The sequence below is a fragment of the Dendropsophus ebraccatus genome, chromosome 11, assembly GCF_027789765.1.
Source record: "Dendropsophus ebraccatus isolate aDenEbr1 chromosome 11, aDenEbr1.pat, whole genome shotgun sequence".
NCBI lineage: Eukaryota > Metazoa > Chordata > Amphibia > Anura > Hylidae > Dendropsophus > Dendropsophus ebraccatus.
Genome location: NC_091464.1, coordinates 37,133,727 through 37,259,975, shown reverse-complemented (window position 1 = coordinate 37,259,975; position 126,249 = coordinate 37,133,727). Strand labels below are relative to the sequence as shown.

The 126,249-nt window shown below is 42.2% G+C and overlaps 2 protein-coding genes across 7 annotated transcripts in view; one reads left to right on the top strand and one right to left on the bottom strand.

The window, feature by feature from the left end:
- Nucleotides 1–12,883: 12,883 nt before the first annotated feature.
- PCYT1B (phosphate cytidylyltransferase 1B, choline) lies at nucleotides 12,884–72,334 on the bottom strand. Of its 3 annotated transcripts, none has more exons than XM_069945502.1 (8): nucleotides 72,067–72,334; nucleotides 45,375–45,474; nucleotides 37,941–38,057; nucleotides 35,927–36,078; nucleotides 33,556–33,634; nucleotides 26,943–27,085; nucleotides 24,664–24,852; nucleotides 12,884–15,775 (listed from the first exon to the last, which is right to left on the bottom strand). In XM_069945502.1, the coding sequence occupies exons 1-8, from the start codon at nucleotides 72,181–72,183 to the stop codon at nucleotides 15,560–15,562; spliced, it is 1,113 nt and encodes a 370-aa protein (XP_069801603.1). In that variant the 5' UTR covers nucleotides 72,184–72,334; the 3' UTR covers nucleotides 12,884–15,559. The 3 variants fall into 3 exon arrangements, with proteins under 3 accessions (XP_069801603.1, XP_069801604.1, XP_069801605.1); XM_069945503.1 differs by having other exon boundaries at nucleotides 12,884–15,772; XM_069945504.1 differs by having other exon boundaries at nucleotides 12,884–15,769.
- Nucleotides 72,335–109,512: 37,178 nt separating this feature from the next.
- Nucleotides 109,513–126,249, top strand: part of POLA1 (DNA polymerase alpha 1, catalytic subunit) — a 200,685-nt gene continuing 183,948 nt past the window's right edge. For 2 of the 4 annotated variants that reach the window (XM_069944821.1, XM_069944818.1), the window contains exons 1-9: nucleotides 109,758–109,893; nucleotides 113,986–114,110; nucleotides 114,917–115,013; nucleotides 116,468–116,542; nucleotides 117,473–117,588; nucleotides 118,664–118,729; nucleotides 121,175–121,279; nucleotides 121,378–121,552; nucleotides 122,993–123,149. In XM_069944821.1, coding sequence (XP_069800922.1) covers nucleotides 109,857–109,893; nucleotides 113,986–114,110; nucleotides 114,917–115,013; nucleotides 116,468–116,542; nucleotides 117,473–117,588; nucleotides 118,664–118,729; nucleotides 121,175–121,279; nucleotides 121,378–121,552; nucleotides 122,993–123,149 — 953 coding nt within the window. In that variant the 5' untranslated portion in view covers nucleotides 109,758–109,856. Of the gene's footprint in view, nucleotides 109,609–109,757; nucleotides 109,894–112,755; nucleotides 112,773–113,985; nucleotides 114,111–114,916; nucleotides 115,014–116,467; nucleotides 116,543–117,472; nucleotides 117,589–118,663; nucleotides 118,730–121,174; nucleotides 121,280–121,377; nucleotides 121,553–122,992; nucleotides 123,150–126,249 lie in introns of those variants that run through there. The other 2 variants (XM_069944819.1, XM_069944820.1) reach the window with 2 other exon arrangements.

Genomic DNA, 126,249 nt, shown 5'->3' with positions numbered 1-126,249 from the left:
TACTATTAGAGATGAGTTTATATCAAGCATGCTCCAGTCCGATCATTCGGCGGATGAAAAAGTTGGATGCAGCCCTAGGAAATCCAGGGCAACCTATGGCTGTATACGTGTTTTCCAGGCAGCCCTAGGGCTGCATCCAACTTCTTCAGCCACTGGTTTTCGAATCTGAATAATCTGACCTGAGCAAGTTAGGCCCATCTTTACTCTGGGACTATTCCCTATGCAATAATTATTTTAGAAAACAGGGCAGATTGCAAAGAACAGTCATGAATATAACTTGAAATGAGTATAGCTATCTGTTGGGAAGAAGAGATATTGGCCATATTTTATAGCTGTGTAAATAGTAGACTTGGGTTTGACCCATTTGGGGGTGATCCTGTGATCACTTCTATTGGGGTGGCTTTAGCACTAGTATAGACTATACCACTTTAGTAGACAATGCTCTATTTGAGTCTGAAAATGTACTATTTTTTTATTGCATGCAATGAAAAAAACAAAAAAATAGAACTATAGGCCCAGATTTATCAATATGTCTGATATTTTTCTTCTGACACCTACCATCCAATTCATCTGTGATTGGTTATCTGTCGGAGACAATACGCAGACACACCTGAGAATGTTACCCAGTGTGGACCAGTGGTAACAAGCAGTTTTGTAGAATGACCTTACTATGTAATAGACAGTTATATTCTTTATTTTGTGTTTTATGTGTTTCTTAACTGATATGAAAAATCCAGGTTAGTGCTTGGGGGGGGGGGGGGGGATATAAAATCGAAAATGGGTAGAATGGTGCGTTGTATTTATTAAATATTTGCAATAAGTTCCCAATGTAAATTACTTCTAATAGTCTTATTGTTATTCTGGAGGAGGGAAAAAGAGAGCCTGTCCTATACCTCCAATGGCAATTTGTTCCTTTTTTATATGGTTTTCTTTTCCATTGTAAAACACTTCATACCAAAGCAGAATATTCTAGTTAACCTCAATGACAATAGCATAGCTCCTTGCCTATACAGTATCCTGATGACAGCTAAGGTGACCCAATACCCTGGCATATATCGAATTAGATCAAGAAATGCCTTTGGGGAGATTTATCGAACTGGTGTAAAGAAGGACTGGCTCAGTTGCCCCTAACAACCAATCAGATTCCACATTTTATTTTCCATAGAATCTGTGAGAAATGAAAGGTGGAATCTGATTGGTTGCTAGGGGCAACTGAGCCAGTTCTACTTTACACCAGTTTTATAAATCTCCCCCTTGTGTACACCTTGTATGAGGCCTATGGGGGTGTTGAGCATAAAACCGGGAATTTCTGTGCCGCACATCTCTCCCTTTACAGATGTATCACTGTAGATCCATTTTGCTCGTTGTGTTTCTTTACAAGGAATATGTCGTCAGATAATGACATGTTGTCTAAATCACATTTTTATGTTAAACTTTATTTAACTTTTTTTTTTCTTATTGTCAACGTCATTATCTATAGTTAAAATCCCTTTAAGCCTTACTATAGTTTATGGCAAATACTATCCTGTACAGATCACTTCTCAGCACATATCTCAGATAGGATAAAACTTAAAGGAGTTATCCATCGCTACAAAAACACTTTACCCCTACTGTTGTCTCCAGTTTGGGTGGGGTTTTGAAACTCTGTTCCATTGAAGTAAATGGAGCTTAATTGCAAACTGCACCTGAACTGGAGACAACAGTAGGGGGAAAAGTGGCCATGTTTTTGTAGTGCTGGATAACCCCTTTAAAGCCGATAACACAGGATCCGCCAATAGCAATGGGTGCTGGTCACCATCTCCCCTTCCCTGTACAGATCACAGTGCAGAACCCTCCCTTAGGGTATGTGCACATAGGCAAAAACCTCAGCCACCTGCAGAGCTGCACCACAGCTTTCTCTGAGCTGGCACAGTTATCAGCCATGTGAACATTCCCATAGAATTTCTGGGAATTCCTAGTGACTACCAACATAAACACAAGCAGGTAGGAGTGTTAGTCATGAAGCAGGAGGTATATTTGGAGTGGTTGGGGGAGAAATTTAAGCACCGAGGCTGTGACTCTGTGATGACTGTGTACCACCTGGAACGACTTGTAGCTTATTAGCATACTGCCCGCACCGAAAATATCTGTTAAATATCAGCATGACTTTTCCACACTTGGACACAACACAGAAATGTCTATATTCATGTTTAAATGACCTACAGTGTGGTACCAGCAGTTTGATGTTGCCCATAGGTGTACATATGCAATATAGCATTAAAGTGGTACTCCAGTGAAAATGTTTTTTTTGTCATATCAACTGGTATCAGAAAGTTATATAGATTTGTAATGTACTTCTATTTAAAAATCTCAGGTCTTACAGTACTTATCAGCAACTGTATGCCCTACAGGATGTAGTGGTTTCTTTCTAGTGTAACACAGTGCTCTCTGCTGCCACCTCTGTCCATGACAGGATCTGTCCAGAGCAGTAGTAAATCCCCATAGAAATATTCTGCTATATATATCTGCTTATGACAGTTCAGTTGTCAGCAGAGAGCACTGTGTCAGACTGGAAAGAAAACATTTCTTCCTGCAGGACATACAGCAGACTTGAAATTTTTGAATATTGGTCATTTACAAATCTGTATAACTTTCTGAAACCAGTTGAATTGAAAGAATAAAAAAAAACGCCGGAGTACCCTTTTAAAAGGCTACGTTCACACATCCCAAGAAAGGAAAAATATAAAGGAAAGATGTAAAAAAAAATATATATATATATATTTGCATAGAAAAAAAATTACCCTGGACAAGTTTAAGCTTTCTTGTTTAAAACCACACTTGGTAGTAGGGTATTACTACTACTATCTTTGTTTTGTAACCTGCTTTTTACCATCTTTTTATGTTCCGTTGTGTTTAGTAGAGGCTATTAGGATTGAAATGCTTCATCATTTTTTGCAGGGCGATAAATGGTTCATTATTTAAAGTCGCAGTCTGCTTTGTTCACTTAACATCTCCTCCTCTTTCTTTTTGCCGTGGATGTAATTCATTTTGATCTGATTTTGTATTGTTGTAGTTCTCTAGCATTATGTATTATTTATATTGTTGAGTGTTTCAATGAACTTGCTGCTTTACTCCTCTGGATTATTTTGTTTCCCTAATGGATTAGTATATTCTATCGTGTTAAAGAAAAGAAAATTGCTGAAAAGTAATAAACCTATTTTTTTAAGAATTCTTTGATTTTGTTATTTGATTTTCATTGTCTCTTATTCATTGAGGTTTCACCTCATTTACCTTAATATATAACACCTCATACAATCAGGCATGAAGATATATAATCTATGTCTACATATACAATATAGAAGTATTTGCTCTAACTTCCCCCTCAGAACTGTTCTCTCCATTAACTAGGTCGTGTTACAATCAAGTCCATAAAAATAGATTTTAATATATTCCTTTAAAGGGGTTATCCAGGCCAAGAAAACATGGCAACTTTCTTCCAGAAACGGCACCACTCTTGTCCCCAGTTTGGGGTGTGGGTTTTGTTCAAGTGAATAGAGCTTAATTGTAATACCACACACAACCTGAGGACAGGGGTACCCTGCTCGCATGGTAAACAACAAAAGCGCAAAAAAAAATTCCAAAAAGTGAAGTTGCAGATATTTCATCACATCAAATCCAGAAAGATTGTAATAAAAAGTCATATATACGCAAGCAAGCTACCGATGGAACGTAAAGATCATGGCGCGAAAAATGACACCTCACACAGCCCCATAGACAAAAAAATGTATGCATATATAAGGATGGTAATAGAGAAATTTTAAAAACTAGTTAGTTAAAATGTAAAGATTTTTTAGTAAGTTGCCTATCTTATTGACAATGAAGGACATAGACAACATGCGAGTTTTACCATAGGGCAAATGGCGTGAACACAGAATCCCCCCGAAATGCTTCACTTTGCTCATCTCTAGTATTGACCCTTAAAGGGTACCTATCACTTAGTCGGCAGGATATGCTTTAAAAATGCAGACAGGTAGGTTGGTAGTGCATTACAATGCAGTCTATGGCACTTCTGTGAGTTTTTAAAAGCATTGCCTCTAAGAATATTTCTGTACATAGGTTTCCTGATGCAACCATCCATATCCAATTCATCCAACCAACCCCGATAAGCTGATTATAAGTACTGAGGCGCTAACTACCTACCTACTACTTACAGAACCATGTCAGCCCACTTGGTTTGAGGAATTGATTTTACAAGTGAAGCCCCCCTCTAGATGCATTAGACTGCAAGAAAATGGATACACAGTCCTCTCCCATTGGTATCTCACTCCCTTTAAATTTCACAAATTCAACCCCGAAATTCAACCCTACAAATAATGTGGTGGCACTGCCGGGGGATTTCCAATTTTTGGAGTAGTATCTCCTCTCGTATCAGTGGAATTATTGGTCTCCCTCTACCATGAACCCCTGAGACTTGCCTTCTCCAGCTCTTAGCCTCTGACCTCTGCCTATCCACTCAGTGGCTGGTCAGACCATTGCTAGCTGCAGCGAGACCTCTCATCACAGCCTCCCGGAAGTTGGCGGCCCCCTCTCTAAAGCAGCTTTGGATCCAGAAGGATGAACAGCATTACTGCCTAGAGGAGTTGGCTTTCTGGGAACAGAGATGGCACCACACTTTCGCAAAAATTTGGGCTCCTTGGGCTAAATTCAGAAACTTCTCCTTGGCCGAATGACTTCTCTCCGCCAGCAATACTTGCAACGATCCAATCCTCTATCCCTACCCCATCCCCCTAGAACTCCCTTCTTCCCTTCCCCCCCCCCCCCCCCCCCAAGGTAGCAAATACAAAAGTACTGTCTGTGCTTTCGTTGCCTAGATTTTTCAAACTTCCACCTCCTTTCTATTTCCTCAACTGAATATGTGTTTGTACACTCTGATGTTCTCTTTTGAATAAAAAGTTTTAGAAGAAAATTATTTTTTTTAATCAATCACATATTTGTTATCACTGAAATATAATAGAATTTATCTGGTTTATTTTGTTCTAAGGGGAAATAAAATGTAAATTTAAGAACATGCAAAAGTTAATATATTATAATTCACTTAGCAAGAAGCGAACATCCATGTTTGTTGGGAAAGCCTGTTTTGTCCAGCAGGTGGCACAGCTGTCAAAGTAGTGGCTTAAAAATCCTTGTACTAGGCAATTATGGGCAAATTCTTTTAGATTTTTTTTCTTCTTGCAGTTAATAAAAACAAAATATTTTATAGCTTTAAATTGTGTTGCTTTTAGTTCAAGGTGTCAGAAATGTATGTTATGAAGTTTTATTGGATAAAGAACAAATAAACCCAAAACACATTCAACAACTTCATATACAGTTGTAGTTATTTTTTACACTTCTTTACTATTGTAATAGTTTTTGATCATTTTATTGCTAATCACATAACATGCCAGCTCCATAAATATGTATAAGCATCACCTCCAGACGGATTATAAACACAAACTACATGAATGCTGCCTTATGCAGGTCACTACAACAAAAAAGATGCTGTAATGTATGTATAGGGCGTAAGACACCCTGACTGTCCATCATGTAAGCATACGGATGGGGGGGGGGATGAGGAGCACAAAAAAAAAATTCTAATAATCTGATGCCAGAAAGTTATACATATTTAGAGACAACTACTGATTTAAAGGACAACTCCGGCGGGACCTAAAAAAAATAAATAAAAAAACACATACACATATCATACTCACCATCCCTCCGGTGACGATCGACACTTGAATCTCCCACCGCCCGCAACTCCGCCACCTCCGGCCACTGTCTTCAGAACTCCCTCACTTCCGGGTTTGTGTGAAGTGAATGGGAGAGAAAAGGCTGCTGGTGCACATGCGCATCGGCAGCCTTTTCATTGGCTGGTGCGCATCACATGGCTTCCAGCAAGCTGGAAGCTATGTGATGCGGTCCAGCCAATGAAAAGGCTTCTGGTGCACCAGCAGCCTTTTCATCTCCTATTCACTTTACCTGAAGACGCAGAGGAGGATGAAGACCTGGCCCGCCCCCTGCTGTGACGACATCGTCACAAAATGGCGCCCAGAAGAAGAGGACAGGGCTGACCGTAATCTGGTACGTATGCTTTATTTAACTTCCGGGTGGGGGGAGGGGGCGGAAAGGGGGGAATCGGGTCCAGACCGCTTATTTAGACACATTATAGAGTTATATAAAAAAAACGCTGGAGTTGCCCTTTAAAAAAAAAAAAAAGCCTATCAGTACTTATCAGCTGCTGTATGTCCTGGAGGAAGTCTTTCCAGTCTGATACAGTGATCCCTGCCGCCATCCCTGTGTTAGGAATAGAGAAGAGGGAACCTGAGCGTGCGGCATTTGATTACCGGTGGCTGAAGAAGCTCCCTAGGGCAGCATCCATCTTTTTCAGCCACCAGTAATCAAATGCCACACGTTCAGGTTTGCTCATCTCTAGTTAGGCCACATTCACACGTCATTATATTTTCAAGAATGAGTTTCACCCTAAGCAATATTTGTTCCGCAATCTGCAAAATAACCTCAGCAGTGCATCTGTAGTCCTTATGCTCTGTATTTTTTTGCTGATCTTTTTAGCGGATCTTTGCAAAAAAAATTAAAGGGGGATGGCAAAAAATGATGTCGCTAGCTGTCTCAACCCCCAAAAAGGTCACATGATCCCCTGGTAGGAGGAACTTAAATAGTGATGTCACAGAATTGCAGAACATGTCTTACATGTCTTTTTTTTTTCCTAAGTGAAGAATTGTGGATCTGCAAAAATACAGGATGTGTGAACTGCACCATAGGAAATAATGGGTTACAAAGTACTCCATATTTGATAACTTATGCAGACAAGTGGATAAGGCCTTAGGATCTGTTTAGAGCAGTATGCTGACAGATTGTGTCAGTACAATAGTGCAAAGATTTCAGAGCTCCAGACATCATAATGGATGATGATGGTGGGAACAATGCAAGGTTCCTACCCATGTCCCCCCCCCCCTGACATGCCTAATGTGGTTTTACTCTTCTGATGCAGTTTTCTGCCTACTCCATCTCTTTTGCTGTTCCCAGTAGTCATTGCTGTTCATGCTCAAAACATCCTGTCTCTCTTACTCCCCCATACCCTGTGCCTTCCACCCGTGCCCCAACCTTCTCCGACCCCTCTTACCTCTTCTCCATCCCCAGTCCCACTGCGTCCTCAGCCTGTGCTCAGCAAACAAATTTATTGTGAGATAGTAGTCACATGATCTTTGTCTCCTGGGAGGGTGGGGGAGGGAAGGAGATAGAGGGGACTGCAAGGAGGCCAGTTTTCTTCACTTCCTGGATTTCAATCAACCAACGATGCGGCAGAACCGCACAGACACGGCAATACGTTGTATAGAGACATCTATATAACTTTCAATGTATTTTTTAATAGAAAGTAATTTTCCCTGGCTGGAGTTGTACTTGAACAAAATCATCAACTTCCAGCATGAGACTCTTGTCAAACAACTTACTATACCTCACCTTCCTGGCAGCCTGTGAGTAGGACACAGACAGAAAAGATTGGGAGATTGGAATTTACTGCAGACAGGTTTCTAATGGAATTACAGTAGACTTTATACAATATAAATGCCTTGTTGAAGATTAGTATAGGCATCCACTGTGATGGACAAATTCATTTAGTAAATGATGTAAGGATCATGGCCAAGATTCTAAATGAAATTTATTGGCTTGTCTAAGTATTGATGCACCCGGTAACCTCACTTAATTTCATTATAGAATACCATTCATGAATCCCAAGTGCTGTATCCACCTTCATTTATATATCAATGTTCCCATACCTGTCAGTGAAGGAGGGGTCTGCTTGTGTCACCCATTGTACCCCCCAAACTTTCTGTCTGACATTCTCCTAGACTATTACCAATCCATCCTCATTTTATAGCTTTTCATTACATGTAGAAAGGTACTAAGGTTCAGGATATATACACACAGACCCGATGGTTTAATAATATCTTTATTACTAATATTTGATAGAAAATCATGCGATTAACAGAGTTATTGAAATGTTTTTACAGCTTAGGCTTAAAGCTGACCAATCACCTTTTGTTTTCGGACCCAAAATCCTCACCGTTGTCTGATCAGCATGAATGTCTTGACAATGTTGTCTACTGTTCCCTTTAGGGCCAGTTCACAAGATGTAAAACTGGCAGAATTCTGCCAGCTTCTGTGTCATACAGGCAGTCTATGGAAGGACATGTCAATTCTTCCGAGCGGAGAGAGGAGGTGCGCACGCCGTCCCATAGACTGCCTGTATGACACAGAGGCTGGCTGGATTCTGCTAGTTTTACTCCGTGTGAACTGTCCCTTAGTCCCACCCATGAGCACTATCCTCACTTCACCATTCCAAATGTAGTGGGCTGTAAGATCACACTGATAGTAATAACTTTTACTACATGCCCAAGTGTAGCCATTTTGCTGCATTTATTTAGGCATTTGAGCCAGGTGGCATTAACGATGTTCTTTGTGAATTTGTTCCACATAAAATAGAGATCAATTACTACTAGAATGGTATCAGATGTTCTTGTGAAGGTATGAACAGTTGTGTGTAGACACCCAGACTAAGGGCCACATGTATCATCCGGCGAACGGATGATTTTTGGCGGAAAGTGCCGATTTGCGTATTATTTTATACGCAAATGGCCGATTTGCGAATAAAATATTCCTATTTGGAGAAGCAACCTGCACAGAGCCCTGACCATGGCCCCATCAAACAGCTTTGGGATGAATTCTATTGCCCATTGTAAGGGCCCTATTCCACCAGACGATTATCGTTAAATCGTTCAAATCTAAACAATAATCGTTCGTTTGAATAGCAGTTAACAACTAACGACTGATTGAGAAATCGTTGATCGTTTAATAGGACCTGGACCTATTTTTATTGTTGCTCCTTCTCAAATCGTTCGCATTGAATAAGAAGTCGTTCGCAGTAGTGACGAACGCAATAGCGACGACAAGACGACCGCAAGAACGATCATAAGTAACGATTATCTTTCCATGTAAATGGGTGAAGGATTTCAGGTCTTTCGTAATAGCGGTCGTTTGGATAGTTTATCGTTAACGATTATGCGAACGATAATCATCCCGTGGAATAAGGCCCTTAGTCAGACCTTCTCACACATCTGACCTCAGAATTATTGGCTTAATGGACAGTTTCCTATAGACACACTCAAAAATCTCAGATTCATCTCCAGGTGTAGAATGCCCACAGAGTGTTATCTTATGTGGGATATACAGCAATGCATAGCACATCCCTGTTGCTATATAGGAGTCAGGACCTCTGACAAAATGGCAAGCGTTCCTGCCCATTAACATGTAGTTCTCATGAAGCCCATACACTGTATGCCTTCTTCTCAGTATAAACAGCATAAGCCTTATTACATGAGGTGACTATCATCTGAATGGGCCAATGATCAGCCGACGGACAAGACGCTTACTATGGAACCAGCAGGAATCAGTCTCAAGTGAGAAAAGAAGAGAAAAACCTTGCAGCAGTCTAGTGTCTGGACACACATTGCAGCAGGTAGTGATGAGTATGTTCATATTAGTATATAGTATACTTTATATCAGTATACTGATTTGATACGTTTTATACTGTATGGCTGGTCGCACAACAAAAAATTTGTAACAAATCTGGTGATATCCAACAAGCCAATATAGGTTTGATGGTCAGTTGTCTATGTATTTTCTGGTATATAGTGTAAGTCACTAAATCGCTACAACATCTTGGTGAATCCGGTGGGAACTACTGAATTGTACGCGCACACACACACACACACACACACACACACACACACACACTCTTCCATGGTCTAAACAAATTCCACAGCAAAGGCTGCACAGGACAATTTCTATAGATGTGAAGGACTTGGTAGAAATGATCATACTTGTTAGGTTATTCTTGCAAATAATTATTATAATTTGCACTGCAATGGGTATTGTTATTGTGTTATGTAATATGGATATTTTATATTGTGTTAATACAATAGTATGGCATATTCCTTCTAGACTCAATTTTCACTTAAGATTAATGTCTTTTTCTTAGGACTTTGATATCAATATCAGAGCAGATTGGTCATCGATCCCCTGGATCGGTGATCTACCCTGCCAATCAGCTTACTCAAGGGACGTCCCCTAAAAATGTATGCTGTTGTACCTGGTGCTGCAGCTCAGTCCCATTTAACTGAAAACCACTTTAAACTTTTGCACATGCAAAATATTTAAACACAGAAAATATAAGATGGAGGATTTCATGGTTCCTATGTGCAATACCACATTGTTACAACAGTTATATTTAAAAAATGAATTAATGAAATTTTCATCCACCGAGAGCTTGGACCAAGACAACAATCAACTGGTGAAACTATCATTGGCTGATTGTTGTTGCTTATTCCACTATGCGAAATAGCGATGTGTGGCCAATGGCTGATGAATGTGTAAAAAACAATAAACCTTATGCATACCTCTCCAGGCTCCCTGGTGTCCTTCTCGCTTCTGCCTTCTGTACGTAGCCACCACTAGGACTTCAGACCTTGTCTCTGAAGTGACGGGCCACTCAGCCAATCACTGGCCGCGGTGCTGTCCCGTCTCGGATAGTGATTGCCTCAGAAGTTGCAGCAGGGAGCGGGCAAAAGTGAGAAGGACACTGGGAAGCACAGAAAGGTATGTATAATGTTTATTATTATTTATTACACTAGGGCAAGGACTGCACGGGCCTTACTAACGATGTCCATGCAGCCCTTGCTGCACGATTATCAGGCCTTGTAATTCTCAGTAAGCCAGCGCCGATCTAGCAAAACGACTCTTGTTTACATTAGTGATCAGGCTGTGTAATGCAGCCCTAAGACTTTTAGTTTTATTCATGTGCATTGGTGTTGATGAATTCTGTAGTCTTTTCTTATACAGGGAACAATGTATAGGGGTAAAAGCACCATAGGATACAACAGAAAAAGATGACTGTCCTGTGTAAAAGATTGAAACTATATTTTGTGGCCAACAAGGTCCTATGTGCAAAGAGTTTTTAGTTGTTAGCACAATATAACGATTGGTGTGACTGTGTCCAAAGGTGCAACCAGGTATTTCTGGGAGAATAACTGTGCGAACTGGTTCAAAATGGGTGGAAGCAGGAGAGTAACAGGAACAATTGGGCTTACCTAGAGTTAGCTCTCAGGTCCTGCATAGTAGACATGAAAGCTGACATTTTTATTGGATGCTGTGTGCGTGTCTAGACAGAAAAAAAGAACAATATAAACTATAAAAATAATTAAAACTCAACTATGGCCTAAACTAATGTATTAATATAGAAGTGGCTTTCTCTATTAGATTATCCGGACATTTTAAGGGCAATGGAGTACACACCATACTTTCACATATATGAGATATACACTCACCGGCCACTTTATTAGGTACACCATGCTAGTAACGGGTGGTCTTCTGCTGCTGTAGCCCATCTGCCTCAAAGTTGGACGTACTGTGCGTTCAGAGATGCTCTTCTGCCTACCTTGGTTGTAACGGTTGGCTATTTGAGTCACTGTTGCCTTTCTATCAGCTCGAACCAGTCTGCCCATTCTCCTCTGACCTCTGGCATCAACAAGGCATTTCCGCCCACAGAACTGCCGCTCACTGGATGTTTTTTCTTTTTCGGACCATTCTCTGTAAACCCTAGAGATGGTTGTGCGTGAAAATCCCAGTAGATCAGCAGTTTCTGAAATACTCAGACCAGCCCTTCTGGCACCAACAACCATGCCACGTTCAAAGGCACTCAAATCACCTTTCTTCCCCATACTGATGCTCAGTTTGAACTGCAGGAGATTGTCTTGACCATGTCTACATGCCTAAATGCACTGAGTTGCCGCCATGTGATTGGCTGATTCGAAATTAAGTGGTAACGTGCAGTTGGACAGGTGTACCTAATAAAGTGGCCAGTGAGTGTAGCTATGTCACAGGGCAGAACATAAAGTTATTGTTGTTATTATTATTATTATTGTTGTTGTAATTAATAATATTAATAAAAATATGTTTTATAAGATTTCATATCTGTGCGCTTCCCAAAAATACAAGCATTTAATATGTTAAGTTTCTAATATGTGATATGGCCACATTCAATCGTCAAGGTAAGGGACAGATTGGTAAGGTCAACAACAACCCTTCTACATAATTAGCAGAGTGCCTATAGCCTGGTACATGGAGTCTTTACTGCTCACTACTAAAGAAATGTAGGTTCTCCGTGTGCCATAGTGTAATACCTCTACAGTGTATTACAGAGATATTACTCCCTAGAAACAATTATTTCCATAATGAAGCTTGACATGATTGTTTGTCAGATTCTACATTAGTCTGACAGTAAGAAAAAACCTCTTTGTGCCTCTATATGAATTTGAGACTTATAAAGGTATATACAGGAATACTTAAAAGTTTGTGAACCCCTCAGATCTCTTAATATTTCTGCAAAAATGGAAAGTCCAAAATATTAGACTTGATCATTAATTTATTGATGATCATCAAACACCACATATATGTTGCCAGCAAAAGTATGTGAACCTTTAGGATTGGCAGACAATCAAACAACTATCAATTATAACCCTGTCTAGTAATAATTCACCAGGAAATATCATGCTAGGAACAAGGCCTGCAATAATAGCCTGCAAGGTCCCAAAGAACCCAAAGGAGGCAACTGAACAATAGTGTGTATGGCAGGACATGCCTGTCTGCAGTTTGCTAAAGATCCCCTGGACAAGCCAAGAGGCTATTGGAACAATGTTTTATAGATGGATGAGACCAAAGTAGGGAATGGATAAAGAAAAACACTGCCTTCCAGCATGAATACTCATAAGTGTAACACAGTGGTGGTAATGTTATTATTAGTTTGGACCTGTTTTGCTGCCTCTGGGTCAGGATGGCTTGCTATAAATGATGGAATAATACATTCTGAATTATACCAGCAAATACTAAAAGTATATGTCAGGACATCTGTCTGTGAGCTGAATCTCAAGAGAACATGGGTCATATTGCAAGACAGCAGTCCTAACCGCACAAGTCCTAAGGAATGAGCCAATTTTAGTTTTTGCACTTCTGTTTTTCCTCCTCCTGTTTAAAGGGCCATAGCACTTGCATTTTTCATCTACAGACCTATGTAAGCTCTTGTTTTCTTGCGACCCCAATTGTACTTTGCAATGACATGCATAATTTTTCAATGAAATATGCAGCGAAACTGGAAAAATTATTTGTGTGGTGAAATAAAAAATAAATAATAGCCTATGGAGCTATTTGTGGTGTCATTTTTTTTTTTTACGCCATGATCTGTACTTTCTATCGGTAGCTTGCTTGCGAATATGCAACATTTCGATCACTTTTTAATCACTTTGGTGTTTTCTTGCACTCACACTGTTTACAGTGTGGGATCAGGAATGGGGTAATTTAATAGTTCAGGCAATTCTGCGCATGGCAATAGCAAATATGTTTATTTTTATTTAAAAAATGGGGAAAGGGGCGTGATTTAAACTTTTAATGTGAGAAGGACTTTTTTTACAGTCATTTCTAGTGCCCCTAGGGGATTTCTGTGAGCAATGCATACATATGTACTGCATTGATCTATGTAATCTTTGCTTTATTACTAAGGGCTACTGGAGCCCATAGTAGCTGATCCTTGGCGATCAGTGTCATTATGTCGGTGAGGCCAAGACCAGCAACCCCCACCTCTACAATTTCACTGTGGGTGGGGGGAATGATCCCACCGATGGACCACCACTGACTTATTTTTAATCAGCATTTAAATGTAGTGGTAAATACCCGCTGCGACCGATACGTTTGTGACAGCTATTAGTTGCGGTCCCCAGCTCTGTACCCATTCATGATGGTATGACGGTTATACCCCTCATCCATTTTTAGGCGGTTAAAGAAGAATACGTTTTAGAGCAGTCATGTTCTGACCTTAATCTAATAGAAGTGTTGTAGAAGGACCTGAAGTAGATTAAGGCTATGTTCAAACAACGTAAGTTCTGTGGTAATCACGGACGTTGTTACCACGGCCGTGATTTCTGCGGTGCTTACGTTATGCTGCAGACTGAGGGAATCCTGGCCGGAGTGTATACACATGGCATACACTCCGGCTGGGATCCATTGCAGCACCACAAGAAACTGACATGCCAGTTTCTCGTGTCAGTGCACACAGTGGAGCGAGTGGCTCCGGCCGCACGCTCCATTGTGTGCAGTGGAGAGTTCTGATGCGGGTATGCATGGATGTGCCTGCATCAGAACTCAGCGTCGCTAAAGATCATCCCGCAGTACCGGCAGGGATGATCTTTTCTGAGACCGGCCGTTCCATGACCCAGCCGGGTCACGGAACAGCCGGTCTCATACAGCGTGTGAACATACCCTGAGGCTGTTTCGTACAGTGAAATGGGATAAAATTTCTCCAAGCCGTTGTGCAGGACTATTCGACAATTACCAGTTACATTTAGATGGAGTTACTCTTGCCAAGGGGGTCATACCAGACACTGAAAGGAAAGACTCTGTCACCTTTGCCACCTACAGATATGTAACATTAAATTGTTTTCCTAAATAAATAAATGACCAAATCTACTATTTTTGATTCATTTGTTTGATTTGTTTCTCTTTATCCTACTTCTTGGTGAAACTTATAAAGAAATATTGAAAATTCTGATGAGTTCAAAAATTTTCAAGCACCGCTGTATTTTCCCCATACACTTATAGAAATGCCATATTACTCCTCATACTGTTACTTATAATGAGCCATAACACAGCCAAGCACATGAGATTACAATAGCTTAGTATATTAAGTCTCTCCATTGATACAGTTGTAATGGTGAAGGAAGCTAGATATTAATAGTACTGAACTCTAAGGAAATATTTAGTGCAATATTGGGTACAGTGTTTTCTCCGCATCAGCAGTTACTCAGGTTACTCTGTCTCTCAGCACCAGTATATCGGGGGCTTATACAATCAGTGCAAATCAAGTTTATTATGCACCTTGGGGTCAGAGATTAACACAATGTAACATGCAGAAGATGCACAGTGTACTATTCCTGCCTCATCTTTATACTTTTAACACATGAAAATCAACGACTGAATATTACTAGTCTATATCGTGTGCATGGTTTGCAGCCATATACACAAGGTTCAAGTATACCAGGAACCACATGCCCATATTACTCTTAATAGTTGTTGTTATACGTCACATTTTCTGAATTGTAGTATATTCTCCAGTTTATCATCAAACCGCTTTGGCATGGTCACTTCTGGCCAGATTGGACACTGAACCTCCATTACTAATTGGTCCATACATACCTACAGTGGGGTCTCGGGACCCCTCTTTAAAATAAAAAATTTAACTAGGTAATCAGGAACATATATAATATATACATGTCCCAAAATGCTGCTCTCAGGTTGAATCCTCAGATCAAACTTTACTTTACCTGTTTTATCCCTTTGAGAGGCCACCTAAGTGATAAGAGGGTAGCCCCAGTGATGGGAATAGGCATAATTGCTTTTATATTATAATGTCATATACTGGCTACTTTTCATCTTCATCTCCTTCGCTCATGCTGCTGAGAGAGGCAGAGGCTGCACCTTTGGGTGACAATGGTGGTGAGGGCTTGTTGAGCATCCATGGTAAAGGAGGCGAAGGAGAACGGGATGGAGAACGTTCCCGAGTAGGGCTGCCTGTAGGACTCTGCCTTGGAGACAATGCTTGGAGCATCCGCCCGCTCCTTTCCTGAAACATCTGCTTCTAGAAGAAAATGAACACTATTAGTACAACGCATTTGGTGAAATACAAAATACAGCAGATAAGAGAAATGTATTTGATATCTCTACTACAAAGCATATAAACCTTTTTTTTACATGCATCCCCATCAGACTAAACTAGAACTATTGTTTCAATTGTATAGGGACTTGGTTTGTGTTCCTCTGCTTTACTGCAGATCTTGATAGAATATAAAATCAAATTGATCTTGACACCAGGCAGCCATAATGTCATTTAAACAACCACGTGCATGCTCCAGGTTTGCTCATCTCTATATATAACCTAATAGTGTGGTCATGGGGGGAGTGGGAGTCCAAAATTTACCCTTGAGCCCACAGAACCTTAGTTAACCTCTTAAGGACATATGATGTACCCGTACGTCATATGTCCTCATTAGCACTTCAAAGCGGGGCCGCGCGGCGACCCCGCTTTGAAGCACCGCGGTCCCGGGTGCCGCATGTAGCCCGGGACCGCCGCTACTAGCGGGCACGGTCTGATCGCCGTGCCCGCTAATTAGCTAATCGGAGGCAGCTCTCAAAGTTGACAGCTGCCTCCGATTACCGGAGGCAACCGTTCCCTGGTGTCTAGTGGGGGAGATCGTTACTGATGCCGGCCGGGGACTCGTCCAAGATGGCGCCGTCCCCGACTCGGCACTCGTTTACTTCCGGCTGCAGCAGCCGGAAGTAAACGAGTAAACGAAGTAAACGAGTGCCTATCTCATTGATCTCTGCAGCATATCTATACAGCAAAGATCTCAATGAGAGATCACAGTATATATACTAGAAGTCCCCCAGGGGGGCTTCTAGTATAAGTGTAAAAAAAAAAAAAAAAAAGTGTTGTTTATAGTAAAAAGCCCCCTCCCCTAAAAAAAAATCAGAATCACCCCCCTTTTCCCAGGTTTTAAATAAAAGTAAACAAATAAATAAATAAACATGTTTGGTATCGCCGCGTGCGTAATCGCCCGAACTATTAATTAATCACATTCCTGATCTCGCACGGTAAACGGCGTAAGCGCCAAAAAATCCCAAAGTGCAAAATTGCGCATTTTTGGTCGCATCAAATCCAGAAAAAATGTAATAAAAAGCGATCAAAAAGTTGTATATGCGCAATCAAGGTACCGATAGAAAGAACACATCATGGCGCAAAAAATGACACCTCGCACAGCCCCATAGACCCAAGAATAAAAGCGTTATAAGCCTGGGAATGGAGCGATTTTAAGGAACGTATATTTGTTAACAATGGTTTGAATTTTTTATAGGCCATCAGATACAATATAAGTTATACATGTTATATATCGTTTTAATCATAACGACTTATGGAACATGCATAACAAGTCAGTTTTACCCCAGGGCGAATGGCGTAAAAACACAGTTCCCCCAAATAAAAGAAATGCGGTTTTTTTTTTCAATTTCACCACACTTTGAATTTTTTTCTGGTTTCGTAGTGTACCAAATACCAGAGAAAGCAAAGAAAAGTATATGCCATATAGTAAGTAAGCACACCACAAATCATAGAATAAGCTCAAAAATAACAGTACTTTATTCCACAGGTACAAAAAGAGATATAAATAATACTCATAGATCCAAAAGAGATTAAAAACACTTAAAAAGCACACCAAACGTGGAGACACCACGTGAGGTGTCATCCACCTTGACACCCCGTAAGAAGATTATAATGTGTCCTGTTCAAAATAAAGAAGGTAAATAACCCTTCAAAAGTGAAAAAAATATATTGCCATAAAGAATAAGAAATCAGAACTAATACAAGCAACAATAAGATGAATAGGCAGATAATACAGTGATACCCAAACAATAGATAGTTACCACCTAACCAAGAAATGAACAGTGACACAACGGGGTGTCAATAGGAGGAGCCCCACGCGTTCCGTCCGCACTACCGGACTTCCTCAGGGGTAATGGGATATGTCAAAGGATCTATATTTATATGGTAATTCATAAATGCTAAATCTGAACACAATAAGTTTAATCAATACCTGTGTGGGTGATTGGCTCCATGTACCCTGGCTCCAAGATGGCGCCACCGGCGTCCCCAGTACCAGTAGTACGCATGACCAAAATGCACTGTGCGTCATGCGGTCACATGATAACAGTGTACCACATGACCGCAAGAAATCCTACGTCATACGGTCACATGAGCATAATACATCACATGACCGCATGTATTCACTACTAAATAAAAAATAAATAATAAAGGAAAATACATATATTTGCTCAACAAAAGTAGATCTACTTATAGCGGTCATGCGTATAATATATAACTGGTATCCATGAACAATCAAATATACCAATACATCGCAATGCGCATGCGTGGCCAAAATAAAGATAATCACGGAGTATATATAAACACCATACTGTGCTACACTTATAATGTACTGTGCGACCCCCAAACAAACAGTGCAAGGAAAAACAAATTAGTGATATATGTATAATAAGAAAAACCTAAATGCCTAATCATAAATAATGAACTGTAATAAATATGCCAGCGCAAAAAGTGCTACCAATGATTAATAAGATGTCCCCAACATGATTATCAAAAACCATATATACCAAAATAATTGTAATAGGTCCCATAAAAATTGGAAACCCATATATTGAAATATTCCCAATATTGGTGATATATATATCATTGCACATGTGCAAAAAAGATAATATTATAAAAAAGATACCTAAATACATGATCATAAATAGTAAAACATGTACATACATACAAAAATACATATATACTCACACACATACACACATACCAACACATACATATGCACATGTACGACCCCTTAATAGCTTTAAAAATACACCATTATAATAAATACGCATGCGCCAAAGAAATTATCAAAGATAGTAAGATGTACTAAAGGGTGACCATCATTTCCAAATTTACGACAATAGTTCTATGACATGATAGTTACCCTTTTAGGTTCCCCAACATGATTATCAAAGACCATACATCCCGGAATAGTAGTAATAAGTCCCATAACAAGTACTAAAGAAGATAGGAACACTAGAGACGCAAACTCAGAGCCAGGCACAAGGAGCCAATCCACAAAATGTGCCGAAAAAATTAATCGGCACAGTTGTAGTCTGAACAATAAATTAGTAATAACAAAGGAAAACATATATTTACAAAAAAATAAAAAAGAAATATACAAATATATACAGATGTATGCAATCACAGTCAAATGGCAATGGAAAGGGGACGCCAGCGGCGTAGTAGTGCCACACGAATATGTCCATTAAGTAGATATATACAATTCTTCAGAGAAAATCCATTCCGATGTAGAAGAGGGCCCAATGTTGCAGTCCTGATGAAATGACAGACAACCGTGTCCCAATACAGGCAATAAAGGCTCCATCTGCAATGAGGCATAAGAAGTCCCACGGGGGTGGCAGCTGCCACCCCCGTGGGACTTCTTATGCCTCATTGCAGATGGAGCCTTTATTGCCTGTATTGGGACACGGTTGTCTGTCATTTCATCAGGACTGCAACATTGGGCCCTCTTCTACATCGGAATGGATTTTCTCTGAAGAATTGTATATATCTACTTAATGGACATATTCGTGTGGCACTACTACGCCGCTGGCGTCCCCTTTCCATTGCCATTTGACTGTGATTGCATACATCTGTATATATTTGTATATTTCTTTTTTATTTTTTTGTAAATATATGTTTTCCTTTGTTATTACTAATTTATTGTTCAGACTACAACTGTGCCGATTAATTTTTTCGGCACATTTTGTGGATTGGCTCCTTGTGCCTGGCTCTGAGTTTGCGTCTCTAGTGTTCCTATCTTCTTTAGTACTTGTTATGGGACTTATTACTACTATTCCGGGATGTATGGTCTTTGATAATCATGTTGGGGAACCTAAAAGGGTAACTATCATGTCATAGAACTATTGTCGTAAATTTGGAAATGATGGTCACCCTTTAGTACATCTTACTATCTTTGATAATTTCTTTGGCGCATGCGTATTTATTATAATGGTGTATTTTTAAAGCTATTAAGGGGTCGTACATGTGCATATGTATGTGTTGGTATGTGTGTATGTGTGTGAGTATATATGTATTTTTGTATGTATGTACATGTTTTACTATTTATGATCATGTATTTAGGTATCTTTTTTATAATATTATCTTTTTTGCACATGTGCAATGATATATATATCACCAATATTGGGAATATTTCAATATATGGGTTTCCAATTTTTATGGGACCTATTACAATTATTTTGGTATATATGGTTTTTGATAATCATGTTGGGGACATCTTATTAATCATTGGTAGCACTTTTTGCGCTGGCATATTTATTACAGTTCATTATTTATGATTAGGCATTTAGGTTTTTCTTATTATACATATATCACTAATTTGTTTTTCCTTGCACTGTTTGTTTGGGGGTCGCACAGTACATTATAAGTGTAGCACAGTATGGTGTTTATATATACTCCGTGATTATCTTTATTTTGGCCACGCATGCGCATTGCGATGTATTGGTATATTTGATTGTTCATGGATACCAGTTATATATTATACGCATGACCGCTATAAGTAGATCTACTTTTGTTGAGCAAATATATGTATTTTCCTTTATTATTTATTTTTTATTTAGTAGTGAATACATGCGGTCATGTGATGTATTATGCTCATGTGACCGTATGACGTAGGATTTCTTGCGGTCATGTGGTACACTGTTATCATGTGACCGCATGACGCACAGTGCATTTTGGTCATGCGTACTACTGGTACTGGGGACGCCGGTGGCGCCATCTTGGAGCCAGGGTACATGGAGCCAATCACCCACACAGGTATTGATTAAACTTATTGTGTTCAGATTTAGCATTTATGAATTACCATATAAATATAGATCCTTTGACATATCCCATTACCCCTGAGGAAGTCCGGTAGTGCGGACGGAACGCGTGGGGCTCCTCCTATTGACACCCCGTTGTGTCACTGTTCATTTCTTGGTTAGGTGGTAACTATCTATTGTTTGGGTATCACTGTATTATCTGCCTATTCATCTTATTGTTGCTTGTATTAGTTCTGATTTCTTATTCTTTATGGCAATATATTTTTTTCACTTTTGAAGGGTTATTTACCTTCTTTATTTTGAACAGGACACATTATAATCTTCTTACGGGGTGTCAAGGTGGATGACACCTCACGTGGTGTCTCCACGTTTGGTGTGCTTTTTAAGTGTTTTTAATCTCTTTTGGATCTATGAGTATTATTTATATCTCTTTTTGTACCTGTGGAATAAAGTACTGTTATTTTTGAGCTTATTCTATGATTTGTGGTGTGCTTACTTACTATATGGCATATACTTTTCTTTGCTTTCTCTGGTATACAGGTTTTCTATATGCCTATTGTTAGCACCCAACCTTATAAATTGTTTTGGCTGTGCATGCCCCCCATTTGTTGTTTTCTTGTAGTGTACCAAATGCAAAAATTCAGCCTGTCATTGCAAAGTACAATTAGTGACACAAAAAATAAGGGCTCATATGGGTTTCTAGGTGGAAAAATGCAAGTGCTATGGCCTTTTAAATACAAGGAGGAAAAACCGAAAACGCAAAAACCAAAATGGGCCCCGTCCTTAAGGGGTTAATTCTCTGTTTATAATCTTTATGTGGCTTTAATGTGGTTCTGCAGTTTGTCTGTAAATGAACCATCACATGTTCATGGATTTTTGCCAAGTCAAAAAAAAAAGAATGAATCGGGTAATCAATCCCCATTGACAAGCTATCCCCAAGGTGTCCACAAGCTATAAAGTGTGGTTGCTGATGTCATACAGTAGGTCCCAGCGGCACTATTACAGGAGTATGTTTGGTTCGTAGGTTACAGAGTTACTCTTTGTAGCTGCTATCCACATGGTCTTTAAACTGCTGCCTCAGATCAAGGGACCTTCCCTTTAATAGAGTTAGTAAGTTATTAAATATAAGTATATCTACCTCTATTTACATGCTCAGCCATGACATTAAAGGGGCATTCCTCACGCCCATGCGCTCTTTTACTATACCACGTATATAAAACACCACACGTATTGCTTAAAATAGGGTACAGATCTGACTCCACTTACCCCAGATGTAGGGAGAGTGAGGCACACATATTACACAGGCTGTGGAGCTGTAGGGAACTTGAATCTTACTTGAAAAAAAATCATTATCTAATAACAGGGGTTTTTGGTGTCACCCTGGAGTTAAACCCAAAGCAGTGTATACTGGGCTTCTAGACAATCTGCAAATCATTATACCTTGCTAGGTGTCCAACATGTCCTCTATCAGGCTAGGAAAACCATTGCGGCAAGATGGATACAATCTGCACCACCCACATTATTAGAATTCAAAACAGGACGAATATTGTAATAAGATTGGAGAGACACTTATCTGAAAACATATTGTCCATGTAAATTTGAATCTATATGAAGTAGATGGGTTGATACACCAGGCTGCCCTTGTCTAGCCCACAGATAGTTGTAATCCATTTGAAATGTTTATTAACTCCCTCCCGCCGCTGCACTGTGAATTAACATTGTTGCAGTCTATGCCAAGGCTGCAGCGACATTAATTCACGTTCCCAGAACCTACATGTTTCATCCACGGTGGGTCCCGGCTGTCAGTGACCGCCAGGGACCCACCACAACTGTCTGCACCAGAGTCGGTGCTGACATTCAGCCCTATAGATACTGCGCTCTCTATAAAAGAAGAATTCTCTGTCTGGTAACCATCGGGGCTCTGCAATGTGATCGCAGAGCCCCAATAGTAGCCATGGAAACCAAAAGCCTCAGGCTTCCAGTTTTCTGGCTACAGTGGCCAGAGGTAAGGAGGGAAGGCCGCGATCTCTGTCCCCTCCCCTCTCTCCCATGCCGCTGTTACAAACCTCTAACAGGGGGAGGGGGCAGAGCTAGGGACTTCAGCTTATGGGATCATTATAATAAGCTAAAGTCCAAAAACACTTGACACTGATGCATCAATGACCCATGGTTGGGAAAGGGTTAATGCCTTGTAGATACTTTAGATCTTGAGGACCCAGCTAGAGATAAATTTAAAATAGATGGAGTAACTTGATTGGCATGCACTCTACGTGGATTTAGGTTATATTTCCGGGTTTGTTGTACCTGCTATTTAATGATTGTGCATTTTGTTTAATGGCCATTTGGAGCACAAGTTAAAAAATTATAAACCCAAACCAATGTTGCCATGTTCCGCAATTTATAATGTATAAGCTATATGCTCCATACAGTGGCGTAGCTACTGGTCAGGTAAGACAGCTGCCATGGGGCTCGGCCAGGGGGGCCAGGGGATGCACAGGGAAGGTAAGAGCCATCCTGTGTCCTTCTGCTTAGCTCATTTACATGCTGCAAAACAAAAAAGGGTTAAAAAGCAAAGACAAGGAGATCTCTGCTTCACTGCTTTGATAATCCCTGACCTCTGTACTTGTAGCTCCTGCAGAGGTAAGGGTTAATCAGTGCAGGAGCAGTGAAGCAGAGATCTCCTTGTCTTTTGCTTTTTGACCCTTTTTTTGTTGCAGCATGTAGGTGAACCTTGGGTCACTTACACACTGCAGTACATAAGGGGTTAAGCAGAAGGTAGACTGCTCTGCACCTATATATTTAACCATAAGGGCTCCTAATGGGCCCTTATAGTAAAATACAGTGGACCGACACTGAAGCAGCCAACTGCTCTGCCAGTCACTCCTCTGGCTGCAGACAGGATTCTGTCTCTGGCCACAAGAGCTTTTTGTGTTGTCAGTGCTTTGTGTTGTGTGTAGGGGAGGGGGGCCCTGTACAGTTTTTTTTTATATGGGGCCCCATGAATCCAACTACGCCCCTGGCTCCGTACATTTTACTCCTTTCAGTATTGTATATTTGCTGTGCATAAGGCTACATAGCCACAGACTGGTCAGGGTGTCCATGCTGTTTACCACCAAAGCAGCGGGGAAGGGGGGGCACAGGGCACTGGAGGGACACTGAGCATCCCTCTGCCATCATCCTCTCCTGCAGCCACAGCCCGCACAGCTCTGGGAGTCGGGTCGGGACATCACCATGTTATCCAGGAAGTGACATCGCCATGTTATCCAGGAAGTGACATCACCATGTTATCCAGGAAGTGACATCACCATGTTATCCAGGAAGTGACATCACCATGTTATCCAGGAAGTGAAGCCTTGATGCAGTAGTAAGTGCACGGAAAAAGCACTTTATAAGCATTTTCCATAATAAGTGTATATTGGGGATTTGTATAACTTTTGAAGGGCAATACAATATTTCAATAAAAATTTCCGGAATGTGACAAAGAATTGGCCCCTAGATTCCCCAAATATCAATTCAATCTAGCAACTTTCGAATCTTCTGAAAAAGCTAGTTTGATCCTTAGAACTTACAGGATTTGCTACTAACATTTTGGTGTCAGATACCGCAAGTTTTACACATCTCTATTGGGGACAGGGAGAAATAATTGGCAAAGTGCTGCGGAATCTGTGTGCGCTATACAAATTAAAGCATTATTATTATTATTATGTTTAATATTATTAAAGGATGTGTTACAAGTCCCCAAAATCCTGAGTAGGTGAGCACTAATCTGCTAGAGCCTTACAGATTATCGTGCAACATCAGCCATTGGCCAAGGATCAGCTATAACAAGTACCAATGTGCGGCCAATGGCCAATGATTTTTAAACACATTTAAAGAAGAAAAATTAGCCGATAATTGTTTCTTCGACTGATGGTTGTCTTTATCAATCAGAGCAATATCTGCCCAAATTGGCCTGATTCAAAAATAAACGCTCCATGGGCCTCAAGTACAGAAAAAGGAACTTAGAACACTATGATAGCCATAAAAGAATGGAAGTGTAGCACGTACCCAGGCACCATCAGGACCAAACAACTCCAGAAAATTTCCAATGAACTCTCTTGACTTTTCTTCCCACTTCTGAATTAAATCGTGACTTTTCTCTTCCACCTTGTAGACAAATTCTTTAGATTTTTCTTCCACGTTTTTTACTTTTTCTTTCATTTTATCTACTTGGTTTTGAAATCTGTATTTCTTCTCCTAATAATAAATGAATAACAGTTTAAATTGTTCTAAATATAATATTCTAGAGATTACACAGAGAACGCCAACTGGCATATCATTAGAACTCCAGTTTATGTTCATACGGTTACTATAGGGTCCTTGGAGTGAAGGGACTCAGGACCAGAAACCGAAGAGAACTACCTCAAAGAAGCAGAAAGCTCTCAGTATTAGCAATATTTTATGCAAAGAGAAATGGGGAGAAAGAACAGGAAGTCTGTGCAGAAGTTATTATTTCAGTTATAGATGATGCAGTAGTTATTGTGCTCCCCTCCCTGGTGGAGTATGGACTGTCCCAGTACCTTATAGTTGCCATGCACAGCTCTCAGGCGCTGTGCCTGACATTCTCAGGTGGTGCGGCAGCTATAAGGTACTGGGGCCAGTTCACACTTCAACAGGGAGGTGACAGATCAAGGGATTACGGGCCTATAGTGTACAGAGCAAATTGGAGATTCTGGCTATATTAACATTTTTAGATTTCCAGCTATTTTTATAGAATAGTCCAAAACTCTATTAATGCAGCCCGCATTACTGGAAATACTGACAGACCTCATTATAGGTTATTGGGATCTATCAGGATTCATTGGAATCTTGAAAATCAATCAAGCATAGCTTTCATGGCTCAATTATAAATGGAAGCGATGACACTATAGAGTCTAAAGGGCAATATTAATGCTCACTGTAAGACTACATTCACACGTCAAGGATGAAAATCTGAATCCTCTATTTTTTACCTACAATTTGCAAAAAAATCATCCGTTGTGCATCCGTACTGTGCTCAATATTGTAATCCAATTATTTTTTTTTGCAGATCCGCAAATAAAGGTGTAGTGAAGAGGGAAAAAAAGGGGGATGTCAAAAATGATGTCATTACCTGCCCCAAACCCCCCAAAAAGGTCACATGGTTGTCTGGGGGCCATTTTACAGTCATTTCTATCAGGCAGGATATTGAATACATCCATTAAAATTAATAGGTTGTAATGGATTCTGTGTTTCCTGGTCAGTGAAAACGGATTTAAAAAAAACTGATGTGTGAATGTAGCCTAAACAAGTGCCAATCTCGTTCATCATTGCTGGTTTAAAGCAAATGTACCATCAGGTACATTCGCTTTAACGTAACCCACGAACAGATCGGCGCCGTCGCAGGGAAGCCGCGGGCTGGGGCTGAAGCACTGGAGGCGGGCTGGGCCGCCCCCAGTGGGAGGAATCCCCCGCCCCTCTATGACGCAGCTCCGTTAGAATCAATGGAGCCGCGTTATACAGGGGCGTGGGATTCCTGCCACTGGGGGCGGCCCAGTCTGCCTCCAGTGCTTCAGCACTGACCCGGTACTTCAGCACTGGCCCGGTACCCGTGGATAGAACAGTGCCAAACACGGGAATCGGGCAACGGTTCATGTTAAAGCAAATGTACCTGATAGTACATTTACTTTAAAGAAGTCTTGACCATTGTGTGGGTAGGGCCACATAAATAATCATTGGATCATTGCAGGACTTACCGACTATTGGGGAAATAATGGGGAGATATGCAAGCACTAAAACAGTGGCTTCCCGACAAAAGAAAACTGAACCCATAGTGTAATTCATACCATACAAGTTTGTTCCTGTATTTTTTATCTGATTGCATTATAAATGGAATGTACTTATTATACAGTGCTCTGAAACATCACTGCATATACAAGAAGTATACGACATAATGGAAAGCGGGCCATGTGTCTTGTCAGAGGATGCCAGGTTATGTGATATCATTAGGATCTGTAACATTGGTGTTCTCAAAGGGATTTCCAACACAAAAGCATAATTATCAGGAATAAGAACTGAATCCTGGAATTCATTTATATTTAAAGGGGGATTATCGATCTAATCCCCCTATAATCCATCAAACTCTCGTAATAATTTATGATTTAAAATGAAACTGGAGATTTCTATTCAATGTTGTACACAACACTCTACATTAGACCAGCTCAGCAAATGAAATGGGAGCACTGGTTTTAAACACTGTAGTTAACAAAGGTGGGGGGAAAAAAGTAGTCGCTATGGGAAGCGGCTTTGTTAGCAGTCTTTATACTTACGTTTATAAAACTAACATTTAGCTCTTTTGCAGTGTATCCCCTCTGGAGATTGCGCCTGGCATAAACATCATAATCACGGACGATTCTAGTGATTATGTCTGACGTTGAGATACCTTCTGTCCTCTGTGTTGGTACAAACATGCCTGTCACAGAGAGGAAAGGTGCACTGGATGAGAGGATTGTATAGGAGTGTGGTTATAGCAGTATTATCTACCAATCTTAGGGATGTCATCTGTGTCTTAGACAACCTTTACCATTAATTCCTCCAAGCAAATCTTACCTAATTATTACTTAATGCATATCACATATAGGCTGCCGGAGGTACCATGACATCTAATGTGAACATCACAATAAAGATATTCCAGACAGGGAGACACACATGGAAATTGTTGGGACCATTTCGTTAATGAAAGACAAACCAACTATGGTCACTGAAATAACTTTAAACTTATAAAAGTAATACTACATTTAAGTTCAAATCAACTGAAAACCAGATGTTGCTTTTGAATTGGACAAAAATGACGGTTCTGTTAAATTAAAGGGGTGTTCCTATCATCTACATTTTATTGGGTGATAGGGAATGCAAAGAAAACAATTTTGCATTAGCAAAAAAATGTTTCTTCTGTAGTTTGGCCCCCCTTCTCTCCCTTTAGTTTTGATAGCTTGTTGTCTAGGTTGCCGACCAGCTCTGAGAGTAGTGGCCAGGCTGAGATGTCGGGACCTCAGGGAGTAGTAAGTATACTTTGTCTATCGGTACCTTGTTTGCGTATATGCGACTTTTTGATCACTTTTTATAAAAAAATTTTCTGGATTTGATGCGACCAAAAATGCGCAATTCTGCACTTTGGAATTTTTTGGCGCTTACACAGTTTACCGTGCAAGATCAGGTATGTCATAATTTGATAGTTCGGGCGATTACGCACGTGATGATACAAAATATGTCTGTTTATTTGTTTATTTATATTTATAAAATGGGAAAAGGGGGTGATTTGGACTTTTATTAGGGGAGGGGATTTTTTATTAATAAAAAAAAAACATTTTTACTTTATTTTTTACTTTACCAAAAGTCCCCCTGGGGGACTTCTATATACACAGCACTGATCAATGAGATCAGATCCGGCCTGCTGCAGACCACAGCAATGTATTGCCGAGCCGGGTCAGCATCATTGCCCGGCCTGGCCAGAAGAACGGATCTCCCCGTCCCACTAGATACCAGGAAAGTGCGGAGCACAGCATTTAAATGCAGCTGTCATTTAGATGCTTAATTAGCTGGTGAGGCAACAGGACCCGCGTCGGCTAATGGAGGCGCTCCCCAGCTGCAGATACCAGCCGGGAGCGGCGCCATTCAGAGCGGGGTCCCTGCAGGACCCCTCTCTGAACTCCCTTCGCGCTGCCATGATGTAACAGGTAATTAACCTTGGAGACATGTGTTACCTCAGAGGGAGACACAGTGATACCGAGCTCAACAGTAGTGCACCCTGTCCTCGTTTCCACCTACCCATGCTGAACCAGGAAATGAGACAAACCTTCATAAATGTCCCCCTATGTGTATTGGGTAGCCATCATACCATTGACCTCAATGCCTTCCATTGACTTCAGTTAAAAATCAGTAACAATGGACTCTTTTTTTTTTTTTTACACAGTGTAAACATAGTTACAAATTACGCATGTACAGTGGTAGAGAGTTGATATTCCTTCTTCTATGGTTTCCTTCAACTAGCACCAGTATATAGAGTATACAGACTTACTACTGCTACTCTCCAAGTAAGAACTGCCTGGTATTCCTGCTCTCTGCATGATTCATCTCCTGGATGCCGCTGACTTGTAACATAGATCAGTGTCGGAGATTACGCTGACCATAGCTTTTAAAGGGGTATTCCCCCCAAGAGCTAAAAAAATGAAATGCCTCCAAACCTAGCTAGTCTTGTTCACGAAGTCCCCCTGAGAATTTTGAGCCGTCTCCCGTCTTTTTAGCTGCTTCCGTTCCTGAGTTACAAGTTTTTCTAAAAGATGGTCTATATCCAAGATAGGAAACTACATTTCCCATCATGCAATGCTTATGCCTGATGATGATGTACCAGAGTTGAGAAGGTGATGGCCATGTAGCAGAGTTGAGATGTAATGGGGATGTAGCAGAGCTGAGATAGTGAGCACGATGTAGCAGAGCTGAGATGTAATGGGGATGTAGCAGAGCTGAGATAGTGAGCACGATGTAGCAGAGCGGAGATGTAATGGGGATGTAGCAGAGCTGAGATAGTGAAAACGATGTAGCAGAGCTGAGATAGTGAGCACGATGTAGCAGAGCTGAGATGTAATGGGGATGTAGCAGAGCTGAGATAGTGAGCACGATGTAGCAGAGCTGAGATGTAATGGGGATGTAGCAGAGCTGAGATAGTGAAAACGATGTAGCAGAGCTGAGATAGTGAAAACGATGTAGCAGAGCTGAGATAGTGAGAACGATGTAGCAGAGCTGAGATAGTGAGAACGATGTAGCAGAGCTGAGATGTGATGGGGATGTAGCAGAGCTGAGATGTGATGGGGATGTAGCAGAGCTGAGATAGGGAAAACGATGTAGCAGAGCTGAGATGTGATGAGGATGTAGCAGAACTGACATAGTGAGATGTCCAGGGGTGAGAAGGCTGCAGGCGGCCGCAGGTGAGAGGGCTGCGGGCGGCCGCGGGTGAGAGGGCTGCGGGCGGCCGCGGGTGAGAGGGCTGCGGGCGGCCGCGGGTGAGAGGGCTGCGGGCGGCCGCGGGTGAGAGGGCTGCGGGCGTCCAGGGGTGAGAGGGCTGCGGGCGTCCAGGGGTGAGCGGGCTGCGGGCGTCCAGGGGTGAGAGGGCTGCGGGTGGCCGCGGGTGAGGGGGCTGCGGGCGGCCGCAGGTGAGAGGGCTGCGGGCGGCCAGGGGTGAGAGGGCTGCGGGCGTCCAGGGGTGAGCAGGCTGCGGGCGTCCAGGGGTGAGAGGGCTGCGGGCGGCCGCGGGTGAGGGGGCTGCGGGCGGCCGCAGGTGAGAGGGCTGCGGGCGGCCAGGGGTGAGAGGGCTGCGGGCGTCCAGGGGTGAGCAGGCTGCGGGCGTCCAGGGGTGAGAGGGCTGCGGGCGGCCGCGGGTGAGGGGGCTGCGGGCGGCCGCAGGTGAGAGGGCTGCGGGCGGCCGCGTGTGAGGGCTGCGGGCGGCCACGGGTGAGAGGGCTGCGGGCGTCCAGGGGTGAGAGGGCTGCGGGCGTCCAGGGGTGAGCAGGCTGCGGGCGTCCAGGGGTGAGAGGGCTGCGGGCGGCCGCGGGTGAGGGGGCTGCGGGCGGCCGCAGGTGAGAGGGCTGCGGGCGGCCAGGGGTGAGCAGGCTGCGGGTGGCCGCGGATGAGGGGGCTGGGGGCGTCACACAGTTGGGGCTGCAGGCACAGGAGCGCTGCGGGCAGCCACCGGGTGAGCGGGGGTAAATGCACAGCCTGATGGAGAGGGGAGGAGTGAAGGGGTTGTGCACACAGTGTGGGGGGAGGGAGATGCATGATATGGGTGATCTCTGTGGGGGGCGCCGCTACACAGTTGCACTTATCGGAGGCTGCCAGCGGCCACCGGGAGAGGGGGGGCACAGACTGTGGGTACGCTCAAGGTGGGGAGGTTACATAGAGCTGGTGACCTACAGGGCGAGGGGCACACAGTGGGCGGTGCTGCGTCTCACTGTCCTCCCTCACTTCAGTGGACTGGGTTAGAAGCGCTAACCCAGCCCATTGAAGAGATGGAGGACACGTGATGCCGTCTCGGAGGGTCGGGGCCAGGAGCAGGGAGCGGTGTCGGAGTGGACTGAGAGCTGATGATTCTATGCAATCCGTGGGGGTTGGGGCACCTAGATAACAGCAAAACTGTGCAGAATCCTTAATAAATTTATATTGGAAAGATGGAAAGCTACGGGTGGGCAATGTATTAATGCAAAAATAATTTTGGGGGGAATACCCCTTTAACTTTGCTAAGTGCCAGGAACAGATCTACGGTCTGTATGCAGAGCTGACTGCTTTCAAAATACCAACCCCTGAAGGCATTGGGTGCCGCAGATTCCAGTACTCAGACGTCGGGTCCTCTGGTGGGCCAGTCTGCCAGTCCTTAGCTTTCTTTGGTTCAGTGGTACACACCATGACACCAAAGAGCATACTGACTACTTTTCACCTAGTAAATAAGCATACTGGCTGATTACAAGTATGAAGATACCTGTGGTGCTAATTACAGGACACACCTTAGTTTAAAATGTCTCTATGGTCAAATTATTCTCAGTCTTTTCTATGAGAATCGTCATTTTTTCCAGGCCAGTTTATTTGCTTTGATTTTTCTGATTTTTCTGATAAATGATAATTCAAAAGCATTGTCTGATTTTTATTATTTTATTTTCAGTAAATGAAAATGTATTATTACCATTGTCATTTACGGGTTCTCTCTCTCTGACCATTGTGGGTTTTTCTTTCTTTAATATAAATGTACCAACAGCTTTATCCATTACCCTCTTCATGACCAGGCTACTTTTAGCCTTAAAGGGTTATTCCACTTCATTACTTTTAGTATGTTGCTTCCTATGGTGAGACTAACAATTCCTTCCATACCTTTTTCACCTCCTTCTCCCAGTTCTCAGCTGATACTTTCTGCTGAAAACTCAAAAATCTGTGTGTGAGCCTTTCTCTCTGTCTCTCCCTCCTCCCCCCTCCCTTATGAGACTGATGTAAAGAAGTCCCTGGCTGGCTTTATCTGCAACATTGTAGCTTCTTTGTAATGCTGGGAGGATTAATCACAGTGAATTAAATAGCAACTTGACCTCATAATAACCTTCCCAGCATTAGAAAGAAGCTATAGTGTTACAGATAAAGCCTGCCAGGCGTGGTGTCCCTTGTATGGCACCTGTCGCAAAGTTATCCCTTCAGTGGTGATGTAGGTGTATTTTTTAGTTTCACCACCAGATGCCAGGGTTATGTTTAAACTCTATGATGTGTTGCACAGCTGTAGCTGCTAAAGGGTTACAGTTTATGTACCACCTGGTCTGTGCTGACTAATGGGAGATAGTCTCTCTTCTCTTACCTATCCCTGCTCTCCATACATACACACAGACCCTGGGGAAGTGGTTAGTTAGCCCCTAGGGAACAGTTGAGACGTGGTGTGTGTCAGAGACACACATGTATGGAAAACCTAGAGACTTTTACTTCTAAGAGTACCACTATGTACACTATGCAGTGTTAGACCCCAAAAGGACGACAAATCAGAGATCACCTCCTGACCATGCCGTGAACGTCTTGAAACAGTGCAGGGCAGTGTCCTAGGACAGAGGAACTGATCCGGATAGAGCAAAGCAACCGCAATGAAGGGCTACGTAGGTTTATCTCGCAGTGCAGGTGACACTGGATAATTTTAGACACTTAGCTACTCTCAGGTAACCAAGACTGGGGCTTGTGTCACCCCGATAGGGCTGGTACCTCGACACTGCAGGGCAGAAGGTGGTTAAGCAAAACACGGACACATGTGTTCTTCTTACAAGTATTCTTCTCTTAAGTATCTCTCTCTCAAGTTCCGGCAGAGCACACTACTACCCTGGGTTGGGGCTCTCACAACAAACTCCTCTACTCTTCTCTTCACTGCTCAACACTAAGCTACCCAAGCACCGCTATAACTACATATTCTACCAGCACAGACCCAGTGAACACAAGTCTGTACCAAAGAAGTTGTCTATTACCAGCGTATCCTGTATCACAATAGACTGTTAGTTAAGCCTGTTGGATGGGCGTTCTATGTATAGAGTCTGCTCTGAGTCAGGCTCTCTGCATAGATCGCTGATAACACTGATCTATGATATGCTATGGCATAGCATAGATCAGTATATGCAATCTAATAGTTGCATGCTATACTGTAAAATAAGAGTGTAAAAAAAAAAAAAGTGTAATAAAAAAGTATATAAAAGTATTAAAAAAAAACCTTATAAACCCCTCTCCCAATAAAAGTTTAATATACCTCCTTGCCCATTATAAAAATATAAATATAAAAAAATAAAATAAATTAACATATTATATATCGCAGCGTTCGGAATTGTCCAATCTATTAAAATATAACATTATTGTTCCTGCGCGGTGAACGGCGTAATCGAGGAAAAAAAACACACCAGGATTGCTGATCTTTTAAAAAAAAATAATAATAAAAAGTGATCAAAAATTTTCTTTTACACCAATATGATATTAATAAAAAGTAGAGATCATGGCGGAAAAAAATTACACCCCAACCAGCCCTGTAGGTGGGAAAAAAAAAGCAATATGGCTCTTAGAAGGCGGGGAGGAACATTGCATTAATGGCACCAATGGGCTCGGTCAAATCTCACCTGTCTCACTTTATAGCTCCGAGATGCTATATATACCGTATCCAGGCCATTCTGAGGTTGTTTTTTTTGTGACACATTGTACTTTAGGTTGATGGTAATTTGTGGACAATATCCAAACAACATTTTGTTTTATCATGTTTTATCATGTTTTTAACTTTCTTACTTGTATTGCCGGCGTGATTATGAATGCGGCGATACCAAATATCTGTACTTTTTTTTCTACAGAAACAAGGTCTATTCTTCCACTTTGACCATGAATAGTAAAGCAGATTACCTGCCTCCTTTATGTGTTTGTAGACATCATCAGAACCCGCTGATGAATATGGGATGTCATCATGAGCCACAAAATCAATCTGGGAATAAAGAACACAACATATAACGGAGGTTTCCAAAATCCATGATTAAACATACAGACAATAAATCAGCAGCTCTAGCCCCCTGTGCTCACTATAATATATGGCTTCTGTGGTAGGGCTGCTGTAGACCCTCACCAGACTAGCCCATCGACATAAAATAACATAAACCAAGCAAGAGCCTCATCATCTGTAAAGTATATAGAAAAGTTTAGCTGGGAGGTTCCCCGGAATGTATGAAAATTTAATGAACCAAATTGCATTAGATCAAAGTAATAACAAGTCTATGTGTGTATGTTGAGCATGCATATATGATGATAAGGAGATCAAGGGAAGATTTTAGCATTTCTTCCTAATTTGTGTCAAATCTAAACCCAAAACATGATCATGAATTATGCTGCAATGCCATTTAAAAATGCTCTGGGCTTAGTTCAAGTTGCTTTTTATAAGCTTGCTCTATAATAAGCATAGTTGTTAGTTATATAATATTGTGAGATAATAAATATATATATATTATTATTATTATTATTATTAGGAAGAGGCCTCCTGTTTATGTCTATACATATGCTGCTCTATATAAACCCAAGAAAGAACCATAATGTAGCCAGTGTGAATAAACTCTTATCCGAGTTTACAAAAACACTTTCTTCCAGAAACAGCAATACTATGGGTGTGGGTTTTGCAGCTCAATTTTATTCAAGGGGATAGAATTAAATTGTAATACCACACACAAGCTAGTGATAGGGGTGGTGCTGTTTTTGCAAGAAATTAACTGTGTTTTTTTCTAGTCCTGGATAACCCCGTTAACAATTTTTGTTCAATGGGACCCACCCATCAAAGTTTTATAATCATTTTCTATTAGTAATTCACGTTATTGGGATTATTTGTGAAAGGGCACAAATACTGATGTATTTGCCTATGACTGAAAAGCTACTGTTACACAGCAGTATTTACATCAGTATTTTGTATCAGCATTTGTAAGCCAAAACTAGCAGAGTGCAACCTACACAGAGGACAACTCTCCGACACCTCTTTTGGGAATGGATGGGGCCACAGCACACATGCACGTTCTGCAGCTCCACTGAGCAGGGATTTGGGGGTCCCCAATGGGAGGGGGCAGTGATTGGTAATAGCAGTGGCTCCATTCAGTGAGATGGTCCACCTTGTCATACTGAAAAATTTATTCCAGAATGGTTCAACATGACAGAGTGTTAGGGCCACGGCGGCGTCCCATGCTCCGGGCCGCCGCCGCGACTCCTCTCTTCCCCATGCAGCAGCCGGTGTCCATAGGCAGGGACCCGGCGCTGCTGTTGCTTCAGCCCCGGGGGGCGCCTCACCTCACCGCGCTCCTGTCCGTCGCTGTGCCGGCCGGCGCGCGCGTCCCCGCCTCCTAGGGCACGCGCGCCGGCTGTCTCAGATTTAAAGGGGCAGTGCGCTCCTAATTGGCCTGTATGTCAATCACTTCCTTTTAAGTTCCAGCCCTGCCTCCTTCCAGGTGTTGGAGCCTCCACATGCTTTCCATAGCGTTTGGCCCAGCTCCCTGTTGTTCCTGATTCATGTCCACTACCTGGTCCCTAGTCCTTGTTCCTGATTCCTGTCCGCTACCTGATCCCTAGTCCTTGTTCCTGATTCCTGTCCGCTACCTGGTCTCTAGTCCTCGTTCCTGGTTCCTCCTCCTCTGTTACACTATTGCTCCTGTGTTCAGCCTGTCACCTGCGGTTACGCCTACAGACCTCTGCCAGCACCATCTCCTGCCTACTGCTCCTGCCACGCCTCGCCTGCCGTCACTAGCAACCAAGCCAGGGGTAGCGACCTGGGGGTCGCCTGCCGCAGCAAGTCCATCCCGCCTTGCGGCGGACTCTGGTGAAAACCAGCGGCCCCTTAGACTCCGCTCCCTGGTGAGGTTAGTGCCATCGCTAGTGACGGTCCAGTGGATCCACTACTCCAGACCTTAAACAGAGTTCAAGGTGGTAAATAGACATCTAAGTTCCCAAGACCTTGATCTGATCCAAGTACGCCCCATCTCTCAATTTATAGGCTTTACAGGATCTACGCCTAATGTCTTGGTCTCAGATATCACAGGACACCTTCAGTGGTCTTGTGGACGCCATGCATTGATGGGTCTGACATGTATTGGCAGCAGGAAGGGGCTCCTATGCAACATTAACTATTAATAGCCGATCAGAATAAATGGATTGATGGATAGGAATAATATTTACTATACTATATTCTACAACAGGGCCAACAACTAATCAATAACAAAGAATCCATATCTTTGGAGATCATTATTACCTTATGTTTTTCTAAGAATTCTGGAGTGAGCGTCCACGGGGCATCAGTGATGACTTCATCCACATACCTACAATGGCGCAGAGCCTCATAGCGTTCATTCTCATTCATTACTGTGAAACCTTTGTACTTGTGAGTTAACTCATCACTGCAAACTGACAAACACCATTAGAAAACTGTTCCTAAGGTAATTTCTGCTTAATACAATAATGAAATACAGAAACTGTACACAAGAAACATGTAAAAACCACTTTCAGAATTAGATGGTTACCGGTAGAAATGAGCGAACCGGGTTCGGATTCGAGTCGATCCGAACCCAAACGTTCCGTATTTGATTAGCTGGGGCTGCTGAAGTTGGATAAAGCTCTTAGGTTGTCTGGAAAACATGGATACAGCCAATGACTATATCCATGATTTCCACATAGCCTTAGGGCTTTATCCAAGTTCAGCAGCCACCGCTAATCCAATGCCGAAAGTTCGGGTTCGGATCGACTCGAGCATGCTTGAGGTTCGCTCATCTCTAGTTACCGGTAATGTTTACCTAGTATGTTTTCACAGTTAATGGCAAGAAACTGACTAGCGATCACTTTGCTTTTGTCATTTCAGATTTACATTTACAGGAAAAAATTTTAAAAAATTAAAATATTGCTGGGGCTGCACAGGAAAGAAAAAAAAAGCTATGCTTCCAGTCCCGTGCTGATCATCTTATCTGGCTGTGTCCAATACGAGAACTAGGAGCAGTGCCTAACTGCTTAGTCAGTTACTGGCCAAAACAAGACACCACTGTCTGCAGGTCCCACTCAGAGCTCTTGTCTTAGACACAGGGAGAGCAAACAAATGGAAGATGCAGTGGGAGCTACGGAGGACTGAGGGTAGGTAAGTATAGCTTTTCTTTCTGTACAGCCCCAACAATATACAAATTTTTTAGCCAAATGGGAATAACCTCTTTAAAAAAATCTTTATTAGTTTTTTTTTTTAATGTATTACTATCTTCTTTTTTTTTTTAAATTATGAAATCTTGCAATTTTCCCTGGACATCAGTGAGGTTCAAGGGCAGGGTGAGATTGCAGCCAAAAGCATGTGGTTCATTAAGAAAAATGTTTGTTGCAAAATACTGAGAGGGAAATTTATCAAGACGAAGGCGTACTCGTAGGCCAGTCTTAAATAATTCCCTGCCCCCTTTTTCCCCAGCTGGATTTAATAAGTTAGTACAGCCGGCCAGCCTTGATAACCTAGGCGCAGGAGCAGGCCACACCTCCTTCCCACCTTACTGCCAGTGTTTTTTTAGACATTTTGGTAAATCTGGGCCTAAGACATGTTTATGTTAGAATACACCATATCTGGTGGGATTGTTCAGCATATACACCAGGAAATACTGCTTGTATATATGCTGTACGTGTCTACAGATCCCCATAGACTAGATAGGAGCCAAGTGTGTCCTTTTGGTTTTCATTTTTGTTGCATAGGAAAGTACTCTCCTTTCCAAGCGACCACTCAAATAAACATTTGCAGTATACAGTATATATACAGGCAGTATACATATCAAAAACAATTTATGACATATGTACCTGCAGGAACTGCACAGCAAACTTACAAATACATGGTGGGTTTGCGTTTATTGCACATATTGCTAGAACTGAGGGGACTGAGGGGAAAAGATCTAAAACATTTTTTTGTGTTTTTACATTAGGTAGGACATTTGAATAATAGAATATACTGAAATATACTGAAAATCAAATGAGAATAAAATACATTTAATCTATACCAACAAGAATAACAAACCTACTGGCAACATTTAACTATACAAATTTGGGACATCACATGTGGCACTGTCCCCCAGAACACTATGTTTGAGTTAGCTTTTTCCTACCAAAATTAGGACTCTTGCCAAGTATGATTTGCGCACAGCCTGATTTTTATATGTTACTGTTTCATAAACTTATAATAATTACAAATCTGTAAAACAAACACCAGCATTTCTTTGTCATGAGAACATTTTTGTCAGTCTGTAGATTACCTCCAACCAGCAGATAACTGTTTGGGAACAGGTTCTTGGCTTGCATAAGGGCTCTTGCATGACCTGAGTGGAAGAGATCAAATATTCCATCTGCATATACCCTGACAGGCCGGTCAACTGGAAAAGACATAGGAAAGACGTCAACATGTCTCTCAGGAGCTCCGTGACTTTCTTTTCAACCAGTACTTAGGAAAAACTATGCTTTTTTTTTGTCTTCCAGCTTCCCAAGGTCTGCATCCTTATTGGAAATCTTTGCAGTAAGCATACATAAGATCATCATGACGAAAGCTCCCCACACCACCTGCTGCACATAGGCTGTTTCAGACATACAGTGTACAGAGGTGATGGGGATTCAGCACCAAGTTAAAACACATATCCTTTATTTAGTCCATTCTAAAACAAATGGTCTTCGCTATCTAATAAACTTCTCCTCGAACTGGAACTAATCTGTAATAGACTTTGAAGATTTTACTAAAGATCACAATTCACCAGTGGGAGTCCTCCCTACAATGCACCTTCAGTGGCAGTAGCTACCATAAAGGCAGACCACGCCACTGCTACGGGGCCTCTGCATTAAGAAGGCCTGCAGGCCCCTGATATTTGAACTGTGATCATTTGCGATGAATGCTCACAGTTAAAAGCTGCATCGCTCAGACTGACAAAGCGAGAAGCCATTGACTTCCCACCCTGCCAGTCTCTCCCGTGGAAGGTGGCAGCATTGCACCTCCAGCCACAAGAGCCCCATGCACATACACTTAGTTTTTTGCTATGGGGCCCCATGGATCCTAGCTACATCCCTGCCTCCAAAAATTGGATACTGGTCTTTAAGTGTTCTATGAAGTCCATAATAAGCACTTCCCAAGAAAAAAGCCTTTAAGACCAGAATGAACTGGCATTATACCCCACTGAAATTAAGCAAAATGTACCCATTCTCTAATCCAGTTTCTGCTTCACATTTGGTGGAGATGGTCAACACTAAAACACTTTTGGGGTCAAATAGCAGTGCTTTTGAAGAAGTTGCGTCCAGACCTGCTTACCCTCACCCTTGCTCTCAAATACCAGTTTTTAGAGGCAATTCGTGAACGTGAACAAAGACACCTACTATGTAAAATTCTTACAAAAGTCACAAGAAATGGAAACAACTTCTAGCATTCTCTGATATTCCTCATTCCATAAGACTTGTATACACTACTGAGAGCTATATAGCCTGCAGCATAGGCACTATTAAAGCTTTCACAAAAATATGAGCTCCATGGGAGGCCAGCAAACACCATATGGTCACACTAAAACATAATCATTAATCAACCCACCTAACTTAAAGGCGAAGTCCAGCCATTTGAAAAAAAACGACAGCTGGTACGGGAAAGGGGGAACATAATAAATAACCACTACTTACCTCACCCTGTGCTCCCGAAGCATCAGCTCACAGACTCAGGGACCCCCAACGGAAGGCATTTCCCTCCAAGTTCCGATATTTTCATGACTCAGGAGTGGAGGGGGTGGTTAATGCCAGATCAGGGTTATGGATTGCCCACTCAACCAATCAGTGACTGCAGTGGTGTCCCACCCCAGTCACTGACATGACGTTGCAGCCAAAATAGATCATGTAGCAGAGGTCCCGGAGCGGCAAGCCAGTACTGGAAAGGCAAGGGAAGAGGTAAGTATGATTGTTTATTATTCCCCCCTTGTCGGCTGTCAATTTTTTCAAATGGCCGGACTTCTCCTTTACTCCTAGGTTATGATGATTAAACATAGCCACCAATATTGTTTGTTTGTTACTTTTGTTTAATTACTTCTTTCGACTCACAAGTTAGCGGATATTTGTGATGTTTTTTAATGTAATTCACTGAAACTACAATGTATTCTAAGAGACTGTTTAAATGGTATATTAACCTTTACAAATTTGCGCATTGCTTTTGTTTTTCATTTGGGTAAACAGTTCTTTGCCTTGCTTGAAAAATGAAAAAATAAACAATAAAAGAGCTTGATAAAAAAAAAAAGTAGTCTGGTGACCACTATGATTAAGGCCTCTTGATCCTGCATGGCGTTTATTCATAGCCTGAGGTTACGCCTAAGATCCACAAAGGCTTGAAACATGTAATTCACAAGGACCACTACTAGTTTTTACATGGACTAAAAAAATATATATTTTAACTTTTCATATAAAAAGTCACAGAAATAAGTCTGCTCAACCCGCCTCTGGACCCTCGGCTAAATCCTTCAAATAGTAGCAGAAATGGGAATAAAAGCATGCCTGTACTCCAAGGATTTCTATGAAATCTCTTGTAATGCATAAAGTCCATAATTGCCATAAAAAGGATAACATAACAACATAAAGGTATGAAGACAATTTTTTTTACTGGTTTTAGTTCACATTTGCCTATACTATTTTATGTGACAATATTCATGGATAAACAATCCAGGCCATGCAAATGCTAATTTTATAGTTAAAAGCAAGAGTAGCATAGAAGGAGCAAGGCTCTGTCTGAATGGCAGGGATTTGCACTAAAGATGATTCGTATTATCTAACTCCAATGCACTTCTAGAGGTTTACACAATCCGCCCATAACCTGCCGCTGTCATAGTCTTATTACATGAGCTTGCACCACTCAGCCAGATAATGTCCCTCGCTATTGTGATTAATATTAAACATTCTCCAGTGAACGTATGAAAGAAGTGAGGGGACTTGGAGGTGGCACACTCCATTTTCCTTCTATAGCCAGTCCTCAGATGGACAGCTTGTGTACACTATTTTGATTTGATATAATGTAGTGGTCTATTGAAATATAATCACTGAAAAGAAAATTGCAGGATCAACTGTGCTATTCTAAAGAAAAGAAATGTTCATGGCACAATACAATTTGTATTATCACAAAGGCTAGGCTATTCTTCTTTTATGTGCCTGTAATTTGTTTGTCACCTAACAAAGAATTTCATTTCCAAATGAGAACTCTTGTAACATCTAAGCCTTCTATTCTCGGCTCTTCCTGCCATCTGTGTTCTCAGCCTGAACGTATCCCCGAGTAACGGATGATTTCTGCACTTCGCACTAATCTTGTTCAAAGCAATGAAGTGTTCTCCCCATCACCATATGGTATACATCCACTGCAACCCTAGAAATATTCCAAACAGAAGGATTTACTTATCCTAAATTACATTGAATAGAAATGCGGCAAACATCAACCATACAATATAGAGTACATGTATATTTAGAGACAGAATTGGTTTGTTCAATGCATAGTTTTCTTTCCTTAAAGCTTACCCATTATTGAAAAAATAATTACTGTATTATCCTGCGTATAACAATACTTTTTAACACAGGAAAATCTTCTAAAAAATCAGGGGTAGTCTTATACGCCGGGTGTCGTCTTATAGGGCGGGGGCTGAAAAACGTCAGAACCGTACTGGCGAATCTGCATTCGCTACATACCATGGGGGGGGGGGGAGCTCAAATATGGCCGCATATACAGGGACCGTATGACAGCAGAGCAAGCTGCAGGTGTCCGGGGTATTAGAAAAAAAGAGATACAGTTGAGTGGTGCTGTGCCCAGAAAAACACGCCTCTTTCACCCGTCTAGCCCGCCCTTGTATCCTACCAGTATACTGTATCTCCTTCTCTGCCTCTCACACTGCTGAGGACTGCCGTAAAGCGGCACAGGCACACATGTGCGAGATCTGAGAGGCAGAGAGGGAGGTAAAGTAATACCGATAGTATATAAGGGCGGGCCAGACAGGTTAAAGAGGCGTGTTTTTATGGGCACAGCGCCACTCTACCGTATCTCTTTTCTCCATACTCTGGACGCCTGCAGCTTGCTCTGCCCTTCATACAGTTGCGGCATGCAGAGGGGGCTCCCTTGTATCCTATTACTATACCTCTTTCTATGCCTCTCAGATAACGCTGCTGTCTGATGTTTTTTATTAATTTTTATTTGGTGTGCACTGGTTGTCTTATATGATATATCCCAAACTCTATATTTTAAAGCGATTCTGTACCCACAATCTGCCCCTCCTAGCCACTTGTACCATCAGATAGCAGCTTTTAATCCAAGATCTGTCCTGGGGTCCGTTCAGTAGATGATTATTGTAGAGGTTATTGTAGAGGTTATTGTCCTAAAAAACAACTTTTAAACTTGCAGCCCTGTGTCAAATTATTGTGGCCTAGAGTGTCTGTGTCCTAGGCTTACACCGCCTCTCCATTCCTCCTCACCATTAAGAATGCCCTTGGGCAGGATTTTCTCTATTCATCACATGTCTGAACACTGCACAGGTGCCTTAACGATCCACCACATATGCAGTGTTCAGACAGGTAATGAATAGGAAAAATCCTGCCTAGGGCATTCCTAATGGTGAGGAGGAAGGGAAAGAGGGCCAGAGGGGCAGTGCAAGTCTAATGCACAGACACTCTAGGCCACGCCAATTTGACACAGCACTGCAAGTTTAAAAGTAGTTTTTTAGGACAATAACTGAATCACCTCCCGAGCGGACCCCAGGACAGATCTTAAATTAAAAGCAGCAATTCAAAGGTACAAGTGGTTTGTGGGGGGCAGATTGTGGGTACAGAGTCGCTTTAACTGGAAACATTGGGGGTCAACTTATACGCCCAGTCATCTTATATACCGGAAGATATGGTAATATGTCAAAAATCTTGATTGGTCGGGGTCTCAGTAGAAAGAGTATAGAAATGTAGGCTGTAGTATGTTTTGATTATTGGCCGATTACTGGCCAATTAGGCCAATATACATTCGGTGTAATAGGACATGTTAACATAAACAATTAGGCCGATAAACATTTTGTGTAATAGGACATGTTAAAAAGGCCACAATAAGCCAACATGCACAATGCATCATGTAAAATATAAAATGAATTAGGAAACAATATCAGAAGGAAAATAGAAATCAGCATAGCAAACAACCTATGCAGGCCACATCAACTACAATGCATAAAAAGGCATACATAAGATTGTCTTCATTATTCTCTAATAATAGCCTATGGTACTCTATATAAAAAAAGTTCTATTGTTTCTTTAAAAAAAAAAAAAAGTTTCAATAAGGCTCTGTACTCGGGCCTCTTCTCTTCTCCATCTACACCTCTGGCCTGGGACATATCATAGAATCCCATGGCTTCAGGTACCATCTTTATGCCGATGACACTCAGATCTACCTCTCTGGTCGGGATGTCACCTCTTTGCTATCCAGGATTCCAGAGTGTCTATCGGCCATATCCTCCTTCTTCTCCTCCCGCTTTCTAAAACTCAACATGGACAAAACAGAACTTATCATCTTTCCCCCATCTCGCTCCACCCCGCCTTCTAATCTGTCAATCACTATCAATGGCTGTACTCTGTCCCCTGTCCCCCAAGTCCGCTGCCTTGGGGTCACCTTTGACTCTGCCCTGTCCTTTAAACCACATATTCAGGCCCTGACCACCTCCTGCCACCTTCACCTCAAAAACATTTCCAGAATCCGCTCTTTCCTCACCCCTGACTCCACCAAACTGCTGGTCCATGCTCTCATTATCTCCCGCTTGGACTACTGTAACATCCTCCTCTCTGGCCTTCCAGCTAACTCCCTTGATCCCCTCCAGTCTATCCTTAACTCTGCTGCCCGACTAATCCACCTTTCCCCTCGCTTTGCCTCAGCCTCTCCCCTCTGCCAATCCCTCCACTGGCTCCCCATTGCCCAACGTATTCACTTTAAATTGTTGACCATGACATACAAGGCGATCCACAACCTGTCCCCTCCGTACATCTCTGACCTGATATCCCGCTACCGTCCCTCACGCAACCTTCGATCCTCCAGTGACCTCCGTCTCCGCTCCCCCCTTGTTCGTACCTCGCACAACCGCCTCCAAGACTTTGCCCGAGCCTCCCCCATACTCTGAAACTCGCTACCCCGACACATCCGTCTCTCATCCACCATCATGTCCTTCAAAAGTAACCTGAAAACCCATCTCTTCAAACTAGGCTACAACATACAATAACTCTGCATCACACTTGACTGGCTGCACTTTACCTCCTGTTTCTCTCCCTATACCCTATAGATTGTGAGCCCTCGCGGGCAGGGTCCTCTTCCCCCATGTACCAGTCTGTCTTTTGCCTTCATGTAATGTTTTCTGATCTTGTACTGTTCCTGCCTGTTGCCTATCTATTGTATAGCGCTCTGGAACTAAGGGCGCTTTATAAATAAATAATAATAATAATAATAATAATAATAATATTGAAAAACTCTAATTGGCATCTATCTAAGGCTGAGGTGATGAGTGATGGGGATTAAAGTGACTCTGTACCCACAATCTGACCCCCCCTTCCCCAAACCGCTTGTGACTTCAGATAGCTGCTTTTAATCAAAAATCTGTCCTGCGGTCCATTCGGCAGGTGATGCAGTTGTTGTCCTAAAAAAATAAATACTTTTATACTTGAAGCCCGTGCCAAACGGGAGTATCTGTGCCCTAACTTTGCACCACCCCTCCGTCCCTCCTCCCCACCCTCTTCATCATTAGGAATGCTCCAGGCAGATATAGGCCTCCTATTCCCCACCTGTGTCAGCCCGGCACATGGGCTGGATCGTTAAGGACCTGTGCAACGTTCAGCATGGAGAAAATGTTTCAGTGGCATTCCTAATGATGAGGAGGGTGGGGAGGAGGAATGAAGGGGTGGTGCAAAGTTAGGGCACAGATACTTCCATTTGGCGCAGGCTTCAAATTTTAAAGTATTTTTTTTAGGACAATAACTGCATCAAAGGACCGCAGGACAGATCTTGGATTAAAAGCAGCTGTTTGAAGGTACAAGAGGTTTGGGGGGGGGTCAGATTGTGGGTGCAGAGTCGCTTTAAAGATGTTGTCCAGGATTAGAAAACAAAGCTGCTTTCTTGTCCTCAGTTTTTATGTGTGTTATTGCAGCTTAGTTTCATTGAAGAGAATAGAGCTGAGTTGTTATACCATACACAATCTGAGCACAGGTGTGGTGCTGTTTTTGAAAGAAAACTCATGTTTTTCTAATCCTGGACAACCCCTTTAGCGTCAAAGGAAAAGAAGTTTATTATTTGATATTAGAGATGAGCGCAACTCTAGCATGCTTGAGTTCGTCCGTGTAGCATTTATATACCGGTGGCTGAAGAAATTGGATGCAACCCTAGGGAGTCCTGGAAAACATGGGTACAGTCATAGGCCATAGGCTGTACCCATGTTTTTCCGGACCTTCTAGGGCACCAAACTTCTTCAGCTATACCTGTACACAAATGAACTCAAGCATGCTAGAGTTGCGCTCATCTCTATGTGATATCCTCATAATGGAAATTTCTGTATAAAGAACACCATTCTCGATTGCCCTTGCCTTCCTCTTGACTTTTCCACTTCATTTGGTCGGAAATTTGAAGGACTATTAAATATTTGTTCTACAAACAACGTGTTTGAAATTCATCAAAAGTTGTGACTCACCCGGTGTTCCTAAATGAGCCTGAGCAATGGTTAATTTCTCATGTGGAGCTTTGCATTGGCAACTCGTATCCACAGCAAATGGAGCAGGTATAGCAAGCGTCTATAAAATAAGCCAGAAAAAAAGTCATTATTTCTTGTGCACAGCTATAAATACGACAGCGATATCACTATTCAGCGGCACGCTTTATACCATTCTCCTCCTGCTGAGTTTCATAAGATCAGAATACACTGCTGAAAACCTTTTAATTACAAAAAACCTGATTACATTATTTGTTCTGCTCGAAAGAAATGTTACATCTGTTAGAGAAATCTTGGGTCTCCCTCTCATTGATGAAGTGCAGAACAAAATCTCTAAGCGGCTTTGTGATCACTATGTGCGTCTGTACCCTGAGCTGACTTGTGCTGTACATAAGGCATGTCAGCATGGACCATTATTAGGATGAAAACACACAATCAGGTGATGTCGAGTTGCACTGCAGTTTCCAATACTGCAATTAAATTCTTCCATTACTTACTATGGAAAACTGACATGATGCGGTTATATACCACAATGCAACTGCAATACAACATGCTCAAGTGTTTTCCTGCGAGGCATAGACCCATTATGGTTCCTAAATTGAGGAGGCTGTAAGATTATGCAGCATGTAACAAACTCTTCAGAGCTGGTGCAATATTTTACAGTTCCTATAGCAAGTCTCCGCATGTGCTGTTAACAAAGACCTAGGCCATGCTCACATCTCATGCTGTGAATGCAATGTCCTGTATTCCATCCTAAACTTGTTGGGTGCCTGATGAATGTTTGGGTCATGTAAGTGTGTTGTATGTACTGCTACTTTACTTGTCACACTGTCAAACACTCCTATACAGCATATACTGAGATATATTGTCAGTGGAAAAGAGACGTCTTTTTCTCCAGGCCTCTGAATCAATTCAAGCTATGGTCCCACAACTCTTTTTTTGGTGAAAAACTGCAGCTGTTTATAATAGTCAGAATAATTATTAACTATATATATATATTGTGTCCCACCACGGGCGTTGCTCATAGTTACACCCTTCGCAAAAGCTTGTACTTTTTGTGTGTCAGTGGTGATGAAGTAGTGTTAAAGTTTCGCCACAAGATGTCGCTATTGTAAGTGTATATACTTAGTTGATGCACAGCTGTAGAACTGTAAGGGTTATTGCTTATTGGTATGTCACTTGGATCTATAGATCAATGAGCGGGTTCTCTTCTCCTGACCTATTACTTCTCTCTTTACTTCTTCTGTATGCACTCTTCACCCATTTACAGCACATCATATAGGGGGCTGTAGATAGGAAGTCAGATGGGTAGAGGAAGTGTAGTGGTTTTTTGTCACTGGGCTCTGTAGAGAAAGGACGCAAACCAGAATGCTTTTTATAGCAACCTGGTTGGGCCCTGGCCCTCAACCAGGTCCCCTTTTAGGGACAGAGGAACCAGTCCAGAGAAGTCTTTGTCACTAGACTCTGTAGAGACAAGATGTAGTTAACATTCTCTCCTCAAGTAACGCCACCCGACGCTGAGAGTCAGAGTGCAGGACAGTATCCACAAAGCAGAAGGCTAGGAACTGATCCAGATAGATCAAAATTGCTAGAAGCCTATAAACTCTATCTTGCAGCGTGGATGTGGACAGGGGCTTGTGTCACCCACTAGGACAAGTCCCCCGGTATTGGAAGGGCAATAGGTGGTGCAAAGACCCAAAGGTCAAAACACAGGCACAAGTATTCTCTCTTTCTTCTCAAGTATTCTTCTACCTCATCCTCCAACATCCTGGCAGAGCACAGTACTAATTGGGTTGGGACTCTCACGACAACCTCCTCTCTGCTCCTCTGACTCTATACTATCAGCACGTAATTCAGTCCTCACGACTGTGCTACTTCTCCTCCGCACACTACAGATCTGGATCCTAACTTATCAAGTCTCTTACTAAGTGTGAAGTATTGTTTCAAGGTAAGGCTATGTTCACACGCTGTGAACGACCGGCCGTTCTGTGACCCCGGCCGGGTCACGGAACGGTTGGTCTCTGCCCGGGTCATCCTGGCCGGAACTTAACTGATGATCTTTCGGGCGCACCAGCGCGCCTGCATCAGAACCTCCCACAGCACACAATGGAGCAAGCGGCCGGAGCCGCTCGCTTCATTGTGTGAACTGACAGGGTTTCCTAAGGCCGCAATACATTGAATTGCGGCCGCATAAAACTGACATGTGAGTTATTTGCGGCGCTGCACGGGATCCCAGCCAGAGTGTATACAATGTGTATACGCTCCGACCGGGATCCCATAGATCAATAGGCAGTGTTCACAGGCGCATAAAGTACGGCCGTTGTTGCCGATAGCCTAAAGCTAGCCTAAAGCTGTATGACCTGCTGAAATCACGTATTCTTCAAGTAAAGCAGACCTTATTTATGATAAAGAGACTCTGTTATTTCTCACCCCGCAACAACACAGTACATGGACATTCCTTGGGTCATCTCCCCTTTCTGTGGTCGGCAGTACCAATAGTCCGGGTAGGTCATTACTCCACTCCGGACCATAGTGACTACTACCCAAGGGACCCCACAACAGACAAAAAAGTGTCCTTGCTTACAGTGCAATAGTACGCATCAGCGTAAGTGTATTCTGCCCAAGGCTGTACTTACCACTAGGCACCCGTGGTCTGGTGCGTAGGGCAGCACCATGCAGGGGGAGCAGCACCAGGAAGCAGGGGGAAGGAAACAACTTTTTTTTACCGTTTTTTCTTTGTTTAGTCTCCCACCTCCCATCCAGACTTACCAGTGATTCTGGTGTGTCTTTGAGGAGGGAGGGGGCTATGGTGGTATTGGTCAGGTCTGGTGGTGTTAAATGTGACACCTGGAGCTATTACCTACCAATCTACCAATCCTGTGATGAGAATTCCTTCAGAAAATATGCGGACCGCTCTAATCATTGATTCAGTGTGGAAATTTATTTATGTTTTATGTTTATGTTACAAACCATGAAAAATGCGACTCAGACAATGTTTCTACATGTAGAGAAATACATGTGGCCGAAACCAGGCTCCCATTTCTTCCCCAGTAGTCATGTGCTGTTACCAGGATTATCGGCCATACGCGTATTGGTTACCGCATGAGGGTTTGGTTCTGGCTGCATGTGGTGACGTACAGTAAATGTGGGAACGCGGCCTAAGACTGATCAGATATCAATATGATGTTCAGAAACTGGAGAATCATGATGCAAATTGGTGAGTGAAGATGGGGCGTCTGCAGGTTTAGCGCCGGGGGCAGCAGCAGCTGGTAATACGGCCCTGATTCTGCCTACTATTTATGTAATAAATAAATGCACCACACTGTGTAGTTTACAATGGGAGACAATGGTCAGTGTATAGGGAATACACCAAATATTTACCTCACATAAAAAAAAATATCTTACTAGAGGTTTTAGATCTATGCAGTACATCCTGGGATTGTTGAATGTGGTCATGTAAGCAAACACATGCCTTCATGCTTCTGCTCCTCCACTAAGGGGTCAAATAAGGATTGGAATATATCTTAATAGGTAAAAAAATAAGACCTATTTCTACTGTTAGAGAGGGGTAATCCCATTAGGATAATCCTTGTCCATATGCTATATATATATATATATATATATATACACCATGTTTCCCCAAAAATAAGATGCCCTCTTAAAATAAGACACCTCAACTAGCCTACAGTAAGGCATCCCCCCGAAAATAAGGCACCCCTACTCTAAACTAGGGCATCCCCTGAAAGTAAGGCGCCCCCTGAAAGATGATAAATCTTGCCTATAGTGCCTGTTTTTGAGCAAAAAATTATATAAGGCACTGTCTTATTTTTGGAGAAGCACTGTATGCTCAGGGCTCTTCTCCATTAGCCAGAGTGGGGAGACACTACAAAGATTCCTCATTAGACAGTAGATATTGATTTGTAGTTGAGTACAGTCTGAATAATGAATGTGGACTTACATATTATTCTCCACACATCATATTTTAATTTATTGTCACTGCAAATGTAGCTCATGAAAAAATGCATTACTAAAATTACAATGTGGCCTGTGCCAACTTTAAAGTTTGTATTAGCATTGTGTGCTTTGCAGGAAGTATGGACATCTGCCTTTGACTGATGTCTATAGTCCCTTATGTAGTTTTCATGCTTCACTACGCTATTAGTGCAGGGCACTATGAAAACTACAACACAGACAGTAATCTAGGGACGCTTCATGCATCCCTAGCTTAGTTAAAGAACATGCACTAAGTGGGGCAATCCATATACATGTTGAACAGTCGTTCAACATGAGGGGTTGTCTCTTCTTGTAAAGTTATCTGCTACCCTAAGTAATGGTATTCTTCTCTCCTGTTGAGCATGTACATCATTGCTTTATTCATATTGTACGGGAGCTGCAAAAAAAGCCAAATACTATACTGGGTTCTCTCCAGCCTCTCCCATACAGAATAATTTAAAAAGCCTTTAACATTGTTTGTGTATTATTGTGTATATATATCACCATCACCACCATATTGTTACTGACCAAATCCAGTATACTAAATCCAATAAAACACAGTACCAGATTTCAAGTAACAAATAACACCACCGCGTACTGACTAACACCACCGCTGCTACTGACTAATACCACCACATACTGACTAACACCACCGCTGCTACTAATACCACCACATACTGACTTACACCACTGCTGCTACTGACTAATACCACCACATACTGACTAACACCACCGCTGCTACTAATACGACCACATACTGACTAACACCACTGCTGCTACTGACTAATACCACCACATACTGACTAACACTACCGCATACTGCCTAATACCACCACATACTAACACCACCGCTGCTACTGAATAAAATCCTCTGTACACAGATCAATATCCCCTCATCCAGTCATATGGAGGTACCCAACTCTACACAGGTTCTGTACACCATATACATTACAGTGCAGATAGATTTAGTGACTCACAGGGGACGTCTTCTCTGATCAGAGTTCTTCCCTTTTCATCTTCTCCATTTGTCCTGGGCCATTATGAGAACTTCTCCAAGCCACGAATCCACAGAATCTGCCAGACAGACATATTAGGCTCCTCACTCTGGCACCATCCTCATCTCTATACTAACTGCACATCTGTATTGGCCTCTTTACACCCTCATTTAGTAGGTAGCCCTGACACTATGTGATCCCCCTTATAGTATATGCCCCCCTCTGTGCATGCACCCCTTGTGTAGTCCACCTTATAGATGCCCCCCCCAAATGTTTCCCCCTTATAGATGCCCCCATGTTATCACTTTATAGATGGCCGCCCATTTTATCCCCCTTACAGATGCCCCCATATTGTTCCCTCCTCCTGCCCCTCCATCACCATACTACTACCCCTTTCATCCTCCTGCTCCTCCATCTTTATATTACTACCCCCTTCATCCTTGTTTATCATCATACTAATACCCTTTCATCATCCTCCTGCCCTTTTATTATCATACCACTACACCCTTGATCATCCTCTTATTCCTTCATCATCATACCACTACACCCTTCATCATCCTCTTATTCCTTCATCATCATACCACTACACCCTTCATCATCCTTATTCCTTCATCATCATACCACTACACTCTTCATCATCCTCTTATTCCTTCATCATCATACCACTACACCCCCATCATCCTCTTGTTCCATCATCATCATACCACTACAACCTTCATCATCCTCTTACTCCCTTATCATACCAATACACTCCTCATCATCCTCTTGTTCCTTTATCATACCACTACACTCTTCATCATCCTCTTATTCCTTCATCATCATACCACTACAGCCCTCATCATCCTCTTGTTCCATCATCATCATACCACTACACCCTTCATCATCCTCTTACTCCTTCATCATACCACTACACTCCTCATTATCCTCTTGTTTCTTTATCATCATACCACTACACCCCTCATCATCCTCTTGTTCCTTTTACCATCATACCACTACACCCTTCATCATCCTCCTGCCCTTCCATCAACATACCACTACACCCCTCATCGTCCTCTTGTTCCTTCATCATACCACTACACCCCTCATCAACCTCTTGTTCCTTCATCATCATACCACTACACCCCTCATCATCCTCTTGTTCCTTTACCATCATACCACTACACCCCTCATCATCCTCCCGCCCTTCCATCATACCATTACACCCCTCATCATCCTCTTGTTCCTTCATCATCAAACCACTACACCCCTCATCATCCTCTTGTTCCTTCATCATCATATCACTACACCCCTCATCATCCTCTTATTCCTTCATCATCATACCACTACACCCTTCATCATCCTCTTGTTCCTTCATCATCATATCACTACACCCCTTTTCATCCTCTTGTTCCTTCATCATCATATTATTACACCCCTCATCATCCTCTTGTTCCTTCATCATCATACCACTACACCCCTCATCATCCTCTTGTTCCTTTATCATCATACCACTACACCCTTCATTATCCTCTTGTTCCTTCATCATCATACCACTACACCCCTCATCATCCTCTTGTTCCTTTATCATCATACCACTACACCCTTCATTATCCTCTTGTTCCTTCATCATCATACCACTACACCCCTCATTATCCTCTTGTTCCTTCATCATCATACCACTACACCCTTCATTATCCTCTTGTTCCTTCATCATCATACCACTACACCCCTCATTATCCTCTTGTTCCTTCATCATCATACCACTACACCCCTCATCATCCTCCTGCCTTTCCATCATCATACCACTACACCACCCTTAATCATCCTCACCTGTATTGTTTCTGTAGCCTCCTAGTCACACGTGCTGGCAGGGGGCGGGACTTCTCACGGCGGGGGGTGGACATGGCTTTGCTGGGGCTGTCTCCTCAGAGTCGGGACAGTCCCGGAAAAACTGTTGGCAGCTATGCAGCACACACACCGGTGAGCTGTGTGTGCGGCGGGGCTGTGACAGGACGCACGCAGAGCTCACTGGTGTGTGTGCTGCAGCCTGCCGGTGATGGGGGACAGAGCCAGGGAGCTGGGAGCAAGTCAGCCGGGGGCCCCTCCCAGCCTCCCTCCTGTGATCGCAAGCAAAACAGTGCTTGCGGTCACAAGAGGGAGTGGGAGGGGAGCAGTACAGTGGCAAGGGGGGGGGCCTCGCGGTCCCCCCCTTGGTAGCGGCCTGGTCGCGGCGGCGATCGCTGTGACCGTAGTAGCTACGCGACTGAACCCCATAAAGAAATGAACGTTTGTTTAACCCATTTATGACTGAGGTCATTGATGCACCGATGTCCGGGTCAAATTAATGCAATGTTCCTCCCCGCCTTATAAGAGCCATAGCACTTTTTATTTTTCTACCTACAGGTCTGGTTGGGTTCGCTGTCATTTTTTGTGCCATGATCTCTAGTTTTTGTTCACCGTGCGGGTACAATAATGTTATATTTAAATAGACTGGACAATTCCGCACACTATGGCATATAATATATATATATATATATATATATATATATATATATATTATTTTTATTTTATAATGGGAAAGGTTTTTTTTTTTACTTTTATTGGAGAGGGGGTTATATAAGGGTTTTTTAATACTTTTAAAACTTTTTTATTACACTTTAAAAAAAACAACACTTTTATTCACTTTAAAACATGCAATAAATAGATTGCATATACTGATCTAAGCTATGCCATAGCATAGCATAGATCCGTGTTTTGGCGATCTATGCATAGAGCCTGCCTGAGAGCAGACTCTATGCAGAAGGCTGATCTGACAGGAGGGAGGTAAGTGGCTTATCCCTGCCCGTCAGTACAAGCGATTAGGACCCGGCAGGATGGCTGTGGGGGGCCCAATCAATCAGTTATTGGAGCTTGTCCTGTCACTGGCTACCTTAAATGCCGCAATCGCTATAGATTGCAGCGTTTAAGGGGTTAATGACAGGCAGCTGCGGAATCGCAGCTGCCAGTCATTATTCTTGGCTCCCAGGACACTGATGTGTGCGGGACCGCTCTCACTGCAGCTTATATGTATTGCTGATGTGAAGGGGTTAATAAATCTGTCAGTTGTGGTGGGTTTTAAAGGACACACCTAAGACACACCCACTTGGTGGTATTTTAGGCAAAAATTACAGGTTTGTCAGGTTTTTGGTCACATACCTTAAAGGGGTTATCCAACGCTACAAAAACATGGCCACTTTTCCCCCTACTGTTGTCTCCAGTTCAGGTGCAGTTTGCAATTAAGCTCCATTTACTTCAATGTAACTGAGTTTCAAAACCCCACCCAAACTGGAGACAACAGTAGGGGGACAGTGGCCATGTTTTTGTAGCGCTGAATAACCCCTTTAACAGTGGACCGACAGGGAAAGTGGACAAATACCTGACAGTTTGCTGAAGTAACACGTAAGTAAATAAGCCCCATGTGCTTTGTTTATTGCAGTGTTTGGTGTTGCTTTGTAATACAATGGCCAGAATTCTCAGTGACATTTGCAGAAGCCCTGTTTTTGCACAATATTTTTGGCGCAAAGTGTGGTACAATTTTCCCACTGACGGGCTCCCCTGATGAGTGAATAGGATAGGTGTTTTTTTCTGAGTGAAAAGTCCTTGCCAAACAGGGAACATGATACATAAGCAACATTGTACAAGTTATTTTTATTTTTTTAAATGTTATTTTTGAGCCTGGATAGATTTCGTTTCACTATGGATTATTACATTCACTAAAGTCAGGCAAAGAAATAACCTCCATCAGCCGAATTTCTGTTTAGCCATTTCTCCTACTATTCCACTTCTGATTCTTACAATATATAGGTTTCTCATATTCTTTTTGATGACCTACAGAAATTGCTCATGTGTTTTTTACACCATGACTCAGGGCATTTAACTTGGAAGCAGACACAGTGCAGCTCAATCACAGGCCATGGTAAAATCGATCACTTGAAAACAGAACTGTAAAAAAAAACAACTGAGTAACAGGAGTTCCTGGAACAGGCTCACAGCAGGGAATTATTGTCTCCTGAAGGTCATCCTAGCAATCAAGATGAAAGTAAGGAGAAAAGGAGAGAAAACTCACCGCAGATCTAACTGCTGAGGTTTATCTACTTCTAGAATCCACAGACTTAAAACATTTCACCAGAAAAACTCCTATAAAGGGAACCTGTCAGCAGCTGTCTCAAAGTGATGCTGCTAGCAGTGTAATGTAGGTCATTTAGTACCCATCCCATCATATGTGGGTGATATGTCTGTCTGAGTAATATGTTTTTAGATACTAAACTTTGCTGCCTGTGCTGTAGGTAAATGAAGTACCTGGAGTAATTGGGACATTACACAACAACTTTGAGTAAAGGAGTCATCTCTCTGCAATCATTTCTCTCTCTCTCTCTCTGCTGCAAGCAGGCCTCCTGTCTGATGAATGACACATAAGGTTGTCAATCACCAGCTAGGAGGTGTGCTTGCAGAAGGAAAGAGACAAATGAAGAGAGATGACTCCTTGACTAGGATCTGATGTTTAATGCCCCAATAACTCCAGGTACTTCATTTACCTACAGCACAGCCAGCAAAGTTTTGTATCTAAAAAATATCACACATAGCTATACACATGTCAGGAACTTACCTTGTCTGGCTCCAGCGACGTCTCCTTCCAGCTTGGTTCGGCTCGGGAGCGTGCCGTTGCTCCGCCCGCCGGAGCCGAGTGACGTCACGGAGTCCCGACGGCGTCCCTAGCAACCGGGGACGCCGTGGTTTTACGTGACTGTCAGCCGGCCGGCCGACACGCAGCTGCAGTGTATTGCGCTCAGGCTGAGTGACAGGTCGCCCGGCCGCTCAGCCTGCAGTGCACCAGCTGCAGTAAGGCTGGACTCAGGAGGCCGGACCAATCAGGCTGATTGGTCCGGGCTCCTGGTCCAGTATAACTCCTGGTCCCAGCTCTCCCCAGTCTATTCCTGCGTTCCCCGTCCTATTCCCTTCTGCCTGTTTTCTCGTGTTCCTGACCTCCGTCTGACCTGTGACTATTCTTTGCTTGCCGATTCTGTACTGCGTTGCCCGTGTGGTTTGACCTGGCTTTGTTCACGACTCTCTATTGTGTTTTGTTCCCACGTACTCAGTGCAGGGAACGTCTTCGTAGTTGTCCGCGACCGCCTAGGGTCGACTGAGGCAATTAGGCAGGGACAGTGGGTGGATTCAGATTAGGGCCCACTGTCTGGTCATGTTTGTCCCCGCTGACAACACATTTATAGAATAGGTACTAATTTACCTACCAACAGCGTCAGTTAGAAAAATTGTCTTTAAAGGAAAATATCAGCAGGTTAGAAGTAAAAAAAAATGGGGCGCTGAGGATTATGGTAGGTTTCTTAACTTCTTAAAACCTCTGTGACATTTGGAAAGGGGAGCCCAGCTGGAACATCCAAAATCTCCTTATATTCTAACATGTGGTGAATATCTCCCCCTCTGGCTGGCACATAACATGACTTCTCAATAGCAAACACTTGAGAGTGCGTCAGAGATCCTTGGTGTGCCTCCACAAAATGTCTGAAGGCACCAGAGAGGTTCCTGACTGCCGGGTGCTGTATGTCATATATGTGCTCACAAATTCCTGTTTTTAATATTCTACTAGTGCACCCTATGTATTGGACATTACAGGTGGGGCATACTGTAATATAGACCATGTTATGGCAATTACAATTTAGAGCTGACTTGATCTCATATTTCTTATTGCACATATTATCCTCAAAATCTTTACATTGTGTAACAGATTGGCACATTTTACAAGGTGTATGCCCACACTTATAAAATCTTTTTGGTTGTTTTCTATTCAAGTTGGGCACAGATGGGGGGCTGTTCACCACCCAGGGGGTGGGCCCTACGTGACACAATACTGATGCCCGAGGACAATATTTTTTCTAAAGTGAGATCCTCCTCAAAAATTGAAAGATGTCAATGTACAATGTTCCTCGTGTCACTAAATTGTGGACTATACTGTACCACCAATGTTGGCTTCTCAGTAATGTCTTTCCTACCCACATTTTTATTCGTGAGTACAGATGAGCGAACCTGGAGCATGCTCGAGTCCATCCGAACCCGATCTTTCGGCATTTGATTAGCGGTGGCTGCTGAAGTTGGATAAAGCTCTAAGGCTATGTGGAAATCATGGATATAGTCATTGGCTGTATCCATGTTGTTAGAGCAATTTCGACTGAGACCTCAAAATGGATCTCCCAGGTCACTTTGTCTGTGAGCTTCAAATTGCGAACCTCCCAAGTACGGGGGAAGGGAGAATGTCTGGCCAGAATGAGTAGACACAGCCATACACCAGTGGTATGAAAATGCCTCACTCCCTGGTGGAGTGAGTCCACTTTATTTATAGCAAAGCTTGACCAACTCTGTGAGCATGTTCCAACGAGTTGACCAATAACATTGAACATATACAGATAGGTTAGAAGAAGACAAGGTATGGTAATGCCTAATATGGTAGCCAAGAAATCGTACATAGTAATGGGTTTTAGCTCATGGCATAGTATATCTTTAGCCTAAGACATATGCTGATCCTAGTGAGAAAACCCGTGTCGTGTGCATACTGTAACCAGACCCCCTTCCCATGCTATCTTACATCAGAGGTACTAGTGAAATTATTGGTTACCATATATAGATGTTACATAGATAAATTACTCCATCAATGTTTTCCAGACAACCTTAGAGCTTTATCCAAGTTCAGCAGCCCCAGCTAATTAAATACCGAACGTTCGGGTTCAGATGGACTGGTCTTTCTTTACGGTCCACGCTCAAACAGTTTCTATTGAGCATCCATTCAGTGTATCCCCTCTTCCCCAATCTTTGTTTGCAAGTATCTTTCTTGTTGTATATATATATATATATATATATATATATATATGTTTCTGACTGCAATTTCTTTTCATTTACCAACAGGAATAGAACATTAAGTGTGAATTGGATGGCTACTATGTGCATGCAAAGTAACACTGCCCGAAATAGGCTTCCAATATGTACATGTGTGAACTGCATTATAGGCTATTCCATCTGATAGTAAATCAAGAAACACCATTGTTTCACTGCGCACATTAGCCGTAAATAGTAAACCGCACAAATCCGAGTTGACATAAGTTGTCAATATCTGTCTTCTCTCCACTCCATACAGTGCAGGTCATCAATGTCTGCCATACTATTGTATGGAGTTACAGCAGAGCCGCAATAAAACAGATGACACAGCAGGAATAGTGGTGTTGAGTGTGCATTATATGGTCAAAAAATAGCCAAATGGGTGTTCATTTGGCATGTGTTAGGCTGGGGTACATCCTATTCGAGCCAAATTGTGTATATTTAATCACAATTGCATTTAATTGGACTTTTCAATGTAACTTTATGCATCACTTGGCATACTTTTATGTCACTGCAGTCAGTGGCAGGTGAATGTGACTGTATAGGTCGACACTTATTATTATTTACTTTTAAAGTGCCCTTTAACCTTCAGCTCATACTCATCACTGAGGGGTCAAGGAGGCTGTGCTGAACCTTAGGATGCATGCCTCCCTCTCTCTCATCCTTCTCCCATCAGCTTCTTTGACAGCTGGAGTTCTCCTAGGGTCCTTTTACACACACAGATTATCTGACAGATCATTGAAGCCAAAACCAGGAATCTATTTGAAAAGAGGAGAAATCTCAGTCTTTCTTTTATGAACTGTTCTTCATTCATAGTCTGTTCCTGGCTTTGTCTTCAATAATGTGTCAGATATTCAGTCAGATATCTGAGTGTAAAAACGGACTTCCCTATGTGCTGTCCAATGGCCGATCTGTTGCTAGAGTCTGTATTTGACACTGATCAATGCTATGCAACAGATAAATCTAATGATTGCTTATAAAAGTTAAAAAGTGTATAAATGTTTTTAAAATATTGTGCAACCCCCCCCCCCCTCCCCCAATAAAATTTGAATTCACCCTTTCCTAATTCTACAAATAAAAATATGAAAAAAAAAAATAGTATTGGAAAAGTAAATAAAAAAAAAAAGGAAAAAATAAATCATATTTGGTATCATGGTATGCAGAATTGTCCAAATCATTAAAATGTAGTAAACAGTAAAAACAAAAAGAGGAAAAAAACATCAGGATTGCTGATTTTCTTGGTCATATTATACATCAGAGAAAAATATATAGAAAGCAATAAAAAAAAAATTCCCAGCTACACCAATATGGTGCCAATAAAAAGCTATAGATCATGGCCCTAAAAATTAGCCCCTAGGTGGAAAAATAGGAATTTTGGCACTGTAGAGGGCTTAGATGTACAGCACTGCTTCATGGGTTCATCAATGACCTTTGGCCATGAAGGGGTTATTGTACCATACGTCAGTTTACAACTAGAAGATGGCAGAACTAAAATATCCCAGATTCTACATTGGGCTGATTCTATTCACTTGCCACAGTGTACTTTTTCGGTACGTTTTGATAAATACTTCACTTATATTACATAAAATGAGCAACAATGTGGAAGCAACAGATAAAACCATACATGGCATACAGTGTGAATTGTATTCTTACAGGGATCTGTTATTTAGAGTCTTTACTGGAACGCGTGATTTTGTAGGTACAATTGTTTTATTATATAATGACTGTATTCCTTTTGAAAAGACCTCAAACCGTGTCTTTATCCTCATGCAAGGTCAAGTTGCAGGATGTATCATGTAGTCCACTCCAGTTCATGCTGTGATAAAGAAGAAGGTTGGAAACTTAAACTACTAATAAGTATGGTTTGGGGGCCTGCAGCTGGTAATCAGTGTGTAGTCAGCCCGAGGATGTGCCCTAGGGGATTATTGAAAGAAAATAGGCCTGGGTTCCACCATTTGTTTTCAAACAGAGCAAATTGTTGCACCATTATTTTAGACTATTTTACTATTCTAAGAGAAGATTTATCTGTGGCGCTAAGCACTAATAATTTGCCAACTGTCCACCCTGCAACATTTCTTAGGTGGGATGGCACACTTGAGAGAAATCCTCGCTTATGATCTGATAGCTCATACCCGATGATCCATTTATAAATATAAATGCTTTATCGTATTCTATTTATACAAACAGTGGCAAAAATTCCTACAGCTCCCACACTGGGAAGGTACAGAATAGGCACATACCTGTAAATGGGCTGAAATAATAATAAAAAACATTCAATTTATTAAGCCATAATTAATCATACAAAATCCCAGGACGTACACAGCTAATATGATTAGAAATCTTACACTTGTTTCCAATGTTTTAGATTGACTTATATGAAAATACAGCGATCCCTCAACTTACAATGGCCTCAGGATACAATATTTTCAACATTCAATGGTCCTTTCTGGATCATCATAACTTGAGACCAAACATACAATGCTAAGGACAGTCAGGATCTGCGGCACATGGGAATAACTAGATGATTAACCAATGAAACTGGCCATTTTACTGGTAAAACCCCAGTATTGCTGAAATGCATGCACTGGTTGGCTGTCTAGTAGTGATTCTCTAGAGTACAGTGTGATACTACATGTCCTGTGCTGCTCTGTACCTGGGCCAGCTTGAGCTGCTCCTTTGGACACCAGGTGAGGACGGCTTTATTTTATATTTCTGGGACCCTATCTAATCTGTACAGGACCCTGAAGACGCTTCCATCTTCTACATAGAAAGTCATTTACAGTCTCAAGTCGCTCTTTCTGACTGTTCTATGAAAGGATTTGCTTTATCCATATTGGTTATCTGTTTATTTTTCTTAAAAAATTTTTTTTTCTCATTTTCTGATGACATTTTGTGGGATTCAGAACCAATTAAGAGTTTTCCATAGGATTTTGGTCTCAACATACACTGGTCGTCCTGGAACCAATTAATATCGTATGTTGAGGGACCACTATATTTATTGATAATTAAAGGACAACTCCAGCCACAACAATGAATTTGCTGCAGGCAGGGGGTGTCGGGAACATAATAAAGAATGTATACTTACCTGTATTTACCCTGCAGCACTGCCATCACCAATCTTGGACCCCCACCAGCCTCTTCTAGCTCTTGTTTCTGCACATCATGCCCCGGGCTTAGGAATCCCTGCTCAGCCAGTCAGTGAGTGAGGAGGGACACCACTGCAGTCACTGATTGGCTAAGCAGGTACTTTCCTCCAGGTCGTGATGTAGTGACATGGCACTGAGCGGGGCACGGGAACGGGTAAGTATGTATTCTTTATTATATTCCCCACACCCCCTGTCTGCACTGGATTTTTAGTTATGGCCAGAGTTCTCCTTTAATCTGTCTCCCAGTGTGGCTCTGATGGCTACTAAAGTTTACAGCATTTTGTCTTTTCCTGACTGTAGTCTTCACAGTGATTAACTAGGAAATCCAGCCAAAGTAAATATCTGATATGCCCTAGGTACCTATAAAGTGACTGTATATGGGTTTGGAACCGGCAAGAAATCCATGACTGCATTTTTAACACACATCTATCCATGTTGATGATGCATTGCTTCGAATGTTCTGTCAGAAACTGAAATATGTGATCAGTGCCAAATAAAGCAAAGCACTCTAAAGAGTATAACAGCTATTTCATTCTGGAAATTGATTGTGGTCTGATTTCAAGGATTTTGATGGAGTTGGGTCCCACTGCACAGCACTTCCTGGACTCTTTTCACAGAAAAAACTCTCCGCTACTCCCCAGAAAACCCCCTTAGGCTGTATCCACACATGCAGTAATGCGATGAACATGCAATGTAAATGCATCATTTCATTGCAGTGCTGTGTTACTTCATTGGATTACTGCATCACATTGCATTAATGAATAATTTAATTGCCGTACTTTCTTGCATTAATGCAACATCTGTGAAACACCCATAAGGCTATTTTTCACATATACAATAAAAAGAAAATGCAATGTGAATGCATCATTTAGGCTGGGTTCACACTACGTATATTTCAGTCAGTATTGTGGTCCTCATATTGCAACCAAAACCAGGAGTGGATTGAAAACACAGAAAGGCTCTGTTCACACAATGTTGTAATTGAGTGGATGGCCGTCATTTAATGGCAAATATTTCCTGTTATTTTAAAACAACGGCTGTTATATTGAAATAATGGCCGTTATTTACCGTTATATGGCGGCCATCCACTCAATTTCACCATTGTGTGGACAGAGCCTTTCTGTGTTTTTAATCCACTCCTGGTTTTGGTTGCAATATGAGGACCACAATACTGACTGAAATATACGTAGTGTTAACATAGTCTTAAAGTGTAACTGTCGTTAACTTTCAAAATCTAAATCAACAGTAGATGTGAAATAAAGCAAGTTTGCCATATGAATTCATTATATTTTTGTTGTTATCATGCTGTAAAGCAAAGCTATACCTACCAGAAATCCAGGTCCAGTCTCCGGAAGGCTGATTGAAAAAAAGAGACTAAACAAATGAGGACTCGGCCAGTACAGAGTGTTACAGCTCAATGTGTCCATCAATCACATGACTGCCTTGTCTCTGAGAGATCAGATGACCTGGAAAACACGGGACTTCCTGTGTTTAGAGTCAGAACACAGGAAGTGATGTGTTTTCCGTGATAACTATAAAAAAAAATGATGAATGTAAATTGCAAACCTGTTTTATATCACATCTACTGTTGATTTAGATTTTGAAAGTTATAAAGACAGGTACACTTTAAGTGTAATAATTGATCATTTCATTGCCTTTCTGCATCACTTCATTGCAGTAATTGATCATTTCATTGCCGCCCAGCCATCCTTTATTGCGTTAACGCAATGAAACTCTAACGTGTGTGAACATACCCTCAAGCCAGTGATTATTGATTGGCAAAATACCAAGTGCTTATGTATTTCACTAAAATAATCTTTAAAGTGAATTGGGTAGTCCCATAACATTTAGGGTATATCTACAAGATACTCCGTATTACTCTTGCATTGCAACCACATTGACTGCCATTTGATGAGTTGTGGCCAATATGCGACTTTGAAAAGACCTGTTGAGAAGAAACTAAAAAAACACAGCAATGAAGGTTGTTTTGCTACGTTGTTATCAGTAAGGCTGGCTTTACACTATGTTTTATGAAGGGAAAAAAAACACAGATGCAATTGTGTGCTATGCATTTGGATACATTTTTCCATTGACCATCAAACGGATGCGTTTTGTTAACAGGGTAAACAGGGCAACTTTTTATGTGTCTACAAATATAAAATATGTATGGAATATAGCCAAGTTTAATTAATATGTCATTTGCTAAAAATGTATTGCTTTTAAGTTGAGACCTAAAATGTACTGGAAGAAAGTCCTTTACTGTCTGTTTCACTCAATCTAGAATTTACAGCACAGTAAGGCCGGGTTTACATATGTCCGGCGGTGCGGCGGCGTTTCCCTCCGGCGCAGGAGAAAAGCGCCGGAGGGAAACGCATCTTTGAACTGATCCCATTGTTTTCAATGGGATCGTTCAAAATGTGCGGCGGGAAATAGTGGCCGCCGCATCACCGGACCGTCGGTGCGTTAGGACGCATCTTGCAGCGTCCTGGCGGACCGCCGCTCCGGTGATGCGGCGCCGCACCAATACAATCGAATAGAGCGCCGGATGCCTCGCCGGGCAGGACGCATGCCGTTCGGCCCTGGCATCCGGCGTTCAGTCAAATAGTAGCATAAAATAAACATATATCTCCCCCTGTGTGCTCTCCCCCTCCCCTATAGTCCCCCCTTGGTCCCCCAGTAGTATATCACCCCCCCTGTTTCTCCTCCAGTAGTATATAGCCCCCCTGTTGCCCCCCCAGTAATATTTAGCTTCCCTGTGTGCTCTCCCCCAATTAGTATACAGCATTGCTGTGCGCTCTCCCCCAATAGTATATAGCCCCCCATGTGCGCTCTCCCCCAATAGTATATAGCCCCCCATGTGCGCTCTCCCCCTCCCATATAGCCCCCCTGTGCGCTCTCCCCCTCCCATATAGCCCCCCTGTTCGCTCTCCCCTTGTAGTATATAGCCCCCCTGTGAGCTCCCCCAGTTAGTATATAGCCCCCGTGCGCTCCCCCGCAAATCCCATTGAAAATGACAGGAAAACATACTGGGGAAAAAAATGTCAACTGATGAGCGCAACTTGTGACAACTGATGACAACTGATGGAAACTGATGGCAACTGATGGTTTTTAATGAAAAGACGGATAGAAAAACTGATGACAACTGATGCATTTTTGGCATCAGTTGTGACATCAGTTGTGGTCAGTTTTTAAGCAAAAAACGCAACTGATGCCAACTGATATATGTAAACCCAGCCTAAATCCTACATGTTATTCACTAATGTAATTATTAGCATAACCAGCGTAGGTTCAGAGTGTTCTTTCCTTCCTTTGTGATTCTTGTCTGCTCTAACACTGAAATCCAGCATATTGAAAGAGCAAACAGTAGAATGGTAATTGCTAAAATGATAACCAATATACAGGGACCACCCACAAGTAGGTGCACAGTATGTGTAATAGGGTTATGAAGGGGGAGATTGAACATGGTGTAAAGTGAAACTGGCCCAGTTGCCCCTAGCAACCAATCAGATTCCCCCTTTTATTCCTCACAGACACTTTGGAAAATGAAAGGTGGAATCTGATTGGTTGCTAGGGGCAACTTAGCCAGTTTCACTTTACACCTTGGTTGATAAATCTCCCCCTTCATAACCCTACTACACAAACTGTGCTCCTACTTTTGGACCACCCTGTGTATAATATATATATATATATATATATATATATATATATGTGTGTGTGTGTGTGTGTGTGTGTGTGTGTATGTCTGCTCAGTAATTGAATCATTATACCTTGAAGGGTTATGTGAGCAGAAACATCTAGTTTCAAAATGTACCCCCTGGGATGACAAGTTGATTTCCCTAGATCCTGGTCTCGGTCCCACAGGAATTTGTTAATTTGAAAGCAAAACCTTGGCTCATGAGTAGGATAAATAAAAGAACCCCTTACAGTGCCTTGAAAACATATTCATAGCCCATGAACTTTCCCAGTTTTTCATGTTACACTCCCAAGTAGGGATGGTCTGAACCTGCCGATGGTCCGAAACCGTACTTTCGGCAATGATTCCGGCTGTCTTAAATCTCTGTGGAGAGGATGGATACAGCGGGAGGACCGCCTGGAAAACCGGGATGCAGCCACAGCCATAGGCTGTATCCCAGTTTTCCAGGCGGTCCTCCCACTTTATCCACCCTCTCCACGGAGGTGGAAGACAGCAGAAATCATTGCCGAGAGTCCGAGTTCATATGAACCCGAACCTCGGCAGGTTTGGACCATCCCTACTCCCAAGCTGTTTCATTTTTTTTTTTTTTTTTTTTAAACCACAGTATAAAGGCATCATATTATTTTCATTAGTTGATTTTCAGTCAAATAAAATCTATTATTATTTTTCAGTTTCAAGTTATTTCAGTGACTATCGTGGGTTTTTATTTCTTTTACAAAAGTATCAATAATTTTGTCTACGTGTGTAATTTACTTGGACTGGACTTTGAGACCAACACAAAGTAGCAAGTAATGTGAAGTGTAAAGACAATTATACATGGTTTTAAAAGGATCAAAACACATCAGTTTTTTTTAAACACAAAAATGTGGTCGACTATGTTTTTGTGTATGTTAAAAAAAATTGATGCCTCTTGATCCTTTTTTTCATAATGGAAGTCAATGAAAAAAGAGATACATCAATTTTCCATCCTTTTTTTGCAAAAATAGGTGAAAAAAAAATAAAACAGATTGCAAAAACGTAATGTGAACCGAGCCTAACGTGTGACGTGCATTTGTACTCTGACACCTCTAAATAAGGGCTTTTTCCTCGTCCCGGAAATTATGGGCCCTACAGATGGGGAAGCCCTGTAATGGAATGTTTTCCTGCCCGGCATCATGTATTAATATCATGCCAGGACAAAAAAAAATATGGTATGTGTAATATGGAGAGAAATATTATGTATATGTAACTAAATCAATGTCATTTTTTGTTTGTTTGTTTTTCTCAGAACGGATCATGTTTTTTTGTAATATTGAGGTTTTACATTTTCATCTACATTATGGACATGGAAGAGTATGTCTATAGTCATAGCTGCTAAAGCTTCGTGATGGGTCCTCCGTAGTGATAAACTGTAAAACCAAGGCCAGACCAATGATAACATATTAATTAGAGATATTCATATAAAATGAAACCATAAATTATGTAACACTGTGAGGTTTCCAGTTATTAGTCCTCACTTTTTTTTACACTTCTATTTTTGGCTGAATTAGATTTTCCTTGCTATTTGCTATTTTTTATGTTTTTAAATAAAGTACAGAATCACTTTACTTTAATTCTACATGCATACAGTATACATTCATCCTCCAGGAAAAATTACATAATAAGCTTAAAAAAAAACCACAAAGCACACTCAGTTACAGAAAATCTGGTGAAGTCTTAATGGATTACTGCATGCAAAACTAATGGATCTACATAGAAATTCAAATGTTTTAAATAGTAAAAAAGGTAAAAATGAAGGGATAAGCTCGGAATGGGCCTCCAGGGAATGGGAGAGTCCACCGGTGAGCCTGAGCTAGGGTAGGCCCCCTGGGACAAGGTCAGCTTTCAGTAAACCTGGGCAATAACCAGGGCCCGCTGCTCCAAGGAGGGGGCCCACTCATCTGTCAGCTGCTATGCCTCGCCATTTAACTGTAGTCTTTATAGTTTTTTTTTAATTACAAAGAGGGATGTCTCCAAGGGGGTGGGGGCCTAACAACCAGGTGGCATTATCAATATTAGGGATGCCTGGGGTAGACTATCTACTGGAGGAGCTAACAGGGGCATTGCCTTCAGGGGAATGCCTACATGGGGGATACTACAGACGGGTGTCTACTATTTGAGGGCTCAAATTTGGGCCTAAACACTACATGGGGGCACAAAGTGGGCACTTTTACAATGTGGAGCAATATAGATGGGGAGTTTGTAGTGACAGCCCAAATGGCTAATTGGCACAGGTGTCAGGTGCCAGCACCTCACTGGTAAATGACTGATGAGCTATCCAGTGGCTAGCTCATTAGTCTATTTTGGCCTTAAAATCACTTTAGTCAGCACATATATTTAGACAAATTTAGAATCAGAGTATTCCAAGTTCATGTAACCTGAGGGATTTTGGACATTTTGTATTCCTGGTATCCAAGACAATTTTCCTACTTTTGACATGTATAAAAAATATGCCTCAATCACAAAACAAAAATGATAATAATATAAACTACTTACTCCTACAGTATACTAAGGCCCCGTTCCCACTGAGCAAAACTAGCGGAATTCCGCGGCGGAATTGTCTGCCATGGAATGCCGTTAGCCTCCCGCTCATAATGGGAGTCTATGGGAGGTGCACGCTCCTGCCCTGTCCAAGCTGAAGAATGAACATGAATTTCGCTAGTTTTGCTCAGTGGGAACGGGGCCTTAGAGTATACTAGAACTAGAGAGAGAGAAAGAAAAAAAATGGTTTTAGGCTAGAAATTTTGAATAAGTAACAAAGTAACAAGTACAGATAAGTGAATGAGTAACCATAGATGAGTAAATATAGTATCCTATCCAGGGGCGTAGCTAGGATTCATAGGGCCCCATAGCAAAAAACTGTATGGGGCCCCATAAATCCTGTACGCCCCCCCGCCAAACACAGACATTGACGCACATATACACACACAGAGGCACCATTAACATATATACAGATACGCCACTGACATACACACATATATACGCTGTAATGTGATTACACTAGTGCTGATGTATACACCATGAGTAGACTGTACACAGGGAAATCATCTCAGTGTAATAAGAAATACTCAACCAGAAATAAAAGAAAATGCAGCAGATATTAATGGTGGGTTCTTTTATTAGAGCCCAGCATTAATAGAAGCTGCTGCAGAACATCTTTGGGAGCAAACACACACATATACAACAGTGCTACAGACATTGCTGACATACACACACAAACACACACACACACACACACACCAGTGCTACAGACATTGCTGACATACACAAACACACACATATACACCAGTGCTACAGACATTGCTGACATACACACACACACACACATATACACCAATGCTACAGACATTGCTGACATACACACACACACACACACACACACACACATATAGACCAGTGCTACAGACATTGCTGACATACACAAACACATATACACCAGTGCTACAGTCATTGCTGACATACACAAACACACACATATACACCAGTGCTACAGACATTGCTGACATACACACACACACACACACACACACATATACACCAGTGCTACAGACATTGCTGACATACACACACACACATATACACCAGTGCTACAGACATTGCTGACATACACAAACACACACATATACACCAGTGCTACAGACATTGCTGACATACACACACACACATATACACCAGTGCTACAGACATTGTTGACATACACACACACATATATATAGCCACAGATACATACACATACTGACATATAAATATATACACAAATACATATATACACACACTGACATATACATATACCCACAAATACATATATACACTCACTGACACAAATACACAGCACTTACAGCTCCCAGGCTTCCCCCCTCCTCCTCCTGATCTTCACATAGGTATTGAGGACCTTTGGGTCATGTGACCCAAAGGTCCTTAATCCCTCTCCTGTGCCGTCTGGCAGGTCCTGCTCCTCTGTTCAGCCCGCTCACCCGCCACTACAGTGAGGGGGCTGAACAGTGCAGTGGGGGTCCCTCTTCCTCTCTGGACCCCTGGGGGAGCGGGGTACCTACCATGAAGGCAGGGCAGGCTTCCTCGGGCCCCCTTCTTGCAGGGGCCCCATAGCAGTCGCCTTCCCTGCCTTCACTGTAGCTACGCCACTGATCCTATCATTGGGGGCCAATTCCTTCCAGGCCATGACCCCTCGTCACAAGCCTTGCCCTTATAAACAATATAACACAATATAAGTACAGAACAATAATAAAAAGTAGAAATATATTAGACAACATCCAAGAACACCATACATTTAGTTGTAAATATATATATATATATATATATATATATATATATATATATATAGGGCTGGTGGATTGCACATCCATCCCAACTAAAACAAACCAAGTGTGTGTAACTCTATACTAATCCCTTAAGTCAAAATACAAGCAAGAGACCACTTCTATGATTAACACATAACACAATGTAAGTCCTCTCTGTGCCCCCTTAACAGCACCGTAATGTTCCAGGTACGTCATTGGTTGTCAAGGGGTTAAGTAATTAAGATAATTTTTTTTTATCTTCGGGAGGGCATCTCCCCCTTGATAATATCTAAAAGACCGTATATGTACACTGGTCTTACCTAAATCCCCGCCTCCACGACCCTTCTTGCTTTGCAGGCGTTCACCTTGATATACAAGGTGTGGGAGGAGGCCATGCTTCCTCTGCGCCCTACAATGTCCCCCTGTGTATAATACTGCATACTTTGGCAGAAAGTTTTGGCAGAATGGTTTGCGCAAAAATCGGTGACTTTTTGCTAACATATGCTGGGAGAAGTGTTGCCTCTCACACAGATTTTCTACCAGCTGTGACAGTAAAACGGATTTCAAAAATGTAGAGTGAACCCAGCCTTACTAAAAAAAAAAAAAAAAAAAAAGACCAAATGCAGGAAGTCCTGGCCAGTACAGAGTGTGACCATCAATCACATGATTGCCTTGTCTATGAGCACACAAAAACCGAGACTTCCTGCGTTTGGCCTCTTTTTTTTCAACAAGAACAAGACCAAAAAGGCTGCCTTCAGGAGACTGCACCTGGATACAAGTAAGTATAACTTTGTTTTAAATCCTTAATAACACAGCCCAAAATGGCCTAAATAACTGCGCCAATTTTCATTTTTGCATTTTCCTCCTCGCCTTCTAAGAGCCATAATGCATTTATTTCTTCATCTACAGAGCCATTTAAGTGCTTGTTTTTTTTTTTATGAAACAAGTGTACTTTGTAGTGTTGCTTCAATACACCATAAATTGTATGACAGAACCCCCCCAAAAATTATTTATGGGGTAAAATTTTTAAAAAATGCAACCTTTTATTTTATTGGTATTTCATATTTTTTCTGAGTTTTATCACTGAGTTCTATCACTGCCCATGGCTTATTATGGGAATATGGCTTTGAGGGTTTCCAGTTTATTTACTAAGACCCATGCATAGTTTTGTATGGCGTTAAGGCCCTATCAAATGGAACGAATATCGACTGTATTCAGCCGATATCAGCCGTCAAGGCCGATAATCGTCCCGTGTAATAGAAGGCAACGATCAGCTGACATGAATGATGTCGGCTGATTATTACTGTTGTTTGTCTTACAACATGTTGAAAGACAAAACGACAATGATAGCAGTGATCTTCTGCCGTCGCCTTGTGGAATAGGAACGGTGGCAGCAGACCATCGCTATCCTCTATGGGCTGCCGGGACGATCCAGCAATCACTCCTCCCCGCGGCCCCCCCTGCTTGCTGCCACCACGTGTAATAGCAGCGGCAGCAAGTGGGGAAGGAGGAGCAAATGAGCACTGACAGCGCTCGTTTGCTCCTCTCAGCCGTCCTGTGTAATTGTACCGTCATATAGCTGCTTTTAATCCAAGATCTGTCCTGTGGTCCGTTCAGCAGGTAATTCAGTTAGGCTGCATTAACACGTTCCGTGTTCCACACGGAACACGGACGTGGAATGCCTGTAACAGACTCTTCCCCACCCGGGCAGGATCTGTGATAAGATGCTGGGAGCGGGGAAACTGTACTGATATGCGGCGCGCTGTAATGAATCAGCCGCGCGGGACTGTCATTACGGTGCGGAGCATATCTGTACAGTTCCCCTGCACTCAACATCTAATTACAGATGCTGCCCAGGTGGGGGAGAGTCCGCTACAGGCATTCCACGTCCGTGTTCCGTGGAACATGTGAATGCAGCCTTATTGTCCTAAAAAGTAACTTTCAAACTTGCAGCCCTGTGGCAAATTGGCGTGGTCTAGAGTGTCTGTGCCCTAGAATTACAACGCCCCTCCATCCCGCCTCATAATTTTTCCTATTCATCACCCGTCAGAACACTGCACAGGTGCCTTAACGATCCAGCACATGTTCAGTGTTCAGACAGGTGATGAACAGGAGAAAATGTTCCAGGGGCATTCCTAATGATGAAGAGGGCGGGGAGGAGGGACGGAGGGGTGTCGCAAGCCTAGGGCATGGGTACTCTAGGCCACGGCAACTTGAAACTGCAAGTTAAAAAGTTGTTTTTTAGGACAATAACTGCATCACCTGCAGAACGGACCCCAGGACAGATCTTGGATTAAAAGCAGCTATCTAAAGGTACAAGTGGGTTTTTTTTTTGGCGGGGGGGGGGGGTACATATTGTGGGTACAGAGTCGCTTTAATAGTTTTTAATAGTGTTTTTACCCTTGTTTATTTGTGTTTTATAATTAAATTAACAGTCAGATCAGCGCAATCATCTTCATGGTTCCTATTTTATCTCCCCAGTAAAGTATTATTATATTTGAATGATCTCAATATACTTCAGTAATCCACTGTGTAACTTCACATCACCGCCTAAAGCAACTGCTGTGATAATCATGTGGCCCATCCTATACCACAGACAAGTTAACTCTTGCATTGCAAGCATACGAAATTTCAGCAAAGGAAAATATTATTTTAAAGTTTTCCCAGACTTCTTTTCATAGATTACAATTACGATGAAATAGAAAAAGCTATATCATTTCAGCTTACAAACATACTATACCAAAAGTGTACAAAAAGAATTGCCCCCACAATCCCCACTTTATCTCATATGTCCAGTCCTAAAAGCCTCCAGAAACATTTACAAAGAGATTGGGATGATATTTTATTAATTCACTGGTTCAAAAAGTTATTTAGATTTGTAATTCTATTTAGAAAAAAAAAAACAGTCTTCCAGTACTTATCAGCTGCTGTATGTCCTACAGGAAGTGTTGTTTTCTTTTCAGTCTGACACAGTGCTCTCTGCTGCCACCTCTGTCCGAGACAGGAACTGTCCAGCACAGTAGCAAATTCTTATAGAAAACCTCTCCTGCTCTGGACAGTTCCTGTCTCGGACAGAGATGTCAGCAGAGAGCACAGGGTCAGACAGAAAAGAATACACCACTTCCGCAGGGCATACAGCAGCTGATAAGTATGGAAAAGACTTGAGATTTTTAAATAGGAGTAAATTACAAATCTATATAACTTTCTGAAACCGGTTGATTAGAAAGAAAAATATTTTCACTGGAGTAACCCTTTATGCTTTACAGTCATCAGCTCAATTCTTCAGCATTTAGTGGCCCTTTAAGGCTATTGTATCCACATTTCTAGAGCTACAGCATTGCTACATTGTGTTGTGATGACAGTAAAGCAATCATAGAGACTAGTTTGTTACTGATGATGATGAGGAGTGGTGAATGTGCCGCCCTGAGGAAATGAGACAGGCGGAGAAGAAGAATCCTGTCTCCGCACCGCACAGAAATGCTGCTTTGTAATGCAACTTGCCTTACTGCAGCCCCAGTACAAGGCACACAGCACAGATGGATTAGTCTGCATCTAAGTTGTTTACATAAAGAGCCTTTGCTCCCAAATCCTTTGGTTACACGTACAGTAACATTGCTCCTCACTTACCGAGCGTGGCTGGGGACAAGTATGCTCCAATTCTTCCATGGTTTCTAGGGGAAGATCACCACAAAGGGATTTTGGGATACCTGTTTCTGACTCAGCATCAAGGCTGAGAACTGGCATGGCCAGAAGAGGCTTCGTGCAGCTCCCTCCACAATGTGGAACTTCTCCCGGGGATTCAGTGCAGAGGATATTTTTCCGAGCTTCCTGCTTTATTCCCGGGAGGAAGAGAACATTGTTGTTTAAATCTTATAAGTAGAGGCGGTGATGCACAGGCCCTCGGTTTATCACTATAACAACCAGGCAGCAGTAAAGCACACGGCGCTGAAAGCACTGGCCTCATTTGCATCTTGCCTTTTGGTTGGATAGTGTCATCCCAGTACAGTTTTCAATGAATCATTATGCATCCCAAGAAGAGGACAAGTCTAGCGAGCCTGGCTGGTGTACAAACTGATGGCACGACGCTCAGATTTCATATGGTATTGAAAAATAAAACAGTAAAATCACTGAGATTTAGGGTACAAACCCACACACCGTATACGCAGATTATTTACTGCTGCGATACGCAGCAAATACGCAACAAACACGCAGCAAATACGCAGCAGATTAGATCTAAATAACTGAACACAGCATCAAATCTGCACCACCAAATCTGCTTCAAATCTGCTGCGTTTTTGCTGCGTATCTGCTGTGTATACGGTGTGTGGGTTTGTACCCTTAAGGATTTTTACTATATGAGGGTCTGTTCATACATTTCATTTTTGTGCAAGTCAAAATTCCATAAAAAAAACAAACCGACATCTCAATTAAGAATCCAGTCTTCATTTAAAGGGCATTTAACCCCTTCATGATCAAAGGTCATTGATGCACAGATGTCTAGGTCAAATTAATGCAATGTGTGGGTGTCCCCCCTGCCTTCTAAGAGCCATAACACTTTTATTATCATATTGGGGTAAAAGAAACATTTTAATTGCTTATTATAAATTTTTCCTGATATAAAAAATAAATAAATCAGCAATCCTGGTGTTTTTTTCGTTTATGCTGTTCACCGTGTGGGAACAATATTGTTATATTTTAATAGAACGGACAATTTTCCATGCTGCGATGTATAATATGACTACTTTTTATATTTTTATTTGTGAAATGAGAAAGGAGGTAATTGAAATGTTTATTAAGTCTTTATTTTATAAAAAAAAAAATTAAAATGCTTTAAAACTTTTTTTATTTTTTTTAATTTGCCATGGCATTGATCATTACTATCGGCAATCTTTGCATAGAGTCTGTCTGAGAGCAGACTTTATGCACTGATCACCGATCACACAGGACGGAGGTAAATGGTCCCGATCAGTCAGTGACAGGTGCTTATCCTGTCACTGACCTTAAACACTGCGATCACTATGCATCATGTCATTTAGAGATAATGGCAAAGGTGTATTCCTATTTTAACTAACATATTTAAACCAGTAGGGCTTGCCAAGTTAAATATTTTTGCAAATACATTGAACTCCTCCCTCCTCTGCTGCTCTTTCTATTCCATTGTTGACAGCTCAGTGTCTTTTAGAGCAACAACCTAGACAACAAGCTGTCAACAATGAGAGGGAAAGAGCAGCATATCAGAGTAAGAAAGCAAGTTTACTAAATGAGTGTATATACGAAAATATTTAACTTGATGGGACTACCCCTTTTAGCTACTAGGGCCAATTTAGGTGCAGTTTTTATGCCAGTTTTATATTATAAATACAAACATAGGGATAGATCTGCTATGACTAGTGTTTCACACCAGTGGTGTAGTGTGGCTTGCCAGTACTATGGGCAAAGCAAGGTATTACGCCCCCACTGCCCACCACCTGATCAGTAAATGTTAGACAGTGGTAGTGCATTCAGTGCATTCAGATCACTAGGGGCATGTGTAGGATTTTACAAAAATAAAATAATACCTCAACACTAGGAAACCTGCAGTGACTAAATAATACCACCATACTGTTAATCATTGAAAACCACTACATACAGCTCAATATCACCAATATAATTATAAATTCTGGATTACCATGACCACTAGCATGACTGCCACAGTGACTAGATGACACCACCTGATACTAAGAAAAGGGCTAAAACAGACCGCAGAGGTACTACTCAACCCCAGTTAGGTGTTAGAGAAATTGCTTTTTTGGGGGCCCCCTTGCAGTCATGAGTCCTGTTTCTGGTTAACTCCAAGGTCAGCTCCGTCCAGCTTACAAGTTTGTGGCAAGTGCTCCTGCAGGATTTTCATGGATATCATGTGAAAGCAAGGTCAAATTCGACGAGAGAACTTTCTAGACTGTGCCCCTCGTGTAGTTGCCCTTTCCCTCTATGCTGTCATGTCTTCCTACATAAGTACTCCAAGTCAGAGACTTTATCCTGCATATCCTGTATCTGCAAATTGTCCCTAATTCTTTAGCTAGCCTGTGTATAGCAGAGGTACTTATAATTAAAGGGGAATAACCATACAGACTCACCCCCAAGCTATCTCCCTTGGTGAAAAGTATTGTATACGGCACTGCAACTAAAGTATTACAGTCCCCCCCCCCCCCCCCCTGATTCTCTATGATTGATGTCCTTTGCCAACAAGCTGTAGGAAGGGATTACCTGAATTCTATTGTCGAGTATTTACTGGGACTATGGGAGAAGTTAGCATACCACTCTAGGCCCTGTCGACAAGTGGCGCAGCAATAGCGCACCATCTGCTGGCCTGCACGTTAACACTTTGAAGACCGCTCTTTCACCACACACATTTGTAAAAGATGATTTTATTCACTTTGGTAGAATGACACCACCTGGAAAAGACAGTAAGTGGGACTGTTCCAATCTGCTAAGGCAGAGGTCCATAGGGTTAGGGCTCTTGGTAGTTGCAAGAGTAAGGGCACAGCCCAGATGCAACCGATCCTGGTGGCATCTATTTGTGGAGGTACATCAGGCTGGAGCAGCAGATAATAAAACTGTTCCATCTTGTTCAGCATACTGGATTGGCTGCTGCTTTGCCTACTTGTAGAGGCAGAGGCAAGAGAGTGGTGACTGGGAACAGAACTGGGAGCAGTGTAGGACTCCTATTGAGACATGCAACAAACAGGGTTTGGCTTAAAGTTTGGCACTAGTCTGGTAATATACTAATTTTGCCTTCCTATCACCAGGGGAAAAAAAAGGTCTAAAAGCATGTCTATCCATTAGTCAGCCCTTTATTTGATGATAACCATACTCAGCACATAGTATATAGCTTGCCATTAGGGATGGTCTGAAACTGCGGAGGTTGGGGTTCGTATGAACCCAAACGCCCGGCATCAGATTTCTGCTGTCTGCCCGCTCCGTGCAGCGGGCGGATACAGCGTGAGGACCGCCTAGAAAACTGGGATACAGCCTATGGCTATGGCTGTATCCTAGTTTTCCAGGCGATCCTCCCGCTGTATCCACCCTCTCCACGGAGCGGGCAGACAGCGGAAATCATTGCCGAGAGTTCCGGTTCATACGAACCCGAACCTCGGCAGGTTCGGACCATCCCTAAAAAACACCAAGGAGCTGACTATGGGGCTGTTGTTTCACATTTGCACTGACAGTCGCTGTGCTTCTTCATCGCTCTATCATTGCTAATTATTTTCAGAGTTTATTATATATTGTAATCTTGCCAAATCCACCAGCATGTACTACTTATTGATTTCTGCCTTGTCTCCAAGTACTCCTACACACATCCCTCATCACTGGAAAACAGACAACATTCATTTAGGGTGTCCTTACACTCAGGGTTTGATCGCAATTTGAGATGCATTTTTTACGGTAAAAGCAGAAGTGGATGTTTAAGGATGCCCTCACACTTGTTTTTTGTTTGTGGCATTTTTCTGGCCTGAAAGAAAACCCAAGAAAAATGCATGCAGTGCATGGCGCTTTTTTCATGTGTTTGTGGGTATATTTGGCTTTTTCTTCTGGCTTTTTTTTACTTTATGGCTATGTTCACATGACGTTTTCTTCTTACTGTTTATTGTTTTGTTTTTTTAAATTATGTCTGTCCATATGAGTATAGCATGGGTTACTAAAGCGAGAACTGCACTGACTCTACTACACTCCCAATAACCAGGCTACTGACTAGTGTTCCTCTCATTGGCTATTGGCTACATCGATGATTGGTGTCAAATGTAACCTTCCTAACGTGCCTACCAAATCGCAGTGCATGCATTTCACTAATACTGGGGTTTTACCAGTACAATGGCTAATTTCATTGGTCGGTCATCTAGTTATTCACATGTGCCGCAGATCCTGACTTTCCATAGCATTGTATGTTGTACGTTGAGTCTGGTCTCAAGTTACGATGGTCCAGAAAGGACCATTGTACTGTATGTTGAAATTATTGTATCTTGAGGCCATTGTAAGTTAAGGGACCACTTTACTGACTTTGCATGCAAATGAAAACTCTGTTGATCTATAGGTAGCTGTAAAGGATGATACCACTCTAGATACACTGCCCACAGACATAGCCATAAACCACATTGCTAAAGGGACCTCTACGATGAGAGAATGTTAATAAGAGCTTCTGAAAATCCCTTGAAGTTCTGTGTCAGCCTGAGCCTCTGAACGTTGGGACAAAGTTGGCTATCCTAAGAAGCCAGATTCTGTGGTAGTGGTAGTGTCAGATGCTGACCTCACCTCTAAATAAGTTGGGAGAACAAAGCTCTTTGGGACAGTATGGAGTTTGAACATCTTGAACAGCGTCCATCACTGCAATCAGGGACATATTCTCAGTGTGGGCCTGCAGCATGGCGCTCCTGCAGCCAGTCACCAGTCAGAGTCACGAACAGTGTGTGATGCTTTTGGTTAAAGTGTCACTGTCGTTATAACTTTCAAAATCTAAATCAGCATGGTAGCTACACCACTGGTCAATATCACATTAAAAAGTTCCTTCTCCTGTCCAAGAGCCATTACTCACTGCCCCAGATTAATCATTGTGATATCAAAGTAAGAGAGTGTAAACTAAACTAGATAGTATAAGATGGGGCAGATTTATCACAGCAGCTAAGGCTGTTTAATACATTTGGCGCAGGATTACACAGTCAAGTTCCCAGTTTTAGAGCTGTTTAACTTTTGCGGTAGCCTGAGCTGTGATTCTGTGTTTGGTGCATCTTAGTATACCGTATTGCATTTTAGTCTATACCCCTCCCCATATGTGCCCCACTGTGCGGAATGCACCATGGTTTGGCGTCATTTAGGCCTAAATCACAGAAAATCAAGACTAATTACTAATGGATGGAGTCCACTAGATGAGAGATTGGGAATACAGTAATGGCCCTATAACAAAGAGCGATAATCGGGCGAATCAGGCCGATTATCGCTCCGTATAATAGGGACAACGTTCAGCCGATGACAACGATCACCATTCGTGTCTTTAGGTCTGAACCTAAAATCATCGGCCACTGACTGTGCATCTCTATGTGTAACAGCAAATCGCGACCAGTATCTAACGATTTAATACACTGTTATACATTACCGCTCTGAAGATGCAGCCTGCCGGGAAGCGAGCTGAGGGCAGGAAAAGATCGGACATTGCTACTGACTTCCGTGTATGCCCTGGCTAAACGATTATCGAACTTTGTGATAGGTTCGGTAAAAGAGCGCCGATCTAGGAGATCGGCACTTGTTTAGAATATTGATCGGGCCGTCATCGGCCCATCTAATAGGACCCTAACAGTAAGGAACCTTTATGATGAATCTTCACTATTGATAAACTACTGTAGCTGTTCAAACAGTAAAGGACCCACATACTGTGTCCACCGCCACAATAATGTATTAAAGCAAGAGTAGGCAGCTTTTAACACTCATTAACATTTCCAGACTGATTTCTCTAAGAAGTTTCTGTTCTCTGATCTGTAAAGGTTACTATTATCTTAACTCCTTCTATATTATTACTTGATACACAGACCTGGTATTTTTAGGCTTGGTATTTACATAGCTTTGTATCACTTTATCAGCTGGTACTAATGACTCATCCAGCATTTTAGCAGATGGTTGTAATATATTTTCAACTAAAGTCAGATACTTTTCTATTATTTATTCATATTTTTGTACACCACAAAGGCTGTGTTCGCACGTTCAGGTTTTTAATTGCAATTATTCAACACAAAGCCCGGAATGGATTTAAAAAGGGGAGAAGCCTAAGGCAAATCTGGTAATATAGCCTTGGTCTTTCTTTTTCACATATCCTCCATTTATGATCAATTCTTTGCTTTGGATTCAGTATCAGAGCAATAACAGCATGAATTTCCCTGGTGATTGCAAGTATGCTGCGAGTTCAAGCCACATTGCGCACAAATGTGGAATAAAAATTACAGTATGTAAATGACCCTTACTGGCCATGTACTGTAGGGAACTCACTTGTAAAGAAGCAAAAAATAAAAAATCAGCACTGCTTGTACTCATACACTATTTTGGAAAATCTGCAGAAGAATAAATGCATGAGGCACAAAAAAAATGCTGGCAATTTTAGCTATTGAACTGTGTGTGTGGAGGCCAAAGCGTAGTTTTCTAAGGCTGGGTTCACATGTAATATTTTAGTTGGTGCTTTGCCACATTCAGCTTTCCCTTAAAAGAGATGTCCGGCAAGGAAACTTTTTTTTCTTAAAAAGTCAGGGGCAGGGGGAATATAAAAAACAGTCTTAAGGCACTTCTCCCTGTGCCTCTCTGGGATTGTCTCTCAGCCAACATCACAACCCAGTTGATTGACTGCCGGCTTAGCCAATCAGTGACTGGGGCGGGACACCGCTGCAGTCACTGATTGGCTAAGCGTGCAATCCATCAGCCGGGAAGGCATTTTCCTCTCATCATGACATCATCAGGACTTGGGGAAAATGCCTTCCGGCTGGTGTCCCGCAGCCAGTGTAGCAGCGCAGACCAGGCATGGGGAGAGGTAAGTTAGGATTCCATGTTTCCTCCTGCCCCTGCCAGCTGCCAAAAAGAAATAAAAATTAGCTGGACTTCTCCTTTAATCCTGATCTGTCTCACTGCCACCACAGCATAATGCTGCCACAATCATGTCCTGCCCAATACCACTGTATGTTCCCCACAACATCTTTTATGTTGAATGGCCAAAACACGAGCAATTTATGCAAAGTACAAGGCCTCAAAATATTTATGGCGTTTGCCGTAATAACAATATACTTTTGTTACCAAGGGGTTACTGACACCTTTTTTATTCTAGCAACTAATGTATTACGAAAAAAAATATATATATTTGTAGAGTGAAATGGGAAGAGAAATGCAATAATAGCAACTTTAACTTTAACTTTTTATAAATTTTATTAGCATTTTTCAAATAAACAAATAAACTTTACAATACAAAAAAAGGGAGGGAGTGGAGAGTTATGGAATTTTGTACATGTAAATAAGGTACATCATAAAACTATATCTAAGCAATAGTTAGCATAGAGCACATGGCCAAGAGTCCTTCCTCATCTGTCGAGAGGTAAGTCCTTTAGGTCATTCTTGGGAAGTTCTTGGATTATGGACCCGGAATGTGAATCAACACAAGTAGTAAGTAACCTATAGTATGTAAAAATTGTGGACATTCAAACCTGGATCACTCAAGGGAGTCTAAGGGCTCCCAGGGAATTGGCTAAACCTGCCTTGCAATACCACTCTTTGAGGCGAAAAGGGACAGTTATCTTCATTATAGCTTGATGGTCGTAGTGAGAAAGGTCCTCCACTTGGAAGAACCTTTTTTTCACTCTTTTTCTTCTGTCTTTCGGTGTTTATTTGATCTACCCTCCAAAAATTATTTAATTGAGCTACTACCCTTGAGATGTCAGGGGGTGAGTCAGATAGCCAATTGTGAAATAAAAACTAAAGTGCCACTAATAAAACTAAACTAACCAGTTGTGGTGGGACGCGGTCGTTGCTGATGAAAAAGGATTGTTTGGGGAGTCATAGCTAAGCTAACCTTCCAATGAGTATAGATCTACATTATGACATCCTGCCAAAACTGAGCCGTTTAATGGCAGTTCCACACTCCATGCCATAAATTAGTAAGGGGAGTTTGACATTTTGGGCAGGAGGTTATTCTGTCTGGGAACAAGGGGGGGGGGGGGGACTTTAGATTCATAAATGGCCCCATGTGCTACTTTAAAATACGTTTCTCGCCACCGCTCATTTATGACACACCTCCTAACTCGTTCCCATACAGACAGGATAACATCCGCTATGTCTTGGTCTTGGGTCCATCTTAACCAGGTTTTGAACAGACATGATGTCAATTTTTAGGAGATTTTTTTTTTATATAAATAGTTTTTGTTGTTTTACCACTTTATTATTAACAAATACATTTACTAAAAAACATTTTTGCTTTATTTTTCTGTCTATGGAGCAGTGGTTATGGTGGTTAGTAGTTAGTAGCTTTGCTGTATTTGTGACTTTTTGATTATTTTTTAATCTATGTATTTTGGAGGGCGAGGTGACAAAAGCTGCAGTTCTGGCACTGTGTATTTTTCATTTTAGACATATCTATCTTCAGGGGACTTTACTGTATCTGTACATACCATACCTGAAGCCCTGCATCTAACTACAGGGCCATATCTAGTTACAGGGGGCATTATTATTAGGCAGGGGCATTGTTACTGGGGAAGGGGGCATTATTAATGGCTACAGAGGACATTGTTACTGGGGAGGGGGCAATGTTACTGGGGAAGGGGGTGTTGTTACTGGGGAAGTGACATTGTTTCAGACAGTGTAATGTTGGGATCCCACCCTGCACTGTATAGGCTCTGCCTCTACTTCCGGTATTCTGTCTTGGTCTCCTCTAGAGATGTAATTCCCCTAACAACAGGCAGTGGATGCGTGGGGAAGCATCAATAACAATAAGACGTAATCAAAACAAATTCACAAAGAAACAAGAAGTCCCTGCCTGTAAGAGCTTATTTTGCAGGCCATCTACCTATCCAGTGTAAGGCTATGTTCACACTACATAAAACTACGGCCGTAGTTTTGAGGGTGGAACATAGCCTTATTTTCAATGGGATCCTGGCCGGAGCATACACACATCATATGCGCTTCGGCCGGGATTTCATGCTGCGCCGGAAAAAACTGACCTGTCAGTTTTCTGCGGCCGGAATTCACTGAAAGACCTGTCAGTGCACACAGTGAAGCAAGCGGCTCCAGCCGCTTGCTTCACTGTGGGCTATGGGAAGCTTTGATGAGGGAGTGCACTGATGTGCCCGCATCAGAGCTCTGCGGCTGGAAAGATCACACGGGGTCACGAAACGGCCGGTCTCACACGCCATGTGAACATAGCCTCAGGCAATATTTATACTGTGTATTTTAAAGCTGAAAAGTATGCTTATAGCTAACACTGACGGGTGGTCTGCCTGGCCAGCCATTATCCTCTCCTTAAGTAGCAATGTGTTACCTTCTAGCAGCTAAGCCCAGCTTACACATCCTGCAATAGAATAAAGTTCAAGAACCTAGAGAAAACCTACCTAGACTCCATTCCAGGGTTTGGCCCATAGTCAACTGCATAGCACACTGGGTCCACATCCATTGGGATGTTAAAGTTTGAACAGGCTGCAAACCCCACAGGCTGCAAATTAAAAGCCGCACTGTGAGACCAGTACAGCTATGTCTCTAGCTGCACCTGACGCACCACAGGTCCCACCATCTCCAGTGTCATTTTAACTACAGCTGGTTGCTCTTAGTTTCTCTGGAGTCATCTCTGGTGCTCAGTTTTCAATGTCCCCTTACTACAATGGTGATCCTAAAAGCTGCAGAGGTTTCCTCAATCAGTGCCTAATTCATTTTGAGTTACACAATGAAAAGTGTCTTTCTGAGAATGCCAAAGTGATTTCTATTGAGGAACTTGCTTGGGCTGTTCGCTATGTAAGCTTGGCGGTCAGACTATGAACCTACATACAAACAGTGCGCCAAACTATTTCCCACCCTAGCTGCAGAGCATTCCTGGTTCAAGTTTAACTTTCCATTTTCTGAAAAGATCTAAAGGTGACCATACAACTTCACTACCTACAATCGCTCAGCCGACAGTTCCCTCTCCTGTCCTCCCCTTCTCTATAGGGAGGGGAGGTGTAAGCCGCATTCAGACAGACCTGGTGTCAGCTTATCACTTCAAGAACAAAAGGGGTAAGGCAGAGATTTTCCCTCACATCTGACCCCTATCTTGTCCTATATCATCTCTTGATGATGTTGAAAGAGTTGGTGAAAAGAGGTATTTACTAGTAGACTGGAAGAACTATGGCCATGAAGAGAGATCGTGGGATACCTAAGCACAATATCCATGTCCCTTCCCTCCTAAAGAAATTATTTTCTTGTTTCAGACCTGAAAAGAGGAGGCATAAGATGTGGGGGCACTGTAACACGGATAGCTGGTACTATCACTTCCAGCATTCACTGCTACCAAGTCTAGGTGCACCAATTACTTCCCATCGTCTGGCCCGGGTTCCCTCCTCCTATCCTCTTGTATATTCCTAATGTGTCCTGCACCTGTCCCTACCTGGAACTACTTACAAAAGGCTTTGCTGACCATTAATTTATCTGTGCCTGATCAGTAGTGTAAGGCTGGGTTCACACTACGTTTTTGCAATTCGTTTTTTAATTTTTTTGCTTAAAAAAAAAAAAAAAAAAAAAGGATTAAAAAACGGATGCATTTGTGTGCATCTGTTTTGATCTGTTTTTCCATTGACTTCCATTATAAAAAAGACGGACCAAAACGGATCCTTTTTTTAACGTACACAAAAACTTTGTCGAAGTCATTTTTGTGTCCTGATCGTTTTTAATACAGTTGTATTTATTATGGAAGTCAATGGAAAAACAGATCAAAACGGATGCACACAAATGCATCCTTTTTTTTTACATCTGAGATAAAAAACAATTGCAAAAACGTAGTGTGAACCCATCCTAATTCTACTACAGTAAAGTTGTGCTGTTCTACAATCTGATCTGTTACTTCATGTTTGGTCTGTGCCTGTTCTCCTGACGTTGCCCCTGCTTGACAATTGTGTACTTCGCTGACTATTCCGTGCTTGACCTCGACAACTGACGCTGAACTTGTGCCATCTACCATGACTCTAGTGCTTGCACCAGGCTCAGCTACCTGTGTCACTCGCCATGACTTACCTACTTATACCAGTCTCTGACAGCATTGGAGATGCCTCTGCTTGTTTTGCCAGTATTTGGCACCAGAGCTGTGACACAATCCACCCCAGGAGCACTTCTGGGATAGTGACCTGGTACACTCTAGAGCAGTGGTTCTTAAACTGTGGGGCGGGCCTCACCAGTGAAGCGCCCCCTAATTGTTGGTGAGGGGAGGCAGTTTTCCCAAAACTGCAACAATCACTGGTTTAGATACATTATTGACTCATTTTGTACTTATTTAATGTCATACAGAGATTAGGAAACAAGTAAAGGGGAAATTGAGTAACATCTTTTATATGCTGGGTGAAGCTCCAGAAGAGTGTCAGAAACGCTGCTCTAAAGGTTAAAAAACGAGTGTACTTTACCTAGACTCTGCTCTAAAATATGACCCAAAATCAAACCGACTGGGTAGAATAGCAGGTCTACACCTACTAGGGCATTACAATTGTATTTACAAACAAAACGTGCATCTAATTTTGAATTAATTTTTTTTGTGGTGTTTTATGCACATTTTGTTTTATGGAGTATTCTTAGTGATTTTCGGCACCATTAACAGGGGTTTTACTTATAATTAATGTATATGTTTAGCTGATTTTACATGTTTATTTGCAAAAATGCACCAAAATGCATCAAACAATGCATCAGAAAATGCCCAAAAATGGTCTTATTACATACAAATAAGAATGTAAATTTTTTTATGTCCAGAAAATTACTACTGCTTTAGTGTTTAAGGCCTTCTAAAAACTGTGTGTGAACATAGCGCTTCGCACAATGTCAATTAAAGTAAATAATCACCAACCTAAAAAACCTTTAGACTACAAAATTAATTTTTCATTTATCGGTGGTGTACAAAGTGCCCTCTAGTGTAATAGTAGGGGAACTGCAGCTAGCTATATCTTTCTTTGAATTTAATGTAAACAGGAATATTATTGTTCCTCTAAAAATTATAAATTAATTGAGTTCAAGTAGAAATGTAAAGTTGTTTATACACTACTATAAAATATGAAAATCTGCAAGTATGTACAGCATAGAAAGTAAAAAAAAAATTAGTTGCTAAAATAGCTGTGGAACTGAGATTCACAGTCATAATTATTTAGTAATTGTCATAGAGGTGATCTGCATAAATCTTTTTTATACATTAAAATATAGATAAAATGTATACATTAAAAATAATAAAATATATGTAGTATACATGTAGTATGTAGATAGGCTCTTACAGGGCTAAGAATAATGAATAATACCTGCAGCTTGAATCCAGGAACATTTATTACCACATAAACAGAGCTTAAAGAGGTAGTGCGGCGTTAGAAAATTATTCACTAAATAACACACATTACAAAGTTATACAACTTTGTAATGTATGTTATGTTAGTGAATGGCCCCCTTCCACCATGACCCCCCCACCCCCGGAAGTGTAGTGCACTATACATTCCAGAGAAAAAATAGTAGTTCACAGCTCCATAAAACTTCCAAACTTTATTCAGGATGCATCTTAAAATACTTGAACAAATAGGTAAAAACACAGCAGCGCCGACGTGTTGCGAGGTACAACCTCTTAATCATGGCCATGATTAAGAGGTTGTACCTCGCAACGCGTCGGCGCTGCTGTGTTTTTACCTATTTGTTCAAGTATTTTAAGATGCATCCTGAATAAAGTTTGGAAGTTTTATGGAGCTGTGAACTACTATTTTTTCTTTGGAATCCAGTTCGGGTAACGGCCCGCGATATCGTACACGTGCTCCTATCCTGGGGATTATTTGGCAGCACACAGTGAACATGCAAAGGGAGAGCTGATTCCTTTATCCCAGTGCACTATACATACCTGGTTCGTGTCGACCCCGGCCGCCCTCTTGGGGACAATGACGTTGTCTTTGGGAGGCCGGCCGGACCGCACCAAACCCTCTTTCATGCCGGCCCCCCTCTGCCGCATCATCAGCTGCTCAGCTGCTATTGGCTGAGCATAACTAAGCTCAGCCAATCGCGGCTGAGCAGCTGATGACGCAGCAGAGGGGGGCCGGCATGAGGGACGGCTGCAGCAGTGCGGCCGGCCTCCAGAAGATTACATCATTGTCACAAGATGGCGGCCGGGGGTCTACACGAATCAGGTGAGTATAATGCACCACACTTCCGGGTTTAGCGTGGGTGGGGGGGAACATGGGGAAGGGGGCCATTCACATACATAACATATATTAAAAAGTTGTATAACTTATTATTTTGTGAATAATTGCTTAGCACTGCACTACCCCTTTAAAGCGAATATACTATCAGGTACAACGCTTAAAGTTTTTTATATGAATAGACCGGCACCAGCATGGGGATGGTGGTGCTGCAGTCTTTTTCTTGACTCGTGTCCCAGTCCCAGCGCACAGTGCCAGTCTATTCCCGAGCACCAGCCAAGCATGAAGCACTGGAGGCATGCCCGCTGGCCCCCAGTGTGATGATCTCCCCTCCCCTCTAAGATACAGCTCCATGGTTCTAATGGAGCTACGTCATAGAGGGAGGGTGTTTCATTACATTGGGGGCGGGAGGGCGGGCCTGCCTGCCTCCAGTGCTTCAGGCTGGGCCGGTGCTTGGGAAAACACCAGCGACCAGACCGAAGTTCAAAATAAGGACCGCTTCCCTGCACCAGCACCAATCCATTCATGTAAATAGAAATGTACCTGATGGTACATTCGCTTTAACTTGGTGATAGCACCTTGCTTGCATTGGTGCTTACGGAAATCCCCCCCACTGATCATTAGCGTCTCCTTTTGTGGCCTCTACTATCAATGGCTGGCTCTCTCAGTCCGACCCGCTGATGCGGGCCTGGCTTGGGGCTATGTTTCTTGACTTTGCTTGCTTTCCTATGGCTTATTTCTTTATGCTACCTTAGGAGATATTGCAAATTCAATCTGAATACATGCAAAAATAAAAGCACATTGGATGAACATTCTGACATGATCCTAACAAGTATTTGCACCTTTGCTACAGAAAACGGCTGAACTTTCTACAAGCCATACTAAACTACAGAAAGCTCAAACAGCTAGTATTTACATAGCGTTACATAAGTAGCAGGACTCAAACGTGGCACAGTCTAGTTATGTTCTTAGAATAGGCTAGTGGCTGCATACCGTATCATAACAGCTAACTATGGTCCAGTAAGTTTATGTCTCACACGTAGTCACCCTGTAGCTCTTCTCTGCAACTATCTCCTTTAGGCCCCTGTGCCTTTTACAGGCTTATACCAAGCTATATGGTACAGCCATAAAACCCTTGCACATTATTCAACAGCATGGCAATCAGTACAGGAAATCCGACCACCAGCCTTAAAGTAGACCTTTCAGCAGCTTTCTGATGCCTAAACTAAAGGCAATAGGGCTTCTTGCCATGAGTCCACTGAAGCCACACATTGAAATCCAGTTCTTCTGCACCAAGATTGTAAACATTAGAAGGCATTAGAAGTGATATGCAAACTAGGGGACAAAGCCCATGGGGTGTTCCCCTGCACTGCAAAAGCCCAGCACAGTCTGACCCCTTCAATCTACACTAACACCCCCAGGCCTACCAGTATGCATCTAAAACCTTACACTGTCAGGCAACCCTCTCCCGGTAGCCTCAAACTGTGATTGGGCTTCCATGCTTTAACCTGCACAGGTCATCACAAGAGGCGCTGAGAGAAGCAGGAAGGAGAGCCCATGAGCTGAGCGTGTTCTTCCAGCTGCTTCTACTCAAGACCTGTGCTGAGAAAAGCGTGCAAGCGCATATGATAATTTAAGGCTTATGGGAGAAGAGATCCGAGTACATGTGATGTGACATCACAAGTGCAAGTGCCGGACTGGGGAAAGCTGACAGTACAGGCAGACGCCTGCCATTCAAAAGTATGTGGACCTAGGGGTGTTAGTATAGAGTGAAAGAGACAAACTGTGCTGGGTTTTTGTAGAACAGGGTAACCAATAAATAACTTTTAAATAATATATATGTGATTTATTACCAGTTGTTACAGCACCCATAAATATATAAGTTATATAACCATTTACATAAGCCCTTGGCAGCAGTGCTCTTTGATATTGATGGACTTTTTGGCTATGTTAACACAAAGGGGGAGATTTATCGAATTGTCTTAGTTGTCCCTAGCAACAAATCAGATTCCAGCTTTCATTCCTCCCATATTCTTTGAAAAATGGAAGGTGGAATTTGATTCTACAATTCTACTTTACACCAGTTTGATAAATCCCCCCCAATGTCATTTTGGCAATTTGACAGCCTTCTTTTTGAAGACAAATAACAGCCATTATTTTACAATAAGGACCGTATATATAAAATAACAGCTTCACAAAAAAACAACATGCTGAGTTTTCATAGCGAAATATATCTTTATTGAACAAATTATTTAAAAAGGAGAAATTTGCATTAAAAAGACAGTGGCAGTCCCGGAGGATACAACTACAACTGTATATATCTACATTTTATGACTAAAGTCTCACCAAAAATGCTCTTTATTAGTACACACTAAAGATTTATGGGGGAGATTTATGAAAGTGGTGTAAAGTAGAATTGTCTTAGTTGCCCCTAGCAACCAATTAGATTTTTTCAAAGAATCTATGAGGAATGAGAGGTGGAATCTGATTGGTTGCTAGGGGCAACTAAGGCTGTTCTACTTTACACCAGGTTGATAAATCTCCCCCTATATGTATACAACTATATATATATATATATATATATATATATATATATATATAGTATATATACACATACTGTATATATATATATATATATATATATATATATATATTATCAAAAAGGTCCAAATAGTAACCCATATATCGTGCAAATGCAGAAAGGTATTATTGTCAATCTTCATTGGACCCAATGGCGTTCTAACTGAATATTGTACCCCATTCTGGTTTGGGATTAAGTCAGATATTACTTACAATCAGTAATTTGTAGGTTTCCTCCAGAACGCCACCACCCTAACGCACATTTAGTAACCTTCGTCTTGATCTCTAGCCTTTTAGAACTTTCTGGATGCTCTTCCCAGCTGTATTAGCCATCATGACTAGCATATGGTGAAAACTGCAGGCAGGACTTGGATTTTCATGTCCAGGTCCCTCCTGGAGTTCACCATTGCAGGTGCTAGCCACAGCTGCTAGTGCATCAGGGAAAAGCACTGGTACTGGTATGGACTATGTTCCATGGTCAGTGGATCTTTTATTAAATTAATAAAATGGTCAAGTGGTGTTGGGGTTGTTATTTCAATAAAAACTATGACTGTCCTCTTTTTTTTTTTAGCTCTTTTTACTGGCTTAGTAGTGGAAACCGCCTGATAGATAGCATTGATTACTAAGCTGGGGTTTAGAGCTTACCTTTAAAAAAGGCTATCCCTAACCCCTGAATTATTACCCCAGTGCCCATCGCCACAGGGGTACTGGTTTGAGGCTGTAGCAGACTGGTAATTAGGCTGGGAGGGGACAAAATAAATGGCTCTTTCCTTCCTAGTAACACTAGGCTGCTGCTGTTCATTTATTTTACCTAACTGGTTTTGAAACATAGGGTATTCTACATTCTTTTTTTTTTAACTAAACAGTATGGTGTCCTACTTCTAATAAGGACCCATACTGTTTATCTTATAGGGGGGGATGTAAGAAGAACCCACCTCTATACCATAACCAGCCAGGTAAAATAGCAGCAGTAGTTCCCGGGACGGGAAGGGTCATTTATTTTGGCACCTCCCAGCCTAATAATACCAGTCTGCTACCTCCTCAGACCCAGAGCGCAATTTTTCCCCACTTCCCCTGTGGCTGTGGGTACTGGGGTAATAATATGGGGGTTAGTGATAGCGATTTTACAGACTAACATTAAGCGCCAGCTTACTAAGTGCCACTGTCCTTCAGATGGCTTGCACCACTAAGATTGTCAAGTGAGTAATAAAAAAAAGACAGTAGTAATATATATATATATTTAAATAAGAACACCCACACACCATTTGTTGACCATTTTATAAAAAAAAATCGCTAGCTATCAACGTAGTTCACTGAACCTAATTCTTGGAATTGCTGCCCTGGCACCTTGTCTTTTACAACAGACTGGTGCCGGCACGTGGTGTGGTCCTTTTTTTAAAATGCTACCCGATTCCCGTGCACAGTGCCGGCCTATTATCGAGCACAGGCTGGGCATGGCCTGCAGGCCCCCAGTGTGACGAAACAACTCCCTTCTGTGACGCAGCTCCGTTAGAATCAATGCTGCTGTGTCACAGAGAGGAGATCATCACACTGGGGGCCGGTGGGCCTGCCTCCAGTGCTTCATGCCAGGCGGGTGCTCGGTAATAGACCAGCGGTGTGCACAGGAATCGGGCAACAGTTCAAAAAAAAGGACCGTGCCACTGACATCCCTGTGCCGGTTTGTTCATGTAAAAAACAATGTACAGTACTAGTAGTACATTCGATTTAAGATAATAAAGGTCATGGGTTCTCTTCGTGTAACTCCATAAAACATTCTGACATGTAGATTGAAACAAAAGCTTCACTATGAGGTGCAGGCAAGCTCCTGTTACATATCAAATAATTTATATTAATACTGAAGCAAAGTTAAAGCAAATTAAATCACAGTAAATACAGAATAAAATTGTGCTCTTTTTATACTACATGGTACATTCATGGGACATAATATAGAACATGGATGTAGTGGATATGACTTTTCAAATTAAAAGTATTTTCTTCAACGAGAACTACATTTGTTTCAGTAGATGTCAGAGCCTTTGGTACTATTTTAATAACATACTACAGGCTATTTCTGGGAAACAGATTTAATAGAAATATAATATTCCAAAACATGATTTTATAGCATTAGAATAACTATTATGCAGCTCCGGGCAGGCCTGACCAAACTATGATTTAATAGATATAAAGGACGTGGAATTTAAGAAATGTCTCACACTGGGCAGCTTCCTATGGTGAATGCATTAGTGCTCCACATTACCTACCCATGTCATATCAGCAAAGAAACACTTGGTGAAATTTTCTTATTTGTGCTGTAGATTTGCTGATTATAATTCTACCACTCAAGAACATTTTTGGAAACCCTCTTTAGCCAATAATGTGATTATAATGACATATTTGCTGTTTGACCCAACTTTATTCATAAATGATCGCAAGTTTTGAACCAGTAAGACTATTAGTAAACCGATGAATGAACATCCTTTACAATATTCTATAGCATCTTTTCTTTCTTTTTTTTTTTTCTTTACTGTTGCAATGCAATTTTACATCCGCATATTGCCACGATTGGTGCTACTGGGCAAATTAGACTCGAGATCAAAGCGAGCTGACCTTTCTGTAATTGGCTGAGTGGCTAACACCCAATCCATCGCTGTTTATTTCAATTCTAAGGGGTTTCTTTTATACGGTTGCCCATGCAGACAGTTAACCCATCATTTTAGAAGACAATTTGGACAATTGTGGTTTCAGAATAAGAGCTGTATAGAAAAAGAAAACTCAAAGGCTTGCCACTGAAAAGAACTCAAACCAGCAACTAATGGCGCATTACAGTAACCTCGTCCTGGATATGCTGTACCGTTATCAGGAAAACTGCACGCAGGCTAGTTAGAAAGTAAATAAGCCATTCAAAAGCATAGAAGATAGAGCTGAAAATACTTAGTTGATTTGCTGATTCCAAATTGCTTCCCAATAGCGCTTAATGGTGATCTCCCACTGTGCTCAAATCATTCAGAACCTCTTTCAACTGAGAAAACCTTTGTTAATGTTAGAGTGTGGGGAAGAATACAGCACCATTCTATGTGTGACCTGAATATGTGGAGTCTACAGCTTTGTATGGTCAAAAGGAGTAAGCGTCTTATTAGTTAAAAGCATTCTAAAGAAAGATAAAGGAGACATAGTTGGATTGGGGATGAGTCAAAATATTTCTAGTTGTTGCCATTTACAATACTTTCCAATTCGCTACTTCTTCATCCACCGACTCTCATTCCTTAGTCCATAAAATGTTTTTATTTGCTAGACCGTTCACTGTAGATAGAGAACTTAACTCTTTCTCTTGGGTTCTTACTGTGGAGTCTTCCATCAGGATTGACTTGGTGCTAACTCTATTGTTTGTTTTTTTACGTAAACAGAATCAATGCACAAGGACAATTATATTTCTGTGATTGCTGCCCTATTATTTATTGCTTGCCAATGACATTGTTAGTCCTAATGGGGATGCAAACTGATGATTATTGCTAATTGTTTTTGTGTATTGTTCTACAGAATGTATTGATGTATTGGTTTCATGGTGATATCAGGAAATTTTGAAATAAATAGAATAAGAAAGTGCTAAATATGTTTAAGTTAAGTCCAAAGCAAAATCTGGGGAGACAATGAATACATGATAAACTAATAGGATTTTTTTCACATTTTGGTTTACATATAAATAAAAATATCAGTTCACACCCAGAATGTTGGGCCTCGTGGGTCAGTAGTTTTACCAAAATAGAAAAGCTGTAGTGGAAATGCTTCACTTTCTTCTGTGCTTTATACTCACTCCTGGTTTTGGTAACTACTGACCATGATGTGGCTTAAAATATGGCCCAAAATATTATTTGTGAACCCAGCCTAGATATATATATATATATATATATATATATATATATATAGGCTTTACAATATATTCATGATCATGTTAAAAACAGAGAAAATATAATAATTATCGGTCTATAATTATTAATTACTGACAAGTCAACAAAAAGGAAACATAAAAAAACCTACATTTTTTAAACATTTGAACTTAATCTGCCATGTAATTGTCAAGGAATTAGGCATTCCCCATATAGCATTATAAGGCTATGTTCACACCGTCAAAATAACAGCTGTTTTTGTTGGACAGTCGTCATCTAACAGCAAGCAACTGCCATTATAAGTATAATAGCGGCCATTGTTATAGAATAACGGCTGTTATTTGACGGTAAATGATGGCCATCCAAGAAAAACGGCCGTAATTTTTACCTAGCGGGAACATTGCCTAGATTCTAAAGAGTACTTGTTCATATGGAGCTATTATTTCATACATTTATGGAACAGCTTTAGGTACATGTGAATATTATCAATGGCACACATCTGTGAGACCTTATAGCTTTTCAATATACTCTAGTTGGCATTATATCTAATTATAGTTCTAGCCAAAAAAAAGCTGCAAAATTAAAAATATATAAATTCTGTGCTGTAAAGTGCATTACTGACGTCAACCATTTAATTCAATATATTTTACACATTTTATATATATCTTTAGAGAAATTATCTTTAAGCAAGCTTTCATTTACAGCAGCCCTTTTCTTGTCATTCATAATAAGTGACCTTAGATTTCTGCACTGAATGACTGAGCACCATGTGTAAAATGATCAATACCCCAAGTATAGCTATTATGCTTCTTTAATTAGATTCAGCGGATAGAAAATAGTTCTTAGACTGTTCCTAACAAAATGGCTTTTGAAGTCTATTTTATAAATCTTTCGGCTTTATTCATCATTAAAAAAAATGGTCATTATTTTCAACTTGTTCTTAATGTTACATTGTGGATTTAACAAAAAAAAAAATATATACTGTGCTAGCATGTGGTTCTGCAATTCTAATTTAACAATCATTTTTATTGTACTGATTGTTACATTCTCAGTGACCAATTTGAACATGTCATATTTCTATTATATGAAGGGCTCTGTGTGCATAGAGCGGATAGAGGGGGGAAAATGAGAAAAAATAATAATCATGATTGTTAATTAGCAAGGAAAGGAATAATTATCTGCATGGAGGGTTGAAATTGCTAGCCCTTCTGGTAGGAACTAATGGCTTTAAATGCTTAAAAGTAATATTTGATATAACATTTAGGAATAGGTAAGTGACAGAGCAGAGGAGACAGGTTATAGATAGGATATCATCTGAGGTGCCAAAGGACCACTTTGCATAGAGCCTTAATTATATCTATTGGGTTCTTCTTCATCCCGATTATGATTGCCAAGTCTGTATGCTTTAAGTACTCGGTGAATGCCATATTATTGAGCTACTATAGGATATAGTATTTTTGAATATATGAATATTTTTCCTTCAATATTTTATCGAAAGTTTTATAATAAATCTCAATAAGGAAATAAGGACAAAGGCACACAACCCTATAGTAAGTCCCTAGGAGGATAGGAACTGATGTGCATGGATCCTTTTTGTTTGTAGTATGCGAAATAAGTGGGATGAGAAAATGCTAAATATTCTTAAAAGAAAGATAGATAGATAGATAGATGATAGATAGATAGATAGATAGATAGATAGATAGATAGATAGATAGCTCATTAGTGTTGAGCATATCTTCAAATGTTCCATGTATCCATATTTTCCTTGCAGCCCTAGGGCGGCATCCAACTTTTGCAGCCACATGGAATCAAAAGTCGAGCATTGGGGTTTGGATAACATTACCCAACCAGTCTGTGTAATAAGTGGCAAAATGACAAGTTGGTACACAAGAAAGATGGTGGATTAAATCCAGACTTCATGTCATTTGCAAGACTATGGATACGGCGACTCTATATCAGGGGTGGGTAATTAATTTTCCCATGGGGCCACATGAGAAATTGAAACGATTTTTAAGGGGCCAGACGCACAGGGGGGGGGGGGTAGCAGTGAAGCGTGTGTGTGTCCGTGGGAAGGAAGGGGGTAGTGCAGACTCAAATGTGACATATTCTTTGATCTGAGGTGTCACTTTCCCTTTTCCTCTGCATCCAGCCCAGGCCTCCATTATTTTTTACCAGCTACAATTCATCTCTTCCAAACCAGACAAACATCTTAGGTTCTGCACTTTACCTTCAACTTTATTCCATTTTCCTACCTATAGGGTCCCATACAGTAGTAATTCTGTGTTTAGTTTCAAGTGCAGTAAAGTGAGTAGTTATGTAGGTTTCTGCCCTATGTATGATCCCCCATATAGCAATAATATCCCCCTCTATGACCCCCCATAAAGTAATAATGACCACTGCTGTGCACCCTCCAACACCCATAGTGATAATGATCCCATGTTATGTACAGCCCCCCCACTCACAGTAATATGCCCTCTATGCACACCCCACTACCCATAGTAATAATGCCTCTGCTATGCGCTGTATACAACCCCCCCATTAATAATGCCCCTGTTGTGCCCCAGCATAAAAAAACAAACACATGATACTCAGCGGGACCCTCCATCTTCTGGCTCCAGTGTCTGTTAGCCGGCCAGAGTAGCCGGCAGGAAGATGTCATATCATTGCCTGCTGGAGAGATTACGTCCCCTCTGCTCATACGATGTGGGCATGCAGTGTCCCCAGCCTATGACAATGAATAGAGGCGCAGCACGCTGACAGGTCCTGCTGCTCTATACTGCTCCTTAGGTTCGGCCTGCTCACCCTGCAGTGAGTGCGCTGAACATAACAGCAGCGGAGCATCCCTGAAAGCTACACAGCCACAGCTTCTAGGGAGGCTGAAAGGGGAACATGGGCCGGGCAGAAACGGTTAGCAGGCTGCTTGTCTGGGTCTGCCCTATATGATGACTGTAGATAGAAGACAAATCCATGAAGTAACAATTGAATTTGTAAAATCCAACAGAAAATCCAAAGTGACTGCATAAAAAAATAAATAAGTGAAAAAATTGATATGAAGCTTGCCTGAGATTAGGGAGGTATATGGATCCCTGTTGAGCCTACAGAAACCAAACAACAATGTTTTTTTAAAGCGAATGGACCACAACATGTAGATCCCGGTGACAACATCCGTTTTTCAAGTTGTCATCCGGTTCCCTCCATCTGCACTGGTTTCTTGATGCAAATAGAGCCACTCAGTGCACTGGAGGTTGGCCCGGTGCTTCCAGTGTATCGACATCCCCTTCTCTCAGTGATGCGGCCAGATTTGATTCTGAAGGTGACAGAAAAATGTTTAGGGAGGGCACCAGCTTCAGTGATATAGTATATATTGGGGGCTACATGTGCTGAAGAAACAATCCAGGTAAGTAGAAGAAATAAAAAAGAAAACCACACCACAGCATAAGCATAAAAGTAACGAAAATCGTTAAACCATTTAAAAACATTTAGGGTACGTTCACACGTACCGACTCGCAGCGGAAACTGATAGGGCTGGGCTGGGCGGGAGAGCAGGACGCCGGGACCCTGTGCAGCAAGGAGAGAGGTAATGTATCGTACCCTTAGGCTATGTTCACATTACGTGAACATCCGGCCGTTCCGTGACCCCGGCCGGGTCACGGAACGGCCGGTCCCAGCCCGGATCATCACGGCCGGTACAAGTACTGGCCGGATGATCTATCCGCCCGGGAAGCTCTGATGCGGGCGCATCAGCGCGCGCCCGCATCAGAGCTTCCCATAGCACACAGTGAAGCAAGCGACCGGAGCCACTCACTTCACTGTGTGAACTGACAGGTCCCTCTGCGGCCGGAACTCACTGAGTTCTGGCCGCAAATAATGGACCTGTCAGTTTTTTGCGGCGCCTCATGGGATCCGGCCGGCACGTATACGATGTGTGCACGCTCCGCCCGGATCCCATTGAAACTGAGGCTGTGTCCACACCGCAAATCTACGGCCGTGGTTCTGCGGCGAGAACTATGGCCGTAGATTTATGTAGTGTGAACATAGCCTTAAAGTGTACCTGTGTATCAAACAGAAATGAAAAAAAAAAAAATCAGTCCAGGTTTGAGTGTTCTAAGATCGGAAGAACGAGCAGGGAGGGAACAGCAATAAAGCTGTCCTCTCCCCGCTCTGTGTAAGAAAAAAAGAGTCAGGCTCCATAGACTCACATTATGAAACCGACTCTTTTTTTATAACACGGAGCAGGAGTGGTGGTGTACCAACCAAGGGGTGTTCCAACTGAATTAAACATGCTGCACAAAATACATAATAAGCAGTCATATATATATAGTAAAGGGAAAAAAAAACCTTCATACATCACCTATCCAGTAGGAAATATATACAAAGTGCCATACAACCTGTGATGCAATGTCAGTATGAAAGGGCAGATATACTTGATCCGCTGGCATGTATACTGATCACAGCTGATCGGTGTCCTGCGGCTTGGCTTCGTTCTGGTCCCACTGCGCCGGATTTGAATCCGGCCCCCCCCTCACTTCCGCCTCTGCAGTTACTCCTCTTTATTCTCATTATCTGGCGTTCAATTACAAGGCAGAGAAGAGGAGTCACTGCAGAAGCTGAAGTGAGCGTGCGCCGGATTTGAACGGCGCCGTGGGACCGGAGCGAAGCCGCGCCGTGGGACAACGATCAGCTGTGGTGAGTATATGTGCCAACGGCTACCCGGGGGGAAGGGGCAATAAAAATTTTTTGCAAACTGCTTCTTTAAGGACTGGGACAATTTTCACTTTTGCGTTTTCTTTTTTTCCTCCTCGCCTTCTAGAAGCTGTAACTCTTTTATTTTTCTAGCTACAGGACCATGTAAGTGCTTATTTTTTTCAGGAACATGTTTACTTTGTAAGGCTATGTTCACACAACGTCAAAAATGGAGAAAAAAACGTCCGATTTCGCTATTTTAAAAAAACATCAGTTTTTGCCGCGATTTAACTGACTGCAATGGCAATGCAGTGGAGTCAATGGAAAGACGGACGTCCAATGCACACTATGCATTAAAAAACGGACGTTTTTGCCACAGATGTTAAAATAATGAACATTATTTTCGGACGTCTTTTCCAAACAGCGGACGTTTTTTATTAGTTGTTTACACACAGTTCTTCTTTTGTAACCGTTCTTTCTCCGTTTTTACTATTAAATTCAATGGACTTTTAAATTAAGACACACCCAAAGGGCAATTAGTAACCACAAACTAAAATAATGTGCAAACGTCAGTCATTGCACTAAGGGGAGGCAGGCTTCTAAAAAACGTCCGTTATTTTAGACTCAAAATAATGAACGTCATTTTAAACGGAGCTGAAAAAAACGTTGTGTGAACATAGTCTATTGGCGCTTTTTAATCTACCATAAAATAAACGACAAACCCCCCAAAATATAATTTATGTTGTGAAATTTGGGAGAAAAAATACAATTCCGCAAATTTGGGGGGGGGGGGGGGTGTCCGTGTTTACAGTAAAACTGATGTGATATCATTCAGGTCAGTCTGAATACAGAGATATGCAGTTCCTATAGCTTTTCTAGTGTTTTACTGTTTTTTTTAAAAATGAAACTTTTTTTTTTGCAAATAAATATGATTAAAATGGCCCTATTGAGACTTATATAATGATTTTATTTTTTCACCTAGAGGGCTGGTTGGGGTGTAATTTTTTGTGCCATGATATCTAGTTTTTATTAGTACCATGTTTGTGTAGATCGGACGTATTGATCACTTTTTATAAATTTTTCTTATATAAAATATAATAAAAAATTATCAATCTTGATGTTTTATTTACTGCTTAAGGCTAGGTTCACACTATATAACTGTGCGGCTGTATTTTTTATGCGGCTGTAAATGTGCGGATGAAACTCCGGCCGTGGGAAAAAATAGACATGCGGCTCAAAACATACGGTCATTTACTTGGAAATCTGGTTCAACTAAAAATAACAAATAAAATCTTACGAAAGTGATGCAAACACCTCTGGATGCATCTGGGAAAGCAGGGAACACAGTTTACATGAATTGCTATTACCGGGGTTTGCGATCCTCTGCACTAATGCCGATGTCTCTCATGGTTAATCTATTAAAATAATAAAACACATTTTCGTTGTAATAAAGTCCCTTTCGTTGTTCACTAATTAAATTTAAACTAATCCATCATTTTGCAATTAAATATACTGTTAAAATAAATAGATATATAAATAAATGTATATTTATATAGGTAGAAGATAATCCACAGCACTCAGCAGATACGGTAAAAAAAATGTGAATTTATTCCATGTACAAAAGGTGATCCACGTCATGTATATTTATATATATATTTATTTTTTGACAGTATATTTAATTGCACAATGATGGATTCGTTAGAATTAAATTATTGACCAACGAAACTGAATTTATTTAATCGAAAATGTGTTTTATTAATTAAATATTAATTAGTAGAGGAAGCTCCATAAGCCGTTAATTCATATTGCCGGCAAAAGAGCATTCTGTACTAATCATCACTTTACTTTAACCCCTTAGCGACCCATGACGTATCTGATACGTCATGGTGCCTCTCGGGGTGTTCAGAGCGGGGTCCCGCCGGGACCTCGCTCTGAACGGCGCTGATCCCGGCTGACACGTGCAGCCGTGCAGTGCCTCTATTAGCCGGCGCGGGTCCCGTTGCCGCGCCGGCAAATTAAGCCTCTAAGTGCAGCTGTCAAACCTGACAGCTGCACTTAGAGGCACTGCGCCGCACGTCCCTGGTGTCTAGTGGGACGGATCTCCCCCCCGCGATGCGATCGCGGGGAGGAGATCCGTTCTTCTGCCCGTGCCGGGCCTCAGCGTCGGAATGACGCTGATCCCGGCTCGGCAATAGATTGCTATGGCCTGCAGCAGGCCAAAGCAATCTATGACCGATCTAATCGATCTTTGCTGTGTATATACACAGCATTGATCTCTATGAGAGATCAGTGCTGTCTATATACAAGTCCCCCAGGGGGGCTTCTAGTTACAGTAAAAAAAAAAGTAAAAAAGTGTTTTTATTAATAAAAAATCCCCTCCCCTAATAAAAGTCCAAATCACCCCCCTTTTCCCATTTTATAAATAAATAAATAAATAAACATATTTAGTATCGCCGCGCGCGTAATCGCCCGAACTATTAATTAATCACATTACTGATCTCACACGGTAAACGGCGTCAGCGCAAAAAAATTCCAAAGTGCAAAATTGCGCATTTTTGGTCGCATCAAATCCAGAAAAAATGTAATAAAAAATGATCAAAAAGTCGTATATGTGCAATCAAGGTACCGATAGAAAGAACACATCATGGCGCAAAAACTGACACCTCACACAGCCCCATAGACCAAAGGATAAAAGCGCTATAAGCCTGGGAATGGAGCGATTTTAAGGAACGTATATTTGTTAACAATGGTTTGAATTTTTTACAGGCCATCAGATACAATATAAGTTATACATGTTATATATCATAGTAATCGTAACGACTTGAGGAACATGCATAACAAGTCAGTTTTACCATAGGACAGACGGCGTAAATGCAAAACTCCCCGAAATCAAAACAAATTCGTTTTTTTTTTCAATTTGACAGCGCAAATGATTTTTTTCCGGTTTCACAGCATATGTTATGGAAAAATAATGCCTGTAATTGCAAAGTACAATTGGTTTCGCAAAAAATAAGCGCTCATATACGTCTCTAGGTGAAAAAATGCAAGCGTTATGGACTTTTAAACTTAAAATGGAATAAGCAAAAGCGCAAAAATGAAAATAGGCTTTGACCTTAAGGGGTTAATGAAAACATCAAATGTTTCTTCTAATTATGTTATCACAATAGCATTATTAGAAGAAACATTTAGAATTATATGTGCGTTAAGCTGATTGGCTGATCGGCTCAGCGCACATATAAAGAGTCGGTCCGCAGTACAGTGACTTCATTGTGCTGCGGACCAGCGAAGAGGACACATCGGGGTGAGTATAGAGCTCTCCCCACCCCCTCCCCAGCACTGCACCCCTCCCAGCAAGGAAGGGGGGGGTCAGTTAACCCCTTCCTTGCTGGGATGGGTGGTCTGACATCAGTCTGGCCCCCAAGGGGTTAAGGGGGATGCAATACATCCTCCCTTAACCCCTTGGGGGCCAGACTGTAAGCAGCGATCTGTAAAGATGCTGCATACTGTAAGGAGCACAACACCGCTCACAATGATGGGTGTTGTGCTCCTGTTTGTGTGTTTTTTGTGTGTTTCTCCCTTTTTGTTTTTCAGATATCGGTATCCTGTGGATTACGTCGGATTCCGTGGACTACGTCGATGACCAGCGTTTTTTTAATGTTTTTTTTTTATAAAATGGTCAATGAGGGGTGTGGGGGTGTATTTATTCGAATAAAAAAATTTTTTAACTTGTGTCTTGTCTTTATTTCTTTACTTTATAGACTTAGTAGTGGAAGCCGTCTAATAGACGGAATCCATTACTAAGTTGGGGCCTAGTGTTAGCCGGTATAAAATGGCTAACACTAACCCCCCATTATTACCCCAGTACCCAATGCCACCAGGGGTACTGGGAAGAGCCGGGTGCCAGTGGTCCCGGAGCGTCAAAATTGGCGCTCCTGGACCAGGCGGCAGCAGGCTGGTAAAATTTAGGCTGGGGAGGGCCTAAACCAATGGCTCTTCCCACCCTGGTGTTACCAGGCTGCTGTCGTTTGGTTTTTAACCCGGCTGGTTATAAAAAATAGGGGGGACCCTATGCGTGTTTTTTTTATTATTTATTTATTTAAAAAAAAAACGCATAGGGTCCCCCCTATTTTTATAACCAGCCGGGTTAAAAACCAAACAACAGCAGCCTGGTAACACCAGGGTGGGAAGAGCCATTGTTTTAGGCCCTCCCCAGCCTAAATCTTACCAGCCTGCTGCCGCCCGGTCCAGGAGCGCCAATTTTGACGCTCCGGGACCACTGGCACCCGGCTCTTCCCAGTACCCCTGGTGGCATTGGGTACTGGGGTAATAATGGGGGGTTAGTGTTAGCCATTTTATACCGGCTAACACTAGGCCCCAACTTAGTAATGGATTCCGTCTATTAGACGGCTTCCACTACTAAGTCTATAAAGTAAAGAAATAAAGACAAGACACAAGTGAAAAATTTTTTTTATTCAAATAAAAACACCCCCACACCCCTCATTGACCATTGTATTAAAAAAAAACATAAAAAAAACGCTGGTCATCGACGAAGTCCACGGAATCCGACGTAATCCACAGGATACCGATATCTGAAAAACAAAAAGGGAGAAACACACAAAAAACACACAAACAGGAGCACAACACCCATCATTGTGAGCGGTGTTGTGCACCTTACCATATGCAGCATCTTTACAGATCGCTGCTTACAGTCTGGCCCCCAAGGGGTTAAGGGAGGATGTATTGCATCCCCCTTAACCCCTTGGGGGCCAGACTGATGTCAGACTGCACCCATCCCAGCAAGGAAGGGGTTAACTGACCCCCCCTTCCTTGCTGGGAGGGGTGCAGTGCTGGGGAGGGGGTGGGGAGAGCTCTATACTCACCCCGATGTGTCCTCTTTGCTGGTCCGCAGCACAATGAAGTCACTGTACTGCGGACCGACTCTTTATATGTGCGCTGAGCCGATCAGCCAATCAGCTGAGCGCACATATAATTCTAAATGTTTCTTCTAATAATGCTATTGTGATAACATAATTAGAAGAAACATTTGATGTTTTCATTAAAGTAAAGTGATGATTAGTACAGAATGCTCTATTGCCGGCATATGAATTAACGGCTTATGGAGCTTCCTGTACTAATTAATATTTAATTAATAAAACACATTTTCGATTAAATAAATTCAGTTTCGTTGGTCAATAATTTAATTCTAACGAATCCATCATTGTGCAATTAAATATACTGTCAAAAAATAAATATATATATAAATATACATTTATTTATATATCTATTTATTTTAACAGTATATTTAATTGCCAAATGATGGATTCGTTAGAATTAAATTATTGACCAACGAAAGGGACTTTATTACAAAGAGAATGTGTTTTATTAATTTAATATATTAACTATTAGAGGTATCGGCATTCGGCATCATTGCCGGCTATTTTTGAAGTACTCCGTACGGACCGCCTGTCAATCCTCGGCCGCATGTCCAGCCGCAAACAATGGTCTTGTTCATTTTTTACGGGTCCGTTTACGATCGGGCCGTAAATTCATACATAGTGTGCACTGTGCAGCCGTATATCCTATACTTTCCAGCGTACGCATGAACCACCAAAAATACCGCCGCACAATTAAAGCCGCAAATACAGCCGCACAGTTACATAGTCTGAACCTGGCCTTAGGCTGTTCACTGTATGGGAATAATATTGTTTTATTTTAATATATTGGACTTATTTATAAAATAGTAAAGGGTGTGATTTAAACTTTTATTGGGGGAGGGGCTATGACTTTTTTTTTAACTTTTTTTTTTTTATATTTTACACTTTTTAAAGGGGGACTCTAGGTAGAGGTTAAAAAAAATGAAACTTCTGCAGAAGCATATAGCATTACTTATCTGTCTATTCTAGTTTTGAAACTACCAAAAATCTATTTGTTTTGGAGGGGTTTTGCTCTGTTTTGTGTTTCTGTTCTTCCTGGCTTGGCATTTCCCGGAATGCAATGCTTTCCCTCATGTGATCATCACAGCCCCCACCCATTACAATCAGTAAAATTAGTGCAGCAGCTACTTCTGGCAGGTTAGAGATGGTGAATCAGTCAGGGGATTGGGTTATCCAGCCAAGCCTCCTGTGACATTACGCCCTGCCCCCTGTATGCATCATCAGCAAACACACACAATGTGAGACAGAGGCATGTAAGATTTGTCTCCAAAGGGGGGATAGAGCAGGAGACAATGTGAATTGGCACAGGGGCCATTTTTTTCACTTCCTGGATTCAGCTACCAGTGTGGCAGAACTGTACAGATACAGTAATACATTGTATAGAGACATCTATGTAACTTTTTATGTACTTTTAATAGAAAACAAGTTTTTCTTATCCGGAGTTCCCTTTTAAGTCCCCGTATGGGACTTCTACATTTTTACATTGGATTACTAACACTGATCATTGCTATGCCATAGCATAGCATTGATCAGTGTTGACTGCGATCATTGCATAGAGCCTGCCTAAGGCAGACTCTAAGCATGGATTGCCGAGCTGACTGCTGGGAGGAAGGTAAGAGACCTCCGGCTGTCAGTTACAACGAAGTACCTTCGAAGTACACTGCGGGGGTCCCAATCGAACAGTGACAGAAATGAAGCTCCTGTCACTGTCTTTTAAATGCCATGATTGCAGAACTGTAGGAGTAATGGTGGGCCGCTGCGCGATTGCAGTGGCCAGTCATTAACAGTGAGGACCTGGCTGCTGACAGCAACCAGTCCCCACATATTATGAAGTGAGCTCAGCTCTTAAAGGGAACCTGTCACCCCCCGTGCCGGGGTGACAGGCTCCCGACCCCCCGTTAGAGACCCCTATACTTACCTCATCCCGCCGGGTCCCGCTTCTGGATTCGGTCGGGTCCCGGAGATCTCAGCCGCTGCAGCCCGGCGCGCGTGCTGACAGATGAGTCCAACGCTCATAGAGAATGATGGAGCGCTAGACTCTCCTGTCATTCTCTATGGGTGTTGGACTCATCTCTCAGCGCGCTGAGATCTCTCAGCGGCTGAGATCTCCGGGACCCGACCACCTCCAGAAGCGGGACCCGGCGGGATTAGGTAAGTATAGGGGGCTCTAACGGGGGGTCGGGAGCCTGTCACCCCGGTACGGGGGGTGACAGGTTCCCTTTAAGCTCACTTCATAGCGCTGCCGGACCCACTTGCGTCTTGCTGTAAAGTATGTCACTAAATGCTGTTAAGAACAGCCTAGGCAATATGGCAGCCCACATAACAATGTACAAAAACTGATGTACATAACAATGTAAAAAGACTGAAATTACAGTCATATTGTAGAAACAGATTAGAATAAAAGAACAATGTTGCATCTAATTCTAAGATGTAAAAGAAAATGTAGGTGACACATGCCCTTTAAGTCTATATTTAAATAAAATTCACTACTGTATTGGTTGGGTTGTCACTTTTCTGCACCATGATCTATTGTTTTGTTTTTTTTGTATCATATTGGTGTAAAAGAAAAAATTCTCTTTTTATAAAAAAAAATTCTGATAATTTTAAAAAATCCGCAATCCTGGTGTTTTGTCCCCCTCTTTTTGTTTAGGCTGTATATCATATGGGAACAATATTGTTATATATTAATAGATTGGACAATTCTGCATGCTACGATATATAATGTTTATTTATTTATGTTTACACATTTTTTAATTAAAGGGGTTATCCAGCGCTACAAAAACATGGCCACTTTCCCCCTACTGTTGTCTCCAGTTTGGGTGGGGTTTTGAAACTCAGTTCCATTAAAGTAAATGGAGCTTAATTGCAAACCACACCTGAACTGGAGACAACAGTAGGGGGAAAAGTGGCCATGTTTTTGTAGCGCTGGATAACCCCTTTAAACTTTTATTGGGGTTTTATTTTATAAGGGTTTCAAAAATATTTTTAAAGCGAATGTACTATCAAGTACATTACTGCTTTTTTTTTTTTTTTTTTACCTTAATCGATTATAGCTCAGGGATGCTGGTGACCTGGTTCCTGTGCTTGGCGACGGTCTTTTCCCAAGCACCAGCCCGCCTGGAGCACTGGGGGCAGGCCCGCCGTTCCCCACGCACGACAAAAACCTCTCCCCTCTGTAATGAGGCTCCATTAGAACCAATGCAGTGGCATCATGAAGGGGAGGGGATAACGCGCCAAACTTGGGGGTGCCCGGCCTGCTTCCAGTGCTCTGGGGCGGGCAAGAGAAAAGACCGTCGTTAAGCACAGGAACCAGGCGGCATTTAAAAAACAAAAGGACCGCGCCACCGGCATCCCCACCCCGGCGCCAATTGATTTTTTTCATATTTATTTCAAGGGGGCCTGCTTGATAAAAATCCTATTGTTGGATTGAAAACGTTGCGATGGTGGGAGAAATAAACACTTTGACTTGCTTCTGCTTCTAGATAGATAGACAGACAGATAGACAAACAGACAGCAACCAGATTTCAGCTTTTCATAGAATCTTTATAGTTAAAGGGGTAGTTCACATAAAAAAAATCTTTCACATCAACTGGTCCAAGTGCCAGAGAGTTGTAATTTACTTCTATTAAAAAATCTCAAATCTTGCACTACTTATTAGCTGCTGTATGTCCTGCAGGAAGTGGTGTATTCTTTTCAGTCTTCTGCTGCCACCTCTGTCAGGAACTGTCCAGAGCAGCATCAAAACCCCATTTAGCAGCTGATAAGTACTGGATGACTTGAGATTATTTAATATAAGTACATTAAAAATCCCTGGCACTTCCTGGTACCAGCTGATTTGAAATATTTTTTTTTTTGTGAACCACCCCTTTAAATTTGGAACACAATTGGTTTCTGTGGTCAACTTTTAAATGTCTCTCTGCACTACTTGTAATAAATGGTCCTTGTTGTGATGTCTGATTTGTTATTTTTTACAGGAGTAATTGCATTTAAAATGCTTTTATTATATATGAAATGTATTTCACCATTCAATCCAGTACAGTCCTAAACAAAATCACAGTGGCAGGCCATTTTTATAGGTGGTATCACTATAGTAACAAAGTAACTTTGGTTTTTCACTTGTTTAGAAAAACATCTTTATAGTCCATATTTTATACTTGTCAGCTTCTATTGTTAGGCTATAACTGACCTAGTTACACCTCAGAATTGCTGTAGAAAAAATAGTGATACAAAACACACATGGATGTTGACGTGGGCATCGTTCTACACAACGATCAATAGCAACATGTGGCTTGGTATAAATGAGGAGCATAGTGGGGAGATGTCTGAGCTGTGTGTGCACACAAAAGAAGCATTTATTCTGCAGAGAAAACATTTAATACATTGCTTTTATAAACTTATATAATTTTATAGTCAAACTTTAAACAAAACAGTACAATATTTGTGTTATAAAAATATTTGCGCAGTGAAATTGAAAATAAAATGCAATTATTTTTAGGGGGGGGCGGTGTTGTGTTCACATCGTTTGTCCTATAGTAAAACTGACATGTTATCCATTTTCCTCAAGTTGGTACGATTACAACGATATGTAACTTGTGTAACTCTTATTTTATTTGGTGTGGCTTGATCAATTCATACACAAAATCCTGATGTTTTTTATGCAGCTGAGAGGCACTAGTGTCAGCCATAGGTGTGAGGTGCAGCGCTCTTTTTCTTCCCTGAACCGCCTTTATTTTATTTGATGGTTTGTAAAAAATTAAAACCTTTTTAAAAATCTAAATGCTCCTTAAAATTGCTCTATGACCATGCTTATAGCGCTTTTATCCTTTGTTCTATGGGGCTGGTTGAGGTGTCATTTTTTGCACCATGATCTGTACTTTCTATCGGTACATTGATATGCATATATGCAATTTTTTTTATCACTTTTTATTCCAATTTTTCTGGATTTGATGCAACCAAATATGTGCAATTTTGCGGATTTTGCGCTAACGCCATTTACCGTGCAAGATCAGGAATGTGATCATTTAAAAGTTCGGGCGATTATGCATGCGGCAATACGAAATATGTTTATTTATTTACTTATTTTTATTTATAAAATGGGAAAAGGCGGGTGATTTAAATTTTTATTAGGGGAGGTTTTTTCTTTATTAATGAAAATTCATTTTTTTAAACTGTAATTAGAAGTCCCCTGGGGGACTTCTATATACACAGTATTGTTCTCCCATTGAGATCAATGCTGTGTATATAACATAGCACCGATTCATTAGATCGGTGCTCTGTTGGTCTGGTCTGCTGCAGACCAGATCAGCAGAATACCGAGCTGGGATCAGCATCATTCCTACGCTGAGGCCCGACCGGGTAAGTTAAATAGATCGCCCCTGCCCACTAGACCACCACGGAGGGGGATAAAGAGCAATTTAGATGCAGCTGTCAGCCATGACAGCTGCATCTTAACAGCTCATTAGCGGGCTTGGCGATCAGACTGCACCCGCTAATAGCCGCGGTTCCGGCTATTAGTAGCACCCGTGATCGCGGCGGTTCAGAGTGCGGCCTCGCTCTGAACTCCCGTATCTGACCAAGGACGTACAGTTACGTTCTTGGTCATGAAGGGGTTAAAGGGGTTACCTATCAAAACGTGTGCAGGTTGTGTTAGTGCAGTGGAGCAGACTATGGGGGAGATTTATCAAACATGGTGTAAAGTGAAACTGGCTCAGTTGCCCCTAGCAACCAATCAGATTCCACCTTTCATTTTCCAAAGAGTCTGTGAGGAATGAAAAGTGGAATCTGATTGGTTATTAGGGGCAACTGAGCCAGTGTCACTTTACACCATGTCTGATAAATCTCTCCCTATGTTTTATTTTAATTTAGTGTTCTTAGTGCCCTAACCATAAGCTGCTTGTTTGGTTACAAGTATGTTTATTGATCTCTTCAGTAAAGCGCCTCACCAGTCATTAAAGGGAATCTGTCACTAGGTTAGTGCTGATTTCAATGAGTGCAGCATAAACTAGTGACAAAAATGCTGAACAGATTGGTGTATTACTTACATCATTCTGTTCAGCCGTTCTCCTAATATGCGGGAGAATAGGATTCTTGCCACACCCCTCCCCCCCGCCCTTCAGCTGCTGATTGACAGTTGACTTACTATAGATAGCATGGATAGATAACTGCCAATCAGCAGCTGGTGGGCGGAGTTTTCTAATTCTCATTAATATCCAGGACTACTGGGGTCACACACATATGGAAATGACTACTTGTCCATGTTCATTCAGGAGGATATATCTAAATTAGCTGCACAGAACAATGTAAGTGATACATCATTCTGTTCAACTAGTGTCACTAGTTTATGCCACCCTGAGATAGGACAACATAAATCTACTGACAGAGTCTCTTTAAATAGGAATTATATCAGATCACTCTGGGCACCTGTAGTCACCATGGCAACCGTGAGGACAATCACTTATTTCATAAAGAAGGTTCCATAAAAGAAAGGCTTGCTGTCTGATCACTGCCATCTTGGATGCACCTGAGCCCTACTATTCCCCCACACTTCATGTAATTTGGAGGTTCTCGCAGGGTAATATGGGTGGTCTGCTTTAAACTACCTCTTCACTTGAGAGGTGGACCTAGATCTGTAAAGGCAAAGAGATACTTCAACGTAGCAATTTATAAGGTGACAGATATAGCAGCCAGATCTCTCTAACATGCGGTGTAAAATATTTATAGTCTTTTTTTGATATGTTATTGCCTCTAAATAATGTAAAATGTACAAATTCTTAAACTACATTATATTAGTATTACCCTTTAAGCCCAAGGGAGGGGCAACTCTCCAGCCATGGCTCCCTCAAGGTTTCTGAGTGCTGGAAAGGTGACTCTCTGTGAGTCAGGTCTGCTGTTTTCTGTGTCATGTGATTTTAAATAAAACTATAATAATTTAACACCTGATTACAAAGTGTCATGTCTTTATTTTGTGTTCTTTGGTTTCATTAATTTTGCTTTCAAGTCGGGGTACATCACGTATTGCAGAGTCAGAAAGCCAGACATCTGCCCGCTAAATAAATACTGTACCTCCTTCATGCCATCTTGGGTAGAGGCCTGGCTAATATCTCTCTATAAGCTCACCGTCACAACTGGAAATTTAGGAGAAGGATGAGGGCTTAGCGCCCATTTACTTCAATTCCCCCATGGACAGTGCCCAGGTGGGGAGGCCGTGTAGGACACATCTGGGTGTATGTATACTATATACTATAGGTACAACTGTGAGTTTCCGCTTTTGTGGCATCCAATAGAGGCCTTCAGAATGTGTCACCCTGCTTTACCAGGTGCCTGAATACAAATGCCCCCCCCCACATGTCTCTAGATGTGTATTTTTGTCATTTAAAAACCATAGGGGAGATTTATCAAACAGGGTGTAAAGTGAGACTGGCTCAGTTGCCCCTAGCAACCAATCAGATTCCACCTTTCATTCCTCACAGACTCTTTGAAAACTGGAATCTGATTGGTTGCTAGGGGCAACTGAGCCAGTCTCACTTTACACCGTTTGATCATTTCACTCCCCCATGTGTAATTTTCTTCACACTTTACATTACTTGCTACTTTGTTTCACTCTTATCACATAAAACACAATTAAATACATTTAACCCCTTAAAGGGGTAGTCCACCAAAGAAAAATTTCTTTCAAATCAACTGGTGCCATAAAGTGCCAGAGATTTGTAATTCACTTCTATTAAAAAATCTTAAGTCTTCCAGTACTTATTAGCTGCTGTGTGTCCAGCAGGAAGTGGTGTTTTCTTTCCTGTCTGACCCAGTGCTCTCTGTTGCCTCCTCTGTCCATGTCAGGAACTGTCCAAAGCAGCAGCAAATCCCCATAGAAAACCTCTCCTGCTCTCCAGACTGGAAATAATACAACTTCCTGTTGGGCATACAGCAGCTGATAAGTACTGGAAGGCTTGAGATTTTTTAATAGAAGTAAATTACAAATCTCTGGCACTTCATGGTAGCAGTTGATTTGAAAGAAAAAAATTTTGGGTGGACTACCCCTTTAACATCCTAAGTCAGGTGTAGCGTGGACTCCTATTATTAATTTCCCTGGTGGGGCCTAGTCACAAGAGTCCGACACTGATGCCCGGATTGAAACTCATTTCACCAGGACGTTTGTCTGTCACCTGCTCCCTCGCTGCACACACATCAATCACGTCTCTTGTAAAAGTAAGACTTGCGCATGCGTGGTACAGGGATCAGTTCTGCGGGAGCGCGCCGCCCAGCAGCGGGAACGAGCGCGCTTGATAGCAGAGCAGTGGAAGAACGCTGCTCTCTGATTGGCCCGCACGTTTTCCGGCTCTCTCCCGATTGGTTGACCAAGTCGCGCCAGTTCGATTGCAGAGTTCTGTGTGTCCGGGATTCTGGTGTTTTGGCGCCAGGATTGTCGCTCCCGTCAGTGGCGCGGTACAGAAAGCATGGCCCCTGTGTCCAGCGGAGGCAGCCAGGAGCACGGTAACGGGAGAGGAGGCGGGGACACGTGGGCTTATAACCGGGAACAGCTCTACAGAGGGATGTGACTGGGAACCGGCGGCCATGTATATAGGAAGCTGTGTATCATGTGTAGCACTACTAGTACCAGCATGTCCTGTCTAGTGGCTGCTGTGCTAACATGCATGACGGCCCTATGCTCCAGGATACACTGTATACAGCCTGTCAGGTGACCCGCACTGCAGCATTGGAGCCTCACATAGGGGGATTTGCCCACCACACAGGTCACGTGACCCCCCCCCCCCCCGAATACTTACTTACTGTCAGGGAGTTAGGGTTGTGTTGCAGCCTACAAGTGGCCGTGACCTGACAACCACCAGAAACCTATCCAGAATGGGTTGTCAGGAGCGTTTGTAGCTACTTGTGGTCACAACATGAGCCCCATGACTAACATAAGCTGCCATGTATAACACTTCCCGCAGGACAGCACTGTGGTCATTGGCCGTGCGACCTGTGTCATTGGGCAAGTTGCTGTATACTCGGAATACCGCTTAAAGGAGTTATCCAGGATTATGACATTTTTAATATAATGTTGGCCTTCCGGAGCACATAATGAACATCTTATGCTTACCTCTCACGCTCCCCCTGTGTGCTGTTATAGTCTCACCCGCTGACTGCAGCTTCTGCCACTTTCTAGACAAACTTATCTTGGGAGTGACAGCCTGCTCAGCCAATCACTGGGACAATAGGACAATGCTGCAGTCAGTGATTGGCTGAGCGGGTTGTCACTCCTGTCTTGGAAGTGGCTGCAGTCAGCGGGGGACACTGGAGAACATTGGGGGAGCGCAGAGAGGTAACATGTTTGTGTTCTCCAGCAGGCCAGTGTCATAGTAAATTATTCCTAAGGCTGGACAACCCCTTTAATATGTTACTGTTTAAAAAAACTTTTGACATGTCAAAAGTTTTTATCTGCCTGGGTCTGAGTGTTCAGACTCGGACTTATCCTGAGAATGTGATGAGTCGGGCTCATAATATAATGGGCCTATTCCATGGCCCTATAATAGTTTAGCAAGGGCTGCAGGGACATCATTACCGATGTCCTTTCAGCCCTTGTTTAAACATCATACATTACCTAACCATGTTGCAGGTCTTCTCCTGCTCTCCTCTTCCTCCCGGTCCTGTGCGCAGCAGCAGCTTCGGTGCAGCCTGTCTGAGCCGACAGTCCTGGCCAGTGATTGGCTGAGCGGTCTGTCAGCTAACAGGCTGCACTGAAGCTGCTGCTGTGCACGGGACTGGGGGGAAGAGGGCGCAGGAGAAGACCTGCAACATGGTTAGGTAATGTATGTTGCTTATGGAATCATTGGTCGCCCGCCAGGCAGCGATGCGCGGGTGGCGACCATTGATTTTAGGTTTGAACCTTAATGTTCGATCAGCCGATGATGGCACGATCATTGGCTGACTGTTCTCTCTATTCCACGGGCTAAGTCTGTGTAGCCCAACTTTTCAGTGAGACAGAGCAGTTCCTTGCGCTTCTCGTTCTCATGATTGGTTGGGATCTGAACGCTCAGACCTGGACGGATCAAAACTTTTGACAGGTCTCTCTCTGACATACCATATATTGGACATCCAACAGCACAAAGTACAAAAGTTCTGAGTATTTCTTCTTAAAAGTAGTAGTTGCACACCAGAGGGTTTCCAATCCCAATAGGAGACCAAGTGTCATCTAAGGCGAAGTGATTCGACAGCATCCAGTAGTTCAGACTTTAGTGAAGTTTAATCAAGCATCATACACAAGGGTAACATTTCAAACCAGCTGGGTCTTACTCAAGCTTGAGACCCACTGAGATCAGTAACCTTTGACATGTCAAAAGTTTTTTTTATAATTACTCCATGACTCACTGCAGTCTCTATATAGTACATTTGTAGGAGACAGACCCATAAACTTATAATGGAGTGTGTCTGCTGCAAATGGGCAGAGATCACAGCGAGCTGGGGATTGAAGCGCACAGATGGGTGCCTCTCCCGTCTAGTTCTAATGATTGATCGACACCTGACGTGTCAGATCTCACTCCACTGCCATTCTGATATCTCCCAGTTCCCACTGCTTCTTGAATCTGTGACATTTTGATTGTGCAGTAAAAGCCCTCCAAAATACACTCCATAATTTACCAGAAGGAGGTCTTAGGTTTTGTTCTTATTCATGGTGCAAACTCTTTGGAACTGTCAAAATGCCATTGGGTGTCATAGGCCTCTGTGGTATGACAGATCTGGTAGAGTGTTGTGGGCTCTACCAATATGCCAAAGTAAAGAGGGAAAATTGTCCTCCTTTCCTCAAATAGAAACCAATAGTCTGGGTTCACAACTGTGTTGAAGACTGATGCCTCCATGGCAAGATCCACAAAAAATACCAGATGTATTATCTTGTCTGGTAAATTGCTGTGCACCATGGCAGAAACCTAACAGACTCCATGAGGACTAGTGAATTTTTCCCTTCACCTTATCAGTGCCGGTGCAGTTATCCCGGTGGTGTAGTCTTTTTTTTTTTTTTTTTTTGAAACACCATCTGCTTTCCCACCCTATGCCTTGTTTGCTTCTTGTGCACTGATCCGGCTCTATGCCCTGGTGGCCGGTCCAATACCCCCAGTGTAACAATCTCCCCTCGGTGACACAGCCATGCTTGATTCTAATGGAGGGGTCTGCCTCCAGTGCATAGAGCAGGCTAGTGCACAAGAAGAAAACGGGATCTCTGCACTCATAAGACCCTAGACATTTTTTTTAATTAGTACTTGCTTTAAAGTCAATATAGTGTGTTGGTGTCCGTCAACTACTGCATCTGCTGGTGTTTGTGTCTTTTTTCCACACCGTTCACTGTGCGGTACAGCTGACACGTCTTTATTCTCCAGGTCAGTACGATTACAGCGATACCCAATTTATTGTATATAGCTTTACTGTGCGTTTGGTTAATCCCTAGTTTACGCTGTTGACATCCAGAATCAATGACATTACATCACATTTGAGTTTACATTTTTTTAATTTGGAAAAGGGGCTGATGTGAGTTTTTATTAGGGAATATACTGCTTTTTTTTTACCTGTTTTAGCTCAGCTAGGGGATGTTTCTAAGCAATCACTAGATTGCTTATAAAGATCAATAAAATGCATATGCATTGTATTGATCCATCAGATCAGCAGTCTAACCTACCACAGGCAGACTCTATATTAAGCTCCGCTATTGCACAGCTTTGGATAGAATATCAAAAACCAAGAAATATTGGTATTATACCATTTTCCTGCTTACAGTATTAAAATTGCACCAAACATTTGATGCATCGTGCATCTCTAGTGTGAATATAGCCTTAGGAAGAGAATGCATGACATTTGTTAAAAACACTGGATAAAACACTGGCTAACACATCAGTACAGTGTCATTCTCTTTGTTAGTTTTTATAGGCAAGTTTAGTGCTTCACGGTGCTTATGGTAATTTTCATCAAAGTGATCTCATCTCAGGAAGTGTTTAGGCTGGGTTCACACTACGTTTTTGCAATCCGTTCTTTTGTGCATTTGTGTGCATTCATTTTGATCCATTTTTTCCATTGACTTTCATTATAACAGAAACAGTCAACCTCACTTTTGTGTCCGTTAAAAAAAACATCCGTTTTGATCCGTTTTCTTTTTTTATAATCGAAGTCAATGGAAAACCGGATCAAAACAGATGCACACAAATGCATGCATTGTTTTTTTTTTTGCATAAAATGGATGAAAACAACGGATTGCAAAAATGTACTGTAAACCTAGCCTCAGTTATTGATATCACTTTATGTCCATGTCAAGAGTTTTCTGCAATATTTTTCATTGCACAGCAGTGCTTCTGGCCATCCAGCTGTGTGGTTGTGAGCGTGATTGTACAGGGATCGCAGTGCTGAACAAGAGTTGTTGTTAAGCTGATTTTGAGAGTGGATGACAGTTTAGCAGGAAGAGGGAAGAATCTGGATACCAGGAAGCATTTTTGTCTAATAAGATATATTGCAAAGTTCCTTATTATTGCTTGTACTATTCATCTATGCAAAGTTGCAGTACTACAAATGTGTATATAACTACTTATGTAATTTTGTTGTCAGATATGGCGGACTCTGGGAGTTTTGCTGCAAATCGTTCTCGACGAGAAAAAACTGAGAAAAAAGGTCGCAAGGAAGCATTAGAGAGACTGAGAAAAGCAAAATCTGGCGAAAAAGTCAAATATGAGGTAAAGCATTTTACGTGTGCCCTGTGTCTTCAGTGACTTAATTTTGTTGCTGTCACAGTTGTTCTTTATGATAAGGTGGCAAAGCAGTCTCCTTTATTTTTCACAATACAAACTGAGTGCAGAATGAATAAACCTATAATAATAAACTAACACATTCAGAAAAACTAGCTGCGGTTACCTATGTACAATAGAAAGGAGAGTACATGGCACTGGTAGAGCTCTGTGTTAACCTAGTGTCGAAAAAACATAGTTTGTGGTCTAATAGACATTAGATACATAAATGATATGCACTCATTTTGGGTGTAAAATAGTTCCTGATTAGAGATGAATGAACATCGAGCATGCTTGAGTCCATCTGAACCCGAACTTTCGGCGTTTGATTAGCGGTGGCTGCTGAAGTTGGATAAAGGCCTAAGGCTATGTGGAAAACATGGATATAGTCATTGGCCGTATCCATGTTTTCCAGACAACCTTAGAGCATTATCTAACTTTAGCAGCCCCAGCTAATCAAATACCAAACGTTCGGGGTCGGATTGACTCGAGCATGCTCAAAGTTCGCTCATCTCTATTCCTGATGCGTCCACTGGTTTCTAAAACCAGTGGGCAGAAGTGAAAAAGATGGTTTGAAGGGTCATTCATTGGCTGATCGCTGGCGCTTTTAAACAGGCTGTTTGTTTGCAACAATTGTTCCAAGGAGCGCTCATAAACCCCATGATTGGCCTGTGTAACAGGGCTTTTATGTGAGCAGATTTCAGTTGGTCATCCTCTTCTCTAAATGTTTAACATTTACCCATTTTTGTTGTGAGGTGGAAGAAATGGCAAGCATCTATGAAGAGGTGGATGAGGATTCTTACTCAAAGATAGTCCGTGAACGCCAAGATGATGACTGGATAGTGGATGATGGTAAATTCTGCTTCATGTGTACTATTAATTTATCATGCATACTATTAGGTTAGTTTCCGCCTGTACCCTGTAAAATTTACCTGCATGATTCTTTAAGCGGCACTGTCAGCAGGTTCTTCCCAGAGAACCTGCTGATATGCAGCAGTAGCTGTGTATCTTAATAGTACATGGCCATTAGTTTAACCCCTGTCCTCCCCCGCATTGTTTGTAAAATCGCTAAATGCTCTTAGGCAAAATATTTGCTTAAGAGCATTTAGGGCGTTGCTTGGGGCCGGAGAGCATCACCACTATGCATAGTCATATACGCATAGTGGGCTCTATACATGGCGGCTGCGCAGAGAAGCAGTCCCAGCGGAGACTTTCCTGTGCGGCTGCCATGTATAGAGCCCACTATCCAGTTATGAATATGCATAGTGGGTGGGCCGCGGTGATGCTCTCCGGCTCCGAGCAACGCCCTAAATGCTCTTAAGCAAGTAATTTGCATTAGAGCATTTAGCGATTTTACAAACAATGGGGGGAAGAGATATACTACATATACTACTGAGGGACACAGCTACTGCGGCATATGAGCCTGCGATAGACACTTTTTGCTAATTTATACATAGCTACACAGATTTCTAGTGTGATCGGCTACATGTGAATGCATTGAGTTGTAGGTCTTCTTGCAATCAGTCCACTGTAAGTCTGTCATATAAAACACATGGGTTTTGCAGCAACTTTGCTGTGGCAATATCTGCAGAATACAAACATTGTTATTATCCCTTAGGGCAGATCAACATGAACCTTCAGTATTCTGTCCTGTGACTTTTACTGCAAGTTGTCATGGTTCAGCTGTGCACTCTTTACAGAAACATTGATTCTTGGGAATATCTTTGTACCAATAGAGGCTGTATGGCTCCATTTCAGTCAGCTGTTACTTTCTCTGCTCATCTTCTTAGCAGTCATGTACAGGCAGCAATGCCTAGCAGGTGTTGGACTCTGGCTTCTATCTGTCACTGGTGGAAAGACTCTTGCCTTTCTGCACTGTGCATAGGTGAAACTTATCTCATACAGAAGTAGGGATGCTCTCAGCTACAGTGTGAATACAGTATGCAGCCTTAGGGAGCTAAACAGCCTGGATTTAAAGAGAACTTGTGACATGTCGGGTCAGTCAGGGTCTGAACACTCAGATCAGTAAAAGGAGTGGGGAGGCGACTGAGCTGCAGCATGCTACTCTCCTCGCTCTGTTTCTGTGAACTGAATGGACCCATAGACTTACAGTGGCTCAGTGACTAGCACTGTTATCTTACAGCGTTGGGGTCCTGTGCTCACATCCCACCAATGGTGAGCCTTAATGGGAACAGGGACCGATCTAAGTGATGACAGCTATGTAAAGTTCTTTAGAATAGGTTGTTTCTATCGAAATAAAGGAATTTTTCTCCTTCATCTTAAGTTGTTTCTGATCTGAATTACAGATGGCGCAGGTTATGTGGAAGATGGAAGAGAAATCTTTGACGATGACCTTGATGAAGATGTCTATCCTGACAAAGGTATATGATTCATGTGTGCAAGTTTAGGCCTTTTGTGTCATCAAGCCTTTGAGATCCTTCAATAACCTCGGCAACATTTTACTTTATAAATGTTTGTTCTATAAATTTTTGTTTACTCTCTTACAACAGGCAAAAACAAACGTTTTCAATCTACCTAATTTTAATAAAGTTTCTCTGTGTAAATGATCTGGTTACATACCTATTATGCTGCTTTTTAGTTTTATTCCCCCCCCCCAGCGTCCACATTGTGCTAGGGCTTGTTATTATTAATGCTCAGTCCCTTCACCTGGACTCAAGGGGTGGTAAAGTGATTCCTGCTACAATAAACATATAATAAATCTTATACTTGTACAGATGGGGAGAAAGGACTTTGTGAGTACTTACAGTCTTATTTTTCCTTAAAAATCTGGACCGCAAAAATGCTGGACAGTTTTGCATAAATTTTTTTATTTTTTTTTAGAAGGCCAGACAACGAAAACTATTTTACAAATTTTGTCCAGTCCCAAATCTTGTTTATAAGTCATAGTTTTCTGGGATTGTAATACCCTTTCCATGACTTAGCTATTTGTTTGCTATTATCTAGTCTTTTACCCCTTAGTAGGGATGGTCCTGCTGAACCCGAACGCTTTGCATCGGATTACCGCTGTCTGCCCGCTCCGTGCAGCGGGCGGATACAGCGGAAGGACCGCCTGGAAAACTGGGATACAGCCTATGGCTATGGCTGTATCCCAGTTTTCCAGGCGTTCCTCCCGCTGGATCCACCCGCTGCACGGAGCGGGCAGACAGCGGTAATCATTGCGGATGGTTCGGGTTCGTACGAACCCCGTACGAACTCGGTTGGGACCATCCCTACCCCTTAGCATGCAATAATTCTGCTGCAATTGTTTTTCATTTTTGTTGGAAAATTTATTTATTGACCCTTGTTTGCAGGTAAAAAAGGCAAGGGTGCAGTTAAAGACAAACCCAACGTGAAAAAGTCATCTGTGTCCAAACCAAGTGATATCAAATCAATGTTTATGGCCAGTGCTGGTAAAAAAACTACCGATGTAAGTTGTTTAGTTTATTTTTTTATTTTTTAGTTGTTTTTCTAATTTGTTAGTGTGTAATGAGAAGGGGATAAGCAATATATGCAGTTTCTGGCATTTCATGGTGTTATGCAGCTCCTGAAGTCTGGTTTCTTTGAATACCTGTGGCGACTGTCCCTACTGAGAATAAATTAGCATATTTTGTCTTTGGCGGAAATTTTAGCAGAAACTGTTTGCTTGGGCAGTTTATAGGCATGCTTCTCAACTATTCGGTCCCTTTCAAATAAGCCTTGGGCCTCGTCCACACAGCTGTGGGCAAGAGTGTAATTCACAGTCCATGATTTTGGATGTCCAACAGATGTGCTGCCTGCAATCTGGGCTCCTGTTTTCACACGGATCAGTTTTCAAAAAGATATGCTGGCAGAGTTTGGCTGTGGTAGACTCTATTAGTAGTGACACTTCTGAAAATGTTTCAAAATTTTCACAAGATGTTTCCACAAATTATTGCTACTTGCATCAACCAACATTTACTACGAATATTAAGTACAGTGTTTTATAATTAAACATTCACTTGGATGTGTTAAAGTGTTACAAAGGTATTTCTACATAGTAAGGTTAAATAGGTCATATTTGAAAAATGGGTCTGTGTTGTGAAGGGCAAAATTGGCTGCGTTTTTAAAGGGGTTTTCCAACTAAAACTTGTTTTTCTCCTATCCACAGGAAAGGGGACAAGTATAAGATTGCAGGGGAATCCGACCCCTGTGCCCCTTAGTGATCTCCAGATTGACCCCCCCAGCTCCGTTCTGAATAGAGCTATGGCTCAGCATGTAACCCGCAGCTCTATTCACTGTCTATGGAACCGCTGTAGAGAGCAGAGTACCCGCAATCTCTTACTACTTTTACCGACTTCTCTCTCGCAATCTCTTACTCTCGCAATGTTTTACTTGTCTCCTATCCTGTAGATAGGGGACAAGTAAGTTTTAAAAACCACCTTAGGTAGTGAGAAAATATCTTTATAGTGCTGTTAATGGTCACAATAAATCTATAATTAAGAAGCTGATGCTTAGTAATGTGTGTTTTTTTTTTTTAATTGTAGCAAAAAGCTGTGGACTTGTCAAAAGATGATTTATTGGGTGATTTACTTCAAGATTTAAAATCACAGGTATCACTTTAAATTGTTTATGTGAATGTTCTTTGAAAATAAAGTACAACAAAATAATAGATATGATATTTATAATGTCAGTTTCTCCTTCTAAATGTTTACCTTAAAATCCCTCTACAGGGCAGTTATGTAAAAATTTTATTTACTGCATCTGTTATGTCACATGTTATGAATGCACATCTCTCGGTATCTGCTTTCTTTAATACTAGTTACTAACTGCACATGTGCCTGAAGTTGAGAGGACGACTGTCCACCTTCAAGCTATTACATATGCTGTACATGCTATTATCAAATAAATATATATTATTTTTTTTCTTTGCAAACCACTCTAGTCCAGACCCCACTTGCATAATATTTATCAAAGGCACATCAGTTGTATGAAACAGTGTCTCTGCAGGTTGTGACAGTCCGTACATTTTGATAAATTTGCAGTACATAAATATACGCTTGTACGGTCAAAGGCATGATATAGACACAAACACATTTAGAACTACTTTGTTAAATCCCCCCCCCCCCCGTATATTTCTATACATTTACATTTTAACTATATATATATATATATTACACAAGCCAGGCCACTGTTTTTAAAGCAGATTAGTGGTCTGTAACCTAGACAATGAGCTGGCAACACTAGTGGAAGGGAAAGAGTAGCATATTTCGGGAGAAGGACATTCTATAATAAGGAGATAGGAAGATAGAGGCACTCACCTCTTTTGTAGTACTTTCATAGTTCCTTTATTCATTAAAACCAAAACATAAATTCAGCCGGTGAGACCCCAGTGAACAAAAATGTATGTTGCCGGCTTTTGTTCACTGGCGTCTCATCTGCTGTATTGATGTTTTGGTTTTAACGAATAAAGGAACCATGGAAGTGCTACAAGAGTGGTGAGTGCTGCTATCTTTTTATTAGAATGTTGTGAGTAAAAGGTCTATAATAGGGCTGGGCGCCGGTATACCGTGAAAATACAGATACCGTCACTGGTGTCGGTTAACCGACCTCAACTTTGCCAGGACGGTATTTGCGGTATTTTCACTTTTCTCCCCGTCTGAGCCCTGAGCTGCACAGGTTGAAAGAGGTCTCCTATGTGCTGTGTGTGCAGGGTGGCCCCTGCCACCCCCTAACCCCCGCCCGGCGTGTCAGAGCGGCCCGGTCGTCTCAGCCTGTCCCAGCGCCCACCCGGCACAGCATAGCGGAGCCCCTGCCCTTCTCAGCACAACCTCCCGGCGTGTCAGAGCGTCCCGCATCACCCGCCCATCCCATGACAGCGGAGTCGCCACCCGCCCGTCCCAGCGTCCCCCAACCTCCCGGCGTGTCAGAGCACCCCACATCACCCGCCCGGCACGGCACTGTGCCCCTGCACGTCTCAGCCTGTTGTAGAGGCCCGCACCTGCCTCTGTCATCGGCCTAGCACAGCGGAGCTGCCACCTGCCCGTCCCAGCGCGCTACTAGTTACTGTACTTTTTTAACTTAATTGAAACAAAATGTCCCCAGTTTGGCATGGCCAAGTAGGTGTGGCTTGTAAAAAGGGGTGTGGCTTACAAAGGGGCGTGTCAGTTATTGTTCAATTATCGTTACCGCAGCTACATATGCGATAAACCGCGATATTGATTTATGCCAATATCGCCCAGCCCTAGTCGCACCCTTAAAAGTTTTGCCTGTTCTTGATGCCTGAAAACATCTACTCTTTGCATGCCAGCCTTCCTAAAAAGCAACCTCTGCGGTGTCGGTACTTTGCCTTGTTATCGGATATTGGGAGACAAGTTTGCTTAATGAATGTATTTGCAAAAGTATGGAACTTGATGAGTCCTACAAGTTTAACTTTGTTAGTTGAGATGAGAATACCCCTTTAACAAAATGTTACAAATGTAAGAAAATCTTTTCCAACCCTACTTACTATACTATGCACAGAAAAGACCAATACTGAAGGTACAATACATATCTGTTTAAAGCAGAGTAAGAGTAAACAGTTTATTTAAGATGTCTTAAAGGGGTAGTTCACCAAATATTTTAATTCAAATCAGCAAGTGCCCAAGAGTTGTAATTTATTTCTATAAAAAAAAATCTCAAGTTTGCAGTATGTATTAGCTGCTGTATGTCCTGCATGTGTGTATTCTTTCGGGTCTGACACAGTGTTCTCTGCTGCCACCTCTGTCCATGTCAGGAACTGTCCAGAGCAGTAGCAAATCCCCATAGAAAGCCTCTCCTGCTCTCCAGACTGGAAAGAATACACCACTTCCTATAGGACATACAGCAGCTTGATAAGTACTAAAAGACTGGAATTTTTTAAATAGAAGTAAGTTACTAATGGCTGGCACTTGCTGGGACCAGTTGATTTGAAAGGAAAAAGTTTTTGGCGAACAACCTCTTTAAGCACTGTTTGTCTTGAAAGAAATGCTCAGACATTTATAAAACAGGTACTTGTCTTTGTATTTTTCTGTTCCTAGCCAGTACAGATGACTCCACCACCAGTAATCACACTGAAGAAGAAGAGACCTGCAGGGGTACCTCTTAACCCTTTTTCTGTGCCTACTGCATCTCCATCTCCCAAGGTAACAATCAAATAAGATGTGACCCAATCACACAGCTTGTCTGCCCTCGATGCTTTTTGAAACAATGTTTTATTTGTTCTATTTTACTATATAACTAGGCTCCTCCAGCAGGCCTCAGAAAACCCCTTCCAGTGCCCAGACAAGAATATGCTTCTGTTCCTCAAGCAGCCAGCTTCACCCCCAATATAAGAGAGATTAAGAAAGACCCTGACAGCAGTACTGCAAGTGTTGCTAAAAATGGAAGTGTGGTTAAAATGGAAGACACCTTACAAGGTATTGTAACTTATTGCAAATCTGTCTTCTATATAAATTTTTTTTAACTGTTCATTTTTTTCTTGTCCAGAACAGTTGTAGGGCCAATGTTTGAGTGAGCAAAGTTAGCAAAAATGCAGCAATAACTTACCAGACTGCATGGTTGTAAACATGAAGACATGTGCAAAATAAAACAAGCATAGGACTCCTAAATAATGGGTCAGTACATATGAAGTCACTGCATACAATAACCCTGGTAGGGGAATGTATACAAGTACTCCATACAGCAAGGAGTGACTGTCCCAGCACCTAGCCGCCCTTCTTAGCCATACATGCATACATTGGAGAGAATAGAGCTGAGCCTGCTCCTTCTGGCTGCTTCTGCAGATGACGTGCTTCTAGTGACAATGACAATTGTGTTGATGCCGATTGTTAAACCCTCTAAATGCCTTGATGTATAGCGTGCCATCTAGTGGGCTTTCTGACAAAATGCAATGGCAGGGTGCTAAAAATACTCTCTTTAATCTCTTTAATCGCCTCTTTTTCCCATTTTGCTAATAAAATCTGGGGGAGATTTATTGAAGGGTATAAAATATACACTGGTGTAAACTGCACATAGCAACCAATCACAGCTCTGTTTTCAGTTCTGGTAAGCTGAGCTGTGATTGGTTGCTGTGGGCAGTTTACACCAGTGTATGTTTTACACCCTCTTATAAATCTGGACCTAAATTAATTTTTATTGCCAACGTCTAAAGGAACATTGGTGGGGTTCTTGCTGCCGAGACCCCCCACCTATCAGAAAAATGAGTGGGGACGAGTGCAGTGCACTTCCCTACTATCAATCATCTCCTTTCTGGTAGCCCCATAGACTTATGATGACCCTGCCTAGACAGAGATCTCTGCAAGCTGGGAAGTGAAATGCGGTACCATGCAATTCTTTTGGTTCCTTCTCCTGATCACGTCAGAAGTTTTTATTGATGACAGAAAGAAAAGCTGTTTACCTTGATGTATCTGTACATGTAAACTTATTTTCATCTGCTGTACACGAGCTGCGCTAAGCTATTGCCCAAACTGTTACATAAGTGGGACATTTAGAAACCTCAGAATTATGGTAAAGATATACACTTTCCCTGAGAGTACCCATGAAGATAATAGTAACTTAAGATAAATGGGGTAGATTTCCACATAAATCTCTCTACCTAATTTTTGTGGTTTTGTAAATTGCCAAAAAGTTGCAAATTGTTACAGGACAAATAGCAATTTTATTTTTTGGATGACAGAAAATAAGTTATATATTCCACCTTTTAGAATATACATAAAAACATACAGTGTCTTTACGCTTAGAAGCTTCTGATAACTATTCCCTTCTCATAAATCTAAAACCCGCTCTACAAGTATAACAAATATAGCTGAAACAGCAAATGTACACACAAAAGCAACTCATTCAGCTTGTTATTTCAGGTGATGATGAAGGGATGGTTGAGTTTGATGATGGAGATTTTGATGAACCCATGGAGGATGATAGTACCAACATAAAAGCCAACCTAAGCTCAGCTGTCAAAGTGGAACCTGATATTAAAAAGGAAGTAAAAGAAGAAATGGATGAAAAACCTCAGATGTAAGTTAAGCAGTGCACACAATTAATTTTCTTGCTAAATATTATTAAAATGGACCCATCAGCAAAAAAAAGCAGGAGTGGAAATAAGCCTATAGCTAGATAGGACTAGTCTTCATGATTCTTGGCATACCTTTTTTTGGAGAGGTCTCTAATTTTTATCATGGGTACACTATGAGTGACAGTCTAGATAAAAAGTATGAAATCAGTATTTTATACCATAGAAAAAAAGAGCTTAATATTTTGTTTAGAAACAATTGCAATTACAGAGGTCAGACATTTCCTTTAGCTCTTGACCAAGTTTGCACACACTGCAGCTGAGATTTTGTCTTCCTCCTGCATACAGATTTTCTCCAGATGTGTCAGATCTTTATGCTGTCCCTGTGCAATATTTTCTGCTCCCTCTAAAGATTTTCTATTGGGCTACGCTAGGGCTGGGCGATTAATCGAATTAATTCGATTAATCGCCCAGACAGTTAGAATCGATTTGATTTTTTGTGAAAATCGTAAATTCGATTTTCACAAAAAATCATTGCGGGCGGCGCGGTAAAGTGTCGGGTCCGGAGAGAGTTGCAGGACGGCGCGGTGAGGTGCAGGGCCGGCGGTCAGGAGAGATGTGGTATCGGCGGCTCCAGCCTTTTCACAGAGCCGCGGCTGACCTCTCCCGCCCCTTACACGTTAGTGCCGCGCTGAGCTGCGTCCCGCTCTCTTCCTGTCACACGTGCAGGTCCTGTTCTGTGGAGGAGGCGGCAGGGATCGCAGCAGAAGGAGAGAACGTCGCTGCCCGCTGTACAGCTCCAGGACCCGCAGCGACGTTCTCTCCTTCTGCTGCGATCCCTGCCGCCTCCTCCACAGAACGGGACCTGCACGTGTGACAGGAAGAGAGCGGGACGCAGCTCAGCGCGGCACTAACGTGTAAGGGGCGGGAGAGGTCAGCCGCGGCTCTGTGAAGAGGCTGGAGCCGCCGATACCACATCTCTCCTGACCGCCGGCCCTGCACCTCACCGCGCAGTCCTGACACTTTACCACGCCTGCCTAGTCCCCCTCAGCTGCCCCATACCCCCTCAGTGTCCCCTCAGCTGCCCCATACCCCCTCAGTGTCCCCTCAGCTGCCCCAGACCCCCTCAGTGTCCCCTCAGCTGCCCCATACCCCCTCAGCTGCCCCATACCCCCTCAGTGTCCCCTCAGCTGCCCCATACCCCTGAGTGACCCCCAGCCGGCTTCATATCCCTCAGTGACCCCCAGCCTGCCCCATACCCCTCAGTGACCCCCAGCCTGCCCCATACCCCTCAGTGACCCCCAGCCTGCCCCATACCCCTCAGTGACCCCCAGCCTGCCCCATACCCCTCAGTGACCCCCAGCCTGCCTCATACCCCTCAGTGACCCCCAGCCTGCCCCATACCCCTCAGTGTCCCCTCAGCTGCCCCATACCCCTCAGTGTCCCCCCAGCCTGCCCCATACCCCTCAGTGACCCCCAGCCTGCCTCATACCCCTCAGTGACCCCCAGCCTGCCTCATACCCCTCAGTGACCCCCAGCCTGCCCCATACCCCTCAGTGACCCTTAGCCTGCTTCATACCCCTCAGTGACCCCCAGCCTGCCTCATACCCCTCAGTGACCCCCAGCCTGCCCCATACCCACTCAGTGACCCCCAGTCCACCCCATACCCCCTCAGTAGTACTACTACACCCATCATCTATACCTGTACTACTACCACACTCCTCATCTTTACCTGTACTATTACACCCCTTATCCACTATACCCTCACTACTACTCCCTACCTAGATGAAGGCACAAAGAAGATCGCCTATACTATATGGGGGCACAGAGTACATAGGGCACATATTTGGGAAAACTACTTATATGGGGCACACAATGTGTTTGTCTACTACATGGGGGCACAGGAGGAGCACTGTTACACTGGGAAACAATATAGTTGTCTCAAACGTCAATAAAATCGTATCTGATGCTGCAGGGAGAAAAATGTCCTATTTATTTAGCAAAAACAAAAAAATCGAGATTTAAATCGAGAATCGTCCAAAATTTTTTAAAAATCGAGATTTTATTTTTTGGCCATATCGCCCAGCCCTAGGCTACGCCTCCCCAGGACCTCGAAGTGCTTCTTCCAGAGCCACTCCTTAGTTGCCCTGGATGTGCGTTTCAGGTCATTGTCATGCTGAGGGAAGAAGGTTATTTGCCAAAATCAATAACCTTTGTGGGGTTGTACTCGTCCTTCTTCCTCTAACCATGGAGAGAAGAGTTTATACCAGAAAGTTCTATTTTGATCTCATCTGACCACATGACTTTTCCTGTTCCTCCTGTGGATCATCCAGATAGTCATTGGTGAACTTCAAATGGGCCTAGACATATGCCGGCATGAGTAGGGGGACCTTTTGTGCTTTGCAGGATTTTAAACCATGGCAGTGTAGTGTGTTACTGACATTAATCTATGAGGCTGCGGTCCCAGCTGTCTTCAGGTCATTGACCAGATCCTTCCATATAGTTCTGGCCTGATTCCTGACATTTTCAGAATCATCCTAACTCAGGGCTCCAGATGGCGACCAAAATGGTCGCCAATACGACTGATATCTTGCAAATGGCGCCCAGATTTATTAATCTGGGCGCCATTTGCGACTGGCCCCGGTAGCGGCTGTCTCTTTAAGGACTTCCGCACGCTGCACCGAAGCACGTGGCGCCTCTGCGGCCGTCCGTCCAATGAATGACGGACGTGCTGGATGACATGTGCGGGGACACGCTTCTCCAGTGACGTCATCCAGCACGTCCGTCATTCATTGGACGGACGGCCGCAGAGGCGCCACACTCCTCCAGCGCCTCTCTCCCGCCTCTCCTCACCCGGCGGTTCTTCAAGTGCACCCCAGCGGCACCAATTTGTGGATAGTGTGTGTGAGTACAACCGGAGGGACGGCAGGGGTGGCGGCCGGCCACTAATCTGTGTGGGGGGACCTCGGCCTGGGCGGCTGATTGGTAGTGTCTGTTGTGATGGCGGCCAGGTGCGGTAGTCAGTGCGTGTGGGGTGCGCGGGGGGGGGGGTATGTATAGACTGCACAGTACCACTTCCCTCAGTGTCAGTATGTATAGACTGCA

Bases quoted from the DNA above. Each gene is read 5' to 3' on its own strand.
- PCYT1B (XM_069945502.1), bottom strand. From the start codon at position 72,183: ATGCCAGTTCTCAGCCTTGATGCTGAGTCAGAAACAGGTATCCCAAAA. The intron at 33,635-35,926 runs GTAATAATGATC...CTTTATTCCCAG, and splicing joins AATTCTTAGAAAAACATAAG to ATTGATTTTGTGGCTCATGA. The intron at 24,853-26,942 runs GTAAGTATAAAG...ATTTATTATTAG, and splicing joins TAAATGTTAGTTTTATAAAC to GAGAAGAAATACAGATTTCA.